This window comes from Trichosurus vulpecula, chromosome 3 (genome assembly GCF_011100635.1).
Source record: "Trichosurus vulpecula isolate mTriVul1 chromosome 3, mTriVul1.pri, whole genome shotgun sequence".
NCBI classification, from domain to species: domain Eukaryota; kingdom Metazoa; phylum Chordata; class Mammalia; order Diprotodontia; family Phalangeridae; genus Trichosurus; species Trichosurus vulpecula.
The window spans coordinates 13,753,756-13,897,934 of NC_050575.1; positions in this window are offsets into that span (position 1 = coordinate 13,753,756).

A 144,179-nucleotide genomic window follows, 5' to 3' on the forward strand; every position below is an offset into this window, starting at 1 on the left:
ATTTTCATTTTGGTCCAAGAATATAGGTCTAGTAGACAGTATGCTTGGGTGGGCCAGGCCTGGAGTCAGGAAGACTCACCTTCCTGAGTTCAAATCTGGCCTCAGACAAACTTACTAGCTATGTGACCCTGGGCACTTAAGTCATTTAAGCTTGTTTGCCTCAATTTCCTCATCTGCAAAACGAACTGGAGGAAAAAATAGCAAACCACTCCAGTATCTGCCAAGAAAATCCCCAATGGCGTCATGGAGAATTGGACACCACTGAAAAGTGACTGAACAACACTAACATAGGCAGTATTTTTATTCTGTTCCTCTTGTCCTTGGGCTCTAGTTTTGGTTGCTCCTTACCAGTTATGTGACTTTCAACAAATCATGGATATTACAGCAAAATGAATGGTTCTGCTCCTTTCCCTTCTCTTCTCTTCCTACTACCCTTTGTATGTCTTTCTCTTGTCTCTGTCTCTGTGCCTTGTTCGCTCCCTCTCCAGCAATCCCCTTCCCTCCTCTTTTTCTATCAAATGAGGCTATTGTATTACTTGATCTCTTGGGTGGTTTTTCAGCTCTGACATTCTTGCTCTTACTATTTTAAACGTTGCTGTAATATCTGATGACATTCTAATTTCTCCTCCCTGGGGCCTGTTTTCTCTTCTGTAAAATGGAGGTAGTGATCTTTGTCCAGTCTCCATCCCAAGGCATTTGTAAAGGTCAAAGGAGAAAGAATCTCCGACACTACTTTAGAAATTATAGAATGCAGCTTAACAATAAAACATGTATCTTAACCATATTTCCAACAATGCTCTGGAATACTGATACTTCTTTATCTCAGCATTGTGAGGGGAACGAAGTATTCAATATGAGCCCATTTTTCAGATAAATGAAGTATCTCTCTCCAGGCCCCAAACTTTGCTCATTTATTTATGTTTATTCATTTATTTAGACTCTCTCCCGCCTACTTCCCAAAGGAGTTTAAGTATGGAGACTTGTGAAATTAAACGTAGAGACAATTACAGATAAAAACAGGACAGAGACCATCTAAGACGAGCAGAGGGAGTAGACATTACCAGGCCCCTGAGATGAGTTAATTACTACTGTTGGGCACTGAATTTGGCTCCGAAGTTCCTAGCAGCTGATACAGAAAGGGAAACACAATAGCACTACACAGTTTCCACCGTCTGACAAGGGAGCAAACTCATATTTTGGCAGGAACCTAACTAGAGCTTAGGTAGGAGTGGGAGAGGAGGGCAGGTACAGCAAGGGTCCTGGCCCAGAGGACACATGGGATTAGACAAAGCTTTGTGGGATGCAGGAGCCAATATGGGATCGAAGCCGTAAGACATTTGTTCAATGTCTACCCCTGGGAGTTGGGGTAAGAGTCAGACCAAAGACAAATGCTGGTCTTAGGATCATAGGTATTTGAACTCAGGTCATCTGACTCAAGTTTCAATGCTTCTGCCAAGAGAAAAGTAATCTTGGAGATGGAAGGCATCATGGAAAGATCAGTCTGGGGCAAGAAAAAGTAAACTAGGGATGCCGATGGGTCAAGCTGGGAATGCCAAATCTATAGGAGGTGGGGAAGGAGTTGGTAATAATTATTTGAAATCTGAGGAATCGTAAGATTATAGATTTAAAGCTAGAAAGGCCATAGAGTTCAACCCCGTCGTGTTACAGACAAGGAAACTGAGCCCTGGAGAAGTTAGATGACTGGCCCAAGGTCACAAAATAAGTATGTGTCTGAGGCAGGATTCAAACTCGGGAATTCTTGACTCCAAGGCCAGGGCTCTATCTACTATTCTACCTACCTGCCCATTGGAAGTCAGCCTGGAGTCTTGACAGGGTGAACACATTACACAAGGGAGTATGCATTAGGGACAGGAAGGTTTGTCTCCCACAAATTCCCAACAACAAGAGTGCATTTTTTATATGGCAGTGTGTGTTAGGTTGTTGTTGTTGGTGGTGGTGGTGGCATTCATTCATTTGGTCATGTCTTTCTTTTCTTTTATTTTCTTTTTGATATGGTTAATGCAGGAATTTGTTTTGCTTTACTATACACATTGTAGCGGACTTTGTTTTTCTTGCCTTCTTGGTGGGTGAGGGAGGGAGAAGTGGGACAGAGAAAATCCAGAACTGAGAGAACTGAAAAAGAAAGAATGGACATATGAATAAAAATGGATTAAAATGCCAAGCACCATGATAATGTTTGGTTAAGCTAGGTTAGGTTCGGATTCGGATTCACGCTGGAACTAAGGCACACTCCCAACAGAATAAAGTTTTTATTGAAAGACAGGGGAAATACTCTTTTAACCACACAACTACATTATTTAACAATTCCTACTACACAGTTAACACAGTGACAAAGACAAGAGACACAGACACACAGAGGCAACACCTGTTCAGAGGAACACCGCCTGCCCAAGGTTTCTCCAAGCTGGGGAATCCCTCTCTTTTCTAAAATGCAGCAACAACAACAAAGGACACACACATAACATACAACATACACTTCACGTTCAGCACCTGCTCCCAAGGCTTTTCCTAAGCTGGAGAACCTTTTTTTTTTTGTAGCTACCTTGGTTTGTCTTTCTGAACGTAGTCTCAGGCAAAGCGTTCTTTCCGTGGGTGAGGTTCCAATGTGCCTGTCCCATGTGGTGCGTTTTATAGGGCCCTGAACAAAGAAAGTTTTTCCCACCTGAGAGGGGAGCCACCCTCCCCCCCACCTCATTCCTAAGAACTGGCCGGGTTAAAGTTTCTCCAGCAGGAGAGGAGTCATTTCCTATCCTTTGTTTTAAGAGTTTCCTGTTCTTTGTTCAGGCCTGTCAGTCTCCAAGCGGGAGAGTCCAAAGGTTTGGAAAAGGGGGCAGGGAGCTCGACACATAAGTGCTGAGCTTACACAGTAATATGGAGGATCTTCTCCAATGATTTATCATTCAGATAAACAAAAGGGATTTAAGTGGCTGGGCAGATGGAAATGCTTGGCAGTTTTCAGGACCTGGTGTCAAAGGGATGATAAGGCCAGGAACTCATTTGGCCGTAAGAATGCTGATTGTCCCCTACACATCACTATCTCTCTGTTAATCTTCAATATTTCTAGAATGGTAGGATGTCCCAGACCTGTGGTTTCATGGTATAAGGAAGTGAGGAAACTCCTCTATTAGGGAATTTTTGCAACTGACAGTGCTAGTGAGGTGCCTGGGGCACTGGAGAAGTTAAATAACATGGAAAGTGTCACATAGCCAGGATTTTCTGTCAGAGGCAGGACTTGAAGCCATGTCATAGTTGCTTAGTGCCTCATTGACGATGGAAGGCAAAGTGTTCTTTCTCCATGGGCTTCAATCACCTGATAATTGTAGATGGATTCAGTGCAGCACTGACACCAGCTCTGGCCACCACCACCAACCCCCGGGTTCCCTTTGGCTCTCACAGCCCAAGGCAGGTATTGGACCCAGGTATCCCTGCCATTGGCTGAAGATGGGTTTCACCTCATTAGCAATGGCTAAGGAGATGAAAGCCAAGGCAACATTTGTTGGGTATTAGGCTGAGCCTGAAGCCACCATGGGGTAGTTATACTTAGGCCCTATCCAGACTTGCTGTCACAGCCATTGGTACAGCCATCCTGTGACTCTAGAGGGTAAGATAAAAGGTCCCTCCTACCAACCACCACATTACTAGAAGAATTGTATTCCCTACTCATCAAAATGGTTCACCAGAGTCTAAACCCACTCTACCAGATTATAAGGGGCTCCCATGTGCTTGTTGTCATGAGTAAGAGGTGATATGAAGTTGAGAATGATTCTGTTGCTTGACATTCTCTTGTAATTTGTCTTGCTCAAACACTTGCGTGTATACTGTGTTCTCATCAATTTAGTTTTGCTGAATATTTTCTCTTTTTTAAAAAAATTTCTTTGTTATTAGGATGGACTCTCTAGTAGGGAGAAGGGAAAAGATAGAGGGGGAAATCTAGATGATGTAAAAATAATAGATATCAATAAAATTAACTTTAAAACTCTGTTGTTTCCTGAGGAAAATCCAGCCCACTCTCCTTCTTCAATTCACTCTGGACCCAACTCATTGCTCAACTCATGACAAGATATACATTCTCATAGATGACCTACTTAAGTTGTCCACCCAACTGGACATCACAGTCTGGATTATAGTCATTCCTGTTAGTGAATCTAAGGAAGACTGGGATTTTAGAACAGTCTTGCAGTTGAAACCCTGCCAAGTGTGGTGTCTTCTCCAACTATAATGTGATCTCCTTGAGTCCATTTTAAGTCTTGCTTTTCCATTTAAATCCCTTTTATTTAACAGGGTGCTCACCATTTTATTTCATTTTTATTCATATATCCATTCTTTTTTAAACATTCATTTTAATTTTATCTTTAGTTCTGAATTTTCTGTCCCACTTCCCTTTTCTTCACCTGTTAAGAAGGAAAGTAAAACAAAGTTCACTACAGTGTGTATGGTAAAGCAAAATAAATTCCTGCATTAACCATGTCAAAAAGAAAAAAGGAAATTAAATATGCTTTAATCTGCATTCTAAATCCATCAGCTCTATCTAGAGGTGAATAGTTATGTTTCATCATGAGTCCCTTGTAATTGTGGCAGGTTGATCACAAGTTCCTAAGTCTTTCAGAGTTACTTCTTTTTCTGATTCTACCTCACTTCATTTTGCATCAATTCATACAAGTTTTCCTAAGGCTTTTTGGGAGTCATCTCCTTCATTATGTCTTATGGTATAATAGTATTCCATCACAGTCATATACCATAATTTGTTTAGTCATTCCCTAGTTGATGGCATCCACTTAGTTCCTAATTTTTTCCACCACCAAAAGAGTGGCTATGAATATTTTTATACATATGGGTCTTTTTCTTCTTTCTTTGACCTATTTGGGAATACAAACCTAGCTGTTCAATTGGGTCTGACTCTTTGTTACTCTGTATGAAGTTTAATTGGTGAAAGTACTAGATTGGTTTGCCATTTCCTTCTCCAGGGGATTAAGGGAAACAGAGGCTAAGTGATTTGCCCATGTTCACACAGTTAGTAAGCATCTGAGGCTGGATTTGAACTCGGGTCTTCCTGATTCCAAGGCTAGAGCTCTATCCACTGAGCCATCTAGCTATAGCCATCCATTATACTTTATCCACTTATTTTTTTCTATGTGGATAGTGAGATAAAATTATTTTATTTGCTATTCTGTCTTAAATCAATTACTTTGCTATTTGATTTAAAGTTCTTCTCTGGTCTATTGGTAGAGAATGGATGGGATCTTGACCTGAATATTAGCTGTGACACTGAACCCAAGTATTACGATGATTCCAGGGTTGAGTTGCAAAGCCTTTATAGAGGAGTTATGGGAAGTCATGTAACTAGGTGGGCAGGTTTGGATGGGGTTGTCAGCTACACCTTTGGAAAGAGTAGCCACAACAGGGGACCTATTGAGACAGTAAAATGTTTTGAAATAAGACTTCCCTGGAGTGAAAAAAAATACATGAAATTTCATCTATATGAAAATTCTTCAAGTTGCGTAAATCTGGATTCAAAGCCCAGAAACCCCATCACACTTTCCATTTTTCTTCCCTTAAGTGTAACAAAAACTGTTGTGGAACGAAAGTGTACTCTATCATCAGTTCCTGTCAGTTTTCATGTGGTTTGGTTAACAGCACTGCAGATGCTATACTCCTTTCCTATCATGTGACTTCCGATATGTACATCGATCAAAGGAGCTTGCTGAGAAGTCAAACATTTGGCGTGGAAGTGTTTGAAATACACCAAAGGTGGGCAGCCCTTATTTAGAATGAGCTGGCAGTTTTCTCATGGTAGGAAAATGATAAGGGTTTTATTACTGTCAGCCATCTCCCAACTCTCAATAAAAGGCTGGGGCTGCCGCTTAGAGAAATAGAATTCTACTACACAGCTGTCAGTACTAGCTGAGCCTCAGAAGACACTCTAAAATATATCCATGTTCCTTCAAAAATAAGAATTAACTGAAGGATAAGAAAAAAGAATTGCATTAAGAACTAGGCTAATTATCCCCAATCCCTAAAATAAACAGAAAAGAAAAACCACTCTAAACTACAAAATTTACAACAATTAGGGCCTGAAGAAACAATTATATATCATTAATTGGACTATAGACCTACGTAATTGAACCAAACTTCCCACAATTCCAAACATAGAAAGCTTTTCAGGAAAAATGTCTTGTTTGAGCTACAAAAGCTTGCATGGAATGAAAAGCAATTGTTCTTGGCTGGTACAATAATTCAGTGCTACTTATCATAGGCTCATAGTTCTAGATATCTTCCTCATTGACATTGTTTTTGGTGAGTGATGACTCCTGTGAGGTACAAGACACTATCAGGGACATATATGACAAAAAAGTAGGTGGGCAGGTCATGTAGCAAGAATAAGGAATAGCATTTCCTTTGCTTTTATTTATATTAAAATTATTGATAGACTTGTGCCCTCTCTCCACCCTGCCCTAACTCCTTACCCTCTTCAAAACCAGGAGTTATGTTGTTTCTATCATTTTTTCCAGTACCAAGGACAGCAACTTTCACATAACTGGAGCTTGCTAAGTATTTGTTGAAATGAATTCATGATGAGTCCAGGTAAGGGGAACTTACAACCTTCCAGTGCATCCTCATCTTCTTCTGTATTAGATGACACAGTGGATAGAATGCTAGGCCTGTAGCCAGGAAGATGAGTTCAAATCTAGCCTCAGATACTTACTAGTTGTGTGACCCTGAACAAGTCACTTCCCTTCCATCTGCCTTAGTTTCCTCAACTATAAAATGGGGATAATGATCATACCTATCTCTCAGAGTTGTCATGAGGATTAAATGAGATAATGTTTGTAAAGCGCTTAACACAGCGCCTGGCACATACTAGGTGCGCACGAAATGCGTGTTTCTTTCCATCCTTTTTATTTGTATTATTTACTCAGGTCTTTCTTAACATTGTACTTGAGAGCCTGGGGTTTTGAGGGGCTCCAGAGGTTAATTCCAAGGTTTGCAAGGCTGTCAACAATGTGCTAAAATAACTAATGGATTGTTTGTTCATTATACATGGACAAATTCACATGGTGGTGATGCTGTAGCACAAAGTCTTCTGGGAATGAATAATAGTATTCACCCTACTAACTTCCATTTCTATAATACTTTCCTCATGACCAGTGTGTGGGGTAGGTAGTGCACTTATCATTCTCATTTGATCATGCAATTGGTGCCCAGAGAGCTATAGTGACTTGTTCAGGGTCACCTAACCAAGATTCAAACCAAGTCTTCTGATGTTAAATGTAATTCTGTCACGTTGTACTTTTAATAACTGAAACCTTGAGATCTCCATTTCTCAGATGAGAAAACTGAGGTAGCATTGGTAAGTGAGCTGCCCTTGGTCACAGAACTAGGACAAAACAAACCAGGACTTGACATCAGGTGTTCTGATTCCTAGTCTAATGCTCTGTCCACCATACCATATGATGCATTTGTACTTGGAGGCTTTTAAAGTAGATATACATAGGAAGGGAGTGAAAGGAATCTGCATGGACAAGAATGAATTAGGGAATGCTACAGAGAAAGGCCTAGAAGGTAGAAGAATAGATAGAATGGTCTATTTGTCAAAGGTAAGAATGTGTCATGGTTGGCTGGTAACTCTGATCCATTCCTATCTGTTGTGATGTAGAGATGAGCATTGTACCTCAGATAAGATTCCTTAGCTTGACTCAGACACTCAGACAGGCCCCATGGAGGTCCACAAGAGGACCTTTTCCCAGGGACACATGTGAGGAAATAACACTGTGCTGTCTGATCTCTCTCTCTCTCTCTCTCTCTCTCTCTCTCTCTCTCTCTCTCTCTCCCTCTCTCTCTCTCTCTCTCTCTCTCTCTCTCTCTGTCTGTCTGTGTCTCTCTGTCTCTCTCTCTGTCTCTGTTTCTCTGTCTCTCTGTCTCTGTCTCTGTTTCTCTCTCTGTCTCATAGTCTCTGTCTCTCTCTGTCTTTCTCTCTCTCTCTTTCTGTCTCTCTGACTTTTTCTCTCCATCCTTCTCTGTGTCTCTCTATGCCTGGCTGTCTCTATCTCTCTATTTCTTTCTTTGTCTCTGTATCTGTCTATTTGTCTTTCCGTCTCTGTCTGTCTCTGCCTGTCTTTCATATCAGTATATCACCCCCATGTTAGGAAGGGAATATAAATATTATCTCCATTAACTTTACAGATGAGGAATTAGAGACTCAGAAAAGTAAGATAACTTGAGCGGATTGGAGACTTTGTGAGTAGTAATATAAATTTATGAATTTTTGTGCTAGTGTGAAAGCCTGTGAATATGATCATGCTTTCAAAACCAAAATATTTTACTTTTTAAAACAAATTTTTATTATCCTTTTTACATCACCTAAATTCTCTCTATATCTTTCTCCATTCAAAGAACCATCCCATATAACAGAATATTTTTTGAAGCAAAAGAAGAGAGAAAACAAGCAAATCTGAACAATACATTGACAAAATCTGAAAACACATGCACTGTTCTGTGCTCTCAGACCTCTCACCTCTGCAAAGGACTGGAGGAATGTGTTGTCTCATTGTCTCTTCACTGAGGCCATGTTTGCTCTTTGTAATTTTTTAACATTCACTTTTGATTGGTTCATGGTACTGGGTTTTCCCACTGACATTGTCATGTTGTTTTTTCTTGGTTCTGTTCCCTTCACTCTGCATCAGTTCATGTAAGTCTTTCCTGAATTCATCATATTGGTAATTTCTTATGACACAGTGATATCCCATTATACTTATATGCCACGATTTCTGTTATCATTCCCCAATCAATGTGCATCTACCTGGAAGCAAAAGATTTTCAAGTGGACTTTTTTTGTTTGTTTCTTGGGAATTTTATGAGAAAGGGAAGGGAGTACATAAGTGCAGAAATTATGACTGTGACAAAAATAAGACAAGGGCATTGAAAGAGGGTTGTTGGTTGAAACCATTGCCTCAGAACAAAAGTACATTTTGCTGAGCCCTTATTCATTTTTTTTTCAAGAGAGGAATCCATTTTCCTGGTCTTTCTCAAGAGTCAGTGCTGGCAGCGGCTCAGCATAAACACGAACCTTTTCACCCAGGCAGTACTATGGGGAAAACTGCCTTTGCCAAAACCATCTGCAGAGTCACTGACACTTCCATTATCCAGAAGGCTGGCAATGATTATTATGTGGCCTAGAGTGTCGGGTAGGAACAAGGCTCTGAGAGAAAGCATAGGGAAGAGGAAAGACAACATTTCATCCCATCCTTATTTGGTGAAAGAAGAATACAAGAATCATTGTTCGTAGACAATGAGGTGAGACAGTTTTAAGCTGCCAAATGTATGTAGTAGATTATTTTATTTGCTCTGACACTCTTTTCTCTGCTTTGACCCTGTCCAAATAAAGAGCGCAGAACTGTAGAAACACAGAATGGTAAAACTGGAAGAGAACTTATGTTATCTCAATCTGGAGAACAAGGCAGTTGATCTGTGGGACAGGAGGGCAGTTGCTGTTGTCAATAGCCCTAAAAGGGCACTGGTGTTTCTCCCACTCTCCAGCTGCCTGTAGACAGTAGATAAAAAGAAAAAAAAGGGGGAAGAAAAGAGCTTGGGATTGGTGTCCTCAATTGGCCCTTATATTGTTGCTGCAGAGCTGCCTGTCTTGGCAGAAAGAGAAGTAAGTGAAGCCTTTTCATAGCAAAGGAGTATGTCTTCAGTGGTTCTGCTGATCCTGAGTGGTTGTGTTTGTGTTCTCCTGTGGGTGATATGTGTGTGTGTGTGTGTATGTGTGTGTGTGTGTGTGTGTGTGTGTGTGTGTCTTGGGGAAGCCCTCTGTGCTGTGACATGATTGCAGCTTTAAGTCCAGAAAATACTGTAAACTGAGTGATGATTCTGCATCAAAAAGTCAACTACACTCGTGTCCTAGGTCCTTCTCCTTCTCTGTTCTATCAAAGGATGACAATCTCTTGGAGGCTAGACCATAGAATGTCAGAATTCTAATTAAGGACTAATGGAGCTCCTCTAGTCTTTTCCTTTCCTGTTTCAGATAAGAAAACTAAGACCACGAGAGGGACAGTGATCGTTTCACATTCACAGAACCGGCTCTCCTCACTTCCACTTCGATTTCCTATCTCCCCTTACTTCCTTCAAGTCAGCTCACATCCCGCCTATTGCAGGAGGCCTTTCCCAATCACCCTTGATGGCAGTGCCTTGCCTCTGAGATTATCTCCAATTTATACTATATGTGTCTTGTTTGTCCATAGTTACTTACATACTGTCTCCTCAGTTAGAATGTAAGCTCCTCGCAGAAATGGAGTATTTCTGCTTTTCGTTTGTACCCCCAATGCTTAAGCACATAGCAGACATTTAATGAGTGCCTGTGGACTCACCTTGACTTAGATAACAACAACACAACATTTCCAATATGCTTCAAGGTTTGCAAATTCTTTACCAATAATATCATTTTACCCTCACAATAATACTTGGAGGTAGGCGCCATTGTTATTTTACAAATGAGGAAACTGAGGTAGACAATGGCCAGGTGACTTGCTTAGGGTCACACAGCTAGCAAGTTGGAACTAGAATGCAGATTTCCTTACCTTCAATCCAAAGTTCTTTCCTCTTGAGTCTGAAATCCCCACAGACTGGGTCTGCGGATCATTATGCCCCCTATGCAAACTTTTCCAAAAATGGTTACATGAATGTATTTTCTTAAATAGGTTCAAATTGATACTCAAAGATTGTCAGAGCTGGAAGGTACCTTAGACACTATGTGGTCCAATCCCACTTTGCAGAAATTAATTTTTATCCCTCTTCCTCGAGAACATCTTGGCTTTGGCCTTCAAAGCCCCAAGGCAAGAACAGTTTGCATGCTAGCGTTGACACAACACCCTCTTTCCACCCTCCTCTTCCAGTCCTTCCCCAGAACTCCTCCATCTGGTTGGCCGTCAGACACGTGATAATAGCAGTAATAGTAGCTAGAATTGATAGCTGGCAGACTGTTAGTGTAATAATAGAAATAGCATCTCTAGAGCTGGTTGGCTGCTAATAATACTAATAAATAGCTAGCATTTATACGCAGGGCAACTAGGTGGCGCCATAGTGCACAGAGTGCTGGGCCTGGAGTCAGGAAGACAGCTTCCCAAGTTCAAATCTGGCCTCAGACATTTAATAGCTGTGTGATGCTGGGCAAGTCACTCAATTCCATTTGCCTCTGTTTCCTCATCTATAAAATGAACTGGAGAAGGAAATGGCAAACCTCTCCGGCTTCTTTACCGAGAAAACCCCAAATGAGGTCACAAAGAGTCAGACGTGACTCAAAAATGACTGAACGACGCATTTATATAGGGCTTATCACATGTACTGTACTAAGCACTTTATGATTATAATCTCATTGGGTCCTCAGAACAAGGTGCTATTATGATCTACATTCTGCAGTTGGGGAAACTGAGGCAGACTGAGGCTGACTTGCCTAAAGTCACATAGCTAGTAGATGTCTGAACTCAAATCTTTCTGACTCCAGGCGGACTGATCCATCACCTAGCTGCTGTCCTGCCTCTTAAGCGGTTGTAGCAGGGTTGCAGAGAGTGAGAGAAAAATCAAAGTTACGAAGTGCACTGGGGAGAGAGAGAGAGGGAGAGAGAGAGAGAGAGAAAGAGAGAGAGAGACAGAGAGAGAGAGAGAGAGAGAGAGAGAGAGAGACAGACAGACAGAGACAGACAGAGACAGAGATAGACAGACAGTGACAGAAAGACACAGAGAGAGTGAGAGAGAGACAAAGAGACAGAGAGAGAGACAGAGAATGAGAGAGAGAGAGAGAGAGAGAGAGAGAGAGAGAGAGAGAGAGAGAGAACGAGCAGTGCAGATGTGAATGGGGTTGGGTGATGGCTGAGTGGGTGTGTGTATGTGGAGAAAGGAGAAGTCTCTCTTCATTTGTGGAACCCCCAAGTCCCTCCCATGTCCCAGTGGAATCAGCCCAATTTTGCTTGGAGTGTAGATCTCTACAGCCAGCTGTGTGTTGGGTGCAGTGTGGTGATGAGCAGCTTCTTGGTTGGACCACAGCAAGAACTCCTTCCAGTGGATGCTATGAAAGAATGAATGGGTCCTAGCGCTGAGCATTCCAGTTGAGATGGGCTTGGGATGAGCACAGTAAGATTTGAGCTGGAAATTCTCCCCACCTTCTCTATTCCATCCCCAATGTCTCTAAGAGGAGTAAGAAAATGTTCAGGGAGTAACCAAGAGTCAGAATGCAGAGTGTTAAGGTAGGTGTGTGTATGTGTGTGTGTGTGTGTGTGTGTGTGTGTGTGTGTGTGTGTGTGTTGAAGAGTGGGAGTGGGAGTGGGAGTGTCTGGGTCCTAAACACTGCCAGACAGCATGGGGCAATAGAACAAACACTTGTCTTGAATTGAGAAGACCTTGGTCAGAATTCTGACATATGGAATCTTTGTGACTATGTAATTCATTTCACCTCTAGGAAGTTTGTTTCCTCATCTATAAAATAGAAATAATGAATCCTTCACTTGTTATTCTCAGGACTATTCTGGGGGAAGTACTTTGTAAGCCTTAAAGCACTAGAAAAAAGCAACTATTCTTTCGAGTTTTGTATACAGCCTAAAACCAGGACCCACACACACCATTAGATCTGCAAGGAGTACTCTCAATCTGGGGGATGTCTCACAAATTACTTTTTTCAGTTCATGTTCCTAGGGATTTCTCCTGGAAACCGCAGAATCTGGCGTATTTTGCTCCTCACATACATATTGGAATATAACTTGTGTTCAGGTCTTTACAGGAAGAAAAAAGGGGCCCCCCACTTCCATGTCAGGATAACAATATATCCAATATAGTTTAGGTTTTTCTTAGTGAACCTAACGAAAAATGCAAGGCAGATAGAGTTCACACTCAAGTCCACAAATAACCAAAACAATTCTCTCCCACAGGTCTGTTCTTTCCTGATGGACTTTATTGTTCTTAGTCTTGTAGCACTGCCTTAGGTTTCAGAGTCCACCAAGAGGAGAGGACTTGAGGATGCCATCCCCTGGACTGACATAGTACTCAGAGTACTAGTGAAAGGCAAAATCTTGACTTGTTCCTCTTATTCCTTTATTTTGTAGCCCTGTCCTGGACTCTGCTTTCCAATTGGTCCCTCTCAACCTCCTCTTCGTCCATGAACTTGGCATTTTCTGGGAAATCTTCTCTTTCTTTCCAAGAGCTTGGTTCAGAGTTAGCATGGTCCAGTCCTCCTCCAGGGCCTAGGTCCTGAATGTGCCCGTATGGAGGAGAATGGATCCACCACTGCTGTTCTTTCATGTTCCTTCAGCTTGTCCCAGAAATTCTACCTCCTTTAGCTGCTACCCTTGGCCCCTGCCTTCCCTGGGGCCATGGGCTCTTGGAAGGGGCTTTGCAGATGGATGGGCAGCTTTTGCCTCCAGGGAACTGAGTTGGAGACTCTGGATGTAGCCACTCTCCAATCTGTGGCTCCCATTTCTGTTTTTTTCTCCTTTTCTCACACCCTTTTAAAGGCCAATTCAAAAGTGTGACTCAGGTGCATGACTAGCCATGACTCAAGCAATCATCCTTAAATGTGAGGTCAATGGGGACATTTATTCTTAGCATATGGAGACATTTTAATGGCACAATGAAAGCCTCTTCAGAGGGTGGAAATGAGTACCTAGGACAGTACTCTCAAACCCATCTTAGAGAAGAATTGTTCATAGAATTTATTTGGGTACAGAAAAATGAAGTCATTCAATAATGAAGGTAAATTTATAAAATTTAATTTTAGTTTTTCACTGGACAAAAATCTTTTTATCTCTTTCCCCCCACCATTGAGACAAAAGAATAACAAAACCCTTATGACAAATATTCGTAAGCAAGCAAAACAAATTTCTTCATTGGCCACATCCAGAAAATATATGTCTCATTCAGCATCCTGAATCTATCATCTCTCTGTCAGAAGTTGAGTCACGTGCTTCATCGTGTGTCCTCTGAAATTGTTTAGTAAATAGGGTGAACAGTGTTTCTAAGGCTTTTACATTGACGTAGATTTTTTTAGAAAGCCCTTCAAAATGGTCATTTTTTGGCTAGTTCGTTTTTTCTGGCCGAAAAAGACCATTTCTAAAATGCCATTTTCCATCTAAATGTTAAGCAGAGAAAAGAAACTTTGCTATTTAAACAGAAAATCAGTAACAATAACTGAAATTTGTAAAGGGCTATAAAGTTAGGAGAACACTTTATGTAATTCGTGTCATTTAAGCCTGACAACAACTCTGTGAAGCAGGTACAATAGGTAGCGCCACATTTTACAGATGAGAAAATTGAGGCTCAGATAAATACTCAGCTAATAAGTACCAAAGGTGGCATTCAAAGCTAGTTCTTCCTGACTCCAGGTTATTAATTCAAGTAGTAAGTGGTTCATGCTTATTTCCCAAAATTGGACGGAGGGTAGGGAGATAATTATTTCTGGGATCAGTTCTAGTTTTTAGTTTTTTTGTTTTTTTTTTTTGTATCCGTTGAGTGCCAGAGAGACCACTTTCCTAATCACCGTTATGGAAGTCATCATTTAGATTTTAATTCATTTTGCTACTGATGGAGCCAGACGGTGGAATGGTGTTCAGTGCCAGGCTAAGCAGTTTGTGTTTTATCCTTGAACCATTAGGAATCCACCAAAGAATTTTTTAGTAAGGGAGTGACACGGTCAGTTTGGGACCTGGAAGATTCTTTTGGTGGCTTTGGGAGTAGTTTTGGTGGATTAGAAAGGAGAGAAAAGGAGACAGGGAAGTTAATCAGGAGACTTTTGGAACCTGGGTAAGTGGTGGTGAAAGCGAACTAGGGAGTCACTTGTGAGAAGAGGGCACAGATGGGAGAGATATTGGGTAGGTAGAATTGGCAACTAATTTGATATACGGCATAAGAGAGCAAGAAGAGTCAAGAATGGTGTTGATGTGAGCCCGGATGATAGAAAAGATGACAGAACCATCAATAGAAATAAGGTAGTTTGGAAGAAGAGAACATTTGGGGAGTTGGGTGGGTGGAGAGAATTTTTTTTGTACAGTTGTTTCAATAGTGTGTCTCTTCATGACCCCATTTGGAGGTTTTCTTGGCAATGATATTGGAGTGGTTTGATTTCCTTCTCTGACTCATTTTATAGATGAGGCAACTGAGGCAAACAAGGTTAAGTGACTTTCCCAGGGTCACACAACTAGTAATCTGAGGCCTCATTTGAACTCAAGTCATCCTCACTCCAGGGCTGGTGTTCTTGACCTCAGCAGGAGGAGGGGGTGGGTGATAGTGGAAAAAATCTGCAGAAAGGTCAAGCAACACAAGGGCTGAGGAAACGGAATCGGATTTTGTTTTAGCAATTAGATCAATGATAACCTCAGAAAGGGTGATTTCACTCAAGTAGAGGGGTCAGGAGCTGAATTGCAAATGGTTCACGAATGGGAGGTGAAGTACAGAAAATGGGTGTAAGTGACCTTTCCTAGGAATTTGTCTGTGAAAGAAAGAAGAGGTATAGTATTATAACTACTCAAGGATAGTAGGTTTTTTTTTCTTCTTAAAGAATATGTGAGATTTGGCTGTGTTTGTAGGCTGTCGTTTAGGCATTTCCGGTTGTGTCTGACTCTTCCTGACCCCATTTGGGGTTTTCTCCACAATGATATTGGAGTGGTTTGCTATTTCCCTCTCCAGCTCATTTTATAGATGAAAAAACTGAGGCAAACAGGGTTAAGTGAGTTGCCCAGGGTCACCCAGTTAGTGAGGATCTGAGGCTGGATTTAAGCTCAGGGAGAAGAGTCTTCCTGATTCCAGGCATGACACTCTATCCACTGAACCACTTAGCTGGCCTGTTTGGAGGTAGTAGGGAATAATGATAGCCCATACAATAAGGAGGGACTAAGGCTGACAGAAAATGATGGATGGGAACAAGCTTCTGGAGAAGATGAGAGAGGAAAGAATCAAAGGATCCAATAGAAGGACTGATTTTTGGCCAGGAGAAAGACCCTCCCCTTCTTGGAGTCTGAGTCAAAGAACAGGGTACAGCCCAGAGCTGTTCTGAGTTATGGAATATTAGGGAAGAGGAAGCTGGCAGATGACCTCAATTTTCTCAGCAAAGCAGGAGATGAAGTTCCCCTCCTGACTAGGGGTGGGGAATTGGGAGGGGAAGCAATGATGTAGAAGGTTCAGGAGAGAGGAAAAGGTTTTGAATAGTCACCATGGGGAGGATAAAAGAGTCAATCAGAGAAGAACTAAAGTATTATCATGTAGCAGCGAGGCACAGGTGAGATTATGTAACACAAAGTTTTAGTGGCCCCTGCAAACACAGTGATATAACTTTTTTCAGCCTCATTTAGTAGTATGTAAGTAAGAGGGAAGAAGGAAGATAGGGAAGCTCACCTTGGGTTGGGGTTTGGAAAGGGATGGGTGGTGCTAGGAAAAGGGTTTAATAGCTTTTTTATGTCATCTTTCCTTATATACCCTCCCCCTTCCAATCTTCCCTATTGCTGTTGAGGGTGACACCATTCTCCCAGTTCCCCAGGCTCAGAACCTAGGTGTCACTCTTGACTCCCCACCATCTCTCACCTCCCACATCCAATCTGTGGCCAAGGCCTGTTGATTTGTCTAGGCGTGAGGTGATGAGGGTCTGCACTGGAATGGTGGCAGTGTCAGAGGAAAGAAGGGGGATATTTGAGAAATATTGCAAAGGTGAAATCAACAGGTGGAATGCAGTATCTCTAGGATATGCCTCCTTCTCTCCTCTGACACAGCCACCATTCTAGTGCAGGCCCTCATCACCTCATCTCTGGACTATTCCTATAGCCTGCTGATGGGTCTGCCTGCCTCAAGTCTTTCCCCACTCCAATTCGCCCTCCATTCAGCCACTAACATGATTTCCTTAGAGCTCAAGTCTGACCATGTCACCTCCCCCATCCACTCAAGAAACTCCAGTGGCTCCCTATTGGCTCTAGGATCCAAAACAAAGTGCTCTGTTTGGTATTCAAAACCCTTCATAACTTAGTTCCTCCACCCCGATTTTCCAGTATCTTATACCTTCCTCTTCCATCCAATGACACTGGCCTCTTTGCTGTTCTTCAAACTAGACATTTCCATCTCTTGTCCCTGGGCATTTTCTCTGACTCTCCCTTATGTCTCCCCTTTTGCCTCTGCCTCCTGACCTCCCTGGGTTCCTTCAGGTCCCAAATAAAATCTCACCTTCTACAGGAAACTTTTCCCAGTCACCGTTAATTCCAACGTCTTCCCTCTATTGATTATTTCCAATTTATACTGTATATAGATTGTGCAAAGTTTGCATATTGTCTCCCTCATTGAATTTTGAGCTCCTCAAGAGCAGGGACTTTTACTTTTTTCTTGTATCCTTTGCACTTAGCACAGTATCTGGCACATAGTAGGCACTTAACGAATGCTTGTTGGCTTACTGACTGACTCAAAGTACTCAAAAGTAGAGAAAGAATGTAATTGAACTGGTCACTCTTTGGTTTAAGACAGAAAGAAACAAAGTAAGACCAGAGCAGGGTTAAGAACAGGAATAGGTGGAGGGGTTGGAGGTCATGGTGAGGACAAAGAACAAGTTTAGGAGAAGACAGGAGAGATGTGAGAGTTGGACACTATGGTCAGAGAAGGAAATTTCAGAGTTCAAGATTATAGAGGTATTGGTGATGGCGAGAGTTAAGGTACAAACATTCTTATTGGTAGCTGAGGCACAGAGAAGATACATACATACATACATACATACATACATACATACATACATATATATACACACATGTGTACCCACATATGCATGTGTACAAGGCACACACACAGTAGATATGTGTATATATGTACATATACTGTGTGTACATAAACAACAAACATGAATACATACATATATGCAGGTATGTATACATACATGTGGCCACATATATACATATATCTATATATCTATACTTCTATCTATAAAACATGTGGGCCAGTGTTAGTTGAAAAGGTTATTGAACTGAGAAGTCAGGTAGCATAAGGGAAACTTCAACTTGTATGTTGAAATCCCTAAGTATGAGGTGACGAGGGTTGTTGGAGTGGAAGACTGAACTACATTATCAAATTCCTTCAGAAAGGGAGGGGAATGAGCTGGAGGCCAGCAGATTAAGGCAACAAGGATCTGGCTGGGAGACTGTGGTGGTCATTCCCTTCTTGATGTTTCTGCCTCAGCCATGGTCCACTCTTCTCTCCACTTTGACAACATCCATGATTTTTCCCTGATTTTTCATGTTCCAATTTGGAGGTGTTGGCAACTGCCCCAGTTTGTGGAGTAGATGATACTCTAACATTTCCCTTGTTGTGCCCCCTGCATCTCCTTCTGTATCCCCAGTGCTGAAGTACCTTTTCTTAATTCTTAGTGTCTTCCCTTCAATTCAACCAATAAAAAGGGTTATTGCTTTCAGCATTGACTCACTCGCCTATCTCTTCTATGAAGAACATGGATGGAATAAACTTCAAAAAAAGAAGGGTTGCTGAGTGTTGTAGAGAGTAGGTGTGGGTGGGAGGCCTGCAAAAGGCCGTGAAGTGCAATGAGTGAGCCTGCTTCTCTTGCTAGTTCATTGTGTTGGGGGTGGAGTATGAGAGAAAGTACATTGAACAATGGAGAGGGCTCCAGATGCAGTCTTCTATGGAGGGAAATAGTTTTCTACAAATACAAGGAGATAGGAATGTGAGAGGACTTTTTCTTTCTTTTCTTTCCTCCTTCCTTTCTTTTTTCTTTCTTTACATCAACAAACATTTATTAAGCACCTACTATGTACTAGGCACTATGCTAAGTGTTAGGGATACAAAGAAGAGACAAAAGACTGTTCCTGCCCTTAAGAAGCTCACAATTTAATGAGAGAGATAACAAGCAAACAACTATATATGAACAGACTATATTTGGAATGAGTAGGGTATAATTAAAAGAGGGAAGGAACTAGAATTAAGAGGGATTGAGAAAGATGGGATTTTGGTTGGGATTTGAAAACAAGGAAGTCAGTTGCTGGAGATGAGGAGAGAAAGCATTCCAGAAATGGAGGACATCTGGAGAAAATGCCCAGAGCTGAGATAGAATGTCTTGTCTGAGAAACAGCCAGGAGGACAGTTTCACTGGATTAAGGAGTACACAGTGGGGAGTAAGGTATAAAACTGGAAAACAGGGGTAGATGGTGAAGGGCTTTGAATGTCAAACAGACAATTTTGTGTTTGATCTTACAGGCGATAGGGAACCAATGGAATTTATTGACTGAGGGGGAGGGTAACACGGTCAGACATGAGCTTTAGGAAAATCACTTTGGCAGCTGAGTGGAGGATGGATTGGAGTAGGAAGAGACTTACGGCAGGCAGATCAGTGGGTAGGCAGTTGAAATACTGCAGGCACAAAGAGTTCATCTGTACCAGGGTGGCGGTAGTATCAGACCATATTTGAGAAATGTGGCAATGGTGAAACTGACAAGCTTTGGTGATAGATCGGATTCTAAGGGTAAGAAATAGTGAAGAGTTAAGGATGATACTTGGGTTGTGAATCTGAGCGTCTGGGAGGACAAACATTAATAGGGAAGTTGAGGAAAGTGATTTAGAGGGAAAGATCATGAATTCCATTGTGGACATGTTGAGTTTGAGATGTCTACTGGAATTCAGTTTGAGATATCTGGAAGGCAGGTGGAGATGCAAGATTGAGGTCAGCAGAGAGGGTAGGGCAGGATAGGAAGACTTGAGGATCTTCAGCATAGAAACGGTAGTTAGATCCACGGGAGATAGTGAGATCACTAAATGAAGGAGTATAGAAGAAGAAGAGCAGAGGGCCCAGGACAGAGCCCTATGGGACACTCATGCTAAGTGGTCATGACCTGAATAAGGATCCAGCTAAGGAGAATGAGGAGTGGACAGGTATATAGGAGGAGAACCAGAAGAGAGTAGTGTCCTGAAAACCTAGGGAGAAGGAAGTATCAAGTAGAAGAAGGTGGTTAATAGTATCAAAGGCTGCGGAGAGGTCAAGAGAATAAGGATTGAGAAAGGGCCATTCATGAGATTGGTAATTAAGAGATCATAGGCAACTTTGGACAGAGCTATTTTAGTAGAATGATGCGGCTGAAAGCTGGATTGCAAGGGGTTAAGAAAAGAGTGAGAAGAGAGAAAGTGGAGGCACCTATTATAGATGGCATTTTTAAGGAGTTTGGCCTTGAAAGACCGAAGAGATGGTGGATGATAGCTAGTGGGTTGTTGTTGTTTGTCCTTCATTCTCGAAGACAACCATGACATCAGGAGGATGATGTCATGACTTGCAAGTGAATTGGATTTAAGTGAAGGAGGGCTGTGCAAAGTCAATAGCCTCACTTTCTCCTTTGGAGTCATCTGGGTCCAATGGCAAGATATAGATCAGGATGACTAGAGGTGGTATATCAGTAAGGCAAGATTTATGACCTTGAGGGTGACCATGAACATGTCTGAATGGTTGGAATCGCAAAGTATGAAAAACTCTCTATGTAGAAGGCAGAGGAAGCATAATATTTATTTACACTCCAAAGGATCAAATCCAAGAACCAATACCCCCAATTTGATATAGTAGCATTCATATTCCAAAATCAGTAAGCCTACCTCAATGTAGTAACAAGGAAATTATAACACAGTATTATAGCAAAGAACCAAGTCATCCTGTAATCTTTCCCCTGTGAGGGCCTTCCTGTAAACAATCACTCATGAATCCTAACTCTCCCCTCAGCACTCTCTTCTGCAGCTCTGCCGATGCTGGTTCTCTCAATGTCTTGTCTTCAGTGCCCTCTTGATGTCTGCTGCCTCAATGTCTTCCTCTCAGTCCTGCTGCTCTCAGTTCTGCTGCCTTTCAATTCTGCCTTCTCCTTCTATACAGTCCTAACTGGTATCTGATTGGCTAGAACTCAGGTGTCTGATTGGCTGAATTTGTGATTGACTAGAACTCAGTGCACATACCATTGGCTCTGGCCTTAGCAGCTCCCCTTAGGGTCCTAAGGGCTTCAGGTCCACATCAGCTTAGTGCCTGGTAAGTAGGGGCTTTAGGCCTACTTACAAACAAAGATATAATCAAGCTTTCCCACCTAGGCCCACCTGAGGCCTATTGAATGGGTAGGGAAGATCTTCAATCACATTAATACTACAGATGGCCCTGGTTGGTTAGTGGGTGTGGAAGGATTAAGTGAGACTTTTTTGAAGATGGAGAAAAGTGGGTCATGTTTGCAGTAGGGAATGGTCCAGGAGACAGGGAGAGATTGAACAGAAGTGATAGAGTGGGGACGATGGGGTAATCTGTGATACCCTAATCCCACAGTCAAGAAATCTCTTCCAGGGCAAAGGAAGAGAAAACTTTGGGATTTGGGGAAATATGTGCCCCCAGACATTTTTCTGTCGTCGCCACTGTCTTGTGGATTTGTTTCCCTCGGTTCAAATCTCTGGGAGGGGCATTCTCATGAGCAAGTTCCACATATATTTATATCTTATTTCTAATTCTTAAATTTCTAACTCTTAAACTTAGATTTAACTTCTAGGAAGAAAGGAATATGTCTTTTAGGATCATAGATTTAAAGCTGGAAGATAGTACAGAGGTTGTCTAATCCAGTTCCCTCATTTTACAGGTGAGGGCACTGAGGATCTGAGATGAGATGACTTGTATTAGTTCACTTAAATAGTAAAGTGGGGAACCCAGGTCCTCTCACCCCAAAGCCACTTCTCTTTCCTCTGCAAACTGTTTTACACATAGTAGGAGTTTAATGTTTGTTGAACGATTTGTTTGGGCTTAATCGGGCCCTGAATAAGACAATTTTAACAAACCCTCTCATTTGTATAGCATTTTACCAATTATCTTCTTAGATCCTTGTGACAGTCCTGTCAGTGAGGCAGGGCAGGTATTATCCTTGTTATTCCAAGGAGGAAATTGCCATTGAAAGACCTCCTCTTTCCACCCCTTAGGCATTTCTCTGTTCTGCTTCCCTTAGCTCAGTTCCAAAAGTTAAGAGATCCAGAGGCAACAGAGTACAGTAGGCAGCCTCATTGAAGGCCTTCTCAGAGGAGCTGATGCCTGTTTGCTGAGCAAAGCTGATGTTTTTGACTTTGGATTTTTCCATCAAAACATGTCTGTGACTCGTGCTAATCTCCCCCAGCTGTGTGCTGTGCAGGCAAATACTGAGTCAGGAGTTTTAAAATAGACACTTCAGAGGTAGAGAAAGCACAGTCCTTCAACGGTCCCTCTGTTCAAGGTCCTGCTACATGCTAGGACAGCCCCTGCAGCCGTGGCAGCCCTCTGGTTCCTCTACGGCCTCTGGCCCTGACCTAAGTGGGAGTCCAAGGAGGCAGCACGGCCCATTGGAAGAACATTGGACTCATAGGATGAAGGACCTCACTTAAGTCTCACCTCTGTCACCTATTTGTCATGCACTTTAGTCATTAGCTGGGCAGTTTCCAGAGAGGCCAACACAGGTCACAATCTGCCTGTAACTGCTGTAGTTAAGGAACTTGCCTATGGTCACACAGCTAGCAAATAACAGAGGCAGGATTTGGTTTCAGGTCTTCCTGACTCCATTGGCCACGCCAGCCTACCTTGCTGAATTGCACATAAGGCAGGGGCTTAATGAATTCAATTAAATCCTGGATAAATCACTTCATTCCTCAGAACCTCAGTTTCCCCATTTGTAAAATGAGGATAATACTGTTTGCACTATTTGTTTCACAAGGTTCTTGTGAAGCATAAAATACTATACATCTGTGACTTCTTATCATCAAGTTTCCTCAGCTCTGTTTAGTTATACTAGGCTAAGCTGAGGCTCTGGGGTTCCACCTGTGTCATTGGAGGTTGGCCTCTTGCTGAAAGGAAGGAAGATTTCAGTTCCATTAAGTAAGAAGATGGTTCTGAAGTGATCAGAAGCCTTCCTTCCAGGGTTAGAGGGAGGGCAGGAGATCCTTGTGACATCACTGGAATTCTGGGCTATTCTGAATGTAAAGGGATCATGTTTAGGGTCCCATTCATGAGGATGTCTGCCATCTTGGGAACATGACTATTGTAGAGAGATGTTACCATAATCAGAAAGGTGTGAGAGAACTGGAGAGTGGCACAAGTCCAAGTTTTCCAAAAATGATCATAGGATCAAAGCTTTAGAAAATGAGAGGTCCTGAAAAATACTTGAGTACAACCCCTCATTTTACAGATGAGTGAACTGAGGTCTAGGGAGGTAAAATCACTTGCCCAAGGTCACATAGGAATTGTGTATCAGGTCTTCTGACTCCAGTGCCAGTGCTCTTTCTGCCATATTCCTGGAAAGGTGTAACAACAACGTTGCTAGCAGCTGCTGTGGAGGCGAAAGACCAACAGCAAGAGCACACAGAAAGGCAGCTACCACAGGATCTTTGATCTGGTTTTCTAAGGAAAGCAACTCTAAGAGGTTCACAATCTTACTTTAATTAAACGTACACATATCATTCACTTAGCTTGGGGGAAAAGCCAGCACTCTGAACTTCAGAGCAAATACAAACAGAAATTACAAACAGAGACAGTATAAACAGATCAACATTTCTGTCTAACCAAATCACAATACACAGTTACCAGAGAAGCACCAACATCTGGGTTTTCAAAGCTGAGGTGGTGGGGCTCCAACAGCTACCCAGAGTCTCCTCTGGCCAAATCACCAACGCTTTTCCAATGAGTGTGCCCCCAAACAAAATACTAACCTCAGAGTGTATATATGTGTGTGTGTGTGTGTGTGTGTGTGTGTGTGTGTGTGTGTGTATGTATATATGTGTGCGTGTGTGTGTATGTGTGTGTGTATATATGTGTGTGTATGTATATATGTATGTGTGTATATATATATATATATATATATATATGTATATTTATATACCTTTTTCAAGGTCAGAGGGCTTCACATCTCTTGAGGGTTTCACACCTCTCATGACCCAACTAGCAAAAGGGTGTGGGCTTTCCTACAAACAAAGGCAAGACTCATTCAGAGGCACTTGATTGCCTTAGTGCCGAGAAACCCTCCAGAACAAAAGACAACAAGAAGTCCCACTTTGCTCACCCTTACAAAAGGCAGGCTGGGACCAGTTTGTGAAGGGCTTTAAATACCAAAGAGAAGACTCTGGATTTGAGCACAGAGGCATGAGGGAGCAAATGGAATTTATTGAGCATGGAAGAAACATGGTCAGAATGGTGCTTTGTGAATTTCACTTTGGTACAGATGTCGAGGATGGATTGGAAAGGAGAGAGACTTGAGGCAGGGGGACCATTTAGGAGATTTCCAATGGTCCAAGCAATAGCTGATAAGCCTGAACTAAGGAGATAGCTGTGGGGGTAGAAATGTCAGAGATATTGGGGAGGAAAATGGCAAGATTTGGAAACTGATTGGATATGTGGACTGAGGGAAAGTTAGGAGTAAAGGATAACACTGAGGCTGGGCTTTGGAGAAGAATGATGGCTCTTTATAGCGGCTATATTAGCAAGTGTTTTAAGGTTTGTAAAGTGTTTTACAAATATCTCATTGACCCTCACATCAATCCTGGGAGGTAGGTGCTATTATTTATTGTTCCCATTTCAAAGATAAGAAAATTGAGGCAGATACAAGTTAAGTGACTTGCCCAGGGTCACACAGCTAATGAGTAAATGAGGCTGGATTTGAACTCAGATCTTCCTGACTTCAGTTCTACTACCTTCTCTATTCCTCTAACTGTTCTTCAACAGAAATATGGAAATTTGAAATAAGGGTAGTTTTTGACTGGGAGTGGAGAGGATAAGCTACTGAGTTCCATTAAATCTGAGGTGCTTGCTTTTGTTTCTCCTGTGTGTTGGGTTATCTCCACTGGTTCTTCTTCAGTGTCAATCCTCTTTTCTGACCTTCCAATTCTGGTGGTCACGACTGGTGGTCTTAACTTGCAGTTGTGTTTTAACTTGTAGATTCAATTCAATCAACTGACCCCTAATAAACACCATATAACAAAGCAAGTATTTAGGTAGCCTACTTCTGGGTTTGCAAAGCATTTTACATATGTCATGTCTCTTGATCCTTACAACAACCCTATGAGAAAGGTGATATTATCCATTTTACAGAGAAGGAAACTAAGTCTGAGAGAGGTGAAGTGACATGCCCAGGGTCACACAGCCAGTGAATGTCTGAGGTCAGATTTGAGCTCAGATCTTCATGACTCTAAGGCGAGCTCTTTATGTTTTCTGCCACCTACCTGCCTCTGATAAAGGGTATTTAAATAGCATTTTAAGGTTTACAAAATACTTTACAAGTGATCTCATTTGATCACTATCCTCTACTAACTTCCACTAAAGTCATCCTCCCGTGTCTCTGACTGGTACAGATTTAAGAGCCCTGCATTCTTAAAGACCCTGCCAGTGGGACAGCTAACTCTGGCAATTTCTACCAATCTGGAAAAGTAAAAAATACAGCTTTGGGGATGGACTGTATGTCTACTGCCCCAGGACCAACCTCTCATCAAACTGGCCACATGGTGATTAATTTTTCAATCATCCTAAGTCTCAAAGACTGAGTGTTAAGTTTTGGAGGGGTCACAGCCTGCATTGGTAGAAGAAGTGACCACACTCATAAAATCGCAAATCCTTGATGTATTAAGGTACTTCACTGGTATTAAAGCTATAGAGATGATATCATCTTATTTTTGCCCTAAAGAGCTTAGAGTAAGTTTGAAGGATGGACTTTAAAATCAAAAAGAATATAGTGTTCATTTAGAATACAGTGTTTAGATCTATGTACCATATTTTGGGGTGAACATCAAGAAGCTGAAATATACATATATATATATATAGTTATAGTTATAGTTATATATGAAGGAGAAGAGGGACCGGGATGACAAGGAAGGAAACTGGAGGGGGCACCCAATGGGGATTGGTTGGTCAGGGATGCTGAGGATGTTAGCCTGAAAAGGAGGTTAAGACTTGCATGGAAACATGATGCCTATCCTTGAATATTTGAAAGGATATCATGTGGGAGCTAGGTGGTGCAGTGGATACAGTGCCTGCCCGGGAGTCAAGAAGACTCATCTTCCTGAGTTCAAATCTGGCCTCAGACACTTCCTAGCTATATGACCCTAGGCAAGTCACTTAACCCTGTTTGCCTCAATTCTGCATTTGTAAAATGAGCTGGAGAAGGAAATGGCAAATGAGGTCATGAAAACCTAGACATGGCTGAAAAATGAGTGTCCACACAGAAAAGGGATTAAATTTTTGGCCATTGTCCCCAGAACATAGAGCTAGGAGTAATGAGGGGAACACTAAATAGAAGCAGATGTAAGTTCATCATAAGGAAACACTTTCTCACAGTGATAGTTGTCTAAGAGTGAAATGTGCTGCTTTGATAGATAATGAGTTCTCTGGTACTAGAAATACATGGAGACTGGAAAGCTGTTGGTCTAGGATGTAACAGACAGGTTTCTTGCTTTGGTTAGGGATTAAATCAGATGAGATCATAATTCTATGACTTCAATCAAATGTTTCATGTTGAAGAGGAGGAAGCTGTGGTCCAAAGAGGGGTAAAGTGACTTGTGCAAAGTCATAAAGCCAATTAATATCAGGGCCTGGACTATAAACCAGAGTTCCTGAGTCTTGGGCCCTCTTTGCTATGCTAGGTGTTTTTACTTTTTCCAGGCTGCCAGAGAATCTTCTTCTAACGGAAGAAGGACAATAACTTATTTCTAAGGGGAAAAAAAAGAACTAAATTAAATTCAGTAATACCTACCTGTGTCCCCTTGCTGGGATTTCTCTCTATCTCGGTGACAACTTGAATGGAATTACCGACATATTTCAGGTACCTCATTTAAAATTCATTTTGTGAATGAATTCAGTCATAATAATTCATGCAAGGCTCCTCATAGCTCATGTTTATATATAATGCATGAATTTCCAAGAATTTAGTAAGGATTTTTTTAAAGACAGAACCTGAGGCCAAGTGTAAGTACCTGCTTTCCATAGCTGTGCTATCATCCCTCTTCCAGCCAGGATAGACACATACATAACTGCTCTCACTCAAAGGCTCAGAGTTGCCCGTGCTGTAACAGGAAGCAGAGAAGAAGCCTTTGGCTGAATTAGTCTCTAGTCTCAGTATCAAAGAATCTCAAAGGGTCCTGGGTTTCAGCAAAGCATTAGGAAAAAAAAAAACCTTTCATGATCTTTGGAGATGGAGGGAGAGATTTGGGCTGTGTGATAGTACAAGCAGGTGGACTTGGTTCTGGTTCAAAGAAAAGATGAAAGAAACAGTAATCAATGGGAATGACTTCAACCCGGAAAGTGGTCTTTAGTGGGAGACCCAAGGGATCTGTACCTGGACTTGGGCTGTTCAGCACAGAATCAAAGAATCAAGGGACCTAGAGTTAGAAAGGATCTCAGAGGCAGTACAGTTGAAACAGTATCTGAAATGAATTCCCTCTATAAGTCCCACCAAGTGATAGTCCTTCTTCAAAATGTCTAGTAAGGGCAAACCTATTACTTCTGAAGTAGGACTAAATTATCAGGACATTTTCCCTTATATCAACCCTACATCTGCCTCTCCAGCTTCCAAGGATTGAACTCGTTCTTCCTTCTGGGGGGCAAACAGAGTAAGTGTAATCCCTCTTCTGCATGACCATTAATCAACCAGCAGGGCAAAGGGAGTAAGTATTTACTAAGCACCTACTATGTGTCAGACACTTTGCTAAGCACTTTATGGATATTATCTCATTTGATTGTCACAACAACATGGGGCGTAGGTCTTGTGATTATTCCCAGGTGACAGTTGAGGGAATTGAGGTAGACTTGCCTCAGGTCACACTGCTATTAGGTGTCTGAAGTCACATTTGAACTCAGTTCTTCCTGATTCCAGGCCCAGCACTCTATCCACTGTGCCGCCTAGATGCCAAAATACACATGGCACCAGCACACACCACTCTCCAACCCCCCAGTCCCCTCCTCATATTTCTTATTTTGAAAACTGCCTTGCACATGCTTTGGGAAAGGGAGCCTGTTGTTCATTCATTCAGTGGTGCCTGACTCTACATGATCCAAAGGACCATAGCGTGCTAGACCTTTACATCCTCCACTATTTCCTGAAGTCTGTGCCAGTTCATGTTTGTTGTTTCTACAACACTCTCTATCCATCTCTTTCTACTGTGCCAGAGACTAGGCTCAGGACTTTACAAGTATTATTTCATTTACCCCCCTCACCAACCCTAGGGAGTAGTTGTTATGATCACCCCATTTTATAATTGAGGAAATTGACACCTATGGAGGTTGAGTAACTTGCCTGGGACATACAGAACTGGCATCTGCGGCTGGATCAGAAACCAGGCCTTCCTGACTTCGGGTGCAGCACCCTGTCTAGCTGCCCCTATTTACTAAACTCCTACTATGTGCCAGGAGCTGTGCTAGGTTCTAAGGATGCGTATGCTTGCAGATGACTGTTATGTTTCCCCTAAGTCCTTTTCTCCAGGTTGAAGATCCCTAGTTCCTTTAACTGATTTTTATATGGCATGATATTAAGTCTTTTTACCATCCTCATCATTCTCCAGATGTTCTTGCTCATTAATGTACTTCTTAACATGTGGATTCTGTCACAGAATGGAGTGAGCCAGTATGGCCTGGTTAGGGTCAAGTACAGTGTGGACTCTGCCATCTTCTTTCTCCTGGACGCTAGGTTTCTCTCACTATAGGCCTTCAGCTTTTTATCCTGCATTCCCTATTAAAATGTTGATTTGTATCGAGCTTCTTGTTGTTCAGTCATTTCAATTGTATCTGCCTCTCCGTGACCCCATCTGGGGTTTTCTTGGCAAAAATACTGGATACTGCTTTATCCAGCTCATTTTACACATAAGGAAACTGTTTAAGTGACTTGTCCAGGGTCACACAGCTAGTAAGTATCTGAAGCCACATTTGAACTCAGGAAGATGAGTCTTTCTTTCTGCAGGTCTGGCACTCTATCTACTGTGCCATCTAGCTGCAACCTAGTGGAGCTTTTAGTCCAGTAAAACCCACAGATAGATAAATATTGAGAGAGAGAGAGGGAGAGGGAGAGAGAGAGAGAGAGACAGAGAGAGAGAGAGAGAGAGAGAGAGAGAGAGACAGAGAGAGAGAGAGAGACAGAGAGAGACAGAGAGAGAGACACAGAGACAGAGAGAGAGAGAGACAGAGAGAGACAGAGAGAGAGACACAGAGACAGAGAGAGATTTTATTCAAATAAACTGTTGTATAATTCTGACTCTGTGATCTTGTCCTTGGGGAGTTGATTTTTTTAAAAATTCATTATCCCTATAAAATTTAATTCCATTAGACTTGAATCTTATTGGACTCTGACACTGGCAGCTAATGGGGTAGCTCTCCCTCTAATTTTGTGCCATCAACAAATTTGATAAACCTGCCATCTGGGCCTTTATCCAAGTCATTGATTAAAAAGGTTAAACAGCCCAGGGCCAAATAAAGATCCCCAAGGTACTTCATTAGATGCTTCCCTTCGAGTGAACATCAACCTATTAATCCTCTTTGGATACAGTTATTCTATTCATTCCCAATCTGCCTAACTATACCATTGTATAGGCTGTATTTCTTCATCTTGTTGATGAAAATAGAGTGAAAAGCTGGCAGATTCTTTGCTATGTAGGGAAGCTATACTTACTGTATTCTCCGATCTAGTCTAGTAATCCCATCAAAAAGGAAAATGAGTTTAGTCTGCAATGTCCTGTTCTTAACTTAGACCTTACTCACTTCTTCTGGGCACTCACTTACCATCCCCTTAATAATATATCCTACATTTTTGCCAGGGATTGAAGTTAAACTCAATGGTCTATATTTTGCAGACTCAATTCCCTTGCCTTTTTGAAAATTGCGATGTTTCCTTTTTTCCTTTTAATTCTACAGCACCTTGCCCTCTACTGTCCTTGCCTTCTCTGTGATCCTTCAAAGAATAGTCAGTAACCCATGAGTCTCATAATAGATATTTTTGTGGCACTTTAAAGTTTACAAAGTTATTTACACTCCTTATATAATCTCCTAAGAAATATGTATTTTTCTTTTGTTATACATATTTATTTATATTATTTATTATTTATAACTGAGGCTCAAAAAGGCCTACCTGTGGTCACACAACCACTCAATTCCAGAGTCAGGATTTAAACCCACATTTCTCTGACTCCAGTCTGATGTTCTTTCCAGTGTAGCATGGGCTTGCTTAGGTGAAACAAAGTTAGAAGGGCAGGTAAAATGTTGGGCCGGGTAGGAACTCAACAGGCAAAAAGAAGGAAGGAGATTATTCTTCCAGTGATCCAATATGGCTGGTGATACTCTATTTATTATCTCAGAAGAATCACAATTTCAGATAACCCAAAAGACAACAAAGGGATGCATGGTGGGTGAGAATAGGTCAAAGTATATTACCAATGGTAACTTACATTCAAGAAGTGGAATAAAAAATATTATTGGGCACGTACGTGCTTGGAAAACTGGTCATGTAGCAAGAGTGATCAATAGAGGGAAGGGAGCCTAGGTCATATCCGCACGACATTAAAACATCAAACAAACAAGAAGAGGGCTCTGGTGCGTTGGTTGGTCCTTTTACAGAAGATTTACGGAAGGATGTGGATGATAATGACATAGCACAAAAAGGCATGGATGAATTATGAGCTGCATTTGTAAAAGGAGTCTCCACACTGATAATCCATTGAAATATCAGTGTTATCACCTGGATACAAAATGTCCGGAAGAAAGAGGTAGATAGGTGGTGTAGGAGATAGAATGAAGGGCCTAGAGTCAGCAAGACCTGAGCTCAATCCAGCCTCAGATACTTCCTAGCTGTGTGACCCTGGGCAATGCACTTCACTTTGGTCTCAGTTTCCTCATCTGTAAAACAGGGATAATGGCACCTACCTCCAAGGAGGGTGGTAAGTATCCAATGAGATTATATTGTAAAGTTCCTAGCACACGGTGCCCGCACATAGTAGGTGCTATGGAAGCTGTTATATCAATAGGTGACTAGGAGGAATAAAGGTCCTTGCCTCCTTCGTCCCTCACCCCATGTCCTCCCCCATCCTGCAAATGATATCTGAATTCCCGTCGTTGGATCCGTTTATCTGCAGAACTTAATCTTTGTTTAAATACAGTAAGGAGGGAATGAGGGCTTGTCCGTCTTTCTTTCATGTAGTGTAATAGGGAGTATAGGGATATATGTATATATAATAGGTATGTATGTACATACAGTATATATGTATATACACATACTGCATACGTGCCCATGTGTGTATATAGTATATGCACACATAGCGTGTATACACACACATATAATGTATATATGCATATGTACCTGTGTGTCTGTGTGTATATGTATATATGAACATACATACATATATGCATATACAGACATGCACACATTTGTGTTTTCTCAGACGTGGTTTGCATTCCCCACAGGGACCTTCAACCTTTCTCTAGGTATTGCTCTGACTTTAAAGTTCCCCGAAGGAACACTTGTAAGGGATAGGGCCAGACCTTAATCAAGGTTTGCCCAGTCTCAGGGGATTTCAGGTGCTACAATCTCTCTGGTGACTTTCCCCACAAATAACCAATTTTTCCTAGGTTCTGGCTTCTGAGCTTGTCCCATCCTCCTCACCTTTGCTGAAGTCAGCCTGGGTATTTGAAACAGTTCAGCAAACCTCCTGTTATCAGCAATGCTTTAATATTTTATGGTATTATATCTTTTTCTCTAAGGAGAGAAGGAGAGAAAAGCCATTACGAATTAGATATGAAATGCTGGCCAGTTATTTAATGAGATACATTTGGAGGCCTGGGGATATAGACAATGACCTGTAAATAATTCATCTTCTTCGAATGGTTGTCCAAACACAACATTCTCATTGGTTTAAAAAAATGCTTTGTGTTCTCTTCCATTGCCCAGTTTCCTGGCTTAGCAAGAAAGAAGCAACACATTCAAAATGAGTTTGTACCATAATATGGAGAGCAGAACAAAATCTAGTTAGGGAGATTCATATTTTCTCATGATGTGTTTATCCCTTCATCTTATGCATTGGACTGTGCTGTAAGTGGCTTGAAGTCTTAGGTGTGGTGTGTACTTTTGACTGTCACATGGTCATTAGGATGCACATATATACACACATATATACACACACATACACACACATCTTTGGAGTCCTTCTTTATTTTTCCTCAGGCGTGCTTATGTCAGAGATCAAGGACTTTCCCAGTCAGAAGTCACATGAGTTCCTTCATATTTCTTCCTTGTCATCCTTCCTCACCCAACTCCACTAACCAAACTGTTATCCCACATCTCTTATTGACACTGAGGTTCTTGAGAAACTGAGAACAGCCAGGTGTAGAGACTATCTAGGGAGTGCTGTATTTAAACAAAGATTAAGTTCTGCAGATAAACGGATCCGATGATGGGAATTCAGACATCATTCGGAGGACAGGGCAGAACCTGGGGTGAGGGACTGAGGAGGCAGGGACCTTTATTCCTTCTAGTCACCTAATGATATAACAAAGAATATGAGATGATCTGGGTTAAGGGCCCAACACCACCATTTTTCTTCTGTGACTTTGAGTAACTCACCTCCTATCTCTGGGCCTTAGTCTCTTTGTTTAAAAAAAGAGAAGGGGGGTGGTATCCTAGATGATTTCTAAGATCCTGTGAAGTGCTAACATTCTCTTATTTTGTAATTCTGTGATGTCCATCAGAAGTCACCCATCCTTGAAATTCCCACCAATTTCCTAGCATAGCCAGCATCTCCCTAAGCACTCCCTGTCTCCTCAGCAGCATGGGTTTGTGGCGCAGTGACAGTTTTGTGCTTATAGCAAGTTATTCCCATTTTTGTGGTTAGCATCAGAATGAACAATTCTTTCCTTCAGAAACTCTGACTGCTGAGTCATATTCTATTTTTCCTGCCTCCATTTCCTGTAATAATCCAAGCCTTTTAACTTACAGGGAACTCACAGCTTGTGAATCAGAGCCCGGGAAGTATAATGGATGTATTATCCGCCTCTTGTAATCCCCCAAAATGAAATACCAGAGAAGATGAACCCAGTTTACAAAGGGCTACGTACCTGACTGCATATGGGAAAGGACACAAATGTGGCAAAGGAAATGATAGAGGCGAGACACTCAAGATGCTTTAACATAGTTCAGGGAGCCACACTTCAAAATGACCAAGTTACAGCTAAAGAATCACAGAACACTTGCAGGACACAGAACACTTGGGCTTGTTATATCCAATTGCGGTCTCTCTCTCTCTGTCTCTCTCTCTCTGTCTCTCTCTCTCTCTCTCTCTCTCTGTCTCTGTCTCTCTCTCTGTCTCTGTCTCTCTTTCTCTCTGTCTCTCTCTCTGTCTGTCTCTCTGGGTCTCTGTCTCTCTCTTTCCTTCTCCCCGCTCCCCACATACATATATCTATATATGTAAAATAAAATATCACATGTGTTATATACATCTTTTATAAATAGAGATATATCATATATACACAGGTATGTATGTTCATTTATATTCATGCATATACACCCATCATATATGGGTACACGCACACATTTTTCCATGTCTATACACATATCAGTGTTGTTTATTCAATCACACCCAGCTCTTTGTGGCCCCATGGACCACAGCACACCAATACTGTCCATGGGGCAAAGATACCACAGTGATTTGCCATTTCCTTCTCCAATAGATTAGCCTCCAAAAGGAGGCTGAGTTGCCCAAGATCACACAGCTAGTAAACGTCTGAGGCCAGATTTGAACTCAGGTCTTTCTGACTCCAGGCCCAGTTCTCTATCCCCTGATCGACCTAGCTGCTGTATGTGGTATTTATATCTATATCTATGCTTGGCATATATTGGGGATCAATTCTATCTCATTCTACTCACACTGCCACTATCCTGATTCAGGCCTTTATAGACCTGAATCTTTACAGGCATCAGGTAGCTAGATCATACCAGGGATAGAGCTCTGGGCCTACAGTTACGAAGACCTGATTTCAAATCTGGTCTCAGACACTTAGCCTGTGACCCTGGGCAAGCCACTTAACCTCTCCCTGCCTCAATCTCCTCAATTGCAAAAAGGAGATGACAATAGGACACATCTCCTGGGGTTGTTGTGAGGACCAAACAAGATAATATGTGTAAATGCTTGGCACGGTGCCTCTCATATACTAGGTGCTAAATAAATGCTTGTTTCCAGTAAGCCCCCTGATGGTTTCTAACTCCAGGCTGTTCCCCTATCTCTTAGATTCGTCTTTCAGCCAAAATCTTCTGTCTAAGGCACAAGGGTAACTATGTCTCTCCCCTGCCTAAAAACCTTCATGGCTTCTACGGTGAAATACAAACGTAGCATTCTTATACCATCTGGCTCTAACCTGTCTGTCCAGTTTTATCTCATCCTCCTCCCCTTCAGCTCTCCATAGTCAAGTTGGATTGAAAGACGTTCACTAATCTTCTCCTGTTCTCTCCTGCATGCATGTTATCATCTCTCATACTTGGAGCTAAGTTCCCCCAATTATCTATTGACGTCCTTCATTCTTTCCAACCCTATTCAGGGGTCTTCTACGGGGCCTTCCCTATGACAACAGCTTGGTGGCACAGTGGAGGAATGTTTGGCCTTGGAATCAGGAAGATGTGTGAATCCTGTTTCTGACACTCGCTAGTTGTGTGATCCTGGACAGTCACTTAATCTTTCTCAGCCTCAGCGTCTTCCTCGATAAAATGAGGATGGCAGTCGCACCAACCTCATAGAGCTGTTGTAAGTTTAGCAGCTGTTTGGAGGACACCTTTCCTTGTGATGCCCAAAGAGCTATTATATAAGGAGCACAAGAGATGACAAAGGGAAGGTACTTCGGAAGCCATGGTTTATATGTATATATAATATATCTATATATGTGTGTGTATGTATATACACACATATACATATATACACATATACATATACATATACACACATGTATACATAGATATACATATATACATGCATATACACACATATATAGATATAAATATGGGCATTATTATTATTAATTTGGTTCCATATAGCTAGAAGTTATTCTTCCTGTTTCAATTTCATATCCTTTTGACTTCTTCTATGTACTTTGCATACTTTATCCTGTATTATGGTCATTTGTCTACATCTTATACCTTTAGTAAATTGCTAGCTTCTGAAGGGTTGGGACTAATTAGTCCCATGAGATGCTTTTGTTTTTTGCTTCTATGCTGCCACCAAAATAGTTTTCCTAGAGCATAGGCTTGACTCTGTCACTCCCCACCTTAACAAATTCCAACGGCTCTCTGTCATCTTTGTGATCAAATGTAAACTCCTCTGTCATATAAAGGCAGTCACAAACTGTCCCCAACCTCCTTTTCTGACCTTACAATTATCTTTCTGTGTGTGTGTGTGTGTGTGTGTGTGTGTGTCTGTGTGTCTGTGTCTGTGTGTGTGTCTGTGTCTGTGTCTGTGTGTCTGTGTCTGTGTCTGTGTCTGTGTCTGTGTCTGTGTCTGTGTCTGTGTCCGTGTCTGTGTGTGTTATGGCCAAGCCAAATTAGCCTCCTTACTTACTTCTCACTGCATAGTCCTCTATTTCCCATCTGGATCATCACCTTCACACATAGGAAGTCCCTAAGGAAGACATTGGTGGAATAATAATAGTAATTCATATTTTTATAGTGCTTTCTCTCTTACTATAACAAACCTGTGAAGTAGGACAATGTCAGATCTGGAAGCAACTGTAGTGTTTATCTAGCCTATCCCCTGCCAGTTGTAGACACAATGATCATTTTACAGATGAACAAACAAGCTCAGAAAGGAAGAGCTATTTGCCCACAATCATATGGCTGGTGAGGAGTGGCATATTTTCCAACTCACTGTTCTGAAGTTATTGATATTCTTGTCTCCTTCCCTCTCCCTCTATCTCTCTCTTTCTTTCTCTTTCTCTCTCTTCCTTCCATCTTTCTTTCTTTCTTTCTTTCTTTCTTTCTTTCCTTCCTTCCTTCTCTCTTTCTCTTTCTTTCTTTCCTTCCTTCCTTCTTTCTCCCTTCCTTTATTTTTTTCCTTCCTTCCTTCCTTCCTTCCTTCCTTCCTTCCTTCCTTCCTTCCTTCCTTCCTTCCTTCTCTCTCTCTCTCTCTCTCTCTCTCTCTCTCTCTCTCTCTCTCTCTCTCTTTCTCTCCCTCTCTCTCTGTCTCTCTCTCTTTCTCTTTCTTTCTTTCTTTCTTTCTTTCTTTCTTTCTTTCTTTCTTTCTTTCCTTCTTTCCTTCTTGCTTTTTCTCTCTTTGTTTTTTCTTCCTTCCTTCCTCCTTCCCTTCCTGCTGTCTATTCTCAGTCTAACGCTCTTTCTACCCTACCACTGGTAGTGCTATTTCTATGACTATTTGAATTTTAAGAGAGCACCACAGGGAGAGTTCAGTGCACAAACTAGAGGAATGCCTTGGGCTGTGTCAGTCTGATGCACTGGCAAGAGTGGGAAGAATCTCAGACTTGCCTTGCTAGTGTGACTTGTGGTGTCCAGGGTTTTGTTCCTCATGTGTGAATTTCTGTAGCCTTATGGGGGCTCATTTGGCTTGCCTGGATGCCCACAATGAGTCCTGTGCCTGTGTTCCCCTGGGAAAGTGAGCTCTAGGACATTAGTCATGCCTGCTTGAGGCTTTGGGAGTGGTGGATCAGGGACCAGGACATTCTTATTACCAGGGAAAATGCCAGCAAGCAAATTGTCTTCCTTCAGATTCAGCAGCTTGCAACATGCTGGAAGAGCCCTTACTGAGGTATTCCTCTTCCCTTAGGGAGGTATTTACAACAGAAGAGCAGGGGCCTCGCACAGTTGGACAGCCGGGTGTCACAGTGGGTAGGGTGTTGCACCTGGAGTCAAGAGTCCTGAGTTGAAATCCTGTCTCAGACACTTACTTACAAATGTCTCTGAGCAAGACATCTGGCCTCTTCCAGGCTCAGTTTCCTTATCTGTAAAGTGAGGATTATAATAGCACCTCCCTCTCAGGGTTTTGTGATGACAAAATAAGACAATATGTCTAAAGTGCTTTACAAACCTTACAATACCATGTGTATATTATTATTGTTATTATTATTAGAGTTAAAGAACTCCACTGACATTCTGCAGCTGCAAGGGATCAGACTCAAACCAACTGGAGAACTAGAGGCTGCAAAGTAACTTTGATCAGTAAAGAACGCCATCAATGCCTCTCATGTCTGTCCTTGTCTGCCTTAATCAGACTGGGGATACAGATGATGTTTCTTCTTTAGAGAAGCAGCCGGAGGTAGTGGCAAAAACACTGGAAATAAAAAAAAAACCCTCAGATTTGAGTCACATCATTGCTTCTTAGCTAAATAGTGCAGTGGATAGAGTGCCAGCCTGGAATAAGGGAAACCTGAGTTCAAATCTGGCCTCACCACTTACTAGTTGTGTGACTCCAGGCAAGTTACTTAACCCTGTTTGCCTCAGTTTCCTCATCTGTAAAATGAGTTGGAGAAGGAAATGGCAAATCACTCCGTATATTTGCCAAGAAAACCCCAAATGGGCTTACATATAGTAAGATGAGACTGAACCACAAAAACACTTTGTATTTACTTCTATGTTTATGTGTTGTTTCCCCTGATAATGTGCAAGCTTCCTAAGGGCAAGGATTGTTTCAATCTCCATACCTGGTACAAGGCCTAGCACATAGTAGGCAGCAGTACTTGGTGACTAGTTTATTGAGTGAATTTCCTGGGCATGCAGGCAGGCATGTTTCTCTCCAAAGACCTGTAGACGATGGCATTTGTACTGCCTACTGTTTAGAGTCGTTGTAGAGATTAAATGAGATAATGGGTGCATTCATTTTTTTATTTTATTTTATGTTTTGCTTCAAAACTTTTTTCACAGTTACTACTGCTCCCTGTATTTCCCTTCACCCTGTTTCCCCTCCCCCACCCCAGTTTACTGTATTCTCTCTCCCCTTACACCCTGTCCCTCCTCAAAAGTGCTTTGCTTCTGATTTCTCGTCTGATCCCTTAATGTAGAAGCTGTTAGATCTTGTGTTATCCTGGATTGTGTTTCCACAGTACTTGAATTGTTTCTTTCTGGCTGTTTGAGATATTTTCTCCTTGACCTGAGAACTCTGGAATTGGGCTACAATATTCCTAGGAGTTTTCCTCCTGGGATCTCCTTCAAGAGGTGATCAGTGGACTCTCTCAATTTCTATTTTTCTCCTCTGGTTTCGAAACATCAGAGCAGTTTTCCTTCATAATTTCTTGAAAGATGATGTGTAGATTCTTTTTCTGATCCTGGCTTTCAGGTAGTCCAACAATTTTTAAATGATCTCTCTTGGATCAATTTTCTAGATCAGTTGTTTTTCCAATGAGATATTTCACATAGTCTTCTATTTTTTCGTTCTTTTGTTTTGTAATTTCTTGATTTCTTATAAAGTCATTAGCTGCCATTTGCTCCATTCTAGTTTTTAAGGAGTTATTTTCTTCAGTGAGCTTTTGGACCTCCTTTTCCATTTGGCCGATTCTGCTTTTTAAGGCATTCTTCTCCTCATTGACTTTTTGGACCTCTTTTGCCATTTGGGTTAGTCTATTTTTTAAAGTTTTATTTTCTTCAGTATTTTTGGGAGTCTCCTTTAGCAAGTCTTTGACTTGTTTTTCATTATTTTCTTGCATCATTCTCATTTCTTCTCCCAATTTTTCCTCTACTTCTCTTACTAGATATTCCAAATCTTTTTTGGCCTCTTCCATGGCCTGAGGCCAATTCATATATTTTTGGAGACATTGGAAATAGGAGCTTTGACTTTGTTGTTTTCTTCTGAGCACATGTTTTGTCACCAAAGTAAGTTTCTATAGTCTGAGTTTTTTCTCCATTGTTTGCTCATTTTTCCAGCCAATTACTTGACTTTTTATTTCTTTGTTAAGGCTCTGCTTCCAGTATGGAGAGCGTACTGTCCCAAGCTTCAGGGGTTTTGTGCAGCTGTTTTCAAAGATACTTCTAGGGACCTGCAAGTTTTCAGTTCTTCCAAGTTGGTATGATCTAAGGAGAGGCATTTACTCCTATCTTGGCCTGTGCTCTGGTCTGTGAGTGACCACAAGCACTCTTTCCTGCCCTGGAACTGTGAGGAGGGTTCCCTCTTCACTGCTGCCATAAGCTCTGCTATGCCAGTGCTCCTCCTCATCCCAGGACTGTGACCCAGATCCAAGTATGGACAAAGCAACAGAATCCTGTCTCCATACCAGCCAAGAGACCCCTGTAATTTCCTTCTGATCAGTTGTTTGATGCCCTTATGGTGTGTGGGCTTAGATCTATGGAAATGCTACGGGCCCAGGGCTGTGCTGGAGCTGAGGCTTGACTGTGCTCCTTTCTCACCCAGGTCTGCAGACCTTTCCTACTGACCTTCTAAGTTGTCTTTAGCATTTGTGGGTTGAGAAGTCTGGAAACCACTATGGCTTCCAGTGATTCAGTCCCCTGAAGCCTGGTCTGGGTTTGCTGGGGTCTGTCTGTGCTAGACTATGCTCTTCTCTCAGCCTAGCATAACAGACTTTTCCTGTCAACCTTCCAGGTTGTCTTGGGCTGGAAATTTGTTTCACTCTCTCTTTTTGTGGGTTCTGCTTCTCTGGAATTTGTTTAGAGTCATTTTTATAGGTATTTGGAGGGGTTTAGGGGAGAGCTCAAGTGAGTTCCTGCCTTTACTCAGCAATTTTGGCTCTGCCCCTGTGAAAGTGCATTTGTGATTATAATTGATGCCTTAACGTAAATTCTTCTTGTCAGTTATTTTTAGTATTATTACTTTGAATACTGAGGATCCAATGCTGAGCTATAAACCCTTACTCATGTTACCTGAGAACAACAGATTACACTCTAATCAGCAAATCTAAACCCCTCACATATATGGCACTCATCTCATCACCTTTTATTCTGTCCCCACACAAAGCCCAGAAATGTGGTTTCTGAAAGAAAGCCTCTTTCATTGAATTCGACTCAGGGATTCTTTAGGGTGAAGGATGGGAAGCATGGGAAGGAAGGGTGCTATGGAAAAATCAAGGGATGGGGTTTTGGAGACCAGGTATCTAGGGCTGGCTCTGCCACAATTTCATTGTGTGACCTTGGGTAAATGCCTTCCCTTTGGGGACCTCATTTTCCTTTACTATCAAATGATGAGGGTCTATTAGTAATAACAATTTATTGAATATCTTCTGTGTGCAAGGCACTGTGCTAGTCACTAAGGATATAAAAATGAATATGACACATCCCCTTTGAGGAGTTTATAATCTAAACAAAGGAAAGAAAAAAAACAAAACCAATAAGTATGATACATAGGAACATGAAAAAGTGCAAATGATAGATAGTTATACTGTATGTGTGTGTGTGTGTGTGTGTGTGTGTGTATCTGTTGCCCCCATCATATATGAGTAGTTTGATTATTGAAAGGGGCAGAAAAATAACTTTGTGGAAGAAAAGCTAATAAAATCCACTTGGGAAAGAACACTGCCTTCAGATAAAATGTGAAGGGGAGACACAGACTGTTAGGTGAACAAAAGAGAGAATTGTTCCTCACATGAATGTACTGAAAGGTTCTATTTGAGGGCAGAGAGTTACCTGGGGTTGCAGGCCATTGTGGTCCCTCAGTTCATTCACATATAACCGTTTGTAGAGTTGTCCAGATTGTAAATCAAATAACCAGTTGAAGATTCAGTAAGGACTAGTGGGTTCATAGGAGAAGGGTGGATTTCATAAGTTTTACCTGATAAGTTGGCAATGAGTTACTGATATCTTTGGTTTTCATTTTATCTAGTTTTCAAATATCTCTACCCACCTCCCCAGTGAGCCACCCCTAATAACAATGAATAAAAAAGAAAGCGTATGCCCATTTCCCCTGCAGACACCACGTGCATTGATGAGAGAGTGTGACTTAGGTTTATGTCTAGATTATGATGTTTTAATTATTACTGTATTTGCCTTATATTGAGTAACTGTGCTAACAATTATTACTGCTTTTGCCTAATTGTTACATAAATGTTTTATGTTTGAGTTAATGGTGTCATTGTGATTAATTTCATGTAAATGGGAAGCACACCAGTGGGGGCTCAGGAGCCACATTGTTGAGTAGTTCGGAACATATTCCTACACAACAGGGTTAACCCTAGAACTCTGAGATTGAGTCTTAGCTATGAAGTAGTTGCCCTTATCTGGGAACCCCAGACCTGCCCGTGTGAGGGCGGGTAGGATCAGTGAGTTAGCCCTGTGACTAAGATTTGGCAGTCATGCCACATCAGATGCTACATATGTAATCAATAAAAAATTTGAGGAGGAGGAGACTTTTTAATTGGGATAGAGGGAGAGAATAATGGAAGGCTTTATGGACAGTTGGCAACTGAATTGTATCTTAAAGAATAGGAGGGTATTAAAACATTTATTAGGTACCCACTGTGTGCAAAGCACAAATAGGTTGCTTGGTATATAGTTTAGATTTGGAATGAGGAGACTTGGGTATGAATCCTGCCTTTGGAATTTACTAATTGCTTTTACTATGGGACATCATAACCTCTCTGAACTTCTGTTTCTTCATTTACAAAGTAGGGATATTAGCATCCTATCTATTTGTTAGAAAAGTAAGCCCATGGAATACTGCAATCTCTGAAGAATCAAAAGAGTGTCACCAGAGGGCAATGGAGAGACATATGGTGAACATAAGCAGGTTTCACCAGATAACAAATGAAGAGCTAAGCACTGGATTAAGGATGTCAGCAGAGAAATGCGTGATCCAAAAAGATGAGTTGGTCGACTGGTGAGAGCAAGACACTGTCATTTACATTTGAGAGTTGTGGCTCGACAGATAGTAATGTGAGGTCAGACAGAGGTAGTGTGGCTCTGTGGAAAGAGAGCTGGCTCTGAAGTTATAGGACACTGGGAATATTTACCCTATGTGCTTTGTAGGGTTGTTGTGGGGAATGAAAATACTCAAAGTGGATCTGTGATCTTATCGGTGAGGATAGCAACCCATCCATGTCCTGTGTAACTCTTGTACATGTCCTCCCATGAGTTTGAGCCAGGGAGTTTATCCAATATGCTGGAGGCTTTCCTTGATTTCTCTTGACATTTAAGTAGAGCAGTGTAGCATGTGGGCCTTGCTCTCACTGGTCGACCAATTCATCTTTTTTGATCACACATTTCTGGGATGACATCCTTACTCCAGTTCTTGTCTCCTTATTTGTTATCTGGTAAAACCTGCTTATGTTCACCATATGTCTCTCCATTGCCCTCTGCTGACACTCTTTCAATTCTTCAGAGACTACAGTATTCCATGGAAATGTGCTTCGGAAACTTTAAAATGCTTTAGAAATGGGAGATATCACTATCACACGAGCTCTTTTGCTTATATTTTAATGTTCAATGACTAATTATCTCACTCTCGTTCCCTGTTCCTTTTCATTTTTTTTATAAATTTATTTTTAATTTTTAGTTTGCAACATTCAGTTCCTCAAGTTTTTGGGTTCCAAATTTTCTCTCCCTCCCTCTCCTCTCCTCCACCCTTCAAGATGGCATGTAATCCAATGTAGGGTCTACATATACCTTCACATTGAACTTATTTACATAATAGTCCAGCTGTAATTAAGAATTATAACCAATGGAATGAATCATGAGAAAGAAGAAACGAAACCAAAAAAGAAGGAAAAAAAGAGAGCAAGTAGTTTGTCTCAATCTGCATTCCGACTCCATAATTCTTTCTCTGGATGTGCATAGCTTTTTCCATCATGAGTCTTTTGGAGCTGTCTTTGAACCTTGCATTGTTGAGAGGAGTCAAGTCTATCAAAGTTAGTCCTTATAGATACCGTGTGTCTGTCATCATGTATGATGATCTCCTGGTTCCGCTCCAGCATCAGTTCATATAAGTCTTTCCTCATCTCTTATTGCACATCTGTTCCTCTGTTCCTCATTTCTTATTGCACAATAGTATTTCATAACCTTCATATACCACAATTTGTTTAGCCGTTCCCCAATTGATGGTTGTCCACTTGATTTCCAATTCTTTGCCACCACAAAAAGAGCTGCTATAAATATTTTTGTACATACTGGTCCATTTCTCACTTGTATGATCTCTTTGGGATATAGTCCCAAAAGTGTTATCTCTGGGTTAAAGGGTAAGCACATTTTTATAGCCCTTTTGGCATAGCTCCAAATTGCTCTCCAGAATGGTTGGATCAGTTCACAACTCCACCAGCAATGTAACAATGTTCCAATTTTCCCACATCCTCTGCAGCATTTATCATTTTCTTGTTCTGTCATGTTAGCCAATCTGACAAGAGAGATGTGGTACCTAAGAGTTGTTTTGATTTGCATTTCTCTAATCAATAGTGATTTAGAGCATTTTTTATATGACTATAGATATCTTTAATTTCTTACTTTGAAAACTGCCTGCTCATATCCTTTGACCATTTCCCAATTGGAGAATGACTTGTATTCCTGTAAATTTGGTTCCATTCCCTGTATATTTTAGATATGAGGCCTTTATCAGAGACACTGGTTGTAAAGATTTATTCCCAATTTTCTGCTTCCCTCCTAATCTTTGTTGCATTGGCTTTGTTTATACAAAACTTTTCAATTTAACATAGTCAAAATTATCTATTTTGCATTTTGTAATGCTCTCTGTCTCTTGTTGGGTCATGAATTCTTCCCTTCTGCATAAATCTGACAGGTAAAGTATTCCTTGCTCTCCCAACTTGCTTATAGTATCAGGTTTTATTCCTAAATCATGAACCCATTTTGACTTTATTTTGGTATATATTTCGGCCATACCATTTTCCAATTTTCCCAGCAGTTTTTGTACAATAGTGAATTCTTAGCCCAGAAGGTGGATTCTTTGGGTTTATCAAAGAGTAGATTGCTGTAGTTGTTGACCACTGCGTCTTGTGTACCTAACCTATTCCACTGATCCACTACTCTGTTTCTTAGCCACTGCCAAGTAGTTTTGATGCCCAGTTCCATTTCTGAGTATATGAGCATATTTCTGAGACACTCAACATCACAGTGAATGCTTGTTAGAAAAATTGGCCCTGTGAACACTATCATCTACAATTGTCAATGGTGCCTAGACAGATAGGATTGCTCTGTGGGGAAGAATATAGAGGCAGTGTGGCTCAGTGGAAGGAGTGTTAACTGCAGAGTAAAAAGACCCTGGTTTAAATTCTGACCCTCCTACTTTCTACCTGTGTGAACTTGGATCAACAATTGTCCTCTTGTCCTCAGTTTTAGCATCCATAAAATGAAGGGATTGGGCAAGTTGATGTCGACAATCCCTTCCAGCTTTTGATCAATGATCCCCTGTTCTTGGTTTAAGCATAGGAGAAATAGGATACTTCCCTCCTTCTAGCCAGTAGACTGGCCCTTTGATGGTAAGGGTTTTTTCCCCCATTTTTGCCTTAGTATTACTTGCACAGTGCCTGGAATATAGTAGGTGCCTAGCAATATTTGCTGGATTTAATTGTTAAATTGACAATGCTTTTGGCACCTTCTTCACCTTTCCCATGCCCAATCAATCAACATTTATTAATATTAAGTATTATTGGGGATACAAAAAGAGGTGAAAGTCTCTGTTGTTAAGGAGCTCACACTTGGTTGGGGGGGACAACAAACAAACAGAAACGTATGAACAAGGTATATGCAGGATAAAAAGGAAATAATTAACAGAGGAAATACACTAGAATTAAGAGGGATTGGGAAAAGCTTCCTGTAGATGCAGGATTTTAGTTGTAACTTAAAAGAAATCAGAGAAGCCAGGAGATGAAGAGGAGGAGGGAGGGCATTCCAGGCACGGGGGATAGCCAGAGAAAATACCCAGAGCCAAGAGTTTGTCCTATTTGTGGAACAGCAAGTAGGCCAATGTCTCTGGATCTAAGAATGAAGTGTAAGGTGTACGAAGACTGGAAAGATAGGAAGGGGCTAAGTTTTGAGATAAAGTTACAGACTGTTTTGTACTGTCATTTAACTGTTTCTGGTAAAAATAGACCCATTCTTGGTAGAACAATAAAGATTTATGGCTAGGGATTCCAAGGATGCAGATTTTATCCTCATATAAGGATAAACTTCACAACAATTAGAGTTACCTAAAAAATGGAATAGATTGTCTTGTGAAATAGCGAGTTTCTGATCACTGGGGTGGTTTGGTCATAGACTAGATACTTGTGTGGTAGTGAAGCTGTAGAGGTGATTCATCCATTGGTCACTGGAGTAGTAGTAAATGACGAGGATAGTGAGAGTCCTATTTAGCTTTGCCCTGGTCTGTCTACACCTGAAATACTATGTTCACTTCTGGTACCATAGTTTAGGAAGAGCACTGGTAACTTAGAGAATGTCCAGAGGTCAGTAGCCAGGATGGAGAAAGCCCAAGAGAACATATCATATGTGGATCAAAGTGAGTGGGAAAGGATCTGGAGAAGCACATACATGATAGGTGTCTTCAAGTATTTTATGGGCTTTATTCTGTCTTCCTCCTGTGAGTAGAACTAGAAAAAAATGGATGGACATTGTAGAGAGGCAAATTTAGACTTTGGTGTAAAAGGAAAACCTCTTAAACAATGAACCAGACTGCCTCAGGAAGTATTGGGATCCCTCCTCAGTAAGGGTCTTCGAGCAGAGTCGGCACTTATAGAGCAGGTGTCAAACACCCAGCCTGTAATGCTCCTGAAAGCTGCTGAACTGGCTTAAAATTTCATTGGGAAATATTTAATGAGATAAATAAAATACAATAGAACATAATGTTTATGTATGGTACCTTTGGTTTAGTGGTCCCCATTTCTATTTGAGTTTCACACTCTTGGTGTAGAGGAGAATTCTTGTTCATGTAGAGGTTAGACTAGAGGACCTCTGAAGTCATTCAATCAACAAACATTTATTAAGTACTTTGTGCCAGGCACCGTGCTAAGTGCTGGGGATACAAAAAAGGCAAAGGACAATCCCCACCCTCAAGGAGTGTATAATTTAATGGGAGAGATGATAGGTCCCATCAGAGTTGGAACTCTAAGATTCTGTCATTTGTAGATGACCCTTCCAACCACAGAATTCCATTTCTCAGTCCATACATGTCTCGCTCTAAACCATAATCTCATTCATATCTGAAACTACGACTTTCCCATGGAATTTAATGATTACTGGGAACACTTGTTGAGTTGAATTGAGTCAAACATTCAATTCACTATTTAGATCTGGAAAACCTATACTTCATATTTGTAAATGCTTCATAAAAGTGTTTGGCATCATTTTATCTCATCTGCCCCTTACCTGTGCAGGGGATAGGGTGGTGTCTATTATTCCCATTTTGCAAAAGAAGAAACTGAGTCCAGAGAGGGAGAATAGTTTGTCTAAAACTTATGGCATCCTATAACTTAGAGCACAAAGTTATTTCAGATAGCATCTTGCCCAACCACGTCTTTTTTAAAAAAAAGTGTAACCCTTATGTCAGAGGCTTCCTCCTGACACAAAAAGCTAGGTACACTTTGAGAGACTTCTCTGACTCATTGCTCCCACTCACATAATTAGAGAACGTCTTGTCTGACAGCACCTCATATGTTGTTACCGATTTCTTTTCTAAGTACCTAGCTCAAAGTTCTCACAAGACCTTCAGGGACTCTGCCGATTAGGTCCATCAGAAATTTGGCCACCCTTCTTGGTATCTGATTGGTCATATCACCAACAGTTTCCCCAGAGTCACAGGCATGAAGATGAGATTAAAAGTGTGTTAGGGCACCCTGTGAAGTAAGAGGAGGTGTCTTTAAGGCCCTTGGGCACCACAGGGAACAAAATACAGCTTGCCCCTGGAAAGGTGAAATGCTTTTCAGACCTAGGAATTCTCAGCATGGCTGGACTTTCATCCTGGAGAGGAGCAACAGTGCTGGAAGGTAGGAGGTAGGGTTCTTTGGGCAAAGCAAGATAGGGGAAGGATTCAGAGACCAGCCCTCAGGAGTGGGTGAGCTCAGGACTCCCTTGCTCCTTCCCACAGTCCCTCCCACCTGCTTTATCTGAATCATGAAACCAAGGGCTAGCAGCTTTGAAAGGATTAATGTTCTCATGATCCCAGGGAGGTCAGATATCATCGGTGTGGCCTAAAGAGCACTGGGCTAGGAACTCTGGCTTGAACAATAACTCAAAGTTTGTTTCTCCCTTGGTAAAATGAAGCATGTAAGTGGGGTGGTCTCTAGTATTCCTTCTAACTCTAATAGTCTCTGAGACTGAGATTTGGGATCCATTTGATTCCATCTCTGCTCAGCCTCGATTTATTTTTCTTTTTTAAACAATTGGTATCTTTTGTTTTCACATTACCCTCATTTCCAAACATATTTCCCTACCTCCCCAGTGAGCCATCCTTACAGCAAAGAATAAAAAATTAGGGGAAAAAAGCAGGTCAGCAAAACCAGCACATCATCTGAATGTGCCAACATGTGCAATCTTCTACACCTGACATCTACAACCTCTGCAAAGAAAAGAGGAAGGCACATTTTTCTTCTGACTTCTTTGGGGCCAAGCTTGATTTTTAGTTGCAATTACACAGCATTCCATTTTCTGTTTTGTTCTTTCCACTTAGTAGTAATTGCATTTATTGTTTTCCTGTTTCTACTTGTTTCCCTTTCCATCAGTTCATGTAAGTCTTCCCATGCTTCTCTGCATTCTTAACTCAAAGTGGGAACTTGAAAAGATCTTAGCTTAAACAGGCCAAGGTCTGCTACTGTATCTGGGACCATCTCTAGTCATCCTGAGCACTATCTGGCCACTGGACCCAGATGGCTCTGGAGGAGAAAGTGAGGCTGGTGACCTTGCACAGCCCTCCCTCACTTAAATCAAAGTCAACTTCAAGTCATGTAATCATCTCCCTGATGTCATGGTCCTCTTCGAGAACAAAGGACAAACTACACATATTCTTCATGGTCATTGTTTCTTATGGAAGAGTAATATACTTCCTACAACCTTGCAACTGGTGGAAATCAACTTTATTTCCAGCTCTCTGCTACTACAAAAAGGTCTGCTATAAATATTTTGATGTATATGGGACCTTTCTTTCTATCTGTGATCTGCCTGGATATATGCCCAGCAACTGGATCTCTGGGTATGGATGTTTCAGTCACTTTATTGGCATAATTCCCAATTACTTTCCAGAAAAGTTGGACCAATTAACAGCCCTATCAACAGTTGCCTTTCAACAACTCCTCCGACACTGATTAGTGCCATATTTTATCATTTTTTCTAATTTGTTGAGTGTCGGGTGAGACATTTAGCCTCATTTGCACTACTTTAGATGGGTCATTTCCTTTCTTTGGCGCCTCTCTTTTCCTTTGTAAAATGTAGGGGTTGAAAGAGATGATCCCTAATGTTCCTTCCAGTTTGAATATGGTACTTGGAGAGTTTGGCAGAGAGGATAGCTTCAAGACCTCTTTTGATTCCTTCCCCCCAAACATCTATTTGTTTGCTTTTCCTCTCCCCCAATTGGGCTTTTTTGTTGTAAAGAAATAACTGGTCACCTAATGATCAAGAATGGTTAGCCAAAGTAGGAAGCTACCAAATGGACTGCTGTCTCTAGGAGGGGTAGTCTTGTGATGTTCTCTTTCCTCTATTTCCCTCCCCCTTCCCCCTCCAGCTGGTGTTGCCTTTCCTTTGTCTTGACCTGGGCAGAGCTTGTAGTGCTTGCTCCAGGTACATAAATTCATAGCAGCCTCTGGGTGAGTGAGCAACTTGTTGTGGTGCTCTTTGCTGTTGAGTCATTTCAGTCATGTCTGACTCTTTATGAGACTATTTGGGCTTTTCTTTTTTTCCAAAATTTTAATTAATTTATTTTTAGTTTTCTTTTTTTATATAAATTTATTTTTTATTTTTAGTTTACATCACTTACTTCCACAAGTTTTTGAGTTCCAAGTTTTCTCTCCCTCCTTCTCCTCCCCCCTCCCCCCCCCAGGACAGCATGTAATCCAATGTAGGTTCTACATATACTTTCACACTGAAATAATTTACAGTTGTAAAGAAGAATTATAGCCAATGGAATGAATCACGAGAGAGGAGAAACAAAATCAAAAAAGAAGGAAAAAAAGAGAGCAAAAAGTTTGCTTCAATCTGCATTCAGATTCCATAATTCTTTCTCTGGGTGTGCATAGCTTTTTCCATCATGAGTCTTTTGGAGCTGTCTTTAAACTTTGCATTGATGAAAAGAGTCAAATCTATCAAAGTTAGTCCTTACAGATATCGTGTGTGTGTGTCATTGTGTAGAATGATCTCCTGGTTCTGCTCCCCTCACTCAGCATCAGTTCATATAAGTCATTCCAGGTTATAATGAAGTCCATCTGCTCTTCATTTCTTATAGCACAATAGTATTCCATTATATTCATATACCACAACTTGTTCAGCCATTCCCCAGCTGATGGGCATCCCCTTGATTTCCAATCTTTGCCACCACAAAAAGAGCTGCTATATATTTTTGTACATATTGGTCCCTTTCCCACTTGTATGATCTCTTTGCGATATAGTATTTGGGGTTTTCTTGGCAAAGATACAGGAGTGGTTTGCCCTTTCCTTCTCCAGCTCATTTTACAAATGAGGAAACTGAGGCAAATAGGGTTAAGTGACTTGCTGAAGGTCACACAAGCTAGTTAAGTGTCTGAGGCCAGATTTGAACTCAGAAAGATGGGTTTTCCTGACTCTAATCTTGGTACTCTATCCATTTTGCCACCTAGCAGCTCTAGAAGTTCAGAAATGACTGGTTTCATGACCTTTTCAATTGTCTAGCTTAAAGAAAACTGCTATTTGAATTAAGAGCTAACCCTTTCTACATGTGTGGTTAAGATTAAAGGACTGGAAATGTCTGCTGGGGATGAGACAAAGTACATAGTAAAGCCTGGTGGTCCTCCATGTTATCAGAAGGAATGGGGTCATTGACTGCCATCTCATTTAAGCCCAGATAACAGTCAAGCAGCTGGTGCTAAGGATATGGGGTAGACAGTAGGGTAACACTTGTGATGCAGTTCTGTATGATAGCCTGAGGGACAAGGAGGGAGGTGGTAAAATAAGAGGGTACGGTGGCCCTAGCCTCCCAAGAACTCTATGAGATAGGTTCTATTATTATTCCTACTTTAAATGGAGGATATTTTAGCTGCAAATCAGATGGAAAGGACCAACAGCCTTTAGGGTGTAATGCCAAAGCAGATGGTAATTCATTTTCTCTAATGTTATTTCCATTAATAAAACCATATCTGTTTCTAACATTGAATCCTTTGAAGGTGTCAAGGACTTGGGGAACTAAAATGTTCTTTTCTGGGTTTTGTGTCATGTGCTCTACATCACTGCTGCATTTCTCAGCTCCCAGTGCAGTGTCTGACACTGTCTGTTTGCTCAGGGACCATCAGAGATCGACCTCAACTTCTCTGGGTAGGAGTCAGGGCAGCCTGCTCCTCCTACCAGTCTCTGTCCTGGGCTAGCTGCCCTTCTGATGACACTCTCCCTTGCTGGCTGACCTCCCTCCACTTTGAAGTCAGTTCTGATGCGGTGCCAGCGAGAACCCTGCTCTGGGCACCACGGTCTGGTCCTATCAACTTCTCACCTCATGATGAGTGTTAGGAAAGGGAATAACTATTCGGATAGCACCTCCTATGTGCCAGGCACTGTGCTAATGATTTTCACAAATATTGTCTTATTTGATTCTCACAACAACCCTGCAAGGTAGGTGATGTTATTATTCCTATCTTACAGTTGAAGAAACTGAGGAAAATGGAGGTTAGACTAGGGTCGCACAGCTTAATAAGCACCTGAGGTCACATTGACCTTGGGTCTTCCTGACTCCAGACCCAGCACTCTATTCACTGCTTCATCTGGCTAGTTGGGGAGATAGTCTGGCCTTTAAAAATCTCTACTTTTGTTCCACTTGGGATTTGGCTCACTATACCTCCCTGTTCACTCTATAGAGTGCTGGATTCCAGCATTAAGGCAGAAGTCACCGGGAACCGGGTGGCTCCATAGGGCATGGACTGCCGGGTCTGAACTCTTCCTGAGTTCAGATCTAGCCTCAGACACTTACTAGCTGTGTGACCTTGGGCAAGTCACTTAACCCTTTTTGCCTCAGTTTCCTCACCTGTAAAATGAGCAGGAGAAGGAAATGGCAAACCATTCTAATATTTTCCCTAAGAAAACCCCAAATAGCATCATGAAGAGTTAGACACGACTAAAAAATGCCTGAATAACAATACCCAAAATCCCAGGGCCATGCTGCAATCCTGTTAGGTCCGAAGTGGGGGTTGGGTATAGTCAGAGAAAACTTGCCCAGGCCCTCTTCTTCCCCAATGCAGATGAAGAGACAGATCCAGGAAGTTAAATAATCATGCCATCCATCTCTCAAGGTCCTGCTGCATAAATGAGGAAAGCAAGGCCCTAAGAGGTTAAATGGAATGGAGATTTGAACTCAGGCCCTCTTAGTTACAAACCCAGCTATTTTTTTTTTCAATTTGCCATGCTGCTTCTTGAACTTAGGTCTTCTGACTTTTGTTCCAGCACTCTGCCTGCCCCACCCCCAACCCTCCCATCAAAGTGCTGAAAAGATGTGAAATTGGAGGAGATATAAAAGGAATTCAACAGGAGCTTCCAGCTTTAGAAAAATAATGGTACAGAAAATGATGATTATTATTAATAACTTAAATTTTTTTTTTGCTGTCAACTGTTCACTAGGAATTAAGTCAGAAGTAAATTTTACTGGGTAGGTCTAAGCAATTAGCAGAGCCTATTATTATCCGAAACTTTCAGCTGAACTGCTAAAACCTCATCAGGAAATAGGTAAACACACAGCAGAGGCCTGGTGTCCAAGATGTGCCAAGTATTAAACTTTCAGTGGTGGATTTTAAAGGTGGAATGAAAAAAAAAAGCCACAGAGAGAATGAGCTTTGTTTTCATTGCTCCTGTTGCATTTACATAAGGTGACAAATGTTTCCATAGAAACAGCTGGAGTATATAATTTTTAAATAACAAATTTTTGACAAAGTATAACCTAGTCCCCTCTCCCCCCTTTTGCAATTTTGATATTCTGTACAAAATAAAAGAGACTTTACTGCAAAGCCATGAACAGTTGCAGTAGGCGATTCTGATTTTGGGTTCAGTTCAGCTCAGGGAATCTTGACTTAATCTGAGAAGAATAGTTCCAGTTAAACGAGCAGAATTAATAATCGTTTTAGGGAAAAACAGCCAGGACAAATATTTAGCTAGAATCTGAAGGTCATTGAGTCTGTGCCTGGGTATAGCTGCCCCCTGGTGGCCAGAATGTGCATAGGCAGGTCCCCTTAGGGCTTGAATCATATCTCTAATACATCCGTTCACAGAATCAGAGACCCATCATTCAATGTGAGAGCTGGAGGGGACTTAAGAATCAGAACACAGCCTATGAGGGCTGGAAGAAGTCTCAGAATCACACTGTAGGATGTGGATTTTCAGAACTGGAAGGGATCTCAGAATCCTAGAACACAGAATGTCAGAACTAAAAGGGGCTTTTGAAGTATAGAACATAGAATTTCAGAACTGGGAGGGATCTCAGAACAATAAAATGTGCATTGTCAGAACTGGAAGGGACTTTGGCATCATGAAACAAAATATCAAAGATGGAAGAGATTTGAAAATGAAAAAAAAAAAACAAAACCCAAACCAACCATGGACTGACAGGAAATTTAGAGAGGGGCGTTGTCTTTCATGCTGGAAGAGGACAAAAATGATGGCACCATGTTGGGGTCAAGGTACAGCTTGTCTGACTATGGCTGATCAGAAGAATACAAGCTTGGAAATCTCAGAAGACCCCACAGGTCAGGCACAAACAATCTGTATGAACATTTTGAGTGGGGATGTCTCTGCATAAAGTAAAATGGTATAGGTAATGTCTTTTGACATTTAATTTTTAATTTAATTTAATTTTAAGTGAGGCAGAGTTACATGAAGTCATCAGTTTTACTCTCTCTTCCAGAGTCATCAAAGTTCAGTGATAAGAGAAAAACAAGAATGACTGGTGATGCCCTGGAATGCAGTGGGTGATCTTGGAGTCTTCAGTGTCTAACCAAGCTGTAACTGCTCCACAGCACCTGCTTCCATCACCTTCATTGCTCATTGGAACAAATTATTCACATCTATCTATTCCACCAGGGAAAGTCTACGCGTGCTTGGGGTGGACATTCCCCTAACTCACTGACTGGTTTGAGGCCCCTCAATTACCTTCAACCTGGTTTAGCCTGTCTCCCCAAACAGTTTTACAGGGTGTGGCCTCTGAGCATGCTACAACTCCTTGGAGCCACAGGTGAGAGTTAGGTGACATCTGGACACCAAAGGTGGATGAAAAGCCCTGAAGAGGGCTCAGCAGCCCTCACACCAGAGGTGCTAGTCCTCCCTGAACACCAGTACCCTTGTCCAAGGTTACATACAGAATGAGAAGCAGAGCTTGGGACAGAACCCCAAGTTTCTGAAACCCAGACTTGTCCTCTTTCATTCAGCAAGTCTTTATGCCTTTTGGCTGTATCCTTATCATAGCTAGGTAGTACGGTGTTAGAGAGCTGCACCTTAAATTAAGACCCAAGTTCAAATCATGTCTCAGATTTTACTAACTGTGTGACTCTGAAAAAATCACTTTCTACCTCTGTCTGACTCAGTTTCCTCATCTCTAAAATGGGGGTAATATTGGCCTCTGGTTCCCTGGGTTGTTATGAAGACCAAATGAGATAATAGTTGCAAAGCTCTTTGAACCTTTAAATTGCCACATGAAGATGGGCTGTTATTGCTATCCTGACTCTGCTCTGTCTTCAGAACAGGGAGAGGGGTAGTAGGTGGGGGCAGGACAAAAAAAAATGGAGAAGACACAATCGCTGTGCTCAAAGAACTCGCTGTCTAACAGGGTAGATAAACTACTCTCGAACAAGCTAGGAACAATTAGACAACAATACGAGGCTTTATTGTCAGCACCCTAGGGAGAGCTGAAATTATATCCTGAAGAGTCTGCTGACAAATGCACAAATCTCCCTACTGTTCTGAGAACGCTTTGTTTCAGTAATTTTAAAGGTGATTGTATATTTTCAGGTCATCATAGTGATCCACGGGATGTATTGTTCAAGTTTTAATAGGAGTTCAGCTTTATTTAATCCCTTTATGTTACCATAGGTTTAAAGATTGTGCTACAAAAACAAAGCCAGGAAGACTGAGAATCTTGTATTCATTGATTTAATTATAGAGTGGCAGGGAGGAGGGAGGAGGCAGCTTTGTAAGAGCTCCATGCTCTCCATTGCTGTATAAAACACTTCAGAAAAAGGACTTGATAGGGGCTGCCTGTTCATTTCTTAAATGAAAGTATCTCAAACCTTAACCAGACAAAGAGAAAATCCCTGGTAGACACGTGATTGAAAGTTAAGGTTTCCATCAAGATCTGTTTTAAGACCCCACCCCCACCCCCACCCCACTGCCTTTCCTAGTTAACTCTATATCTTTAGCCTTTCTGTCATCAGTGTCCAATAAATTATTTTTGATGAATCAATGTCATACAATTAGAGAATCTTAATTTCCCTCCCTGTATGGGAGCTCCCTCTATGTGGGGGTGCCTCTGACTAGCTTTTGCTTGAACCCTTCTGGGGCTCACTATTGGGGGTGGGGAACAACCCAGGTAATTTTTTTCTGCTCTAACTGTAATGGTGCTGAAGCAGAAATTTGCCTGTCTCTAATTTTTATTCATTAGACCCCACTGGAGCTAAGTGATGTAATAAATACTTAACCCTCTTCCATGTGACAACCTTTTAGATATTTAGAATATCAGAGCTTAAGTCTTCTCTTCTCCAAGTTAAATATCACCCATTGTTTGCTTGCTTGTTTTCTCAAATCCATAGACTTTTAATTAAACAGAGGAGCAAAATAAATGACAATGAAACTCCCCCCCCCCACTCTTCACGCCCTCAGGGGTCCGCTCTTTCACCCAATACCATGCCACCAGGGGGAAAGACCATCCCTGAGCTAATTCCACTATTGACTTTCAGGACCCTCAGCTTGGTTGTCCTTTTATCAACATACCTTAGTTTGTCGATGTCCTTCGAAGACTGTCCAGCACAGAGAAATGACATGAGAATGATAAAGGCTCTGGGAATAATGATGGAATTATGGTCGGACCAGGGCAGAGCATAGAAGAAAGGAAGGTAACAAGCACTGATAAGCACCAACTGTGTACCAAGCCCTGGTCTGAGTGCTTTACAGACATCTTGTTTAATCTTGACAATGACGCTGTGAGGTAGATGCTATTATAACCCCCATTTTACAGACGAGGAAACTGAGGCAGCCAGGGGTTACATGACTTTGCTAGTTAAGTATATGTGCCTGGATCTTTACTCAAGTCTTCTTTGCTCTGTCCATCGCACTATATAGCTACTCTAGAAAGAATAACAGGGCTGTCCCTTCATCCCAGCCTCTAGATGTCTTTTTATGGAAGGGGAGAAACATTAATAAAGCCCCCAAGCTTCTCACGCTTCTGGTGGTAGGCATAGTCCAAGCTGAGAACTCTTCATTTGAGTCATTGAGAAACAGAAGAAAGCAAGGATGGAGACCTGCGCCAGGCCCCTAGAGGCCTGTGCCCAACATGGTATTGATCAGTACTCTTTGTGGCCAGTCATTATGGATCCATCTAACTTACTAACCATAACTCTTCATCTTGGTAATAATGATGTTTTATGTGAAACTACCTAAAGTTCCTGAAATTCATATGGACTATGTATATGTTATTTCCCCAAAGTACTTTATACTGTTACTCCCTATGGAGTAAAAAAGAAAAATAACTCCCTATGGCACGATTTAGTTTTACATTTTATGTTATATTTTAACGAACCTATTCTGCCTCCTGGTAATCACTCATTCCCTAAGTGTCCCTAAAATGATTTGTTGGAGAATCTGTATATTTCTTGTAACATGTGTCAGTCTGTTAGTATCTTTAAGTGCCTACTACGTGCCAGGTATTGTGCTCACCATTAGGAATAAAAAGACAGGCAAAATAAATCCTCTGCTCTTAAGGATTGCCGGGTCTAAGGAGAGAGACAACATACAAGAAATTATCTATAAATAAGATATATATATATATATATGTATATATATATATATATATGCAATAGATTGAAGGCAATCTCAGAAGGAAGGCAGTAAGATAAATGAGGATATGGAAATTCTGCCTACAGAAGGTGGGACATAAGCTGAAGGAATCCAAACAAGCTAGCAAGAGAAGATGGGGGAGAGAGTTCCAGGCAGGGGAGATAGCTCTTGAAAAGAGTCAGGAGATGGAGTGTCTTGTGTAAGGAACAAGGAAGTTAGTGTCACTGGATTGAGGAGTAGGTGGAAGGAAACAAGGTGAAAGAAGATTGCAAGAGGAGGATGGAACCAGGTTATGAAGGGCTTTGAAAGCAAAATAGAGGATTTTATATTTGATGCTGGAGTTAATAGGGAGCCACTAGAGTTCACTGAATGGTGATGGGATGAGTAAGTGTTATAATCAGACCTGTGTAGGGGAGGGCCTGCATTTTAGGAAGATCCATCTGAAAGCTGCATTGGAGTTAGGAGAGACTTAAGGCAGGGAGACCGACCAACATGATACAGGTGTGAGATGATGAGGGTCTGCATCAGGGTGGTTGCATTGTCAGAGGAGAGAAGGTATGTATATGAGAGATGTCACAAAGGTAAGAGTGACAGGAGTTGACCGCTGATTGGATATGGGGGAGGTGAGATAGAAGAGGTGAAGATGCACAAATAACCCAAATCTGCTCCCCCTCCCCTACTTTTGAAAATAAGGCAAAAAAGAAAATAAGATGAATAGCTGCTGGTTCCAATCCTGTGGAACCTCTTTCATTCCCCACAATTTCTGAAATGTCTGATGGATTTTACCAATTGCTGTCCCCAAGTTCTTTCAGTACCATGGGGATATAATTTTTCTAGGCCAATGAACTTGAATGCAGTTAGGGCAGCTGGGTGCTATCCTACTATCTACTCACTTACACTAGGCTTCAGTTCTCCTCATCACATTTATTCTGCTCTGTTTGTAAAGCTTTCCACTTGACAGAGTGACAAAAACCAAAGGAGGAATTGACTAATTTGCTATAGTACCTAGCTGCTTATCAAATGAGATTAAACACATGCACACAGTGTTTTGAAAACCTTAAAGCACTATATAAATATTAGCTATTATCTTCATCTTCTTCATCATCATCATCATTCCCCAGCATTGCTCCATTTGCTTCTAGGAGTAGGCCCTTCTCTTCCATGTTCTTTCCCCAACATAGCTAAAAAAACTCTAAAAACCCAAACCTAAATTATTCTTTTACCGTCTTTAGTGTTTTTTTTAAAAGTCCCATCCCTACTAGCATTTAGTCTTCCTAATAATGTTCTTAAAATTGTGCTACTCTCTTGTACTCATTAATAGTTACTTTTTTCCATGTCTTATTCATATCTTTTAAAATGTGAGCTCATTAGAGAGCTCCCTATGTAGCCACATCATCTTTCTAGAAATTATTTTTCCAACTGTACTATCAAAATCAACTGAGATTCTTATTTTACTCACAGAATCATGGAATTTGAACATCGAAAGGGAGCACAATAGTCATCTATTTCAACACATACATAAAAAGAATGTGTGGGACTCACAACTTTGTTTAATCAGTTTGTTTAATAGACTCAGACCATGAAATTCTTCCTGTCTTTTCTCCATATTCTTGAAACTCTTTCTTTTAAAGTCTAGACTGCCTTTGTTGCCTATCATGAATTCTAAAGTACCACTCCACAGTCTCCAAAGATTTTCTTACTTTTCACTTCAAACTAACTCTACTTTCTTGGTCAGAATTAAATACAGAATGCCACCATTCTTCATTGTTCTCTATAATGAAATTGTCAACCATGCAAGTCAAGGAGTTACCAAATCATCTGCTTGCTGTTCAATTCTGTTGGATGTAATTCAGAGACATTTAATAGACAATTAATACCTATTCTGCTACATACTGTGCTTAGGCATTGGTGATGCAGAGAAAGATATCGCATAGGTGCTGATCTTAAGGACCTTACAACCTAAGGAGAAAAGGACAAGTGTATAAGTAAGAGTGAGATAAGAGCAAAAGAGAGATCCAGGCAAAGTGTTATGAGAAATGTTAGGGAAGGGAAACTCCTTTCACTTAGAGGGAGAGTAGTCTCAGAGGAGGATATAGCATCTGAGTTGGGCTTTGAAAAAAGAGGACTTTAACATAAAAATAAAGGGGAAGATGTCTAGCAGATGTCCAGATAGTGAAAATGCATTTTTACTACTATATATTGCCTCTGCTCAAGTCTTTTGAAATTGGTGTTAAGAACATATCATTCATTCCCTCCATCTGGTCAGTAATATACTTTCACACTTATATAGCCTCCTTTTCCCTTTCCTTTTATGGCATCTATCATCTGTCCTCTCCAGGGTTCATAGTTTTATTTATTTTTTAAGTTAAGGCATAAAGTAAATCTTCTTGACATACAGTTGAAGCCTCTTTGTCATCAGAGAGATCTTAATATAGGTTCATGGTTAAATATGGGGTAATTGGTCTCCTGAGCTCAGTCTTAACTCCGTCCACTCCTTTACACCAAAAGACAAGGAACTATTAATAAGTACAAGAGAATAGCACAATTTAGGCAGTAAATAAACAAGGTTTAAAGAGAGCAGGAAATTCCTGAGGGTCAGTGATGCGAGGTCTGAAGAGGAGAAAATAGAGACTAGCTAAGTTCACCAGGTCCCAGTAGTAGTGAGGCAGGCATGGTCAGGGAAATAGCAAAATTTTGTCCAGATAGAATATTCCTTAAGTGTGTCGAACAGATCTTTAATTACCCATGATTATATTCAATTTGGGAGAGCAACATCTTTTACTTGCAATTGGCTCACTACTGGCATATGACCCATTTCCTTTATGTGGAGCTCACTTCCCATGATCCTTAGATCCCTACTTCTATCTGGGAAATTTGACACTTCCCATCAGGGCCCTTTCTGATCCAGTGTTAATACTCTTTCCTTCCCCTCTTCTGAACAAGATTTAATCTCAGGATCATAGAATTTAGCACTGGAACTCCAGTGCCACATTCTGGTTATGAAATTTATCTACTGGGAAAAGGAACATTCTTTGTTTGGGCTCCCCCCATCCCCGATTAATGAGGCAAAACTCAGGACAAAGAGAATTAAAAGAGTTATTGAATATATGTCATGGTAGCAACACATTGATGGGCTTGATCACTGGTGATCAGCAGGGGGAGATTAAAGATGGAGCCATCTTTCACTGATAAATTTTGTAATGAGATAAAGACAATTTGGATAGGTGCAGGTCAGCAAAATGGAGTGGGTCATTACGTCTCAGTTCCTCTCCAGTTGCCCGTATGTGATATTTAACAGACATAGACAGGTACAAACAGGGAGGGAGTGACTTGCTGCAGCCTGGGTGATGCCTCCTTCAACACAGATTTCCTGTCAGAGCTGGGAACAATGGGCCACTGAGTCAGCATAACTGTCATTACTACCAGGTTTGTATGATATTTATGAGATGATATATGTGTATATGCATGTATATATAATGTATATATGTGCATACATATATACACACATGCATATGTCTATATTATATATAATTTCTATATAAATACATATGTTTCTAGGTATTTAGATATATACATGCGTGTATCTATGTTGATACACGTATGTGCTGTACAAATACAGATACCTGCAGATAGATAGATAGATAGATAGATAGATAGATAGCAGCCAGATATATCGCTGCTCTGCCCACAGGGCATACTGCAGGTATAGCAGCCTTATTTGCTGTTTCTCATCTACAACCTTCTCTCTAGTTGCCCTCTCTTTACACAGGCTGTTTCCTAGGCCTGGAATGCCCACTGTCTTCACCGCTGCCTGCTAGAAGCACCAGCTTCCTCTAAAGACCAGCTCAAATACCACTTCCTCTGTGAATTGTATTTACTGTGTGGATTTTGTTTATTTACTTACATGTGACTGTATTTTTTCCTGCACAGAACAGAAGGCCAATGAGGGCAAAGACTATTTTATTTTTGTGCTTGTACCGCAGAGCCTGATACGCTAGCTGGCATATAGTAGGTGCTTAATAAATGCTTGAGGACGGGAAAAGCCATTGTGTCATTACTGCTTTAACAGCAGTCATTTATTATGGATCATAGAAATATTTGAAAACAGAAGCATTAAACTCTCCAGGAAATAAGATCAAAATGTAATTGGGAAATGTTTAACAAAATAAAAATACAATATAGATAATGGTAATATGTACTTTTCTAAGTCGATATGCTTCCACAAGGATCCATTTCCATTTGGATTTGACACCCCTGTTTTAAATGATCAGTATGACATTAGAATACTTGTAATATACATGTTAAAAATATCCTGATAATTATATTAATGAACTTACCAAAGGACACATTTCCATGTGAAAAGAGAACAATCATGAGTCTCCTTTAACATGCAAGGATAATTAGATTAATTTAATGTTTGGATTATTTTAAAAAATTCAAAATGCTTCATGATTTATTGTTTCCCTCTGGCAAACTGAAGGCTAATGGAATTTTCTGACATGAAAGTCTATGGGTAGGAACAGACTTTTAATAGGTTTGGAGAAAAGACAATGAGAAAAAAGTACTCTGAGTAAAGGTCTCTAAATTATTCTACTTAGATTGCTCCAGAGGGTAGGTGACAAGTTCCACTAATAGATTGAATTTTCCTATGGACATGACTCTGAACATTATACCTAGATGTGTGGGAAAGTGTCAGTGAAAAATGTACCTATCAAAAAAGGAGAAATCACTGGAAGCCCCTGTTCTACCTGAATGGGAAATTCTTCATGGGATCAAGCCAAAGGTTATGAAGCTAAAAGCAAATCAGGAGGGGAATGGGCTGTGACATTTGATTCCAAAGGTTAAAAAAGTGGAAAACATGTCAAGGGCACACAACCCTCTGGGCCTACATCTTTGGAGGTCATTCATAACTCGGGCTGCCTTTTGGAATTAAGTTTTCTCCCTTTTTCTTTTTTCTGAAATTAGACTCAGAGGTGGGACTAATTCTGGGCAAAATTGTGAAGGAGGCAAAATTAATCTTCAGGGCCCTGATTCTATCTTCGTAGTGCATTTTATTATCACCAATAATATCCATTCCCATTTATACAGCTTTATAGAATGCTTTTAATTCCACTAAATTATTTGATCTTTGCCCCAAGATTAAGAGGCAGCTTGGCTTAAAGGACTTGGACTGTCAGGGGCCCTGGGTTTGAGTTAATGCTTCTGAAGCTGTGTGATGATGGGCCAATCAGTTCAAGTCCCAAAGCCACAGTTTTCTCGTCTGTAAAATGGGATTAATGATATTCGTACTCTACTTCATAGGGTTGTTGTAAGGGTAGTGCTTTGCAAACTTTAAAGTCCTATATATATATGCAATGTGAGTCATTACTACAATAGCCCTGTGAGGCAGACAAGGCAGGGATTGTTATCAACATTTTGCAAATGAGAAAATTGAGGCCCATGGGAAGAAGCAATTTGCCCAGTGAAGTGGCTGAGTGAGACCAGGGGTTCAAGTGTCTTGATCTTTAGATCTCAGTGTACACCCACTGTCCTCCCCTTCCTCTTTCCCATAGTCAATTTGTTCACAAAGAAAAATAAATGACCTGCCCGGGTTTTTGACTTCAAATCCAGTGTAGTTATAGCTGCCTTTAAGAGGATCACATTTACAAAATTTCAAATTACACAGAACCTTTGGGAACAGCCATGCCTTGTACATATAAGTAAGTGGTTTAAAAGATGATTTCATCGACAGTGGGTACTCTGTAACTCCCTCATTCTTCATTATTATTATTTATGAATTGCTGTGACCAAAAATACACACACACACACACACACACACACACACGCATGCATGTTTGTGTGTGTTTTATATGGAAAGAGAGAGAGAAAGAGAGAGAGAGAGAGAGAGAGAGAGAGAGAGAGAGAGAGAGGAGAAGAAGAAGAAGAAGAAGAAGAAGAAGAAGAAGAAGAAGAAGAAGAAGAAGAAGAAGAAGAAGAAGAAGAAGAAGGAGAAGAAGAAGAGAAGAGAAGAGAAGAGAGGAGAAAAAGAGAGTACTCAACCTTTCTGCAATGAGCTCTTCTGCTCTTAGGATCACTAGTCCCTCCTCTCTAGCTCGGTTTTTGAAGAATTTCTCCTAATAACTGCACTCCATTCATCTGACTTCAAGAAACATGCAGTTAAACAGCTACTGTGTGGAGAACCGTGTGCTGGGTGCTAGAGGAGATAAAAACTTCACGTAGAATGGAGTCTTGTCCTCATAGAGCCCAGGCTGCCTGGTCTGTAGTGAATACTCATTAAAGATGAGACTAACGTTGAATGTGCTGTCTTCAAGAAAATTGAATTTAATGTTTTTAGATATAACAAGACCAATTCTCTCCTTCCCCTTGTATATCCTGGCAGAGAAAAAGTGGGGTCATTCTTATGTCATGGGTTTGTCCTGGACAAGGGAGGTCAGGGTTTTTTTGGTCTTTTTGGACACAACTGTATGTTAGCTCCAGGTGGACAGTTGTGAACAGTTGTAATTTTCCACAGCCTGAGAACTAGGAACAGCTGTCCCAGTGACCATGTTACCCCTGGCCCTGCCAAACAGCCTTCTAAATGGATCATGTTCCATCCCTCTAAAAATATGGTGGGAATTGGGGGGCCAAAAGGTCAATGGAGGCTGGTTGGGCTTCAGGCAAAGGTAATCCAAGGGTGGGGGTACTTCTACTCCAGGAAAACAGACCTAAATTTAAATAGACTAAAATGCTGCCATAGTTGGAAAGGACTTTAGAGATCAGTGTTTATTTGAATGAATGAATTTTTTTAAAAAGCAAATATGAAGTACTTTCTCTGAACAAAGTACTCTACACTGTTTCAATACGACAGTTGAAGGAAAGATGGTAATCTCCCTTATTTGCCACTTATTTTGCTAGGGGAAATGGCCAAGGGGCACGTGATTCATGGGAAGGCTCCTAGTCACAGCCTTGGTGTCTGGGAGAAGTAGAGAGGCCCTGCCATTGGGCCAGGCAGTTCCTGATCCAGTCCTTGTGTTCTGCCTTTCCCAAGAAGAGGCTTAAGAGTTGGCTGCAGCTGCTAACACCATTTGTCACGGCCATGGGTGACAAGGATGTTTCTAAAGAGAAAACTGGTGTGGTTGGGAGGTGGGGCCATACTAGACAAAACTTAGCAGAGGAAAAGGAGCAAACAGGAAAAAAAGGGAAGCATGCAAGCTTTACCGAGGGGAGATATGCTATAAAGGGGGGTTGGGAAGGACAAACACAGGTTAGTTGACTGGGTTTCTGAATGGAGTTAGGTACCCAAAATAGAAAAAACAGGGTGGGTTTTTAATGGGGTTTTTAATTCTGGATCAAAAATTGGGGCATGGAGTGAGAACCTAGGGTGTAGATCAAGTTTTGAGACTGGTGCTGACTCATGGGGAGGGAGCAGAGAATGCTTGGAGAATTGGTGGGTAATTGATATTCAAACTCTTGGCTGGCAGAAAGGGGCTGTCCTTCATTGCTACTGTTCTTCCTCTGACACAGTGACTCAGGGACTTTGACTTTTCCCAGGGCTTCTTTGTTTTGTGCAGTGGTGAGGTGAATGAATTCCTTACACACAGAGGGTCCAAAAAGAAAGTCAACATGGTCCCTGCTCTCAAGAGGCTTACATTCTGATCGTGAAAGACAATACCTATGACCGTTCAGCTATAAGTGAGATGGAAAGGTCCTATGGTATGTAGGATGCAGTGCTAAAGCAGAGAGTAATTTTTAATGACATTTCCATGGGTAAAACCATATCCATTTCTGAGTTAAACCATTTATCAGTGCCAAGGACTTTGGTGGGGAGAACTTTCTTTTTCAGGTCTGCTGGCAAAGGGTAGAAGTGTGTAGGGGGGTGAGGTGTCATGGAAGAACCTGTGGTGGTTTGTCAATTTGTCCAGTTTTCACAAATGTTGCTCCCCTGAACAGTGCCTTTGGGGGTCAAGCTGCTAGGAGGATCAGCAGTCAGGCAGCTAGGTGGTACCATAGTGCACAGAGTGCTGGGCCCCGAATCAAGAAGTTCAACATCTGGCCTCAGACACTGACTAGCTGTGTGACCCTGGACAAGTCACTTAACCCTATTTGCCTCAGTTTTCTCATCTGTAAAATGAGCTGGAGAAGGAAATGGCAAACCACTGCAGTATCTCTGCCAAGAAAACCCCATATGGGGTCATGAGGAATCAGACACGACTGAAAAATGACTCAACAGTAAGAATGAGCACATTCTGTGGAAACATAGGAAGCTATTCCTATGGCTCCTCATTTTACTTGCTCGTCAGAGGCAGTTGGTCATATGTTGGTGTTGGCGGTGGCTAATTATTCCACTCATTCCGGCTTCACTGTTCCCTTAACGGCTGCCCTCTGAAGCAGTCTCTGCACATGCATCGTGAATTCTGAGAGATCCTCCTCTTCATGCTGGTATGTGTTGGGGAATTTAGCATAAGCTCGTTGCAAGCATTTCAATATTGTGACACCAAGGTCCTCTGATTTCAAAGCACATAACCAGATTGAAAGCTGTTCCCTGAAGACCGCTTAGCAATTTTTCTCTATCTCTTTTGGTGCTGCTGAAATGGTTGTTGAGGCATGGTCTAGGGCTTGAATCCAGGACTTGAAAGGTCCCTCATCAGTTGGGCACTGGATATGTTGAACCTCTTTGTACTGTAGCATCTCTCCTGAAAAGGACTGCAACTTGCTACATTGTTACAACTCAGTTGTTTTTCACTTGTGTTCAACTCTCCATGACCCTTTTTGGGATTTTCTTAGCAAATATACTAGAGAGGTTTGTCATTTCTTTTCCAGATCATTTTACAGATGAGGAAACTGAGGCCAACAAGGTTAAGTGACTTGCTCAGGGTCACACAGTTAAGTGTCTGAGGTCACATTTGAACTCAGAAAGGTGAATCTTCCTGACTCCGGGCCTGGCATTCTCCACTGCGCCACCTAGCTGTCCAATAAGTACTTTGCATCCCTCCAAACCATTTATTGACTCATTCAAGGCTTTCTTCATAGCTCCATCCTCAGTGTCTTTGGGTACTCTCCGAATCAGAAGTTCTCAGTCAAGCTTCAATTCCAATGCCTCACGACGATTCTCTAAAGTTGTAACAACCATATGGCTCATTTTAAGTTAGATCATACTCACAATGTACAGAACACTGCAACAAATATCCATACTGGAGAACACAATGAGGAAACTCTGCAGCTGTGGCATAAAGCCTGAGCACTAGATCTTACTCGTTAGCATAAATTCAGGGTACCATACAACAATGAAAACTAATAGGCCAACTGTACAGCTGCAGCATAAAATTTGCTCATTAGCATAAAGTCAAGGGATAATGAAACCCAGAAGTTCAGTTCTAAAGGGAAGTCCCGGTAGGAAAACAAAACAAAAGAAAAAAATTCCTCAACAATTGCTAAATGTTCTTCGAACGTGAGTATTCCAGAGAAATCCATGGAATTCTAAGAAAATCTTCGGGTTTCTCTTAAGCAGACTTGAGAAAATCCACAATAAGAAAAATATTATTCCCAGATGAAGGTTCTATATGGATGTTGTGCTGTTGCTGGACAAGGTGGTCACATATTTGTCTAAGAGGCAGTGTGGTGAAGTGGATGGAGAACTTGCTAGGAATGAAGAGGATCTGAATTTAAGTGCTTCCTCTGATATCAATTGGCTATGTGACCCTTGGTGAGTCACTTAATCTATGGTATCTGAAGTAGTTATCTAAGACTATAACTTTTAGAGAGATTGCTGATTTTCACTGGTGAGTGGAAGTCCTTCATTGGGACTCCCCTATACCAGACTTTTTGTCAAGATGGCTGCCTGAATTAGCAGGCTGCCCAGCTTCCACACTCCGTGCTTACTTCAGCAAAACCTTGAAGTTCACAATAGACTGAAAAATAATCAAGAAAGCCAGTGGGAAACTAGAGTAAGTTCACTTCTTTCACCCCAGAATGGTGCAAAAAGGCAGCCAGAAGCCCAAGGAAAGGGGGAAAAAAGAAAAGCAAAACCAGCTTGGCCAGAGAATGGACATGTATAGCCTCCAAGGCTCTGTGTCAGATGGCAGCAAGAATAAGGGCTCCCTTGAGAAAATTCAAAGTTAGTCAGTAAGCCCCAGGGCCCTATAGGACCTTGGAAACTGTAGGGATCAACAATAAGTGACAAGTAGTGAATAGTGACTAGCCTTGGTCTAGCTTCAGGGACTCTGGGGTCCCTAACTCTCTGTGAGGTGCTAGAGAGGGCCCCAAAGATCCAGCACTCTGAACATCAAAGATCCAGGGGAACCTGTGCCCTAGAGATAGAGGTCAACACAAGAACCCAAGGAGCCTAGGATGAGACCACACAGACACAGCCATCCCACCCAAAAGCACAGCAGGTAATGAAGACTGACAGTAGCACAAAATCTCAATTCAGCAAGCAAAAAAGAGATGAATAAATCAAAGAACACACTAACCATTATAAAAAAATTGTTCATAACATCTCTAAGAAAAAATTCATTTTTTAAAAGGGATTTTACCCATGGTAAAAGGACTACATGAACACCTCGAAGAGGTGAAGAAGAAGATTTTTAAAAATGAAGTGAAAGCTCTTGAGGAAAGAATAGAAAGGGACTCAAAAGAGAAAGTGGTAAACCTTACAGGACCTGGGTTTCCTGGAAACTAGATGGACCAAACAGAAATCAATGATTCCAAGAGACATCAAGAAATATTAGAACAAAATCAAAAGATTGAAAAAATAGAAGAAAATGTAAGATGTCTGTTATCAAAAACAACTGGTTGGGAAAATAGTTCAAGGAGAGAGAATTTAAGAAGTGTTTGGAGCACTGAAAATGATGATATTAAAAAAAACCCACCTGAAATCTTTGTGATAAGGTATGCTTTAATGTTAAGCAGGGTGGGACTTTTTTTTACTGTTTTCTCTTTTGGAGTGCTAAGGCAATGAAGTGCCTTTAATGAATCTTGCCTTTGTTTGAATCAGAGAGGTAAAGTGGGACCTTTTGTTGTCTTTTGTTTTGGAATGCTTCTCAGCACTGAGGCAATCAGATGTCTTCGAGTCTTGCCTTTGTTTGAATCAAGAGTCATTGATTAGAAACAATGTATACGTTATGGTGCTAGTGATTAAAGATCTTTCCCACACCCTTTCGCTAAGTAGGCACTGGGTCCTCAGGGCCCTGAACAAGGTATATAAGCTCTGAGGTTGGCATTTTGTTTTGGGGCTCTCACTCACTGGAAGAGTGTGGTGTGATTTGACTAGATAAGACTCTGGGTGGCCATCATGGATTCCCCCAGCTTTGAAAACCCAGATGTTGGTGCTTCTTTCTCTGGTAACTATGTATGTATAGCTTTGGTCAGACAGAGAGAAGCCTGTCTGTTGATTTGTGTTATTTGCTCTGTTTATATTTTCTCTGTTTGTAATTTCTGTTTGTATTTGCTCTGAAGTTCATGCTGCTGACTTTTCTCCCTGAACTAAGTGAATGTTATATATATGTTTGATTAAAGTGAGATTGTAAACCCCTTAAAGTTGCTTTTCTTAGAAAAGCAGATCAAAGGATCTGTGCTAGCAGTCCTCATCTGTGCTGGTGTTCTTACACAGCCACAGTAGTGGCAAGTAGCATTGTTGTTATATATACCCCCTCACATGTAGCATGGAGTATCATTGTGTGACTTGATCAGAGCAGAATAGACATCTCCAGCTTCTTCTCCTGCAACCCTTTTCAAAGGGAGGCTTTAACTCTTGCTAGGAGGGAAAGCAGGAATTGGGTCCAGGGGTTTCTCTGTTCTCCTCAGAGAAACAGAAGAGGTACTGGGGTAGAATTACACCTATCTGCTTAAATATTTTTAGGCTAAGAGATGTATTTTCAGGTTCAAACTAATTTTTGATTGCTGTTTCATTAATGGAGGAAGCAGGATCCCAAAGTTTGTATCCAAGGTTTGACTTCTTTTCCACCAAATACCAGTTCCACAGTAAACATGCACATAGGAAATACCAAAGAAACCTATTTATCCAAATCCATAGGTGAAACAAAAATCAGATAAAGTATACATACGAAAATAAATACCAGACAATACGGAATGAAGGAGGTCATCCATTGGGAGTGAGGTAACTCAGCTCAACTAAGAGAGTTCTAGATCTCATCCAAGGGGAAATTCCCCCAAATTCTCTAGTGTAGCAAGCTGAGAACAGTGACATGAGAGAGACTGCCAACTCCTCTCCAGTTGGTTTCTTTCCAGAGTCTTCCTTCAGCAAAATGAAGTAGGAGAGTTGGCATTGTCTATCTTCTCTCTCATGTATTCCAATTGTTCAAATAAATTTACCTTTCTAGGTTCTTCTTGATGCTTGCCTTTATATTTAAAAATTCCTACATATGTATGTATTTATATGCAAATATATATAATATCTACTTTTCTATACTTATCTCCATATATCTACATATCTATCTATACAAGATCTATCTCTCTATACCCATCTATAGCTATATCTACACACACACAATAGATAGAAAATGTTCTAGGAATAAAAGGCACTAGTAGCTAGAAGGTCTGAGAAAGACCTTCTGCAGAAGTCATGATTTAAATAAAGTTTAGAAGGAAGCCAGTTAAACTAAGAGGTGGAACTGAAGGGGCAGAGACTCCCAAATGTGAGGAATAGCTGGTATGAATGCCAAGAGATGGGAGATAGGTTGTTCTGTGTGAGAAATTGCAATTGGATCATAGAGTTTGCAAAAGGGAGGAAAGTAGAACTGTAAGGAGGGACCAAGTTGTAAAGAGCTTTAAATGGCAAAAGAGGGGTTTTATTTGATACTAGAGCTAATAGGGAGTCAGTGGAGCCCAAGGAACAGAGGTTGCCATGGTTAGACCTGACTACCACGCCAATGCTCCTTGATTCCTTTCATCTTCATTCAGAATCAAATATCTAAATATAAGTATAGTGAGAAGAACATTGGATGGGGTGTCAAAAGGCAAGGCTTTAAATCTTGATCCTGTCAGTGACTAGCTATGAGACCTTCATTTTTCTGAGAATCAGTCTTCTCATCTGTAGAGTGGAGATAAAAACATTTATTACTTATTTCCTACTACCTATTAACTATCTGCTTCCAGAGACACAACTAAAAATTTGGGGGAAAATTCAGTTTAGGGAGAGAAATGTTCATCTGGGGTGCAGATGACATTGGCAAACTACTTTGGCATACAATGACCTCATCATTGATCCCAGGTAAAAGGCATGGTTCAGGCCCAGGAACAGTACAACATGACCCTAGTTGAGTATAATTATGTTAAGAAAGGGGAATGTTCCATCCCTAAGGAACTAGAGTCTGTGGAATTATTTTCAAAGTTTAACTCACTTCCTACATAGCATTAGTCCCACCAAATGCAAGTCCAAAGCTCAGCTAGGCTAGCATCCCCAGACCCTTGCTCTTCAGAGTTTTGTTACTAGAACAGCTGTAATATGTGACCTGGATTCTTGAATTCCCAGATCTTCATGGCTCAAGCTCCCAGGCTCAGTCAGAGATTCCACTCCCTACACTTAGAATGGAAAAGGATGAAGGAAAAGACCAAAATCCCAGGTCTTATTCTTGGGGCCAAATGGCCTGATAGGAAGGGAGAAGGAGGAAGCAATCTTTAGATTCTCTCCTCTTACTGTCTGGTGTCATTTTCTGTGAATGGAGGACTTCTTCACCCTCAGACATCAATGCAGAAAAGGCCTATGTATAGGAGGGTATGTGTGTGTAGGGCATGTGTGAAGGTGTGTGTGTGTATTGGTGTGTGTGTGTGTGTGTGAGAGAGAGAGAGAGAGAGAGTATATGTGCATGTATGTGTGTAAGGCTGTATATATGCATGGGTGTGTATATGTGTGTGAATATGTATATGAGAGTGTGTGTGCATGCTTATGGGTGTATATGTGTGTGAGAGTATGTGTATGAGGGTGTGTGTGTGTATGTGTGTGAGAGAGACAGAGAGAGAGAGAGAGACAGAGAGAGAAACTATGTATATGTATATGGGTGAAGGTGTATATATGCATGGGTGTGTGTATGTGTGTGAGTGTATATGAGAGTGTGTGTGCATGCATATGGGTGTATATGTGTGTGTGAGAGTATGTGTATGACGGTGTGTGTGTGTGTGTGTGTGTGTATGTGTGTGTATGTGTGTGAGAGAGAGAGAGAGAGACAGAGAGAGAGAGAGAGAGACAGAGAGAGAAACTATGTATATGTATATGGGTGAAGGTGTATATATGCATGGGTGTGTGTATGTGTGTGAGTGTATATGAGAGTGTGTGTGCATGCATATGGGTGTATATGTGTGTGTGAGAGTATGTGTATGAGGGTGTGTGTGTGTATATGTGTGTGTGTGTGTGTGAGAGAGAGAGAGAGAGAGAGAGACAGAGAGAGAAAATACGTATATGTATATGGGGGAAGGTGTATGTACACATGGATGTGTGTATGGGTGTGTGTGTAAGAGTATGTATATGAGTATATGTGTCTTCATATGGGTATTTATGTGTGTGTGAGAGTACGTATATGAGGGTGTGTATGTGTGTGTGTGTGTGAGAGAGAGAGAGAGAGAGAGAGAGAGAGTATGTGTGCATGTATGTGTGTAAGGCTGTGTATATGCATGGGTATGTGTATGTGTGTGAGAGTATGTATATGAGAGTGTGTGTGCATGCTTATGGGTGTATATGTGTGTGGGGGAGTATGTGTATGAGGGTGTGTGTGTATGTGTGTGTGTGTGTGTGTGTGTGTGTGTGAGAGAGAGAGAGAGAGAGAGAGAGAGAGAGACAGAGAGAGAAAATACGTATACGTATATGGGTGAAGGTGTATATATGCATGGGTGTGTGTATGAGTGTATGTGTGTAAGAGTATGTATATGAGTGTATGTGTGTTCATATAGGTATTTATGTGTGTGTGAGAGTAAATATGTGTATGTATATGGGTGAAGGCGTATATATGCATGGGTGTGTGTATGTGTGTATGTGTGTAAGAGTGTGTATATGAGGGTGTGTATGTGTGTGTGTGAGAGAGAGTAAATATGTGTATGTATGTGTGTGAAAATGTGTATGTGCATATACATGCATGGGTGTATATATGGGTGTGTGTGTATGTGAGTATGTATATGAGGGATGTGTGTGTATATGTGGGTGAGGATGTGTGTGTGTGCATGTTACATGCATGAGTGTGTTGCGTGTGTATGAGAGAGAATATATATATATGTATGTATGTGTATATGTACATACATACATACACATATACTCTTTGTATGTGTAAGAGTGTATATGTGTATGTATATGCATGGATGTGTGTGTATGGATGTATGTGTGTGTGAGAGTATGAGGACGTGTATGTATATGGGTCTGTGTGTATGCATATATGTGTGTGCGTGTGTGTGTATACACATGCATATAGATATGTATGTATGGGTGTGTGTGTGAAGGCATGTTTTTATGTATGGTATGTGGGAGGGGAGAGGGTGGTGACATACTGGTGGGGAAGGTGGGACTTAGTTGAAGGTAATTGGAACTTCAGGGTGGCAGCCTGGGTCTGGGAGGGAGAACAAGGGAGCTTATTCTTGTAGCAAGGCAGTGGCAGAGGCCCACAAGGATTGGGGTGGTAGGCCAGAGTCCCTCTAGGAAGGAAGTGTTCCCTTCGAGCTAGCAGGCCATGATTGCCTGACTCTAGTTAGAACTCTGCCTGTTTCTCTTGGTTGTCTTGAGGAGAGCATTTCTAACCTCAAAAGAACTAGACAAACGAGCCATCTGGTTAACCAGCTCTGTCTCCTCATCTCGCTCTCTCAAAGAGGAGACCAGGGATCTCTTTGGCAGACTTCCTTGGTCAACTAGCTGCTTGTAGCACATGGGAGACCCCTTAAGTAAATAGATGTAAATGACAATAATAAATGTAAATGACACTTATTATGAACCTCTCTTCCTAATGGGCTAGGTGTTTATGATTTTTTAAAAAGTCTCATCAAAGAAAATGCGATAATGATGCTTCTGAGCTAAGAGAGAAGCTTTAGAAGTGATGAATTATTCACATTGGAGATGAAACGGGAATCTTCCTGACTTGGGCCTTTGAAGTCAGCGTTAATCCGGACTATTTTTATATTCTTTTGTCAGCTTTCATCTAGGGAGATACACAGTTCTGAAAGTGGAGGGAGCCCACAGCTCAGAGTGTAGACTGGCAAGATGTCAAAACAAGGAGAGGGTGAGCCTCTGGGCCTATTAGCATTGTGAAGAAATTAACAATCATGAGGAATTTGTTTAAAAAGAGTTGTGAGCAATATTAATTTTGATTGTCGCAGGCTCTGTGGATTCAATTATTTTCTCCAGTTTTTGGCACATCGGGAGGTCTAGCTTCCAATCTGTGATACCGGAGAGTTCAGTGAAGTCTTTCATCCTCCTATTTTCTTGTAACCTAATTATTCTTTACAAGCTTGAGAAATGAGTTATAGCTCCACACATTAAAAGAACCAACTAATGGAAATGTAAAAACCAGCCTGTTCTAATCTATAGGCAGTCCCTTTGCTTAAACACACCTAATTTATGTGCCTCCATTATATTCAAAATGCTACCCAGACCAGCCATCCAAATGGGAGGCCACGGGGAACTCTTCTTCCCTTTCCACTGTGGCATGGGGGATTCCACCACCTCCTTCTCCTAATTCTCTTTTACTTCCTCCTTCCAGGGATAGTCCCCTAACTCTAGGCCATCTGTCCTTGCTTCTCACTTCACCTCAAGGCTTACAGAGGGAAGAAGTGAAGAGAGTAACATTATCTGCCCATGGTAATTTCTTCTTTCCTTGATGATAAATTTTAATACTTTAGGCTGGGTACCCCTTTTTTAGGGCAGCTAGGTGGCACAGTGCAAAGAGCACCAGGCCTGAAATCAGGAAGACCTGAGTTCAAATCTGGCCTCAGGCACTTCCTAGCTGTGTGACCCTGAGTAAGTCACTTAACCTTGTTTGCCTCAGTTTCCTTATCTGTAAAATGAGCTAGAAAGGGAAATGGCCAATCCTTCCAGCATCTTTGCCAAGAAAACTCCAAATGGGGTCACAAAGAGTCAGATATGACTGAACAGCAACAATCTTTTCTTTACGGATATGGGACTGGGAATTAACTTGGTATAAACTAATTTAAGTAGATGTAGGCTGGACCTGTTCAATCACTGCTCACTTCTCTATTTCTCATATGAGAAATTGTGTTTGTGTATACTGCAATGTCATGAGCCATGACTCTGGACCCACACAGACACCTCTGACATTTAAAGTCCTTCACAACCTAGTTCCTTCTTGCCTTTCCATTCATTCTTCCAGTCAATCTAGTTTACTTGAAGTTTCTTGAAGCAGACATTTCATCTCTTGTTCTCCATGTCTGGAATGCTCTCTCCTATCACCTTTGCTTTTAATTTCTCTGGCTTCCTTCAAGACTCAACAGGAGGACTTTCCTCATCCTATGCCAAGAAAACTCCAGATGGCATCATGAAGAGTCAGATACAACTGAAACACGACTGAAAAGGACCGGTAATCACACCTATGTGTGATTTTATCCTTTGCCACAAGTGCTAAGCATGGGGGAAGAAGGCTTAGGGGAGGGAACTCTTTTTCCCCTGTCAATTTCCCATTTCTTGCTAGCAAGAAAAAAGACATTCAAAAACCCCCAAAGGACTGTGTGTTAACCACAAAAATGGGCTAGAGGAGATTAGCTGTGGTTGTGCATTAAAGATGAGCATCAGAGGCCCAACCAATACCTAATGGGTCAAGGGCAGTAGGTACTAAAGGCAATTTTGCACTGCCATCAGTGCTGGTGTACCTGCCCAACCTGCCTGAGGTGGATCCAGTCGGCCCAACCCTTCCCTCTGAGGAAAAGCATAAAGGTAGAAGATGGAATGCTATGTCTGGGTAACAACAAGAAAGCCAGTGTGGCTGGAACATAGATGGCAATAAGGGGAATGATGTATAACAAAGCTTGAAAGGTAGCTTGGAGCTATGTTGTGAAGAGTTTTAAATGCAAGAGGAGATTATATGTGATTCTAGAGGTAATGGGGAGGTATTGGAGCTCTTTGGACAGGGGAGACATGTTGCTTTAGGAAAATCACTTTGGCAAGTGTGTGGAGGATGAATCAGAGAGAAGAGAGATTTGAGGTCAGGAGACCATTTAAGGGTCCTTAGAAGGTTATTGCAATAGTTCAGGCAAAAGGTGATAAAGACCTGAATCCATGTGGCAGACATAAACCTTACTCTCATCAGATTTGGCTTAAGGAAGGAATAACAAACACACTCAATTGGGTATGTAAATCTATCTTACCCTACAAGAAAGTAGGGGAGAAGGGGAGAAGGGGAGAGGGGGGAATGATAGAAGTGAGGGTAGATTGGGAGAGAGGGTAATCAGAAGCAAACACTTTTGAGGAAGGACAGGGTCAAAAGAGAGAACAGAATAAATGGGAGGGTGAGATAGGATGGGAAATATAATCTTTTACCACATAACTAATTATGGAAGTGTTTTGCATGACTACACAAGTATATAACCTATATCGAATTGCTTGCCTTCTCAATGAGGGTGGGCAGGGAGGGAGGAAGGGAGAGAATTTGAAACTTAAAGTTTTAAAAATGAATTTTAAAAATTGGTTTTACATGCAACTGGGAAATAAGATATATAGGCAATGGGGTATAGAAATCTATTTTGCACTACAGGAAAATAGAAGGAGAAGGGGATATGAGAAGGATGAGCGATGATAGAAGCGAGGGAAGATTGGGGGAAGGTATAATCAGAATGTATGCCATCTTGGGGTGGGGGTGGGGAGGGATGGGGAAAAAATTTGGAACTCAAAATCTTGTGGAAGTGAATGTTGAAAAGTAAAAATACATTAAATTTTAAAAATAAATCATAAAAATTTAATTAATCAGCATGCATTTATAAAGTGATAACAAACCAAACACATCTAGGTGGTATAGTGGATGGAGTGCTGGGCCTGGAATCAGAAAAACCTGAATTCAAATCCAGCTTCAGACACTTCCTAGCTGTGTGATCCTGGGCAAGTCACTTAACCCTGTTTGCCTCAGTTTCTCATCTATAAAATGAGCTCCAGAAGAAAATGGCAGACCTCTCCAGTATCTTTGCCAAGGAAACCCCGAAAGGGACCATGGAGACTGAAGAACAAAAACATGCTTGCCAAGCACTGTGATGGATCACTCCCAAGGCTGTGATCCTGGATGAATAGTAGGTTAGTTGTGTTATTGACAAAAACAGGGAAATTGAGAAAAGGAGCATGTCAGTGGGAAAAAATAAGTTTAACCTGGAACAGGTTGTGTTTGAGATTATATCCAGTTTGCAATATCCAATACAGTAGTTGGTAACAGACGAGAGAGAGACTAAGGCTCAATTGTTAGATCTGGTTGTCATTGGCATAGAGATGATAAACCTATGGTACCTGATAAAGTTAAGAAAAATGAGATAATGTGGGGACAATTAAAAATGATTTAGTACAAAGCTTTGGGGCACCCCTGTGGTTAGGGAGTGGGTTGGGGTGATAATAAAATTTGAGAGACATAATTCCTGGGTAATTTAATCATTTTGTTAATAATGCCAGCATTTTAATAAAAGGATGGTCATTTGGCCATCTCTCTCTTAGACTAAAGACAATCATGGTGGAGGGCTCATAGATTACATGCTCTTTTGGAAGAGCAGTGGCAATCAACTCTTATTAGTTAACAACTAATTAGAGAATGAATATTACAATGAGGGGTTGAGTGACATCATGTCACCCTTGGACAGAGAGACTCTCTCTATACCCAGACCACCACCAGCCTTGGGCAATCTAGACAAAAGGGTCTGTCTCTACCCAAGTTTGATTGAATGAAATTCGTCTTAGACTAGAGAGTCCTTGTAAGATTGAGTGGGGTTGGATAGAGGAGGTTAACTCACCCTTCAGAGTCTGAGGTCTATGAAATGAAGATAGAAAAAAGGGCGAACTGTGAATCTCCCCAAATTAGTTATTAATAATTGTTTCTTTCAAAGTTGTGGATAACGATTCATGAAAGGAATATGAGTCAGACAGGTGTTATAGGAGATTCAGACAGAAGAGCAGCATGAAAATCTAAAGAGGGGAGAGTATATAGAGGTCTCATAAACGAGAATGAATCCTTAAAGTCTGACTTACTGGCTTAAACCATTAGCTTCCATTTCATATTTTGGAGAAAGATACTGAACCGTATCTTCCCCCCAAGGCCTGGGTTTTGCACAAATGATGTGAACTCTCTAAAGGCCACAAAGTTCTATACTTTTCTACCACTTTGTGGAAATGCAGTGAAGGAGATGGATATTTTTTATTGCTGTAAATATGTGCAAGAAGTGTTGTGGGGGCAGAAACATGTTCTGAACTATTTGTTTTTCTTGGATTTTGAAAAACGTCCCCTTGTTTTAGAAAAAGGCATCAGCAGAAAAATTAGACAATGCAGAAGTGACAACAAATGGAGCCAATTTTAAAATGCATTTCTCATTTTGATAATATAATGTAACAATTAATACTACCTTTGGAACTTAGTCAAAACCTGTACTTTTTCATGATTCACACCTCTCACCAGGCGTGTCAACATCCCTGTTTTCCTCTTGGTTGGCTCACTTTCTCCAACCTACCCTCACCCTGGCAGATCTAGATTCCCAGACACAGACAATCATGAAATGGTTACATTCAAAACTCTGTCATGGTTTTAGGGGTAATCCTGTTGAGGGGAAATACATTCCCCTTATTCACCACTTTAACTTTTGAGTCCCCTTCGGTGCCTTTTCTGTCTACACAACCAGCCACTCAATGGTACTTACATGTCCAGACACTTAAAACGTAATGACACTTGTATGTAAGGTGAATTTGTTTTTCTTTTTTAGATATTAGTTCCCAGTATCATGACTTGTAAACAATTTCATTGTGCTTGTGCATTGTTATGTAACCATACATAATATAAACATTTGAGCTTAAGTTGTAAACAGCCCACAGTGCCTGTGATATGTTGAATCACCATGATGTTGCTAATGTTAACATAAACTTGTGAACCTAATGCTGGCAAATTGCCTTCTTTGTCTGTTTCTCTATAAATCAGGTAGGCACTGGATGAGGGGTGCAGATGGATTTCCTCATGTCCTTCTTGCCTGGCAGCTGCAAGAAGAATAAACTTGTATGAATCTACTGTCCATTGCTCCATGTCCTTCTTTGGTTTGGCCGAATCTAATGTGAACCTGCCAGGAGCAGAACTCCTGCATTACGACACTTTTAGATCTTAAATATAACTATTCATTTAACAGGATGGCAAAAGAAATAATATAGACTTTAATGTTGTTCAGTCTTTTTGGTTGCGTCTGACTCTTCATGACCCCATTTGGGTTTTTCTTGGCAAAGTTACTAAAGTAGTTTGCCATTCCTTCTCTAACTCATTTTACAGATGAGGAAACTGAGGCGAACAGGGTTAAGTGACTTGCCCAGGGTCACACAGCTAGTGCGTGTCTGAGGCCATATTTGTACTCAGGAAGATGAGTCTTCCTGACTCCAAATCTGGTGCTCTAGTCACTACAACACCTATTAAAACAGATGCATAAATACAAAATCTTGTGGAAATGAATGTTGAAAACTGAAAATAAATTAATCTTTAAAAAATAGAAAGCTTAATCAGTGGAACAGATTAGGTACACAATATTCATAAGCAAATGCTCATGGTTACTAATGTTTGAAAGAAAATTGATCCTAGCTATTTGGACAAGAATTCACTATTCATCAAAAATATTTGGGAAAACTAAAAAGCAGTCTAGCAGAAACTAGGCATAGACCACTACCTCACACCATTTACTAAGAAAAATACCAAATTGGTACATGATTTAGACATAAAGTGTGACATCTTAAGCAAATTATGCTTATAAGCTCCCCATATCCAAACCTTTAGATAGGGAGAGTTCATGACCAGACAAGAGATGGAGAGGTTCACAGGATATAAAATGGACAATTTTGATTATATAAAGTTAAAAAGGTTTTAAATAAAATCATTAAAAAATAACAAAATATACTGCAATAAACATAAAAGCCAGATTAAAAAGCTATCCCAACCAATGTAGTCAGTATCTAAATTGAAGAATGGGCACGCACTAGAGGGAAGCACATGAGAGAGGAAAACTCATACGCCTCAAGTTCACTCATAACTGCACCAGAGACTAAAATATGATAGATCAATTCAGGCAGTACCATTTGCATCATATGAAACTGCTTCTCTGATCACTTCTTGACTGTTGATTCTCACCATTCTTCAGTTAGAGAAATCCTCTTCTCTTCTTTATTGGAACATGGCATTTACAGGCTTTTCCAATTAACTATCACCCTTAAATGGGCATTTAAAATGTCAACTTGATGTGAATTTAACAAGTCTTCTTAAGACAGTGAACTGCAAAGTTCATCAAATTGGTTGCCACTGGGCTATATAGACCAGACTAGCCTATTATTCTCTTACCTGGATGCTATGTTATCCAATCAGAATGGAGCTCACATCAACACAGCTAAGGTTGATTCTTCACTCCAGCTCACCAGGTACCAAAACCAGCTACAAAGCTCTCTCTTTTTTTCCTTCTCAAGTCTAAGGGAGCAGCAAGCAACAAGCATTTATAAGAACCTGTACTTTCTCCAACTCTAGGTAGCACTGAAGGCAAAAGCTGTCACTGAAGCTATTGGCCAGTGAAGATAGGCAGTTCTTTTTCTCTGACCAATCATCAATCATTCAGCCGAAGCCTTCTTCTAGCTGATTGCTTCTAACTGCCATAGCTCCAAAAGAACAGCTTTTTACTGTTTTCAGTTCTGGTTGGGTTTCCTATACCCGGTTCCTCTAATTTTGATAACTCAAATGACAGCTGCTTGACTTTCAGTGACCCAATTTTTACTTAAAAAGTCTTAACTCCCCAAATTTCGCCTAACAAACTGATGGTCCTTTTAAAAGCATATCCAAGTCTCCAAATGTATGTGTGTGTGTGTGTGTGTGTGTGTGTGTGTGTGTGTGTGTGTATACATATACATGTATATACACATACATATACACACATATGCATATATTCTCTTTTTTTAGTTTTACCATATTCAATCACAAAGCATTCATTGACAGACCATAATGCTTCACATCTCTGAAATCTTCAACATGGTTGTCCATCTCTGGTGGCCTTGAAAATGCACTTCTTTATACTTCTATTTCCCTAGTTTTTAAAAAATAAATGTGCTCCCTCCCTTCTGCTGTGGTTGCCATTGGGGCTACGGTAGCACCGCAGCCATGCCCGTCCTATACCCCATGGTTGTGGGCCTCAACAAGGGTCACAAAGTTATCAAAAATGTTTCAAAGCCGCAACATTGCCGCTGCCATGGGTGCTTGACCACGCACACCAAGTTTGTGAGAGATATGATCCAGGAAGTGTATGGATTTGCCCCTTACAAGAGGCACACCATGGAATTGTTAAAGGTCTCTAAGGATAAGTGAGCCCTTAAGTTCATCAAAAAAGGGGTGGGAATTCACATCTGGGCCAAGAGGAAGACAGAGGCGTTCAGCCATGTCCTAGCTGCCATGAGGAAGGCTGCTGCCAAGAAGGATTAAACTGGACCCTGCCAATCTTCCCCACTTACTCAATAAAGATTTGACAAAAAAAGTCCTTTCTCTGCCTCCACATGACATTAAAACTATTTCCACACAAGCGAGGTATCATTCTATTTCATTTGCAAAGTATTTGAGTCTTCATATTTTATAGCACAGATCTATTTTACTCCAAAACTGTCCAAATCTAATTGGAAAACTCTCTCTCTCTCTCTCTCTCTCTCTCTCTCTCTCTCTCTCTCTGTATATATATATATATATATATATATATGTATGTATACACACACACACACACACACACATATATATGTATATATGTGTATATAGACAGATAAATATACATATATGTTGGCTGTGTATATTATTTTTAGTTTATTCTTTTTAATCAATGAAATTTGCCTTCCTTCTCTCCCACCTCACCCCTCCCACTCCACCAAGAAAGAAAGAAAAACAAAACCCCTATTACAAATATGTATAGTCGAGTAAAACAAATTCCCTCTTTGGTCTTGTGAAAAAATTATGCTGTACCTTGAGTCTATTGTCTCTTTATCAGGTAGTGGGTAGCATGTTTGGTTATGAATCCCTTGGAATCCTGGTTGGTCTTTGTGTTAATCAGAGTTCCCGAGTCTTTAAAGGTTGCCAGCATTGCTGTTATTGTAAAACTTGGTCCCTTGGTTTTGCTCACTTAATTCTGCATCGTATAAGTCTTCCCAGGTTCCTCTATGATAGTAGCATTTTATTACATCCATACACCTTAACTCGTTTAGCCATTCCCTAACTGCTAGGCAACATTGTATACTAAAGCAAAGTTCTTTTTCTCCTCTAAGGAAAAACAGTCTGAGCCTGAAGAAGCTGGGTGATGCAGTGGTTAGACTGCTGGATTTGGGAGTCAGGAAGGCTCGAATGGTATCTCAGACACTTACTAACTGTGTGACCTTGGGAAAGTTACTTAGCTTTCAGCCCCAGTTTCTTCATCTATAAAATCAAAATAATAATGTTACTGTTACGTATCTCACTAGAATGGTGGGAGGCTCAAATGAGACAACATGTGTAAACTGCTTTGCAAATTTTAAAGGTCCCTGTGTAAATCCTAGCTATTACTCCATTTAGATATAAAAAAGATCCACAATGGGAGTGATGACTTATTGTCCTTCACATAAAAGTGGTTTTTCTGACCTTTTCATCATCAATTTTCTCCATATGAAAAAAAGGCCTCCAAAAAACAATGTGCCTTATACCAGGAGAACAAAAATGGCTTACTTTTATTTTAAAATATGGGCAAAGTTCTTTTAAATGCCAGTTAAAATTGTCTTTTTATTCATAAATTGTAAAGTTAAGTGAGACCTCTCAGGATACCATCTCAAAAATAATCAGTTACATCTGCACTTCTCAAAACTTTTAAATTTAACACAAGTATTGTTGGTTTACATTTAGTTACTCTACATTCATTGTCTGCAAACATTAAGAATGACAGTTAAGTGGGTCCAAGGAAAATATTTATTTGACAACTTTTCCTTCCTTATACCTTCCTTCATTAAAGTTTGTCCTGTGATGTTCTTCCAAAGAAGATGCTTGCAATAACTTTTTGGTAATAACAAATGAAATAGGGCAAAGAAAAAATTTGGGAAAGTGCTGTGTGACTGCCACAGGGCAGCAAGGTTGCCCAGTAGATAGAGTGCCAGTCCTGGAAGACCTGAGTTCAAATCCAGTCTCAGATACTTACTAGCTATGTGATATCGGGCAAGGCATTTAACTTTGTTTGTCTCAGTTTTCTCATCTGTAAAATGAGCTGGAGAAGGAAATGGCAAACCACTCTAGTATCTTTCCTAAGAAAACTCCAAATGAGGTCATGAAGAGACTGAAATGACTGAACAACCAATTTTCATACACGTATGAGTATGTATGTTTATGTTCCCCCCACCACTCATTTAAGTTCCTTGAGAACTGGGATTATTTCATTTTTTTTGTATCCCCAGAACTTTGAATGGTGTCTGGCACATAGTAGATACTTAATTAGTGTTTGCTGATTGGTTGATGTGTAGATGGGTAGTAGTCTACAACAATGACAAATGCTGCAGTGAGATAAAAACAGAGAAGAATTGAGAAAAGTCTATTGGGTTTGGCAACCCAAAGTAAACAGCAAAAAATTTAAATAGGGAGCAATCATAATTGGCATTCACAGCTGATTCTCCTATCTCTGTGACTAATCCTTCTCTGTTCCCTTCTCTGTCTTCTCATCCTTCTCTTGCCCCTTAAATTTGAGCGTTCCCTAACCTATCTTCTTTCTTTCTACTCTCTTCCCTAATGATCCCATCTAATCCCACATTTTTAAATTATCTAACTTTTATGCATGATTCCCAAATCCATATGTCTATTCCCTCTCCCTCAAATTCTACTCTTATATTTCAAACTGCTTGCAAGATAGCTTTATGTAACAACAATGTTGCTTGCAGCTGCTGTGGAGGTGTAAAGCCAACAACACTAGCACACAGGAGGGCTGCTAGCACAGGTTCTGTGATCTGCTTTTCTAAGAAAAGCAACTTTAAGGGGTTTACAATCTCACTTTAATTAGACATACATATGTCATTCACTTAGTTCAGGGGGAAAAGTCAGCACCCTGAACTTCAGAAAAAAAAAAACCAAAAAGAAATTACAAGCAGAAATTATATAAACAGAGCAAATAACTCAGATCAGCAGACAGGGCTTCTAACTGTCTGTCCATAGCAATACATACATAGTTACCAGAGAGAGAAGCACCAACATCCAAGTTTTCAAAGCCTGGGTGGGGAGGCTCCTTAATGGCTACCCAGAGTCTCATCTAGCTAAATCACATGAACACTCTTCCAATGAGTGACCCTCCAAACAAAATGCTAACCTCAGAGTATATATACACTTCTTCAGGGTCAGAGGGCATCACAACCATGTGATTCAAACTCATGTGATTTAGATTTTCTTGTGACTTAAACAGGTCATCAAAGACTCTTGATTCAATCAAAGACTCTTGATTCAAACAAAGGCAAGACTCAAAGGCATTTGATGGCTTCAGTGCTGAGAAGCACTCCAAAAAACCCCAGTAAAACGTCCTACTTTGCTTGCCATTACACTCTATCTGGACAGACAGCTGGCACATCAAATCAAAGTCTTCTGTCTTCTCCCACCAACCTGCACCTAATTTTTGTGGCACCACCATCCTTCTAGTAACCTAGAACTGTAGCTGTGGCACCATCTTTGATTCCCTTCCTTCATCAAACATAATTCAACCTGTTTCTAGGTAATTTTAATTCTAATTACATAGTGTCTCTCACACTCATCCCCTCCTTTCTACTCCTGTTACAGTTGCTCTAGTTAAGACCCTCACTTTTCTTGCCTAACTGGTCTTCCTGACGTCAGTCATCTCCATCTCCTTTCCATCCTTGACAGCACTTTTTGAGGGCTCTCCCTAGCATACTGATTGAAAATGTTAACTTTACACTAAAAAATCTTCACTGGCTCCCAATTACATACAAAATAAAGTAGAAACTCCTGATTAGGGCATCTTGGCTTGCCACCATCTGACACCAACCTAACTTGCATGTCTTTTATTATCCAGCCAAAATGGAATATTCTTTGTTTCCTAGTTTTTTTCCTGCCCTCTGTGGCCTCTTTGTTGTGCAGACACCTTTTGATATTCTTTGCCTTCTTCAAGGCAAAGATGTTTTCCTTGAAACCGTCTCTGAGTCCCTCCCCATCTCCTGTCTGATTTGGGTGTGATCTCTTCTTCTACAAATTTCTGGAAATACTCTTTGTGGATTTTTCTTTTGAACTTGAAACATATTTTGAAACATAATTATCTGTAGCTTTGTCTCTTCCTTTTGCCTGCATTGTAGTGCGTGCTTACTGAAAGAAGGGCCTATGGCGTATCTGTCTTTGCATCTACCAAGTTAGAATTTTTCTTAATAAATGTTTACAGTATTAAACTGAGCAGTGTTAAAAATTAATTAGATGACCAGTAATGTCCCTTGGAGTTATAAAATTTAATTTTCTGTGTCCTAAGTCACATTTGAACTCTGATCAAAGCCTTTAATAGAATAGGATGAGGGGGGTTGCCCTTATCGCTGACATCTTGCTTGCAGGGTTATGTACTTTGTCCCCATAGCAGTTCTCCAGCCTTCTGTCTCTGCACTTTGTGCATGTGGCTTCCCCTGCTCCCTTGCTCAGGGCTGGGACACCCACTTTCAGTGTTCTATTTTTATGGAGGCCCTCTCCCAGTATCCTTCTTCCCCTTCTGCCATACTTCCTGCCTTTTCCTGAGGGATGTGTGGTTGCCCTTGGCCATGCCACAGCAGCACATGATGGACTCTCTATTCATCTTCTATCCTAGTATGATTGCATCCAATCTGGGAGACTGTCTTCTATGTCCCACATTGTGCTGCTTAGCCTAGACACCCACCTTTAGCTGCACCTTTATGCAGAATGCCTAGCTATGCTCTTTATTGCATCTCTCCTCAGCCAGGCCCTGTCCTTCTTCCTTCCCCACAGTGTCCTCCCCAACAATGGAGTCCTTGGGTATCCTTCCCCAGGGGCCATGTTGGGGTCTCTGTGAACATACAAGTGCTCCAGAGTCTTATGTCTCAAGGTGTCTCTTTAGGTATGGCACATCTCCCATGTTCCCCCAATTGAATTTGTCCTAGGCTGCAGAATTCCTAGTTACAGCTCTATGTCTGATGTTATTGTTCTTTCATTCTTAGGTAACTTCTGGCTCTAACATTCTATATTCTATGAATTTGTGCCTGCTGTCATCCCTTTCTTTTCCTTTATGTGCATTTCTGAATCATCAGTCAGATCCCTTTCATTCATTCATACTTTCATGTAAGAACAATTTGTAGCTATAGTCATCTAAGCTTTTCTGGAATTGTAGCTCAATTCTGTCTTCCAAGAAAGCAAGCTACCTTTACAACCATCTAATGGTGTCACCTACTGCTATAAATGCGTGAGGGAAAAACCAAAAAAGACCCACTTCCTGCCTTTAAGGATTCCTTGGTCCAGTGTGGGAAGTAAGATATACACACGTGAAAAGAAAAGAAACCATGTGAAGTGGTAAACAAAGGCCAAATGATAGCATAGACTACAAGTGTCTTTTTATTTAATTTTTTTTTGGAGGGGGGAAGGCAGGGCAATTTGGGTTAAGTGACTTGCCCAAGGTCGTACAGCTAGTATGTCAAGTGTCTGAGGCTGGATTTGAACTCAGGTCCTACTGACTCCAGGGCCAGTGCTTTACTCACTGCACCACCTAGCTGCCCCAGACTATAAGTGTTTTAAAGAGAGAGTGAACCCTGTGTGGGAAGGAGGGTAAGGGCAGGGTTAGGGAAGAATGGCAACCATAGAATGTCAAAGCTGAAAGAGGACTTGGAATCACAGAACATTAGAAATGGATGGGGCTACAAAATCATTGCTATAGGGGTTAAGGAGAGGGGAAAGTCAAAGTTGACTGTGAGGTTATGCACAGAAACATGCCCTCAAAAGAGATTTCTTATCTCTTTTGGAGAAAGTATTTGGAGAAAGGATAGATTTGTGGCAGCAGATGATGTCAGTTCTGGACATGTTAGGCTTCGGTTGTCAATGAGATATCCAAGTAAAGATTCCATCAGGTAGTTCTGTGTGGGACTAGGATTCAGGAGAAACATTAGGGCTAGATAACTAGATGGGGCATGAGGGAGAATTGAGAATGAGGAATAGAGGCAATTACAAAAGATAAAATAGATCATCTTGGTTGCATGGAATTGAAAAGCTTCTATGTAAGCAAAATTAATGCATTTAGAATAAGAAGAGAAGCAATTGAATGGGAAAAAAATCTTTTTACCAAGTTTCTAAGGGTTTGGTATCCAAGATGTATAGACAGCTAACATATACACATATATACACACCTTTGACTGTACTTCTCCCTCACTTCTGCACGTATGTACACATATTTGTATATACATACATATGAAATATTAAACCAAAAGTCATTCCTCTATAGATAAGTGGTCAAAAGATATGAAGAGTTCTTAAAAGAATCACAAACTCTTAATGACCACATGCAAGAGTGCTTCACATGGGGCAGCTAGGTGGTGCAGTGAGTACAGCACCAGCCCTGGAATCAGGAGGACCTGAGTTCAAATCCAGCCTCAGACACATGCCATGCTTACTAGCGGTGTGATCTTGGGCAAGTCACTTAACTCCAATTGCCCTGCCTCCCCCCACCCCCGGCAAAAAAAGAAAAGAATTCTTCATATCATTAATTAGGAGAAAAATGCAAATGGAAACAAACCTGGGATTTCTTCTTATACCTAGCAAATGGATAAAATTGATAAAATATGAGCATAATCAATATTGGCATGGATGTGGAAGAGATGCACATTGTCAACAGAACTATGAGTCAGGGCAACCATTTTGTAATTATGCAAATAAACTGACTAAACTATCTACCTTTTGATCCAGAGATTACACTATTAGGCATGTGCCCCAAGTAGGTCATTGAAAAGAAGGAAGTCCTTATATATGTCAAAATATTCATATCATTACTTTTTGTGGTAGCAAAGAACTAGAAACAAAGTAGATGCTCTTTGACTGAGGAAGGGCTAAGCAAAATAAATGTAATGGAATATTGCTGTGCTGTAATAAATTGTTAAGGTGATAAATACAAAGAAGCATAGAAAGATCTACATGAACTGATGCAGTGAAGTAATGCCAAAAAAATAATATGCATGATGACTACAATAATATAAATTGGAAGAATGACCACCAAAAGACAATTGAAAATAAATATTGCAAAATTCCAAAGAACAAGTACAATCCTAAAGAAGACATATGCAAAGACACCCCTCTCCCCTCATTTGCAGAGGTGGGAGATCTATAGGTATGGAACCTTACACATATTTTCAGGTTTTTTTAATGTATTGATTAGTTCTGCTGATTTTTTTCCTTCCTTTTCTTCTTTGTTATATGAGACAGTTCTCTGGGACCAGGGGAGGGAAAGAAATGCTGGGGAAAATGTAGGTGCTATAGAAACAAAATATAACAGTGAAATTTTATTTTGAAAAGATATGTAGGAGCAGTTAGGTGGCACAGTGGATAGAGCACTGGTCCTCAGGAGAACCCGAGTAAAAAATCTGCTCTCAGATACTTAGTAGCTGTGTGACCCTGGGCAAGTCACTTAACCCCAATAGAAATAGAACATAGATAATGTTAATGTGTCTTTCTAAGTCAGTATGCAGTCCACAAGGTTCTTTCTGCAGATCCTCATTTCTATTTGAGTTTGACACCAGTGATGTAATCAATCAATAAACATTCATTAAGTGCCTACAATGTGCCAGGCACTGTGTTAAGCACTGGGGATACAAAAAGAGGTATCGCCATCATTATCATCATCATCATCACCATCATCACCATCATCATCATCATCACTCCTTCCCTGCCTTTCTGCCCCATATCCCCCAAACGCCCCCTTCCCCCCAAAGTTGGATATGTAGTTTAGGGAGAGTTATCTACACAGAAATGGTAAGCGAATCTGTGGGAGGATGAAAGCACTGAGAGAGAGTAGAAAGAAAAGAGGTCCTTGGACAGAGCTTTGGGGGACACTCACACATGAGAAACCTGATGATGATCCTGGAAAGAAGTGGTCAGACAAGTAGGAGGAGAAAGCAATTCCATAATAGCCAAGGGAGGAGAGAATTGTTGACAGTGTCAAAAGCTACAGAGACATCTAGGAGGATTGTGAAAGAATTTAGATTTAGCAGTTAATTAGTCATTGTTACCTTGGAGAGAGCAGTTTCACCCTCATTGGGTCAGAAGTAAGATTCCAAGGGTGGAAAAGTGAGGAGAAGATATGAAAGTAGAGGGAGAGTGTAAACAGTTTTTTCTAGGTATCTGTCTATTAAAATATGAAGAGATGTAGGATAATAGCATAAGGGAATGTCAAGAAGATTTTTTAAAGGATAGAAGACAATGGAGCATGTTTGCCCATGGTGGGAAAGGATTTACTAGACAAAGAGAGATTGAAGGTAGTGGGGATGGGGAGGGTGATCCAAGCAGAAGGCACCCATGGGAGACAAAAAGGGAAGGAATAAGATTTTGTGACATATCAAAAGTCAGTGAGACATAGTTCCTGACAGCAAAAAGCCTAGTGTCTCGATATTAGTTGGCTACTGAGAATTGAGGCATTGCTCTTCTCCAGATACTTCTGCAGAGCGGAGTGGTACAAAAAATGCCTCTAGGTAAAACAATAGCTTCTGAGGGTAACTAGAAGCAAACCACAAACAAACAAACAGACCAAACAGTAGCAACAACAACAAAACCTTTACCTCTTGAGTTGAGGACTTGGATTTAAATCCTACCTTGAGTACATATTACCCATGTGATCTTGGACAAGTGAAGTTAGCTCTCTTGGTCTCAGCTTCCTCATCTATAAAATGAGAGATTTGGACTAGATGACCTCAAAGATCCTTTCTAGCTAAAATCCTGTGACATAGTTTTAGAGAGTTGGCCAGAATCTGAGCCCTGCCCTTAGGGTCCAATGATAGCCAATAAAAGAGTTAGGGCACTGCAGGAATTTTAGTCTCAGAGGCAGGGTAGGTCACTTAGGTTCTTGTTAGTAAGAGAGGGTTGAGGTGATGCTTTTCAGAAGGATTCAGTGACACTGGGTAGAGTTCATAATGTCTCCAGAGATGGTAATAAGTTCATCCTATAGTCCATAGAGAGGCCACTGAGTAAACAGTTTCCTACATTTTTCCTCTTTTTTCCTCTTTCCTGTATTTCAGGGTCTGACAATTCCATCAGTGAGCTCTAATAGAATAAAGGTAAAAGCTACAATTATCAGACTTCCGTGCTTTAGGGGTTTCCTGGAGCTAGATAGGAGTTACCTATTGCTCCTTAATGTCTTCAGGATGTCCAGGCAGGGGGCTGGGAAATGGCTGTGGTTTAGGCATGTGTCCCCACTATGTTACTGATGAAAGAGGTGAAGAAAAAAAGCCCTAATAAAAGGATAGATCCAATTGGCATGTAGGTCCTGAAGATACAGGAAAGTTTTGAATTCCTCTCTGAGAATACATACCTTGATTCTTCTGATACAGTGGCTCCAAAAATGTGATCTGAGGACTCCTGGGGGTCCCTGAAATCCTTTCAGGATATCTACAAGCTCAAAATCATTTTGATAAAATGATGTTTTTATTTCAAATATGGTGAATACTGATAAATGTAATTCACATAAACTAAAGCTCTTTTGACAGTCCTCAGTGATTTTTAAGAGCATAAAGGGATCCTGAGACCAAAAGTTTGAGAACCATTGTTTTAAAGAGATATGGGTCACACAAAAGGAATTTAGGGAAAATAAATGGACAACAAGGGAAGGGTTCAAATGGTGCTCAGACTTATAACCACCTGTTTCCGAATGGATGACAGAGAAAGCTCTGGCTGAAGGATCCTGAGGGATTTGGTAATTTTCCAAACCAATCTTCATCCCTAATCAATGGTGTATTAAGTGAGTCTCAGAACCTTAGTCCATGAGAATTCTGTCCATGGTACCAGGCCCCCACCTGCTCATACTTCTCAATACTAATATTAATACTAATACTCATGCTGAAGCTAGTGCTGGTGCTGGTGTTGATGCTGTCATCGATACTGATACTGAGGCTGATGCTGGCGCTGGTGCTGGTGCTGGTGCTGGTGCCAGTACTGATATCAATACTGATAGTGAGGCTGATGCTGGCACTGGTGCTGGTGCTGATGCCAGTACTGACATCAATACTGATACTGAGGCTGATGCTGGTGCTGGTGCCGGTGCTGGTGCTGGTGCTGATGCTGATGCCAGTACTGATATCAATACTGATAGTGAGGCTGATGCTGGTGCTGATGCTGGTGCTGGTGCTGGTGCTGGTGCTGATGCTGATGCCAGTACTGATATCAATACTGATAGTGAGGCTGATACTGGTGCTGGTGCCGGTACTGATATCAATACTGATACTAGTACTGATGCTGGTGCTGATGCTGATATTCCCAAAGCTACTGACAACAGCATTTCAAGGATTAGCGATCACCATGCATACTTCTTATAACAATACCATTACTGGCACTTCCCCTTTACCTTAGATGGTCTTCATGAACTCCTGTGGGAGATCAAATTCAGTATCTGATGTCCAAGTCTCCTCAGACCGGAGACACAGAACTCATTGCCATGTAGTTTCAACTACATTTACCCAGTCAAAGCTGGTACAACTCTGGAATGGTCTTTGAAAGCCCAGGGTTGTAGCCTCAGTCTGATGAGGCACCTGAGTAGAACTTCAGAGAAATATTAACAATGGCAGTAACAACAAAAAGCCTCATAATTATTATGTCACTTAAAGATTTTCAAAGCATTTTTATTGCAGATCTATGAGTTAAGTAGTGCATCTATTATTTATCCCATTTCCCAAATTACGAAATTGAAATTCACCAAGGGGAATTAAATCGCTCACAGTCACGTAGCTAGTAAAACAACCGAGATCAGAATTACATCCAGGTTTTTGACTCCTCTGGTGGTGGTGTTCAGCTGTTTAGTCATGTTTGACTCTGTGTGACCCTATTTGGAGTTTTCTTGGCAAAGATACTGGAGTGGTTTGCCATTTTCTTCTCCAGTGGATTAAGGCAAATAGAGGTTAAGTGATTAGGCCAGGGTCACGCAGCTAGTGAGTATCTGCGGTCAGATTTGAACTCAGGTCTTCCTGACTCCAAGCCCAGGACTCTATCCATTGAACCATCCAGCTGCCTCCAAAAAAATTATGTCTGACTTTGTGTGACTCCTTTTGGGGGGTTGTCTTGGCAAAGATACTGGGAGTGGTTTGCCATTTCTTTCTCCAGTTCATTTTACAGAGGAGGAAGTTAAGGCAAACATAATCAAGTGACTTGCCCAGGAACACATGGCTAGTAAGTGTCTGAGGCTAGATTTGAATTCAGGTCTTCCTGACTTCACTTTATCTACTGCACAACCTAGCTGCCTTTGACTCCTAGTCCTGAACTTATTCCATTCACTTCTAATCCTTCCTCTTCCTGATCATTTCTTACTCTTGGCCTGCTGGACCCTTTGAAAGAAAGGAGGGAACTCTCCTAGGTCTTACAAAATCACCAGTAAAAGAAAGCCAACACAGCATCTACCAGTATGCAGTAACTTGTCATTCTTTCATGTGTTTTTTCCATTTTCTTTTGCTTTGTATTTGATATACTCTTAGAGTGTTTATCCTCAGCCTGTGTTTGGTTCTTGGTTCTTTGATGGTCAGACTTGGTTTGGAAAATAGTCTTTAGTTCTCGGCACCACATTTTAGTAAAGAGATTGACAAAATAGACTCTATCAAGAGAAGGGTGAAGAATATGGTAAGGGGGCAGGAACCTGTGACACATAAGTCCTTGAAAGAACTGAGGACGTTCTGCAGTAGATTTAGTGGGATGGCAGAGGAGGGCTGGGTGGGGGGAAGGAAGGCATAGCCTTTAAGGATTTGAAGAAATGTCATGGAGAAGAGGAATATGTCTTGCTTTGGTGGGCTCAGAGGACAGAACTAGGAACAGTATTTGCAAGTTACAGAGAGGCAGATTTCAATTTTTTAGTTTTGGGTTTTTTTCTCAGCGAAATGCATTGGCAATTTCTGATAACTTCTGATAAGGAAATGCAATTTAAGCTTTTCTGCAACTTCATGTATTAGAGAGTTGTCCAGGGACATTGAGAAGTCAGGTTACTTCCTTAGGATCATGTAGTATGTCAGAGGCAGGATTTGAACCCAGGTCTCCAAACTTCAAATCTGGCTCTCTAGGCACTACGCCATGTGGCCTCTAAGATTTCATCTTGTTGTAAGGAAAAAAAGACATCTAATAATTAGAGTTTGAAATTAGATTTGGCTGCCTTGGGATGGAGCAGCTAGGTTTTTTCTTCCCATTTTTTCACTTATTTTTTAGGTTTTAGTTCCTATGATCATTTATCTTTTATATTTCCTTGTCTAAAGATCATTCTCCTTGGTAAAGAAAACAGAATCAGATTGGCAGTTGGACAGTTAGTTCTTTTCTCCCTGTATCACCTATTCTCTTTCTTCCATCTACCCATATTCCTTCTTTGATATTCCACTTGCCCCCAAGATGGCTAAAAATATTTCCTTTTTCATTTCCTTAGCGTTCATTGTAAGCCTCAGTTCGAGATCAGCTTAAGCCTTCCTGAAGATATCATTATAGAGCCATGTCATTTATTTGTATTCATCCTGAGGTAGACCTCTTCTGGTTTTCATCTTCTTGACAAATGTCTTTGAAAAATGTGAATTTGCCAGTGAGTTTCTTATGTATCTGCCTCTCTGTGCCTTCCTGTGCATCGGTCTCTTTAAGCCTTTTATCCTTTTTTCTTTATGGCACATTGAAAAGTGTAAGCAAAGGCATGGTTGTGGGTAAGCATGAGACAGACTGGATTATAGTGAGGAGTCTAGGTGAACTGGAGCATAGCACATAGATAGGGGGAGCATCATGAGGTAAAATTGGAAAGGTAAGGAAGGTCTAAGGCATTTGAACTTAACTCAGAAGGTAATAAGGAACCATTGAAAGGTTTGGGGCAAAGGAGTGACCAGGTATATTTGCAAAGAAGAGTGATCTGGCAGGCATATGATTAAGAGTTAGAGAGAGTGGAGACAGGAAGACCTGTCCTATCCCCATAGGATGTCAGGAAGAGAACTGAGGGATCTTCTAGCTCAATCTTCTGATTTTACAGGTGAGGAAAATGAGTTTCAGAAAAGAGAAATAACTTGTCCCATGTCCCACAAAAAGTCAGTGGCAGAGATGGAGGTAGAAACCCAGGTCTCCTGGCTCTCAGTCCAATATGCTCCCACTGCCTCTCATTTCCTTAGTTGCATTTATTCTTCTATCTCTAATTGAGCCACAGAGAATGAGAGTGGTTTAAGTCTTAAAGAATGGGAGGTTAGACTTTCCACAGCTCCCCTCACTTGTTCATGCATGACACACGTTTTCCAGCCAAATTTGCATTGTCCAAGTGACCATAGGTTCTCTAAATGCTTTTCTAAGTAGATTCATGATGAGAACAATGTTTCCAGATGGCTAGATGTAGTAGAAAAAGGGCTCAATCTGCATAGGCATAAGGCAAATTTCTTTTTTTTCCAAAAGAAAGACATTTTCTATATATGTCTGCAGATAGAAGTGGGAGCATTGGGTGGAATTTACAGAGAAGAGGATTTTGGCTTAAATGAAGACCATTTAACAATGAGAACTCTTCAAAAACAGAATCAGCTGTTTGATGTGCTTATGAGTTTCCAATGAACAAGGTGTTTAAGCAAAAGGTAGATGACCATTTGTTGGGAATGTCATGGAAGGATGTTGCTTCAGGTAGGGTTTAGTCTAGACTCTGGATCACATCTAACTTCCTTCCAACTGTATAATTCTAATTTTCTATGAATCTACTATGAGTCTCATATTTTAAGTTTCTGTGGCTCTTTATTTAACCAATATATAGGAAGTGCCACAACAAAGAGTCCAAAGGAACCCAGAAATAGATTTAGCCATCGACCCCTTGATCTCTTTGCCAAGTAGTGAGACATGGCAGCCAAGAGACCCACTAGTTGAAAACTTACACTCATTTGTAAAACCTTGAGGAGAAGGTTGTTAGAAGACTATGACAAGTATTACCTTAAAAATAACAAGAAATGGAGAAGGAAAAGCAAGTTTGCAGAAATATTGACAGGAGACCCAGTTTGAAGATAGATCATCCAAAGAGCACTTAAAGATGAATTGACCAGGGGGACAACAGACAAAAAAATGGAAACTATCTGTCAATATTTCTATAAAAAACTATTTTCTCATGCAAATATAGTAGTCAGAACATTTGAACTATGGAATCTTAGATTATTAATATCAAAATGAGGCATAAAATAGAGATACTTGCCAAAGATTGTCTTGGGAAATACATGGGAAGTCCAAATGAAAGAGGAATTGCTAATAGATGCTTTCCCCCTGGGTGCTCCTGTTTCGGGTTGACATTTTGCTGAATGCATTAAGTCTCAGTAAACCATTGAGCTTCTTAAAAGAAAGCTGCAAACACTAAAAAAAATTTTCTCTAGCAATCCACAAGAAATTACCAAGTAGATGAAAAATGCCTATTGTCTTTGATAGTTGCCTATGCAGCCCATTGAGTGAGTTCATTAAATATCAATCTTGAATAGATACAGTATATAAACAATGAGCTGAACCCAAAATTGAATAGGAGGAAGAAAGCAGGCTAGATTAAATTCTCCATATCCCAAGGCGCTTCTTGAAATAAAAACCTAACTTCTTATTCCACTGTACTTCTGGTGGTGCTCATTTGAGATTACAGTGATGCTGTGAATCTTGGTATAACATTAACAGTAGTACTAGTTATAATATTAACTGACATTTACAGTATCACTTTAAATTTGTAACATACTTTGCATGTGTTATCTCATTTGAACCTCACAACAACTCTGCGAGGTAGGTATTCCAGGGATTACGGTTCCCATTTTATAGACGAGGAAATTGAAGATCAGAGAGGTGAGGTCACTTGCTTATGGTCATACAACTAATATGTCTCTGTAGGTAGCCGTATTCAGATGCAGGTGTTCCTGACTACAAACTGAACACTTTTCTCTATTACGCTGAATGGAACACCATCCCTTCTGAGGAATAAGATTTCAGGTCATCCAAAGTCCATTGGAAGGATGCACTGGTAAAGTAAACAGGCTGTCCCATATGACCAATGATGATTTTTATCTCAGAAATGGTATAAAAATATTATCTAGTAATATATGACTAGAGAAGTTTTTTTAAACTAAAAATAACTTATGTGCTATATTGATATCCCTGCTGCATTACAAATGAAAAAAACAAATTAAAATGAAAGAATGAAAATTTAGTAAGTACTTACTATGTGCCAAGAATTGTATCAAGTACTAGGAATACAAAAACAAAAGCAAAGGAGGTCACTTTCTTCATGCAGCACATACTCCTGAGGTGCCAGGAAGTAGTATTTTGGTTCAGAAAGCTAAATAGTGGTGAATGGAGCTATAGGGAAGTAGATAAACACATCCCTTCCAGGAGCGATGAATTTTAATTTATTTGGTCATGGTCCCAGTAATGAAGTGTTAGGAGGTATGTGTGCAGTGGCAGGTCAGTTGTCAAGAAGATTGCCAAGAGAGCAGGAAGCCAAGTGAAGCTTGGTTGAGACCTGTCTGAAATATGGACCATGTTCTGTAATCATCCTTCAGGATGGTGAGGCCTTAGGTCAGAAATTATGGAGACAAAAGAGTTAAAACTACCAGGGCACAATCTGTGCTCTAGATAACAAGGCAGCAGGAAAGTAGGGTGAAAGTGTCTGGGGAGTGTTAAAATGTCTAGGAAAGTCCCTAGTTTATATAAGTACTTAACTGAAATTTCTCTTTCCAGGGAGTGAAGAGAAAAATATTTATTAAGTGCTTATATATTCCAAGTATTATGATAAGTATTACAAACAGAAAAGAAAGACAATTCTTGCTCTCGAGCTCATACTCTACTTGGGGAAGACAACACATATAGGAAGGTATAGCTCCAAGGTGAGTGGCAATTAGGTGGTGCAGTGGAATGCTGGACCTGGAGTCAGGAGGACCTGAATTCAAATTCAGCCTCAGACATTTACTAGCTCTGTGACTCTGAGCAAATCAATTAACCCCAATTGTCTCAGTTTCCTCATATGTAAAACGAGCTGGAGAAGGAAATGGTGAGTCACTACAGTACCTCTGCCAAGAAAACCCCAAATGGGGTCACAAAAAGTTGAACATGACTGAAATGACTGAACAACAACAAAGCTCCAAGGTGGGTGGTAAGGCTCCCTAGTCAACAGGGCACTTCAGGGAGCCCAGAAGGCATTGGTTCTCCACCACTGGGGAGGGATAGTAGGCCTAAGTGGAGTAGGAATTCTGAGCTTCCTTGAGCAAGGGTTGCGATGAAGGATCAGTGTCTAATCAAGAGTGAAAAGGAGGAAGGGGAGATGAGTGTCTGGGTGGATTGAGGCAGGGGAGGGGTGGGGAGAGCAACCCTGTTTGGTGCTAGCTCTAGCTAGGGTTTCCAGGCACTACCAATGAACTCTTGATTGCCAAACCTAATTGCCAAATAGATTTTTCTCAACCCTCATTCCTTTTGACCTTTATGCAACATTTGACACAATTGACAACTCTCTTCCCTTGTATAATCTCTCCTCTTAGGGTTTTAGTGACAGGGCTGTCTTTTGGTTCTCCTCCCACCTGCCTTACTGTTACTTCTTAGTCTCTTTTGCTAGATCATCATCTTTGCTCCACTTCCTAACCATCGGTTACTGTAAGGATCTGCTTTATGAACTTTTCTCTTTTTTCCTCTACACTTTATCTCTTGGCGATCTAACACTCCTCAGTCTCCTTTGCTGATTTGTTTCCTCCATACCTTTTCCTGTAACTCTAGGTATTCTCCAAGGCTCTATCCCCTCATATTATCTCTACATTCTATAACTCATGGACCTCATTGACTTCCATAGCTTTAATTATTATCTCCATGAAGATAACTCCCAGATCTATCTATTTGCCTATCTATCTGTCCATCTCTCTCTCTCTCTCTCTCTCTCTCTCTCTCTCTCTCTCTCTCTCCATATATATATATATATATATATATCCATCCATCTATCTATCTATCCATCTATCTCTCTTGTCTCTCTCTTAGAGAGAGGGAGAGAGAGGGAGAGAGAGAGATGAGAGAGAGAGAGAGAGAGAGGAGAGAGAGAGAGAGAGAGAGAGAGAGAGAGAGAGAGAGAGAGATATGGATAGATATGGATATACACCCTTGGGCTCCAGTCTTGCATCCTCTTCTAAACCTCCCGAGGCTTGCAAGCTTGCTATTATCCTTAACTCTTCATTCTCCCTTCCCCCACACTATCCAATCAGTTGTTCAATCTTATCATATCTATTTCCACAACATCTCTCATTTTCTGTGCATCAGTGCATCGAATAGTCCCTGGCTTAGAGTAGACTAAAGTGCTCTGTTATTGGTTGATTGACTGATGTTAGAAAAGAGTCACATGGGATGATGACAAGACTTAGGTTATGATCTTTACCATTGAAAGGAGCACTCACATGATGAGATGCACGAAACTGAAAGATTTAATTAATTACAGTTTTATGATTCTGAGATTAGGGGATTTTATTGCGCTGCCTTGGGCCAGTCACTCAGCCTGCCTAGGTTTTGGTTTCCTTATCTGTTAAATGAGGGGGTTTGGACTAGGTGACCCATGAGGTTCATAGCTCTATATCTCTGATAATTGGACTCTACAGCTTTATGATTCAGAGAGTGTGACTGATTTCTTCCCTGCTCTGTACATTGAATTAATCAAGAAACATCCTCAACTTTTCCTCACTCACTCTCTTCCTTTGCTTTCAACCACTAAAATTAGATGATAAAAGCCTGAACAATAAACTAATGATGTGAATGGACCCTGTTGTCAGTCTCTATTTCCTCTGTGTGTGGGCTTTTTTGGTTTATTTCAAAGATACTTCCCTAAATGAGCTCTTTCCAGGAATTCCTGGGCAAAGTTGCATCCCCTGGACTCACCAATGCATTATAAGTGACAGGAGCCTACACGACAATGACCCCATTTTAAAATGTGTTCAGAGATAATCAGTGCTATTGTGTTTTACCTTTAAGGAGGACGAGCTGTTTCTGAGCTCTATGTACTAGAAAGTTATCCTCACAAACAGCCCTTTAGCTGGCAAATTACATAGAAGAAAATGTGTAGCTCTTTATATATGAAGGGGACACTAATGGCCTATTAACAGCTAGACAATCTGCGTTGTTTTTTCCTTTAATAGGGAACATATTGAGTTATATATACACCTTCTTCCTGGGTCCTGATTGTGATCAGTGAATTCGTGATAAGGCTGCCAGAATCAGAGAGTAATAGGGTTTGAGCTGGACAAGGCCTTATAAGTTATCAAATTCAGACCTCTCAGTTGACAAATGTAGTGCCTGTGTTCAATCATTTAAATTGTCTGACTCTTTGTGACCCCATTTGGGGTTTCCTTGGCAGAGATACTGGAGTGGTTTTCCATTTCCTTCTCCAGCTTATTTCATAAACGAGAAGACTGAGGCAAACAGGATCAAGTGACTTGTTCAGGGTCACATAACTAATAAGTGTCTGAGGCTAGCTTTGAACTCAGTCTTCATGGTTCCAGGCCTGGTACTCTATCTACCGTGTCACCTAGCTGCCCCTAGTGCCTGCAGGCACCCTCTAGATTTGTAGTTTTGGTTCCCTAGAGATAACTATCCCAGACTCAAGATAATCTATGGAGCCTGATACATTAAAACCACAGCCCATGAGCTCATGTTTATCTTTAAGAATTACCCAGGGAACACATTTAATTAAAGGAAAAACAGTTACTGAAATGGTTTAATGAAAAAAGCAGCAAAAAGCGTTTTCCACATAAATCTGGGTCCCAATCTCCTTAAAATATACATAACATCGGTGGGAAGAGCAGACACACATAGGAGTTTGATGCATGCTTGTAGGCAGGCACACATTGGAGGGACAACTCAGACCTCTAATGTTGTTGGGCTGACGATGTCTCCTTGTATTTCATTGCTCCTGCTCTGCAGGTGATATCTACTGGAAATTGCTTTATTGTACTCTGCTTTACTCATGTAGCACTCCTTCTGGGTGGTATAGGCTGGATCCCAGGGGGCTAGTATTCCCAGGCTCAAAGTACTGTGAGTCTTTACTCCTAAACTATAGCTCATGAGCCCCCACTGGTACATTTACCTTTAATAATCATTCAGAAGACACAATTAGTTCAAAGCAAAGGCATTTACTGAGATGGTATTTAAAGAATAATAAAGAACAATAGAATTTAAAGAAGAGAAACACCCTTCTCTCCTCCCAAACCAGAGTGCTAAATATATCATCTTTGGAATTATTGGCATATACTTAGAGAACACTAGTAGAGAGGTACACACTTAGGGACCACATGTGACTCCATCAACCTACACCCCTGGCATTTGTGATCTTAATGTTCTTTCTCTTCTAGTGGTATTCTAATGCTACCTGTTCTATGCCAAGCCTTATTCAGACTGTGCCTGTGGTTCAAGCAATAATATATAAGAATATGTTATTGGAAATAGGAGACTTGTAGACAATACAATATTTAGCACTACTTAAAAATAGCGTAGAAAAGCTATTCAGTGAGGACACAGTATTAGTTCAGGTAGGTATACCTTTCCTCATCTCCAAATTGAAACACACATGCTCAGAAGGATGTGTTGGATCAGGGAATTATATAGACATCTGTCAAATCTGAGGGGCTCCAACTTTTTGAGGACTGGACTTTTTATTTCCTAGGTGACTGGGAAGCCATGTTGATGGCTTAGTTCTTAGTCCCTTGAATAAATCAAGTCTCAGGGACAGATTCCCTGCTTTTTTTGGAGGAGAAACTTGCCCAATTCATGTAGCAGGGATCCTAGTAGAGTTTCCCCTTGGGCACAGCATCTTTCCTGGGCAGATCACTCATTGAGCCCTCTGGAGCTGTTCATTTATGCAGCTTAATTTCTAATGGGTAGGGCTAGCTCTCTTCTCAACTTATGGAGGTTACATTCCTTAAAGTTGCTTCTTGCCTTGACTCACTGGCCTTGCTAATGTCTCTCACTGGGTAAGTAGCTCCATGATAAGGTGTCATGGTATATGTGAGGTAGGGTAGGAGGTAGAACGACCTACCCACACATTCCCAAAAGGGGCAAGAATGATTCTTTTTCAAGGACTAAGTTCTTTCAGAGCTGACTTCCTTCTTCATTGTTAGAAGTCACATTCTTTGGAGCTATTTCCTATCTCTACTGACTCCTTAGAGAGTGTCTCACTTTTTAAAGGGCCACCAGGAGCATGATTATATCTTGGTCAGCCAATGGCTAGTTGCCCTGAATTTTCACCAATTTTGATTGGAGAACTTCATATCTCATAAAGGGGTAACAAAGTCTGAGCTCTCCACCTTTTTTGAACCATTTTGTATAAGAACTTAATACCACATTTGTCTGTTATCATTCCCTCATCATCCATGATTTCATCACCTGAGCTGGAGGAGGAGAAAAATAGCATGGTTATCCTGATACACACACACACACACACACACACACACACATGCATGCACGCATGCACACAAAGTCTGAGGGCATTAGCTAGCTGAGGACACCTTGTTCTGTGGCCTTGTGAGCTTGGCACCTGGGGTAAATCCAGCTTGGTAAATCCCACTGGAAATGAAATACCTTCTCTCTTGCACCTGCCCCTGGTAGGTATATGACTTCTGCTGGACGCTACTCTCCTGGCTGCAACCTCTGCTGGACACTCTCAGGCAGGGGCTCACTGGGTATGTAATTGTAGAGCTTCTCTGTATATACAGTTTCTGGTTTCAGCTGAAGTCTGGCTACAGCAATAACCCTAGGGGAAAAATTCTTCTCTTTTTTTTTCCTTTTAAATTTATGAATTCATTTATCTGTTTCTTTCCAGTCTTGGCAAGAATGTATTTCATCTCTATAAGGGATTTCTTTACCCTTGATGCCAAGCTTAACAGGTCACAGAGCAAGGTGCCCTCGGCTAGCTAGTGTCTCCAGCCTATATATGAATATATAAAACTGTATCTATACATACAAAAATACACACATACATGCATATACACATTCTGGTGCATACATTGCATATATGTATATAGGCATATGCATACAATACATACACACATATATGTTTATGTCTGTACATGCATATACATGGAAGTATATGTACAGGTGTACGTATATACACATATATGTGCATATGTATTCAACTTTATTAGCCCAAAGATTTTTTTGTCAGATGCATGACTTTAGGTCATCATTTCTCACATTTTTGGGTCTCAGGACTTCTTTACATTCAAAAATCTTTGAGGATCGTGCCTTTTACCACCAAGCGCTTTTGTTTCTATGCACTCTTTCTATTGACATTTACTGCATTAGAAATTAAAGTGTCTTTATTTTATTACAAAAATAGCTTTGACCTCATGGACCACTTGAGTCTCTGGATAAGGGATCCTCCCTACAGGTCTGTAGGCCATACTTTGAGAGCTACTGCCCTTGACTATGCTCACGTTTCCTTTGCCTGATGATTTTAATCCACATGCTCATTATCTCTAGAAGGGTTATTTACTCAGTAACTACAGCATCAGAACATAGGGGTTGTGAATCCCTAGTTTCTCAATTACAAAAACAGCTTTTATAATCCCAAGTAGATAAAGGGTGCAAAAAGCTGGAGTGTGGTCATTATTTCTTCTACCTGCCCAGCCATGTTCTTAACCTTCCATATGTAGAAACAGCCAGCAATGACTGAAAAGGTCTTTGAGGTGGCCCTGGCACAGTTCATAGGAGCACAACTATGGAACTGGAATCAATCCATCAACCAATTATTATTTATTAAGTGGCTATTACAGGCCAGGCACTGCGCTAGGCCCAGGGGATATACATTTTAAAAGGGATTTTAGAGGCTTTCTAGTAGAAACCAGAGAGAGTTAAAGTTGGAAGCCATGCAGGTAGTAAAAGTCAAAGTCAGGGGTGGATAACCTGCAGCCTCGAGGTCACACATGGCCCTTTAGGTCCTCAAGTGCAGCCGTCTGACTGAATCCAAACCTTAGAGAACAAATCCCCTTCATGAAAGGATTTGTTCTATAAAACTTGGACTCAGTCAAAAGGCAACATCCAAGGACCTAGAAGGCCACATATGGCCTCAGGCCTCAGGTTCCCCACCCCTGGTCTAAATAGAGTCAGAGAAAAAGCCAGGATTCAAATGAAGGTCATGTGACTCCAAATTTAGTCCTCTTTCAACTACACCATGTTGCCCCATTCATTCATTCACTTACACATTTATTCATTCATCTGTTTGTTAAATCTAGTTATTATGTGCCTGAAACCATAAAACCAGGGAATCTAAACAATTCATGACTGCACAGGGAGATGTTAGAAATCATCTCACCTCAACCTCTTAATTTTACCAAAGAGAAGGCTGAGGTATAGAGAGGGGGAAGGATTTGTCCAAGGTCCACTGGACTAAGGCAGTTGCAGATCATGGATTAGAACCCAGGTCTTCTGATTGCCAGTCTACAGCTCTTTCCAATACAATGAACTATACTGCCATATGTTGTGGGCAGGGGTATGGGGATGAGTTTACCAATAGACTCTGAAAAAATGCACATGACAAACCTACAAGTTTAATTTGCATGATTTACATTTTTCCATCAATTTCTTAAGTCTAGACAATCAACAAAACAATACATCAAGCTCTGACTTGTCCAACTTGATGTCTTCTGAGGTATAAATGCTTACACTGAAAATTTAACACCCTCCTGGTTATGAGTGATACAAAAACATATCAGGAATTTTAAACTTTATTTAGGAGCTCACTGGTAGCCACAAAAGGTTCTTTAAATAAAAGAGCGACATCTTCAGAATGGCCCATTAGGAAGATGAATTGGGAACCAATGTGAAGAATGAATTGGAGAGGGGAGAGAGTATCGTCCAGAAGACCAATTAGGAAGCTATTACAATGGTCCTGTTGAGAAGAGATAAGGGGTTGGGGACAAATAGGATGGAAAGCAGGAGATGGATATAATAAATATTACAGAGGCAGGATTGACAAGATCTGGCAGCCAATTTAAGCATAAGAAGCAGGGAAAAGTCAAAGATAAATCTAGGTTTACAAGGCTGAGGAATGGAGGGGATTCATTCATTGAAATACTATCGGGGAGAGATAGTCCACTAGCTGAGGGAGATTATATGGCTGAACACAGAGCTCTGTTCAATGTTTATAGCAAGAGAAGACTAATCTGGAAATTGATGAAATACCCTTCTGTATAACCTTTTATTTCCAAGGCTAATGGGTCATTAATTTTAGATAAAGGGTTCTGTTTTTCTTTTTGGTCAAATCTTACCACAATGACTTTAAAACATGAATATGATATTAATGACAGTATGAATAATGTGATAATAATATAAACTTACATTCTCAAGACACGAAGTTTGGTAAAGTACTTTCTTTTTTCAAAAATTTTATTTATTTCTAATTTATGAAAGAAAACAAGCATTTCCATAACACAGTAAAATAAAAAGAGATGATAACACATGAAACTGCAAATCTATTATACACAACTTGCTATTCCTTTTAAATATATAATAAAGTTACCATGTAAATTTATCTTTTCTCTTTTTTCTTCCCTCCCTCTGCCCTAGCGATAGCTACCATTAGATACAAATACATATATATATGTATATATGTATATATGTATATGCATGCATACATATATATTATATACATGTATGAACTCATTGTATACATCCTTCTATTTATCATTTCTTTCTCTGGATGCAGACAGCATGTTCCTTCATAGGTCTTTTGTAGTTAATTTGGATATTTACAATAGTCAAAATGACTTAGTGACACAAAGTTATTCTAAAAACAATATCATTGTTACTGTATACACTGTTCTCTTGGCTCTGCTCATTTCACTCTTCATTATTTTATTCTGTTTTCCTTCTGAGCTTGGCTATATTTGTTTTATTTGTACAAAACCTTTTTAATTTAACGTAATCAAAATTATCCATTTTATACCTCACTCTGTTCTCTGTCTCTTATTTATTCAAAAATTGTTTGGCCCATCCGTAAATCTGATAAGTAATATATTCCATTTTTCTTCCAATTTTCTTATAATCTCTGTATATCTAGGTCATACATCCACTTTGATCTTATCTTGGTAAATGGTGTAAGATATTGGTCTATGCCCAATTTCTGCCATACTGCTTCCCAGCTTTCCAAACAATTTTTACTAAATAATGAATTCTTATCCCCAAATCTCTTTATACTTGTCAAATATAAGGTTAGCATATTCATTTGCTGCTGTATATTATATGTCCACTCTATTTCACCTCTCTACCTTTCTGTTTCTTAGCCAGTACCAGAGAGTTTTGATAATTATTGCCTTATAATATCGTTTAGGATCTGGTACTGCTAAACCTCCTGCCTTTACATTTTTTTAATTAGTTCCTTTGATTTTCTTGACTTTGTTTTTCCCAAATGAATTTTCTTATTATTTTCCCTAGCTCAGTAAAATCATTTTTTGGTAATAATGTTTTCCTCACTTTAATGGATTTGTGATTTCATGACTGGGGATACTTCCTTCCTTGGTAGGGCCCCAATTCACAATGCTTCCATGCCTTGTCATCTGAGGACTTCTTATTGATATCTTTTCATAAATTCTCTATGGAGGATCTACCTAACTTCATGAAGGCCTTTGCAACATCACAGAATTTGAGCTGGAAGGGACCTCAGTGGCCATCTAGTCTAACTCTTACATGGAGGGAATCTTGTCTGTAATACACCTCATGGTGGTTGTCAGCAACCTCAAAGATAGGGGAACCCACCACCTTCCTCTGGTCCATGCACTCTCTCAGAGGCATCGATGTAATCTTTCCCTAAAAACAAGAAAAAAATGATTCACTTCTTTTTTTTTATATTTCCCTTAACAAAAACTGACAGCCTCCCTGCAGGATATTTGGCATTCTCTCTGGCTCACTTGTCAAAATTTCAGCCCATTGACAGTGTTGTGCCTTTTCAGTGGAGAGTGTGATTACAAGCTCGTTGGAGGGGGCTGGAGGAGGAAACAAATTACCTTCAGGGTGACTGGAAAGTAAAGAACAAGGGCCCACAATTCAATTTACCGAATCAGCTGTTTCTATTCCAGAAGCAATTTGCTTCCATTATGAAAGCTGAAACATATCGTGTTTGCAGGAAGGCTCAGGCTTTCTCTCAGGTTTATTACTGGAAGACTTTCTTTAATTATTTTTTTATAGACCAGCGTTGATAGCTCTACGGTTATTATATTATCCTGGCTGGGTGCTAGAGTTAGAAGGCTGAAAGAATCATGAATAAAACTCTCCTTGGTATTCAAAGTATCCACAATCATCTTGATACATGGGCTGAATTGAATAGTTGGGACTATTCACAATTTCTATCCCCTCTTCCCTCCTTCCTTCCCTCCCTCATCTCTCACCAAGTCAGCACATCATTTATTTCCCCTTCATTTTAGTTGCTCCGTTAATGTATGGAGAATTCATTTTAGATTCTTGCAAGTAGACTTGTTTACTCATAAAAATAACCATCCTAAAGCACCCACATTGACTTTGGGAGTGTGCTGAGTTTGGAGTCAGAGTACTGGGTTCAGTCCTCCCTGGGCTTCAGTCTCCACATTTATAGAATGAGGGAGTTAGACTAAACGACCTCTAAGGTCTGTTCTAAATCTATGATTCTATGACGCAGCCAATAAGAACTGAGATCTTTTCAGTCATGTCCAACTTTTCACTACCCCATTTGGGGTTTTCTTGCAAAGATACTGGATTAGTTTGCCATTTTCTTTTCTAGCTCATTTTACAGGTGAGGAAACTGAGGCAAATAGGGTTATGTGACTTGCCCAGGGTCATACAGCTAGTCAGTACCGGAGCCCAGATTTGGACTTCAGAAGCTGAGTCTTCCTGACTTCAGTCCCAACACTTCATCCATTGCACCACCTAGCTGACCTTCTTGCTATTCCTCACACAAGACACTCCATCTCTTGACCCCAAGCACTTCCACTAGCTGTCTCCCATGTCTGGACCTCTCTCCTTCCTCATCTCTGCTTCCTGGCTTCCTTCAAGACTTGGTTAAAGTCCCATCTTCTGCCAAAACCTGTTCCATTCATCTTTAGTCTTGGTGCCTTTTCTCAGAGATGATCTACAATTTGTCCCATATAGACCCCATTTGTATATAGTTCTCTGCATGTTATTTCCCCCTTTAGGCTGTGAGGTCCTTGAGGACAGCGACTGTCTTTTGCCTTTCTTTATGTCTTCCTTCTTCAGCCTGGTCGCTGCTGGGTTATTGCCAGTTGTCTTATGTCTTACCACTGGACCCGGAAGACTCTGGAGGAGAGAGTGAGGCTGATGACTTTGCACAGCCCTGCCTCACTTAAATCCAACTCATTTGCAAGTCAAGATAGCACCCTCCTGACATCAATTCAAGAAGGAAGGATGAACAACAATAACGAGAAGCATGGTCCCTGGCATGCAGTACGTGCCAAATAAATGCTTGTTGACTTGACTTGACTTGTAGAGCTCTAATTGTTCTGTTTTGATTCAATCCAATAAATATTTACCAAAAGCCACTAAACACAGGACGTCGGGGATGCAAAGGCAATCTCTATTCGCAAGGAACTCACATTCTAGCGGGGGATTTTTCCTTATATTGAGGCAAAAATTTGCCTTTCTCTAACTGCCACCCATAATTCCTAGTTTTGCCTTCTGGGGCTCATAAAAATAAAAATTTACTCCTTTTCCCCAATGGTCACTTTCCATATACTTGAAGACATAACCATGTTTCCCTAAAACCTTCTCTTTTCCAAGCTAAACATGCCTAGCCCTCTTGATCTCCAAGCTCTCGGCCATACTGATCGTTGTGCTCCAAAGTTGTCTTAGACTGTTAGCATCAAGTCAAAGTATTTATTAAGAATCTACTATGTACCAGGTACTGTACTAAGCACTAGATCTACAAAGGGAGGCAAAATACAGTCATTGCTCCCTGGGAGCTCACAATCTAATAGGGGAGACATCATGCAAATGACTACACACAAACAAATTGTAGACAGGATAAACTGGAGATAACTTCAGAGGGAAGGCACTAGCATTAAGGCTCTAGCTGGGAAAGTGTTTTTCTTTAAATATCCTTCCCAGAACTGAATATAGTCCTTCAGGTATAATCCCAAGCAGAGGACATAAGGCTACTATAATATTATAAACACTGATGCTTTTGTAAGGTGTCTAAGGGCATTTTTAAAAGGAGAGTATGATATAATAGAGCAGGTCATCTAATTCAGACCCTTACTACCAGCCCTTACTTCTCATAATTCAATCTCATATCTTCCTTAAATACCTATGATGTGACCAGCCCTGTGCTAGGTACTGCATGAGAAGAAGGGAAACAAAAGAAGTAAAAGTCTCTGTCCTTGAAACATTTTCAGTCTCTTTAGGGAGACCAAATAAAATGCAAACTTCTGATCATGGCACTCAAAGCCCTACTCAGTCTGCCTCTAACCCACTTGTACAGCCTTATTTTGTACCAGTCCCCTCCATATATGCTCGTTTCAGCCAAACCAAACTGTTCCTCTTTCCCTGTTCCTTTTGAACTCTATTTCATATCCATGTCTTTCCTCATGTGATTCCCTAAGCTTGTAATGGACCTCCATTACCATCTTTACTTCTTTTTTAGATCAGTTGACACCTCCTTCAGGAAGCCTTCCTGGATTCTCCCCAGTTGGAACTGATCTATCCCTACTATCAATACCCTAAAAACATAGTCTCCAAGTGGGAGTCTTGGCACCCTTAGGGGGGCCCTCAAGGAAGCCATAATCTCACCCCAAGGGTGTGTTATCAGCCAATCAGAGAATGAGAACATGGGTGGCATCCCAATCTTGGGGTTTGTCTCCTTCACAACCATACCATCTATCCCCCATGCCTTCTTTATTCTGTTTCCTCTCTTTACTGTGCGAATTCCCAGCCTCTTTCCATCAGAGCAAGGCACTGGCTCTTCAGGGTGATCACTATTAGGCAGGTGCTACTGGGACAATCCTCCCAATATCAAACATAAAATGCTCTATTTGACATTTAAAGACCTTCATAACTAAGCCCCCACCTACCTTTTCAGTCTTCTTATTCCATAGTCCGCAACCTACTCCTATCACACAGGTCTCCTGTCTATTCCACAAACAAGACACTCCACCTCTCAGCTCCAGGTATTTGTAGCTGCTTATAATGTTCTCCTGTCTCTAGTCTACCTACTGACCTACCTAGCCTTCTTTGAGTACCAATTAAAAGCCTTTCCCAACCTTCTTAATTCTAGAAACTTCTCTCTGTTAATTATTTCATATCTATCTATCTAATTATGTCTTGCCACCACTTTATAATTTGTTTTGCATGTATTTGCTTGCTTGTTGTTTGTGCCATTAGCTCCTTGAAGACAGGGATTGTCTTTTGCCTCTTTTTGTACATCCAAAGCTTAGCACAGTGCTTGGCACATAGTAGGCACTTAATACATGTTTATTGATTGATATTGATATATTGAAGCAGGTAAATCTATTTTAAGTAAACATCGTAAGTAAACTAATTACAAGTTAATATATTGGGGAGGGGGGAATCTCTGCTGAAAATTTTTTTAACTGAAGGAGTGAATGAGCAAAAATGTTTGGAGATGACTGCCCTAAAGTACTCTTTTCATACCTCTGCTGTGGTTATGTCATACTATCATTGGTCTTATGCCTATTTGTGCAATGGCTCCTAGACTGTGACCTCCATCAGAGTAATGATGGCACCTTGTCTATGTCCTAAGCACAGGACTCTGAGCAGTGTCTCCTTAATTAATGTTTGTTCTTGATAAACTTGGACCTAAAGATTTTGGAGCACCAGACTTAAACTTGGAACTATATTATCTTAAAGCCAAATTAGCCCTTAGTCATAAGTAGGAGAATTAAAAAAAAAACAGCTTTAACTCAACCCTTAGGTTTCTAAGCTTCTAGACCTGAAAGAATTAACATAGTTCCTGGGACCAGGTCACTTCCTCTCAGGTAACAGCTTACATAGTTACATAATAAGCTCCTTGGGCACCAGACCATTTATGACAAGAACATAATTCCTCTATTCAAGCTCTGTGAAGAGTCTTCCAAAGTTATCTGGCTTCTCAGAATGTTTGACTTGATGTCTTGGGATGCTCCCTAGTCATCTGTTCATTCATTCCTGGGGATCATAGATTTAGATACTCATTCCACAAATACACTAAACACACTGTATCATGCATGAAATCTTGTATATGTCACACACTGTGTTAAGTTCTGGGAATACAAAGAAAAGCAAAAAATATGGCTCCTCCGCTCAAGGAACTCAAATTCTGATCAGAAAGACAACATGCAAACCAGATGACCTGGGTTTTAACCCAGGTTTGCCACTTAATAACTGTGTGACTTTGGTTTCTTCACCTTTCTGGTGAAGTTTTCTCCTTTGTAAACTGGTTGGGGTTGGGGTAGGGGTTGGACTTTCTAAGGTCTCCTTTAACACTACATCTATGATCCTATATATGACTTGCCTAAAGTCGTAAGTTATATAAAATTTATACTTGAAATTATTGTCTTTGTCGTTGGCTTTCATAACAACCCTCACCAAACAAGTATATATAATTAAATGAAGAAAGGTAAACTATTCTTTTCTACAACTTTAATGTTCATTGCACATAGCCAGGCCATCCTCATTCAGACTTGCTACCAGAATGGGCTTTCAGATCTGGGAGGACATAGCAATACATCCTGCTACAAGGCCAGGAAATGGATGGCTCTGCTGAAGCTTAAAGGCCCAAGATTTGAACCTTCTAATCACTTGCCTTCATTATCTGACCTCCTCCTGTCTACTGACACTGTGCCTGGACCCCATCCCCAAATACCACTACCATCTCTTATTCTCCTCATGTCAGTGATACTCTTGCTTTGACTACATCCTTCTCCCTTTTCAATCTCTACCACTTGGTGAACCACTTAAATACTATACTCTCCTCCACTCTCAAGCAAGAGTCTCTTACTCCCTTAATCTTTTGCCAATTGTATCTTGCCAGAGCCCAACCCTGGGTTACTCCTACCATGTACATCTTTCATTCTCATAATGGAGATGAAGAAAGTCATGAAACTGTACAAGCTGTGTCCACTACAAATTTATCTAATCACAACTGAATCATCACTACAGCAAGGCAATCCTTACATATCTCTCCAATTGATTCTTTATCTTACCATAATTGCTCTTCCAAACCTTTTATTCTTTCCTCAAGCCTCCTATAATCTCCCCACTATGCACCCTTTTAGCAGAGGATCTTGCCTCATATTTACCCAACCATGAGATTATTATTCAAGAGTTCCCTGTTTTCCTCTTCTCATCTCATATTCTTCTATCCCAGACCTGCACAACTCGGCAGTGGGTAGGGGCCAAAATTAAAACAGGCTAAACTTCTTCGTACCCAGATAGGTTAGACTAGAGACCGAATGACAATGGTTGGTTGCTGAGGGTCACATGACAAACAGGAGCGTGCACAGTGGCAGTCCTACATTTTCTCAGGCTGCCCAAAATCCTTTGATGGGCTGTATGTTGTGCAGGCCTGCTCTGTCCTCTAACCCCCCACCCCCACCCCTGCTCCAGTTATTTCCTCCTTCATTCCAGTCTTTTGAAGAGATGATCCTTCTGCTACACATGTACCCTTCATCCTATGCCCTCAAATCTTCTCGATAAGGTTACTCCCATTATTGCATCCCCCCTCCCCCCATTTCAATCTTTCCCTATCATCTGGTTCCTTTCTTGATATCTCCAAACAAGTCTAATTCTCCTCATCCTTAAAAAACACCTCTCACTAAGTCCTGCTGTCCCACTAGCTATTGTCCTATGTGTTCCTCAGTCTCATTTGTTAGATCTTCATCCATTCCCTCTAACATGTGGTTATACCCCAAAGTTCCATCCTGAACCCTGTTCTCCTTTCTCTTTTTATTCACTTGGTGATTTCAGTTCCCATGGGTTCAACTGCCAACTCTATGCAGATGATTCCCAAATCTGCATATCTAGTCCTTATCTCTCTTCTGGGTTCCAGCCCTGCACCATCAACAGCCAACTGGAAATTAGAAGTGGGTGCCACATCTATCCCTTTATATGAAATGTGAGACCAAGAGGAAAAGAAGGGGAATGTCATCAGTGTGCAACGTTCACTGTTATCATGCTAAGTACAGCTATTAAATAGGGAGTGGAGATGTGGGGTATAATACTGTGGCTTTTAAAGATGGAGAAACCCAGCGATGCATCCAACCAATTTTTGCCATTTCTTGGGTTGGTATCCAGCCCCAAAGATGGAACAAGTTGTTCAGGATAATACAAGGAGCACAAAGGACTTTGAATGAGATCAGTTTTTTTGTTTGTTTCTGAACTTTACCAGTTATTCTGTTGAGGATTTGCTTACAATGGCTGGATGTACTTATTTATACCTTCCCGGAAAGACAATACGACAAAGAATTCCTTTCTTCAAAAACAAACAAAAACAGTCTCCTAGAAAGCACTCCGTTTGGGTCCTTAAGCCATATTTAAATAAATTACAGCTACATTAAAAAAAGAAAAAGAAATGACTGTCCCACTGACACCTCAAACTCAACAGAATGCATGTTTCCTGCCAATCCACCCCTTTCAGAACTTCCTCATCAATCACCCAGGTTCACAATCTTGACTCCTTACTCTCACTTGCCCAATCTCATTGTTCTTTCTCCACAATATCTCTGTGTCTCCTTATCTCCACCCATGCAGCTATCATCCACCTTTTGCAGTAGTTTCCTAAGTGGTTTCTCTGCCTCAAGAATCTCTGTACTCCAGTCTATCCTCATCGCTGGTCCCAAAGTGATTTTTTCCAAAGTACAGGTTCATGTTATTTCTCTTCTCAATTCGATAAACTCCAATGACTCTATATAGCTTTCTAGGACCAAATATGAACTCCTTTGCTTGGCTTTTAAGGTTCGTCAAAACCTGGGATCTTTCAGTTTCCTTGTACATTACTCCCCTTTGGATTAGTTATGTGGTTCTACTTGCTGTTCCTCATATATGATACCCTATCTCCTCTCTCCACATTGGCTATCCCCCATACCTAGAATGCTCTCCCTCTTAGAATCCCTGGCTTTCTTGAGTCATTCAATTGTGTCTGACTCTATGACCCCATGGACCATAGCATGCCAATGTTGTCCATGGGGTTTTCTTAGCAAAAACACTGGAGTGGTTTGCCATTTCTTTCTCCAGTAGATTAAGTCAAACAGAGGTTATGTGACTTGCCCAGGATCACACAGCTAGTAAGTGTCTGAGGATGTATTTGAACTCAGGCCCAGTGCTTTATCCATTGAGGCTGCCAAAAAACTGCCTTTTTTTAAAAAAAAATCTTATTTGTAATCTGTTTCAACATTATAGATATTGAAATAAAATTTCTCATAATTACGGAAGAAAATTTAATAGGTATAAATGTTGCCATATATTTGGGTTCAAAAATATACACATATAAGTATAAAATGGAGGAGTGAACACTTACTTGTCCATCATTCAAGTGAATGTGACCCAGGGCTTCATGGGTGTTGCAAATCCAATAGGAATCAAAATTGTGATATGACAAGAAAGTCAATACAGTATCATTAATTAATATCTACTATCCAGAAAGAGGGAAAGAAGGAATTTCCATTACATCCTGCTCTTGTCAGACTACATCAGAAGAATCATTTCCAGTTTTGGAGGCCATATTTTTGAAAAGATACTAAGATTGAAGATTATGTCCAAAGGAATGTGATCAAGACAGGAAACCGCTTCTGCCCATACCTCCCCCAAACAAACATATGAACCACTAGACACATCCCTGTTCTGATTCTGTTCCAAAGAATCAAAAAGTGGAACAAACCCCAGTCAACCAAAACTAACAGATACCTCAAAAAGTCTGACTTTATATGCAAAGTAACACTTGCATAGTCCCCTCATCTCCAGAGAATATGTTTGCGTATGTGGGAGTTAGTGTTTTCTCATACTTCTTTTTTTAGGGTCAAAGGTGGTCATAATTTCATAGCATTCAGTTTCAATAGTTTTATTGTTCTTTTCCATTTGCATTGTTATAGTCATTGAATATATATTGTTTTCCCAGGACTATTTACTTCATTGTGTATCAGTTCATATTAGTCTTCCTATGCTTCTCTGAATTTATCATATTCATTATTTATTACAGCAGAGTAATATTCCATGATATTCATGAACGTCAACTTGTTCTGTCTCCACAATATCTCTCATAGGTCTCCACCAATCCCAATTGGTAGATATTACTTTGTCCTAGTCTTTACTCCTTCCAGGTTTCAGCTCGGATGTAATCTATCAGTCCTCTCCATTTCTGCTCCCTTGGTGGCAGGACACTTAAAACCATATCCTGAGAGTATCTCGCCTGGAGAAGATATTAAAGGAGAGTTTCGTGGGTAACTTAAAATATTTGAAGAATTTTTCTTCCTTCCATGTAGAAAAGGAATTGGATTTTTCTTGTTTAGCTCCACAGGGTAGAACTAAGAATAACAGATGAAAGTTACTGAGAGGCAAATTTCAGTTCAATTTAAAGAAGAAATTTGTAACAATTTCAAAAAGTGGCATTGACTGCTTCATGAAAAGTCAATTATCTGATACTGTAGGAACTCAGTTAGGTGCTGGATGACTATCTATTTTAGATGGTGTAGAAAGGAGATCCTCCCTTGGGTAATGTAATGGAGCTCCTTAGTTTAAAAAAGCCAGTTATCTTGACCTATGTCTTGCCACTGGACTTTGATGACTCTGGAAGAGAGAGTGAGGTGATGACTTTGCACAGCTCTGCCTCATTTAAATCCAATTCATTTGTAAGTCAAGATATCACCTTCCTGATGTCATTGGTCCTCTTCCAGAAGGAAGTATGAACAACAATGTAATAGAGCACCAGACACATGCTAGAATTAGCTTGGATGGGAAGGTCAGAATGGGTTGGATTAAAATTGTTGAATTCTCTAAGGTTGTGTCTATTTGTGGACTTCTGTGATTTTATGACCAAGAGCTCTGTAGAAATTCAGAGAAGAGTGATCAGTTCGAGTTCAAGTTTTTGTTTACATTATAGGAGTGTTGAGGTCTAGTCTTTGCCAAAAAGTGTTTCAGTTTCATGATGTGTTGTGGTGGAACCATCTCAAAGAATTCAGAGTCAGACCACCTCTACTCCAAGTACAAGCATTATTGAGATTGACGCTTCTCATGGAGTGGCCTAAGTTCCAAGAGGAACCAGCAACTTCAGAGAAAGCAATGTGGATTTTTATAGGGTAAAGATGCTGATTACACAATTGAAATTTACATAGAATAATATAGGAGTATGATTAATATTAAAAAGCAGGAGGAGTTTATTAAGGGATTAGGTAATGGAGGAGGGGTCCTAGCCTCAGTGGAACTGTGCAGGCACTATCCTAGGGTGGGCCCCTTCTGTGGTTTGGTGGTCCAACATCCTGGTTGTGCTGCCCTCCAATCGGCTAGTTATTGTGGTCCTGTCTGGTCAAGATAGACAGTTAGATATTGTGGTCTTGTCTTGGGCTAAATGAACGATATATTGTGATTGCACGCCTGCTTAATGGGAAAGGGTCTGGGGACTGTTTCTGTGGGGACTAAGAGTTGAGGGACACATCTGTTTTTCTAGTGAGCAGTGAGGCATAAGTTAGGACAATTGGGGGGGTGCAGTGGGCCTGCTGCCTATAATGAAATAGGAAAATTGGGGCTGCTGCTCTATTAGGACTCCATGAGGAGTGAGAATAATAAAGCTTTTGTTAACTAACAGCAAGCACGGACCCCTTGTGTTTACTACAATCATGGATGATTTCAGCACAGAGATCCTTTTCCCTTCTTTCTCTGCTTGTGGCATTCTGAAGATTTCCACTATGATTCATTTGCCTTCTTATCCTGAAATATTCATCCTCACCTGTTTTCTCCTTCTCTTTGGTGAGTTCTTTTAGGAGACTCCTTTTAGGGGAGGGGTCCAGGCCAGCCATGCTTCATTCCCCTCCCAGCTTTCCTTGTAACTCTACATATTTCACCACTATACTCCCCTTCTCTACCCCTTTTCAATTTTCAGCCCCCATTTGTGTGTTGTCTTCCTCATTAGAATGAAAGCTTCTCGAGGGCAAGGACTGAGGAAAATTAATGTTGTGACTATCAGATATTTCTATATGATCCATCCTTTTGCTCACTTGGACAGACCCTGCTTCTGAAGGGCAGGCAGTTTCTAAAGGGTGTGATTAAGGAGATTATTCCCAGCCCCAAAGGCATCTGCTTACCAACCTGCACAAGGCTTTTGGCTTCTGTTTGCCCGATAAACAAAAGCCAGCTGGAGCTGGGTCCTCCCCAGGTGATGACTCTTGTGTCCTTGCTTTTTCTAACCTGCTCCCCAACCCCAACTCCCAACCCCCAATGAACTAATAGGGAGAAGTTGAGAACTCTTAGCCTATCTCCTCTCTAAAATGTCCACCAGCGTTGTCATACATTTGCCAGAGGAGGTCCAAATAGGACCAATGTTTCCACGATGCAACTTCTTTCCTCTTACCTACAATAGGGGGAGGCTTAACTTTAAAAAAGGCAAAGCTGCCCATGGGACCTGAGCGGCCCTCACATTAAGAATCCCTGCTAACCTTTGGCATGAGCCCACTGACATTCCCGGCTTCTGAGCCTTCTGGGCTCCCAGGTTCAGAAACATACAGCATGCAAGGAAGTCTTAATTGCATTTGCACTTTCACTTTCTGCTGCCACCATTGTAATGAATGCTGATTCTAGCACCCACTCTCTCTTACCCTGCAATGTTTGAACCATCAAGGATACCTATTTACAAAGGAAAAGAGAATTTCATTTTTGAAATATAAGGGGATTGGAACTGCTTTAAATTTTACCTACTTTAGTTGTGCAAAAGATTGTGCAATCTGCCTGTGAAGTGCACTATTGCCTGTAATAACTCACACTACTGCAGTACGTTAACGTTTACCTATGAGAAGCTGGAAACACGTCTGCATATGATTCCACTGACCAGAGTGGGGCTTATTTCTTCCTGTTAGTTATTAAAAAAGCATTTATGGAGCACTTACTACATGTCAGGCACTGGGGGTACAGACTGCCCACCTCGTAAAAAAGATAGTCTATGCCCTCAAGGAGACTGCAAACTAATGGGGAAGACAACATATAAAAGGAAGCTTCAAGTGTGTACGTGGGGGAAGGTGTGCTGTGGCCTGGGGAACTGGTAGAAAAGTCCAGAGGAGTGCCGTCTGGTAGGAAACGCAGCACAGCTATAGACTTCTTGGCATTCCTTTGAGGTTCCTACTGTTAGAAGAAGACAGTGAGCTTTCAAGGCTTAGCTCATTCGTTCATTAATCTACAAACGTTTTTTAAACATTTAATCTGTTAAGCTCTGGGGATATAAAGAAAGGCAAATGCTATCCCTGCCCTCAAAGAACGCCCATTCCATTGGGAGAGACAGCAGGGAAATAACAGTACTCACAAGACGTAATCAGAAGAGATGGAAAGACATCTCAGAGGGAAGGTGCTGGCGGTGTGGAAAGGCTGAGTGGGCAGACACGAGTAGGGAAAAGCCTCTTGTAGAAGGTAGGATTTGATCGAGAACTGGAGGAAGCCAGGGAAGCCTGAGGCAGAGGTCAAGAGAGGAAGGAGAGTATTTCAGGCATGAGGGACAGTCAGGACAAAGATAACGAAGTGTCCTATTTGAATAACAGCACACAGGCCAGCATAGCTGAATAGTGGGGTATGGAGTTGTTGTTGTTCAGTTATGTTCAACCCTTTGTGACCCTGTCTGGGGTTTTCTTAGCAAAGATCCTAGAGTGGTTTGCATTTCCTTCTCCAGTGAATCCATTTTGTCAAGCAATCAGAGGTGAAGTGACACACCCATGCTCACGTAGCTAGGAAGTATCCGATGCTGGATTTGAACTCAGGTCTTCCTAACTCCAGGCCCAATGCTCTATCCAATGTGCCAGCGATGCCTCTAAGAATGTGAAGGGGAATAAAATGTAAGGATAATGGAAAGATAGGAAAGGGCCAGGTTGTGAGAAACTTTAAATAGCAAAGAAGAATTCCTATTGGATCCTAGAGGTGTTTATTGAGCTGCTAGAGTTTCTTGAGTAGGAGAATGGTATTGTCAGACTTTTGCTTTAGGACAATCACTTTGAGAGCTTAGTGGAGGATAGACTGGAGTGGGGAGAAACTTCCCCAGGAGGTTTTCCCTGATCTTCTGAGTGGTTATTATTCTCTCTCTTTTGCTCTTCAAATTGCCTTGTATTTATTTGTCAATTTATTTGTGTACATAGCATTTCAGATTTAGAGTTGGAAGGAACCTCAGAAGCCATGAAGTCTTATCTCATTTTTCCATGAAGAAACTGAGGACTAGAGAAGTTAAGCGATTTGCCCAGTCGATTACCTCCAGTACAATGTAAGCTCCTTGGCAGTAGAGACTGTCGTTTATATTTTCATATCCTGGTACCTAGAACAGTAATTGCACATTTAGGCATTTTATTGTTGTTTTTGAAGAGGACCAATGACATCACAGGGTGATGTTTTCATTCATGTGTGAATTGGATTTAAGTCATGAAGAGTTGCACAAAGTTGTCAGCCACACACTCTCTTCTAGGGTCATTGAAGTCCAGTGATAGGACAAAAGTCAAGATGACTGGTGACGGCCTGGGATACAAGGACCTTGGAGTCCTTGATGTCTGACCAAGCTCTAGATGCTCCATAATTCCTGTTTCAATTGTCTTCATGGTCGTTAGAATGAATTCACCCATTCCAACAGAGGAAGTCTTCACATGCTTGGGATAGATATGCCTTGACTTGCCGACAGGTTTGAGGCCCTCAACCTGGTTTAGCCCAACCGCCAAGGCAGTTTTACCAGAGTGTGGCTGGGAATACTTCTTGGAGCCATAGGTGAGAGTGGAGTGCCAGGTGCACAGCAAAGGTGGATGAGCAGCCCTAAAAAGGGGTTGGCAAGCTTTCACACCAGGGGTGCTAGTCCTCCCTGAACACTCCATATACCCTGGTACATTATAAACATTGGTTGAGTTGAATGAAAAGATCTTGATCCAACCTAATTGGATGGCTTTCAGTTTTTTGGTCTAGCCTATCTTCCTAAAGTTCCTCCCACCCATTGTGTGATCAGAATGGTTGCCCTTCTGACCAGAAGACCCCTCAGATGCCCCAAATAAATTATTGATTCTCCTTTCAGATCACTAAGTGCTGTTTTGGTATTCAGCCATATGGGGAACATGGAGGAGGCATATTCATTATCTCACAGCTTCAAGATCATAATAAGCTAATTAGAAAGCCTTCCAGTTGCTGTGAGTGGGTCTTTCTTTATCAATTATTTACTAGTCAGTAATGCAGAGCTACTTGAGGGGTTCAGCCATGAGATTGGCAAAATGGTTAAAAAAGGAAGACAGGTATATTAATGCTGTGATTTGGTTCAACCTTTCTCAAAAGCAATTTGTTACTTTAGCTGTTACTAAAGTTATTAAAAGTTACAAAGTTACTGAATTGTGTAAACTCTTTGGTCCAATGAGATACTACTACTACACTTATATCCAAAAGTGATCAAAGAAAGAGGAAAAGGATTCATATGTACAAAAATATTTATAGCAACTCTTTTTGTAGTGGTAAAGAACTGGAAACTGAGGGAGTACCCATGAATTTGGAATGACTGAACCAAGTATGTATGGCATGTGAATGTAGTGGAAGCCCAATAAAAAATGATAAGAGATTTTTTTTTCAGAGAAACCTGGGAAGACTTGTATGAATTGATACAGAGTGAAATGAGCAGAACCAGAAAAACAATTTATATTCTTAACAACATTACAAAGACGAACAACTTCAAAAGACTTATGAATTCTGATCAATGCAACAACCAATCATATGTCCAGAGGACTGATGATGAAACAGGTTAGCCACCTGATAGAGAGATGATGGACATGGGGTGTAGAAAACACCGTATATATTTTAGGCATTGCCAAGTGTAGGAATTTGTTTTGTTTGCCCATGCACATTTGTTTCAAAGGTTTTATTTTGTTTTTCATGGGGAGAGGCAAGGAGGGGAGAGGTGGGAGAGAGAGAAAATAGATGTTTCTTAACTGAAAAAGATAAAACAAAATGTAAAAAAATATCTGTTCCCAAAAAAGAATTTAAAAAAAGTGTTAGACTTGGAGTCAAGAGAGACTTGTTTTCCCATTCTTGCTCTGTCATTAGATGTATGATCTTTGGCCAGTCACTGACCCCTCTGATCTTCGACTTTGTCATCTATAAAATGTGTATGGTAATGCCTGTGGTATACAATTTCGAGTGTGGTAAAACAAAGCAATTTGCAAACTTTAAGCCACTATATAAATGTAAGTTATTGTTATTAGCTAGTGACATTCTTACATAATCATTAAGTAACCGTTTCTTAATCTTCACAAAGCAGGCATGGAATAAATGTCTCATAAAAGAAAATTATTGTACTTCTACCTTTTGTTCTGCCAAACAATTAATTTAATGAGCCACCTATTTCACCTCTAAAGTTCAACCGCATTTCATAAAGCAAATATAATAATTGCTAACATTTATGCAGTGGCTTAAGGTTGGCAAAGTATTTTACATACATAATTTCATTTCAATTTTTCTCAACTCTGAGAAATAAGTGTTATTATCATTCTCATTTTACAGACCTTTAAACTGAGCCTGAGAGGTTAAGTGACTTGCCCAGAGTTACATGGCTTTAAGGCACCTGAGGCAGATTTGAATTCAGGACTTCCTAACTCCAAGTCTTGAATCTGTTCTTTGCTTAGCAGCAGGGTCACAAAGGTGAAAAAATTATATTGTCCTTGCTCTCTTAGAACATACTGTCTTATGGGAAGGGGATAATGGTGGAGGATATGACAATTGTATTGATAACTATGATACCAGATACAATGTGATCCAGGAAAAGGAGAAAATCCAGGGAATACACCTAATGAAACTTGAAGGAAGAGTGAACACTTTTAATTGAGGGAAACAGAGAAAGCTTCATGGAGAAGGTAGCAACCGAGTTGGACCATTAAGGAAGAAAAGATTTTCTTTCTGTTTTATATTTTAATATTTTATTTTTCCAATAATATATAAAAAGAATTTTTAACTTTTTTTTTTTGCAATTTTGAGTTCTGAATTCTCTCCCACCCTCTCCTCCTTCACCCCTCATTGAGAAGGCAAATGATTAGATAAAGTTTAAATATATGCAGTCATGCAAAACATACTAGTTATATGTGAGGGAAAAAACACAGACAAAAAACCCCCAAGAAAAATAAAGAAAATTAAAAAAGTATGCTTCAATATGCATTCAGATACATCACTTCTTTCTCTGGAGGCAGATGGCATTTTTCATCATAGGTCCTTTGGAATCGTCTTGGATCTTTATAGTGCAGGGAATAGCTAGGTCATTCACAGTTGATCACCATACAGTATTGCTGTTACTGTTTCTAATGTTCTCCTAGTTTTGCTCAGTTTACTTTGCATCAGTTCATGTAAGTCTTTCCAGGTTTTTTTTAAAGTATCCTGTTCATCATTTCTTATAGCAATATTATTCCATCATAATCTTATACCCCAATTTGTTCACCATTCCCCAGTTGATAGGCATCCCTCCATTTCCAGTTTTCCCCCCACAAAAAGAGCCTCTATAAATATTTTTATATATAGAGGTCCTTTTTAAAAATCTCCTTGGAATAAGACCTAGTAGTGATATTGTTGGGTCAAAGGACAGTTTTATACCTCTTTGGGCATAGTTCCAAATTGTTCTTCAGAAAGATTGGATTGGTTCACAATTCCATCAACAATGTATTAGCACCCCACTTTTCCCACGTCCTCTCAAACATTCGTCATTTTCCTTTTCTGTCATATTAGCCAATCTTATAGGTGTGAGGTTGGTACCTACGTTGTTTTAATTTGCATTTCTCTGGCCAATAATGATTTAGAGCATTTTTTGATATGACTATAGATAGCTTTGATACCTTCATCTGGAAACTGACTGTTCATATCCTTTGACCATTTATCAATTGAGGAATGACTTGGATTCCTGTAAATTTGACTCAGTTCTCTACACATTTCAGAGATGAGGTCTTTATCAGAAAAATTCTACTATAAAATTTTCCCCCAGTTTTCTGCTTTCCTTCTAATCTTGGCTGCACTTTTTTTTGTGCAAAACCTTTTTAATTTAATGTTATCAAAATTATCCATTTCCAATCCTGTAATGTTCTCTTGTTTGGTCATAAATTCCTCCTTTATCCTTAGATCTGACAGGTAAACTATTGCTCACCCCTCTAATTTGTTTATGTTTAAATCATGTATCCATTTTGACCTCGTACAGTGTGAGGTATTGGTCTATATCTAGTTGCTACCAAACTGTTTTCCAGTTTTCCCAGCAGTTTTTCTCAAGTAGTGAGTTTTTCTCCTGGAAGTCTGAATTTTTGAGTATATCAAACATAAGATTTCTAGGGTAATTTCCAACTGTGTATTGTATACCTAATCTATTTCACTGATGCACCACTTTATTTTTTTTTATTTTTATTTTTTATATATTTTTGAAGGGGGGAAGGCAGGGCAATTGGTGTTAAGTGACTTGCCCAAAGTCACACAGCTAGCATGTCAAGTGTCTGAGGCCAGATTCGGACTCAGGTTCTTGTGACTCCAGGGCCGGTGCTGTACTCACTGTGCCACCTAGCTGCCCCCACCATTCTATTTCTTAGCCAATACCGGATTGTTTTGATGATGATCACTTTATAATGCAGTTTGAGATCTGGTATGACTGGGCTGCGTTCCTTCACATTTTCCCCCATTAATTCCCTTGATATGGAAGAAAGGATTTTCCACAGGAGAGAGTATGTTCCAGGTAAAGGGATGTTTACCATGTGAATACGTGTAGGTGAAAGATGCCAGCAAGATACTGAGTGATAGTCAGTAGTCCCTGGATGTGGAGTATGTGAAAGGGGAGTGGAATAAATAAAGCTAGAAAGGGTGATTGGTCGGAGCCAGGTTATAGAAAGAAAGACTTAAATGCCAGGCTAAACCTCTTGTTCATTCTGTGCAATTCCTGTGCCCCACCCAAAAAAGGGATGGGGGGGAGGTGAGCTTGAGACCAAGCCTATCATAGCCATAAGATGACCTGAGTTGTAGGAGGTAGATATGATGGGCTTGTGAGTGGGGGTGGGTTGGGGTTGGGGGAGGGGGATGAGATTGGTGGAACATTCCTCAGGGCTAGGTTATTAGGTGGCAGCTAGTGCTGGTCTTGGAGTCAAGAAGATTTGTCTTTCTGAGTTCAAATCTGGCCTCAGACATTTACTAGGTATGTGACCCTAGGGAAGTTACTTAACCCTGTTTGCCTCAGTTTCTTCATCTGTAAAATGAGCTGGAGAAGGAGATGGCAAACCACTTCAGTATCTTTGCCAAGAAAATGCCATATGGGGTCAGGAAGAGTCAGACATGACTGAACAACAGCAGCGCTAGGTTTTAACAACTACCCTAAGGGCTGGATGCCCAGTTTAGAAGGATAGTGATCAGGAGCTTGCACAGCTAGAGGGAATTGAGTGGGAAATATTGGGAATTAAGGGTAGAATTCATTGTGTTTAAAAGGTATTTATTTCAGGGAGGATGGGATACAATTTTTATTCCCACCCCCAGCCAGGAAGTGGAGACCACTTGACTAGGGAATTTAGAGTATCAAAGGAAATAATACTCCTCAGGTCCTCTTATTAGCTGCCTTATCATTAAGGAATAAAAGATTTAGGGCTCGACATATAAATTGGAAAAGGAAACCTTTCCCAGGACCTTGATTTATGGCTTCCCTCTTTGGTACATGCTGATGAAACCTCTTTCTGAGTGAGTGTCCAATCAAATTAGAAGGGCCAGAGGTCCCAAGAACTGTAATTTATTTGAGGTTCTCCTAGCAACTGCTACCCTCATTCAGTAAATATGAGGGGCCAGTAGCATTTTCATTTCTCTGCCCAAAACACCCACACAGGATGAGGTTTGAGGATGAATCTTGTTCTGGTTGGCACCAGAGAGTGGAATTAGAATTTATGGGTGTAACAGAGCAGCTCTGATCCCCAGGCTAGGAGGTCTTTCTATTTCATGGTGATTTTAAGTCTTAGGGTTTATCTAGAGACAGTGGAATGGACTGCTTGACCTTTGGAGGGTTCTTCCATATTCCAAGCTGATCTGCATAATTTGCCTTTGCAATCAAAAGGCTTCAACATTCCTATAGGGAATGGGGTTTAGAACCATCTACCACCCTGGTAGACAGATTTCAGCTTATTAGGAGAAGTGCCTGATGATAAGAGCAGCCTGAAATGTGGAATGAGAAGTCTGGGGAGAAAAAGAGTTTCCCCACAGAGTGGAAAGAATACTTTCAAGTGGAAAGTAGGTAAGCATTTATTGGGGATTTTTGTCTAAGAAATTCCGGTTCAGGTACAGAGTGCACTATGACCTCTGACATCCCTCCTACCCTTAAGATTCTATGATCTGTCCACTTCAAAAATTGTTGCAGACTGGTCCGTGATTTTAAACCCCATTACCCACGGAACAACTGCAGCCTTTTTGCTGCAAAGGCAAATTCTGCCGATTGAGCCGGGAAGTGGAAGAGCCTTCCAAAAGTCAAGCAGTCTATCCCTCTGTCTCTGGATAAGCACTGAAATCATTTTTGTGAAATGAAAAGGGAGCTAGACTAGAAGCTTTAGTAACTGTGCAACTTTAAGCAGGTTACTTTAACTACCTTTCACTGTTTCCATATATGTAAAATGGAAGTAATCTTCACTGGGTTTCCATTATGAGATATTTGTGAGAATCCATTGAGTTAGTATATGTAAATAATCTTGTAGGGTTAAATCAATAAAAGAAGTGGTTGCCGCTACTGACTAGAGAAATGCAAATTAAAACAACTCTGAGGTACCATCTCATATCTATCAGGTTGACTAATATGACAAAAAGGGAAAATGACAAATGTTGGAGGGGATGTGGGAAAACTGGTACAATAATACACTGTTGGTAGAGTTGTGAACTTATCCAACTACTCTGGAGAGCAATTTGGAACTATGCCCAAAGGCCTATAAAACTGTGCATACCCTTTGACCCAGCACTACTACTACTAGATGTTAAACCAAAGAGATGATGAAAAAGGGAAAGAACCCACATGTACAAAATAGTTATAACAGCTCTTTTTGTGGTGGCAAAGAATTGGATATTGAGTGGATGTCCATCAATTGGGAAATGACTGAACAAGTTGTGGCATATGATTGTTATGGAATACTATAATGCTATAAGAAATGATGAGCAAGATGCTTTCAGGAAAAGCTGGAAAGACTTGAACTGATGAGAAGTGAAGTGAACAGAACCAGGAGAACATTGTACACTGTAACAGCAACATTGTGCAATGACAGACTTTGATTGATTTAGCTTTTCTCAGCAATACAATGATCTAAGACAATTCCAAAGGACTTATGAAAAATGCCATACCTCCAGAGAAAGAACTGGTAGAGTCTGAATGTAGATTATTTTACTTTTTCTTTTTTCTGTCTGTGTTTTCTTTCACAACGTGAATAATATGGAAATAAGTTTTGCCTGAGGGCACATATATATAGCAAATTATATATATACACATATGTGTGCACACACACATATATATGGACATATATGTGTATATATGTATGTATAGAGAGAGCAAATGGTCTTCTCAATGAGGGGAAGGAGAGGATAGGAAGGGCAGAATTTTGAACTCAAAATAAAAAAAATAAAAGTATTTTTACATGTAATTAAAAAATAAAAATAAAGGTGATTACTATTGTTGTTGTTCAGTCATCTAAGTAGTTTCTGCCTCTCTATGACCCCACTTGGGGTTTTCTTGGCAAAGAAACTGGAATGGTTTGTCATTTCCTTCTCCAGCTCCTCTTACAGCTCATTTTACAGAGGAGGAAATTGAGGCAAACAGGGTTAAGTGACTTGTTCAGGGTCACTTAGCTAGTAAGGGTGTGAGGCCAGATTTGAACTCAGGTCTTCCTAACTCTGGGCCCAGCACTCTATTACTTCACTAGAAATGAACTTCCTGACCTAGTTTCAGAGATCTTCCCAATAAGGGGAGCAAAGTAGTTCTTGCAAGTAACTCACATGTCTTCTTCTTTCTTTTATTTTTGCTTCCTAGCACACCTGGCTTCTGTATTGATTCTCTTTTTTTAACATCTTCCACAGAGCTGACAAAGTTCTTTTCCTAAAGCACGGTTCTTTTTTTTCTGTTATTTATTTATTTAATATTTTTTGTTTGCAGCATTGATTTTCACAAGAGTTTGAATTACAAATTTTCTCCCCATTTCTACCCTCCCCAACTGTAAGATGGCATATATTCTGATTGCCCCATTCCCCATTCACCCTCCCTTCTGTCACCTCACTTCCCCATCCCCTTTTCCCTTACTTTCTTGTAGGGCAAGATAGATTTCTATGCCCCATTGCCTGTACATCTTATTTCCTAGTGGCATGCAAAAACTTTTTTTTTGAACATCTGCTTTTAAAACTTTGAGTTCCAAATTCTCTCCCCTCTTCCCTCCCCACCCACCCTCCCTAAGGAGGCAAGCAATTCAACATAGGCCACATATGTATCATTATGTAAAGCCTTCTACAATACTCATGTTGTGAAAGACTAACTATATTTTTCTCCTTCCTGTCCTATCTCCCTTTATTAAATTTTCTCCCTTCACTCTGTCCCTTTTAAAAAGTGTTTGCTTTTGATTACCTCCTCCCCCTACCTGCCCTCCCTTCTATCATCCCCCCTTTTTATCTCCTTCTTCCTTCTTTCCTGTGGGGTCAGATACCCAATTGAATGTATATGTTACTCCCTCCTCAGGTCAAATCCGATGAGAGCAAGAGTCACTCATTCCCCCTCACCTGCCCCCTCTTCCCTTCCTACAGAATTGCTTTTTCTTGCCACTTTTATGTGAGATAATTTACCCCATTCTATCTCTCCCTTTCTCCCTCTCTCAATATATTCCTCTCTCATCCCTTAATTTTATTTTTTTAGATATCATCCCTTCATATTCAACTCACCCTATGCCCTCCGTTTCTCTATATATGTATATTCCCTTCAGCTACCCTAATACTGAGGTCTCATGAATTATATACATCATCTTTCTATGTAGGAATGTAAACAAAACAGTTCAACTTTAGTAAGTCCCTTATGATTTCTCTTTCTTGTTTACCTCGTCATGCTTCTCTAGATTCGTGTGTTTGAAAGTCAAATTTTCTATTCAGCTCTGGTCTTTTCCCTGAGAAAGTTTGAAAGTCCTCTATTTTATTGAAAATCCATATTTTGCTTGGAGCATGATACTAAGTTTTGCTGGGTAGGTGATTCTTGGTTTTAATCCTAGCTCCTTTGACCTCCAGAATATCATATCCCAAGTCCTTCAATCCCTTAATGTAGAAGCTGCTAGATTTTGTGTTATCTTGATTGTGTTTCCACAATATTCAAATTGTTTCTTTCTGGCTGCTTGCAGTATTTTCTCCTTGATCTGGGAGCTCTGGAATTTGGTGACAATATTCCTAGGAGTTTTCCTTTTGGGATCTTTTTTAAGAGGTAATCGGTGGATTCTTTCAATTTCTATTTTACCCTCTGGTTGTAGAATATCAGGGCCATTCTCCTTGATAATTTCTTGAAAGATGATATCTAGGCTCTTTTTTTGATCATGGCTTTTAGATAGTCCAATAATTTTTAAATTTTCTCTCCTGGATCTATTTTCCAGGTCAGTGGTTTTTCCAATGAGATATTTCACATTGTCTTCCATTTTTTTCATTCCTTTTGTTCTGTTTTATCATATCTTGATTTCTCAAAAAGCCACTAGCTTCCACTTGCTCCAATCTAATTTTTGAGTTGGTATTTTCTTCAGTGGTCTTTTGGACCTCCTTTTCCATTTGGCTAATTCTGCCTTTTGAAGCATTCGTTTCTTCATTGGCTTTTGGAGCTCTTTTGCCATTTGAGTTAGTCTATTTTTTAAGGTATTATTCTCTTCATTATTTTTTGGGTCTCCTTTAGCAAGTCATTGACTTGCTTTTCATGGTTTTCTCTCATCACTCTCATTTCTCTTCCCAATTTTTCCTCTACTTCTCTTACTTGCTTTTCCAAATCCTTTTTGAGCTCTTCCATGGCCTGAGACCAGTTCATGTTTTTCTTGGCAGCTTTGACTTTGTTGACTTTTTCTGGATGTATGTTTTGGTCTTCTTTGTCACCAAAGAAAGATTCCAAAGTCTGAGTCTGAATCAGAGTCCATTTTCGCTGCATGGCCATGTTCCCAGCCAACTGACCCTTGAGTTTTTTGTTGGGGTATGACTGCTTGTAAAGTGGAGAGTACTTTGTTCCAAGCTTATCGGGCTGCACTGTTTTCAGAGCTATTTCTATACAGGAAGGTCTGCCACATCAGTGCTCCTCCTCCCCCAATAACTGCCAACCCAGACTGAGATTCAGATCTTAAGCGATCTCTGCACTCCTGCTCTGATCCACCACTTAATTCCTCCCACCAGGTAGGCCTGGGGCCAGAAGCAACTGAAGCTGTAGTTCTGTAGCTGCACTATCTCTGCTGCCCCCAGCAGTGGCTGAACCTCGAACTCCTTTCACTCTGTCCCTGCAGTTTTTTCCCACTCACTTTCTCTGTTGTCTTTGGTCTTTGTGGGTTGAGAAGTCTGGTAACTGCCACGGCTCACTGATTCAGGGCGCTAGGGCCCATTCCGCCCGGCTCCTAGTCTGGTTGGTCTGGACACAGCCCATGCTGTGCTCTGCTCTGCTCTGCTCCCAGCTCCATGCGATATACCTTACTCAGCAACTATTCAGGCTGTCCTGGGCTGAAGCCCTGCTTCCCTCTGCTATTCCATGGGTTCTGTAGTTCTAGAATTTGTTCAGAGCTATTTTTATAGGTGTTGAGAGGGTCCTGGGGGAGAGCTTTAGGTGAGTCCCTGCTTTCCAGTTGCCATCTTGGCTCTGCCCTAAAGCATAGTTCTAACCACTTCACTCACTCACTAAATAAATTCTATTGCCTCCTAGTATCAAAATATAAACTCCTCTGTTTTTCTGTTTTTGCTTCACAACCTGGTCCCAAGCTACCCACTTTCAACCCTACTATAAACATTACTACCCTTGAAGAGGTGTTTTTATTGTTCTTCACTCATAACATTCCATCTTCTTTGCTGACTGTGCAGGGGGTGTTCCCCATGCCTAGAATGTCTTCCTTCCCCATCTCTGTCTCTTAGAATCCCTTGTCTTATTCAAATTAAATACTACCTCCTACATGAAGCCTTTCCTGACATCCCTTCAGCTCCTAGTGTCCTCGTCCCCAGAATTGCCTTGTATTCTTTTTGTGTATAATATTTTAATATTATATATTATTATATATTAGTTATAATATATTTTTGCATCTCTCTCCCCATTCAATATAAGCTGCTTAAAGGCAATGTATATTTATTTAATTTTTGTCTTTGTATCTCTGCCACATAGTAGGTGGTTTTTAAAAAAATGTTTGTTGATTTATTGATTCACTACAACTCTTCCATGAGATTGAGGACAGCCTATTCTTTGAATCCTGTACTCACTAATAACCCAGGCACCTCATCTGGCTTATGGTCTATATTTGCTGGATATAAATATCTGAGCATTATACAATCTTTTTTCCCCTCCTCTTCATTTCCACGAAGCGTACATCTCAGGAGGCTGCTGTGGGGAGACAATTTTTACTTTCTTGGTTTTCTCCTATAAATGTGTTCATGACCTATTTTCACCTGCTTCCACCTCAGTCTCCTTTACTTTCATGGGATTAATTCTCTGAGTGCCTGAGAAAAGAAAACAGATATTCCCTGTAATGGGGGAGAAGTGATGTTTGGGGCTGCCAGAAAGTCAATGTGTGCCCCAGGTTGTTCTGGGAATCGGATTCTATAGCCAATTCTAAATTACCCTGGACACTGAGGCAGTTTTTATATAAACCCCAGAGAATTTGCTTTTGCTGGTCTTGCTGAGTGGAATAGTTATTACTTTGGTTAGCTTCATGTGTATGGCCATGGGTGCCATTTCCTTCAGAGCTAAGGGACTCCACATAGGCCTGGCTACATTAGAATTCTCAACATAAGCGCTTAGGAAGAAATGAGTCCTCCACAGATTGACTAATTGGAAATTAGATTGCTTTTGCTAAAAAACAAACAAAAAGTCTGGTAACTCTTAAAAACCAAGGAAAATATATTATAATTTCTCATCAGGGGCCCTTCCTTAGGCCAAGAGGTGAACATAACTACATTATGTATGTTTACTAATAACAGGCTTCATTTCTGTAGTGCTTTACTCACAGTAAGTCTGTGAGGTGCACAGCACAAGGATTGTTATCCCAACTTTTAGAGATGAGGAGATTGAGGATTAGAGGGGTTAATCTGCCCACTGTCAGTGATCAGAACTGGGATTTGAACTCATATATCTTTTTAATTTCCAAGTCCCTTGCCCAATCTATTGCACTGATCTGCCTCTTAAATATTAGAATATGGCGGGGGGATGAATGCCAACAGCACCCATTTACTATTTCTTCAGATATTGATTACTGGAGACACACATTGGACAGCCAGGGGACTAACAATAGTCAGCTTCTTCTGTTCTTACTCAGGGGTCACAGAGGTATCGTCACAACCCAATGGCAGAAAGCCAAAGTTGAGTGGTAAGCAGCAAGTCTGTTCCAAGTTATTTCTTATCCAGGGAATAAGTTCAGACATCAAAATTGAGGGAAGAGAAGAATTGTAGAAACTCAGAGCTGGAGAGTACTTCAAAGGTCATCTAGCCCTGTCCCTCCCTGAAGCATGAATCCCTTCTTCAACACCAATGACAAGTGGTCATTCAGCATCCACTTGAATACTTGTGTGTCTAGCACCTAGCATATAGTAGATGCTTAATAAATGCTTGTTGATGGACTGATTTCAATGATAGGGAATGCCTATCTTCCATGACATCTCATTCCACATTTGGGTAGCTTTTATTGTTAGGAAATTTCTCCCAAATTTCTCCTTATTCCAAACTGATGTCTGCCTCACTGAAGTTTTCACCCATTATTCCCAATTCTACCTTCTGAGGCTAAGTAGTACATCTCTCTTCCATAAAATCATCCTTCAAACACTTGAGAAAAGCTATTTTGTACTCTTCTCCTCCCCACTCCAATATTTTCTCCTCCAGGTTAAATATCTCCAGTTCTTGTATGGCATGGCTTCTAGGTCCCTTATCTTCCTCTTTGATCTCTTTTGGACATATCCTTGATTGTCATTGTCCTTCCCAGAATGCAGCATGTAGAACTAGACACAGTGCTCCAAATATGATTGGACCAAGGCAAGTTGATCGCTTGAAGAACCAACACTGGTTAAAAACAGAAGTAAGAAAAGACAATAACTAGAGGGTCAGCTAGAAAAGAGCTTGGCAAGCTGGAAAGCTGGGTCAGAGTACTTGAATTATCAGTCAGGAACGGCACCCAGAGATTATACCTGGTGTTAAGGATGAATCAGAATCAATATTGCCAGAGAATTAGTTTAGATAGAGAGTTGGAGGTGTTTATGAAGAATCATGCATAGTTCTTGGATCACAGGATCATAGATCAAAAGTGGGAAGGAAACTTAGCGGTCATCTAGTCCAACTCCTTCATTTTACATATGAGGGTTTTTTTTATATTTTACATTGAGGCCCAGGGAAGTTAAGTCTGACATAATATTCTGTAAACAGTGGTTTTGGTACTCTTACATCCTCATGATCCTACAATAGTAAGAACTTAATAAATGCTTGTTGACTGATCCTTAAAAGGAGCATCTCAGAAACTGAAAAGCAGCTATCATTTATTCTCCAATATATGATGGGAGAGAAGCACGTTCTTCTCTTCTTGTCTAGTTTATTCAATTATAAAGGGGAAAATGAGTTGGCCACTATGAGGCACAACTGCCTATGTTTTATATGGTGGCCATCAGTAGAGTTGACCTTGAACTTCCTTTGTATGTTTAAGGAGACTCCCCATCTCCCAACAAGGAAGAGTGCTGTGGAGGGGATGCCTAGCCAGAGATGCAGATGGATAGGAAGTAGAGATAATCTGATTTATAATGTAGATGGGAAGAAAATTCACACACACACATAATGTGCCTATGTTCATGTTTGCATTATAAAACTGGCTCAAGATACAAGTTCCTTTACCAGCTAGGCCTTTCTCTCATCTAAGGAGCTCTAATATTTACCTAATTGATAGTCATCATTCATTCTACAAATATTGACTAAGCAAGCTACCAAGTTTAAGAAGTACATAATCCCTTGCTTCATGGAGCTCACAGTCTAGTTTGGGGATAAGACACAAATACAGAGTTGACTGTGTATTTGATGATAAATGTATTAGAAATGCCTGCCCCCTTCCTTCTTTCTCTCCTCCCCCCAATACAGCATCTTGTGAGGTGCAAGGGATATCCTTCCTTATATTGAGATGATATCTTCTTCCTGTAGCTCCAACCCATTGATCCTAGTTGTGGGGCCAAACAGGACAAATAGAAGCCCTCGTCTGCATGACTGCCCTTTAAATACTTAAAGGTATTGATCATGACCTTTCAAGTCTTTTTAAAGGAAGTAACCACAATTTCTTTTAACTATTCCTAATATTGCATAATTTCCTCTCGCTTCCACATCCTGGTTGATTTTCAATATCAATAGATTTATTGAGTGATGCCTATTGGTGATAAGCAGAAGCACTGGCAAATCTTCCATTCTGTGGTTTGAGCTCACCTGAGCTTATTTTAAAAATAGAGTTTGAGTGTAGTTACCCAGTTAGACCTCCGGGTGGCTCCACTTGCCCAAGGCATGAAAGTCACTAGAGGTTTCTTGCTGTAACAAAGGCAGCTGTAGAAACAGTTTATCACCGAACTTTTATGCTTTACCTGGAAAGGCCACAAAATTTAGGAGCTGGAAGGAACCTTAGATGTCATACCAGGAATCAGTGGCCTTTCAGAGGTGACTTATGAAAGATCCATCTTGATTTAAGTTTTGAAAGTTATACCAAAATTTGACCTGGTATCACTAGACTTGAGTCTTTCATTTCCCTTAAATCTCTGTGGATGGGGATTACTGAAATTACAAACTTGCTCATATTCATTTGGAGAAGATAAAGGGGCCTAGAAAATTCAGGTGGACACCCTCACCTTTGCCTATTTCACCCCACTCCCCAGTAGGCTGATGATGGAGTAGTAGTTTTAAAAGAATTCAGATAGTTTATAGAACCTAAGAAATGGAGGTAGGGGCAAGGGAAAAACACATTCTAAGTGATAAAACTTTTAAGTAAACTGAACTCCAAGCAGACAGAAGCCTAGAACTGAAAGATGTCATAGACTCATTGCTTGAAGGAACTGTAAGACCATAGGACCACAGGATTTCTTTTAAAAAAGTTTTTATTGATATCTTTTGTTTTTATATCACATTTATTTCTGAAAATATCCCTGCTCCTCTACCACCCTGTAAATCTTACTTTGAAACAAGGAATTTTTTTAAAAAAGAAAAATACTGTTTAGTGAAACTGACATGCCCTCATATATGCATACATACACATATATACATATACACATAAACATATATGTGTGTATGTGTAACTATATACATGGACATACCTACATACATATCACTTGAGTCTGACCATATAAACTGATGCTTTATCAGAAGTGTCCTCCACCTCTCAAAAAAAGAGGTGGGAGCTGGTTTCTCATTACAACTTTATATTTTCTCTGGGGCCAAACTTTGTCCTTATAATTATGCAGAGTTCAGATTGTTGTATATTGTTTTCTTTCCCTTTACAGTGCTATGGTCATTGGATATACTGATTTCCTCAGAATCTTATCATTTCCAAGATGGAAAGAACTCTTGGTGATTTAGTCCAATTTCCTAATTCTGCACGTTTCCCATGGCCCAACTGGGGGCCCCTCTCCCACAGAAGAATCTGCTGCTGGGCTCAGACTAGTCCCATCCAGTCCCAGAGTAGTCTGACCTCTGAAAGAAGGGTTCAGACTTTTTTTTTGCATTCTTTAGTTCTTTATGCCCCCAAGTGATAGTTCTGGGGAAAATATGCTTTATATATGGTTCATATCTATGATCTGCCCTGAAAGAATTAACATAGTCACTCCAAGTTACCCAATGTTATTAGTAGTAGATATCAGGTATAGGTATAAGGATAATAGTAACATAAACAATTATAATGATGATGACATTTATATAGTGTTTTGAAGTTTGTAAAGAGCTATACATATATTAACTCGTTTGATCCTGACAATAACCCTGTGAGGTCAATGTTTCATTGATATAAGGCGCTCCCAGGTGAGAAACCTCCTCTCCCAATGAAAATCAGCATCAACTCAGCTACTTACAGTCTCAAAGAGTTGCCTAGAACACCCTCCCAGTTTAATTTTTTTTTTTATCAAAGGGGCCCTACTTTGGCTCATTTCTTAAACAGCCCTAATCACCGAATGGGTGCTGCCTCAGTTACATTGAGAACTCTGAAAGACCTTAGCTTATAAAAAGCCAAGGTCTCCCACTGCATCCTGGACCATCTCCAGTTGTCCTGATCTGTAGCTGGCCATTGGACCCAGATGGCTCTGGAGGAGAAAGAGAGGCTGGTGACTCTGCACAGCCCTTCCTCGATTAAATCTAATTGACTTTCAAGTCATGGCATCATCTTCCTGATGTCATGGTCCTCTTGGAGGATGAAGGACAAACCACAAGAACACTGAGAGATTAAATCACTTGCCAAAGGTCACACAGTCGGAGTATTATGTGGCAGGACATGAACCCATATCTTTCTGGTTTGGAAATCAGTACTCAACTGGCTATAGTATGTTGCTTCATATGAGGTATAGTGTGGCTATGTATGACCTCCATCATAAAGGGAAGTTTAAAACACAAAACACTCAGAAGAGTGCATTAACAAATACTTAAAACGTGAAAAAGACAGAACTGAGGTAAAAGGGAAATGTCTATTCAGTAGCTCCACAAGTTTCTTTAAACTCATTTGTACCTGCCAGAGAGAGTATGTAATAGGAATAATAGATTACTATTTTATGTTTCGTTAATTGATCATCTGCCTGGTTGTGATCTCCAAGAATGGGCTGCACAAATATGCTGCACAAAGTGCCACCTGCTGCCATGACTCATGCCTCTGACCCTGAGCCTTTCAAGCTCATGTAGCTGCTAAGACTGGAAATATCCATCTCAGGATCCCTCTTCAGTTACCTGTGTTCAGGGATAGAAGCATAAAACAAACTGAAACAGCTGGGGAAATGAAGTCCTGCTAGGCACATATGCATGTTCTATCTACCATGTCCTCATAGTCAACATAGCTGCATCTGGGGAGGGAGAAAGCAGGGAAACTTCCACCTCACCCCATCAAGAATCCCAAGGGAAAGTTGACAGTATCTCAAGTGATGTACTTTAAAAAGGGGAAGAGAAAGAGAGGAACTTTGTTCTTTTCCTTTAAAGCTTACTGGGCAGGCAGATCTTCCTTTTCACTCACCAGTTGTCTTTGGCACACATCACCTCCCCCACCCCCTGTCATGGGCACCAAGGGGTCAACAAGGGGATGCATCTTATGCAAATAGGTTAGCATTCTATATTCCACTCATAGTGGCCAGGGACCAGGCCCATCCTTGTGGGGTTCTTATCTTGGGGCTTACGATTTTTTAAAAAATATTTTGATGATATTATTTTAATTACATCCTATGTATTTTATCTTATGCATTTAAAAACATTATTCTGAGAAGGGGTCCACAGGTTTTAACAGATTGCTAATGGGGTTTGTGACACAAAAAAGGATAAGAATTCCTGCTCTAGGGGATGGCATCTGCTATATAAGGTTAAAGAAACCAAACCCCCAAAAGGTGAATTTCCTGAATTTCCACAGTGAGTTAAGTATAAGGCTGGATACCCAATGCCATTTTATCTCTGCCCACTTGCCACCACACAGTTCTCAAAATAAAGTTTTCTTTCTCCTACTGAAGAACCTGTTCTATTGATATGACAGGGCAAGCAGGGGAGAAGAATGAAATGTATGCAAGCTCGTTACCTTTGCAATCATTTTCTGTTGTTCTTGTCATGACCTTTGCAGAAAGTAATAAACAAGTCCATTCATCTGAGTTTGCAAAGATGAAATATTGGATTCAAAGTTCAGGTAGATACTCAGAAAAGGAGGAGAATGCCCAAAGGTTAGCATCCACAAAGACAGGCAGGATTGGTATTTGAAATACATTCCTAGAAATCAGGGCACAGTCCAGTGGAACTTAGTTTGAGGCAGGTAGTGAAAGGTTTCCAACACTGCAATCATTTTAAAGGGCTTGCAGAAAATCTATTAGATGCTTGCACATGCACAAGCGGCCAGCATAGTCAGCCTGTCTCCAAAATAAGAACTCTGGCAGGCGAATGGTGCAAATGAGATGGCATTTTCTGTGTTTAATACAATTTTTTTTTAATTTTTAGTTTACAACACTCAGTTCCACAAGTTTTGGGGTTCCAAATTTTCTCTCCCTCCCTCTCATCCTCCCCCCTGCCCCCCGAGACAGCATGTAATCCAATGTAGGTTCTACATATACCTTCACCTTGAACTTATTTATATAATAGTCCAGTTATAAAAAAGAATTATAACCAATGGAATGAATCATGAGAAAGAAGAAACAAAACCAAAAAAGAAGGAAAAAAAAAGAGAGCAAATAGTTTGCCTCAATCTACATTCACACTTCATAATTCTTCCTCTGGATGTGCACAGCTTTTTCCATCATGAGTCTTTTGGAGTGGTCTTTGAACCTTGCATTAATGAGAGAAGCCAAGTCTATAAAAATTAGTCCATACAGATTCCATATGTCTATAATCATGTATAATGATCTCCTGGTTCTGCTCCCCTCTCTCAGCATCAGTTCATATAAATATTTGCAGGTTGTAATGAAGTCTGTCTGCTCCTCATTTCTTATAACACAATAGTATTCCATTACATGCATATACCACAATTTGTTTAGCCATTTCCCAATTAATGGGCATCCCTTTGATTTCCAGTTCTTTGCCACCACAAAAAGAGCTGCTAGAAATATTTTTGTACATACTTGTCCATTTCCCACTTGTGTGATCTCTTTAGGATACAGGCCTAGAAGTGGTATTGCTGGGTCAAAGCATATGCACATCTTTATAGCCCTTTGTGTATGGTTCCAAATTGCCCTCCAGAATGGCTGGATCAGTTCACAACTCCACCAACAATGTAACAATGTTCCAATTTTCCCACATTCTCTCCAGCATTTATCATTTTTCTGTTTTGTAATTTTAGCCAATCTGACAGGAGAGATATTGTACCTAAGAGTTGTTTTGATTTGTTTTTCTCTAATCAATAGTGATTTAGAGCATTTTTCACATGACTATAGACATCTTTAATTTCTTCCTCTGAAAACTGCCTGTTCATATCCTTTGATCATTTCTCAGTTGGGGAATGACTTGTATTACTATAAATTTGGCTCAGTTCCCTGTATATTTTAGATATGAGGCCTTTCTCAGATACACTGGTTGTAAAGATTCTTTCCCAATTATCTTCTTCCCTCCTAAGTTTGTTGCATTGGCTTTGTTTCTACAAATACTTTTCAATTTAACATAATCAAAATTATCCATTTTGCATTTTGTAATGCTCTCTATCACTTGTTGTGTTATGAATGCTTTCCTTTCCTATAAATCTGATAGGTAAACTATTCCTTGCTCTCCCAAATTGCTTATCGTATCAGCCTTTATTCCTAAATCATGAACCCATTTTGACTTTATTTTGGTATACGGTGTAAGATATCGATCTATGCCCAGTTTCTGCCCTGCCATTTCCCAATTTTTTCCAGCAGTTTTTATGAGCCCAGAAGCTCAATTCTTTGGGTTTATCAAAGAGTAGATTGCTATAGTCATTGACTACTGCGTCTTGTGTACCTAACCTATTCCACTGATCCAACACTATGTTTCTTAGCAAGTACCAAGTAGTTTTGATGACTGCTGCTTTATAATACAATTTAATATCTGGTATGGCTAGGCCACTATCTCTAGCATTTCTTTTCATTAATTCCCTTGAAATTCTGGAGCTCTTGTTCTTCCAGATAAATTTTGTTATTATTTTATCCAGCTCTGTAAAATAATTTTTGGTAGTTTGATTGGTGTGGCACTGAATAAGTAAATTAATTTAGGTAAAATTGTCATTTCTTTTATGTTAGCTCAGCCTAACCATGAGAAACTGATGTTTTTCTATTTATTTAGATCTGACTTTATTTGTGTGAAAAGTGTTTTGTAATTGTGTTCGTATAGGTCCTGGGTTTCTTTTGGCAGGTAGACTCCCAAATATTTTAGTGTCTATAGTAACTTTAAATTGAATTTCTCTTTCTATCTCTTGCCATTGGGCCTTGTTAGTAATTAATATAGGAATGCCAAGGATTTATGTGGGTTTATTTTATAACCTGCAACTTTGCTAAAGTTATTTATTATTTCAATTAATTATTTACTTGATTCTCTAGGATTCTCTAAGTAAATCATCATATCGTCTGCAAAGAGTGATAATTTAGTTTCTTCTCTTTGCTCAATCTAATTCCTTCAATTTCTTTTTCTTCTCTTACTGCTAAAGCTAACATTTCTTGTACCACATTGAATAATAGGGATGATAATGGACATCCTTGTTTCACCCCTGATCTTATTGGGAATGCATCTGGCTTATCCCCATTACATACAATGTTTGCTACCAATAATTTTCAGGAAGACTCCATTTATTCCTATGCTTTCTAGTGTTTTTAATAGGAATGGGTGTTGTATTTTTTAAAAAGCTTTTTCTGCACCTATTGACATAATCGTATGATTTCTGCTAGTTTTGTTGTTGATATGATCAATTATACTAATAGTTTTCCTAATATTGAGCCAGCCTTGCATTCCTAGAATAAATCATACCTGATCATAGTGTATTATTCTTGTGATAAGATGCTGTAATCTTTTTGCTAATATTTTATTTCAAATTTTTGCATAAATTTTTTTTTAGAGAAATTGGTCTATAATTTTCTTTCTCTCTTTTGACTCTTAGTTATTAGTACCATATTTGTGTCATAAAAATAATTTGGTAGGATTCCTTCTTCACCTATTTTCCCAAATAGTCTATAAAGTATGGGATTTAATTGTTCTTTAAATGTTTGATAGAATTCACACGTAAAACCATCTGACCCTCGAGATTTTTACCTAGGGAGCTCATTGATGGTTTGCTCAATTTCTTTTTCTGAGATGGGATTATCTAGGTATTTTACTTCCTCTTCTGTTAACCTGTGCAATTTATATTTTTGCAGGTATTCATCAATTTCCCTAAGGTTGTCAAATTTATGAGAACACAACTGAGCAAAATAATTCCTAATTATTGTGTTAATTTCCTCTTCACTGAAGGTGAATTCACCCTTTTCATTTTTTTTTAATTCTTATTTTATTATTTAATATTTTTAGTTTTTAACATTGATTTCCACAAAAATTTGAGTTATGAATTTTCTCCTCATTTCTACCCTCTCTCCCACACCAAGATGGCATATATTCTGATTACCCTGTTCCCTAGTAAGTCCTCACTTCTATCACCCCACTCCTCCACCCAATCCTTTTCCCCTTACTTTCTTGTAGGGCAAGAGAGATTTCTATACCCCATTGTCTGTATATCTTATTTCCGAGTTGCATGCAAAAACAACCTTTTTCTTTTTTTTGACCATCCACTTTTAGAACTTTGAGTTCCAAAGTCTCTCCCCTCTTCCCTCCCCACCCACCCTCCATAAGAAGGCAAGCAATTCAACATAGGCCACACATGTATCATTATGTAAATAGTCATGTTGTGAAAGACTAATTATATTTCCCTCCATCCTATCCTGTCCCACTTTATTCAATTTTCTTCCTTGACCCTGTCCCTTTTCAAAAGTGTTTTTTTTTGATTACCTCCTCCCCCTATCTGCCCTCCCTTCTATCATCTCCCCTTTTTATGTCCTTCTACTTTCCTGTGGGGTAAGATACCCAATTGTGTGTGTATGTTATTCCCTCTTCAAGTCAAATCTGATGAGAGCAAGATTCTCTCATTCCCCTTCACCTGCTCCCTCTTTTCTTCCAACAGAACTGCTTTTCTTGCCACTTTTATGTGAGATAATTTACCCCATTCTATCTCTCCCTTTCTTCCTCTCTCAATATATTCCTCTCTCACCCATTAATTTCATTTTTTAGATATCACCCCTTCATATTCAACTCACCCTGTGCCCTCTGTCTATTTATCTATATACATGTGTGTGTGATGTATGTATATTTCCTGCAACTAATACTGAGAAAGTTCTTATGAATTACAAACATCATCTTTCCGTGGAGGAATATAAACAAAGCAGATCAACTTTACTAAGTCCCTTATGATTTCTCTTTCTTGTTTATCTTTTCACGCTTCTCTTGATTCTTGTAGTTGAAAGTCAAATTTTCTATTCAGCTCTGGTCTTTTCATCGAGAATGCTTTAAAATCCTCTATTGTATTGAAAATCCATATTTTGCTTGGAGCATTATATTCAGTTTTGCTGGGTAGGTGATTCTTGGTTTTAATCCTGGCTCCATTGACCTCTGGAATATCATATTCCAAGCCTTTTGATCCCTTAATGTAGAAGCTTCTACATCTTAGGTTATCCAGATTGTGTTTCCACAATACTCAAATTGTTTCTTTCTGGCTGCTTGCAATATTTTCTCCTTATTCTGGGAGCTCTGAAATTTGGCAACAATATTCCTAGGAGTTTTCTTTTTTGGATCTTTTCCAGGAGGCATTTGGGGGATTCTTTCAATTTCTATTTTGCCCTGTGGCTCTAGAATATCAGGGCAGTTCTCCTTGATAATTTCTTGAAAGATGATATCTAGGCTCTTTTTTTGATTATGGCTTTCAGGTAGTTCAATCATTTTAAAATTATCTCTCCTGGATCTATTTTCCAGGTCAGTGGTTTTTCCAATGAGATATTTCACATTGACTTCCACTTTTTCATTCCTTTGGTTCTTTTTTATAATATCTTGATTTCTCATAAAGTCACTAGCCTCCACTTGCTCCAATCTAATTTTTAAGGTAGTATTTTCTTCAGTGGTCATTTGGACCTCCTTTTCCATTTGGGTAATTCTGCCTTTTGAGGCATTCTTCTCCTCATTGGCTTTTTGGAGCTCTTTTGCCATTTGAGTTAGTCTATTTTTAAGGTGCTATTTTCTTCAGTATTTTTTGGGTCTCCTTTAGCAAGTCATTGACTTGTTTTTCATGGTTTTCTCTCATCACTCTCATTTCTCTTCCCAATTTTTCCTCTACTTCTCTAACTTGCTTTTCCAAATCCTTTTTGAGCTCTTCCATGGCCTGAGACCAGTTCATGTTTTCCTTGGAGGCTTTTGATATAGGCTCTTTGACTTTGTTGACTTCTTCTGGCTGTGTATTTTGATTTTTTTGTCACCAAAGAAAGATTCCAAAGTCTGAGTCTGAATCTGAGTTTGTTTGCACTGCCTGGCCTTGTTCTCAGTCAAGTACTTGACCCTTGAGTTTTTTCGTGGCAGTATGACTGCTTGTAGAGTACAGAGTACTTTGTTCCAAGCTTGACGGGATGTGCTGTTGTTTTCAGAGCTATTTCTACACAACAACCTCTGCCACACCAGCACTACTCCTCCCCCAAGAACCACCAACCCAGATGGGACTCAGATCTTAAGCAGGCTGTACACTCCTGCTCTGATCCATCACTTAATTCCTACCAGCAGGTGGGCTTGAGGCCAGAAGCAACTGAAGCTGTAGTTCTGTAGCTGTACCACCTCTGCTGCCCCTGGGGTGGTGGCTGATCTGTGAACTCCTTTCACTCTGTCTCCACAGTTTTTTTTCCCACTTACCTTCTCTGTTGTCTTTGGTGTTTGCGGGTTGAGAAGTCTGATAACTGCCACACCTCACTGATTCAGAGTGCTAGGGCCTGTGCCGCCCAGCTCCCAGTCTTGTTCATCCAGGCACAGCCCGTGCTGGTCTCTGGTCTGCTCCGCTCCCAGTTCCATGCGCAATAGACCTTACTCAGTGACCATCCAGGCTGTCCTGGACTGGAGCCCTGCTTCCCTTTGCTATTTTGTGGGTTCTGCATTTCTAGAATTTGTTCAGAGCCATTTTTATAGGTGTTTGGAAAGTGCTGGGGAGAGAGCCCTAGGCAAGTCCCTGCTTTCCAGCCACTATCTTGGCTCTGCCCTCCCCCTCCCCACCCCCCATAAGCCCTTCTATTCACAGGGATCTCCACCTTCACCCACATGGGCTTTTAGCTTCTATCATCTGCTCACTTCCAAAATACTCTACTGTGAATTCATATGCTCACCCTCCCCTCTCACCTTCAACAAATTCTTTGCTTTCATGTCAACTCTTAGAGTACTCACAATACCCGTACTTATTTGCATGGATTCTCTCTGATGGAAAAAGGCTCATCCATATTCCTGGACTTATAGTATATAGACCAGATCCCAACCTTCTCAAATCCACATAGACCAGAATTCTGGCTACTTCTTGGTGCTTCTAAATATCCCCTAAATAATTACACATACCCTTCCCTCCAGGTCTTGAGCTGCCCCTGCAGTGATGGGAAATAAAAAGGAGCTCTCCATATTGAAAGAGGAACACCTATAACTAACTTCTCCTGAATATACCATTTTCCTCTCATATATGTATATGACACAATTTGTTACACAAAGAGGTGCAGAGTAGGTCATGTAGCAGGAATAGGTGACAACAGATGGAGTGTATGTCTTGGGTCTACTAATTGGCAGGATAAGCCAAGCATCCTGTTATTCAAACAGGTAAACAACACATTTCTTGTGTTCAGAGGATCTGTATTGTACTGTAGCAATGACAGGGTATTTCAATTAATTGATTGATTGATAGAAGCACAATGGTACAATGGGAGAGTGCTATTTTTGGTATCAGAGGCCCTGGCTCTTCTACTTACCACTCGTGAGACTTGAGCAAATCATTTACCTTCTCTGGATCTTAGTTTCCTCACTTGTACAATGTGAATGATACTTCTGTTGCCTGGGGCATGGTGTAGTGCCTCTCCTCTCACTGTCTGGGCTGGCTCACTCACCCCAATCTGCAATCACACTGGCAGGTCTGGGATTCCTAGGGAGAAGCTGCCACCATGTGGCTACTCTGTCTCAGAATTCCGGGGAGTAAGTCTGGTGTATGATGGATACATTTACACTACTTATCCTAGTGGCTCTTAAGCCCCAATTGGTGTACTTCCCATTTACACAATATCAGTAAGTCCAACACTAGTAAATCAGACATAAACTATTTACTAAATAATAAGGCAAAAGCAACAATAAACATTTACTCAATAGAAGGCAAAAGAGGAATAATTAAACATCAGAGTACAGCTATATACTTGGGTCATATTCTTCTACCAATGAAAGCAGTGTCCATGGAGGGCAGGGAGCACACAACTCATAGAAACTTATCAGGGATGCGTAGGAATGGGAAAATTATTTTCCCCCAAGACAACTCTCAATTCTAGACTGTAGGCCTCTTCTGGAACAGTCTGTACTACATGAAGCTGATACTTTGGTAGCACCCGTTGTGTTCTCATGATTCTCCTATTGGGCAGAGTCACTCTTTTCTATCAAGCCAATGAAGTGGTGATAAACTCTTTTAATTCCTGATACCTCTAACAGGGGACTGAAAAAATATTCCACTCTTTCAGAGACATAAAGTTACCTTAAGCAGGAGAACTACCAATCTCTCTGGATCCTCAAACAGCAGGACATTTGATTTTGCCCAGTCAGTTCCAGCAAAACAGGTGCAAATGCATCTTCTGCTCCATGTTTCTTCCTCTCATATCAGAGAGTGAAGTAGAAGGCAATGCCGGAACCCTTGAAAAGCATTCTTTATTTGAGCTATAGATTCCTTTTGAGAAGAATAATTCCAATAGCCCTTCACTTATCAGCAAGATTTAGCTCTTTTCCAATGAGCTTCCAGCAGCTACTCAAGCCTTTGTCCAGCCAGTCAGCAAAACAATGCCTTTCCTTCAAATAGCAAGCTCTTAGCAAAGTAGCTGAAGAATCAGCTGGGTCAGCTAAAAGCCTTCTGGATTTCTGTCTCCAGCTCCTTGTGACTCCCTCTGCTCTCAGCTCACTCTCCTGATTCTTCTGTGCATTTCATTGTATAGCTTTTTCTAAGAGTTTCTCTTCCTGCTGACTATCTATTGCTCAGTGACTCATCTTTACCTTAGGAAATGAAACTTAAGATATCTGTCCTTTGGTCAGGTATGAGCCAAATAGTCCTTCTGTCCTTTATTTGGCTTATAATTTTCTCAGATATAAATTTCAAAACTCTAAAACCATTCATATGCAAATAAGCTAATGGACCATAATTCCCTGCAGCTTTCTTTACCTCAGTCATTGCTCTGCCTTCAAACAGAACCTCTTATACATTCATCTGAGGTACAGTTCTCTATCCAGTCCTCAGAATAGGCAGTGACTCTCCTCAACATTTCATCTAAAACTTTGTTTTTCACAAGTTGATTTGCACTTAAATAAATATTCTTTTTCTGCCTTTTGTTCAGTCACCAAACTGCTAATATGCTTTTGCCACCCATCTCACAAAATATTGTAAGATCTTCTATGTAAAGCTACCAAGCTCTATACAAACATGATCTTGTAACCATTTCTGGATTCAAGGAAGAGATACAATTTTAAAGTTATGATCTTATGAATGACTGAAAGAATGAACTGGACATTTCTTCATTTCCAAAGCATTTTCAGATTGGTTCTTATCTCATTTTTACTTCACCTTGTCAAGCAGGCAGGAAAGCATCACTTCAATTCTTCTCATAACAGATGGGGAAATTGAGACCCAGACCAGTCAAGTGTTGTGGCCAGTGTCACACAGAAACTCAGTATTGGGGACTGGTCCTTCAAACTTGTCTCCTGAACCAGTGCCTGCTCATTCAGAGAGACTGGATTGCCAAGGATCTCCCAGACCCTTGGACCTATTTGGGAAAATGAGAAAGAATGTAGTAACATCTGAAGAAGCAACTTTAACTGAATAATCTAATATTACTTGTTCTAGAAACATAGTATTCAGGTTGGCTAATTAGGCAGGAAAAAAACACACAACCAGAGAGAAATGTGCCTGCCTAATTACATGGTCTATTGTCAAGTACCAAATTTCTCCTCTTCTCAGCAAGTGCTTCATATAAAATTCCAGGACCCTAATTTCTTCTGGGGAATAACTCACAGATGTTTAGGAAAATAAAAGTAAGAGAATATAAGAAGGGGGGCGGAGCCAAGATGGCGGCTGGAAAGCAGGGACCAGCCTGAGCTCCCTGCCGAGCCCCTCCAAAAACCTATAAAAAATGGCTCTGAACCAATTCTAGAACGGCAGAACCCACAGAACAGTAGAGGGAAGTAGGGCTCCAGCCCAGGACAGCCTGGATGGTCTCTGGGTGAGGTCTATCCCACACAGAGCTCGGAGCTGGGAACGGAGTGGAGCAGAGCCCAGCCTGAGCGACTTGGACCATCCAGACCAGAAGCCAGGCAGAGGGGGCCCTAGCGCCCTGATTCAGTGAGCTGCAGCAGTTACGAGACTTCTCAACCCACAAACACCAAAGACTGCTGAGAAGGTTAGTGGGAAAAGCTGCCGGAGTGGAAGGAGTTCGCGGTTCGGCTTCCAGCCCCGGGGGCAGCGGAGGTGGGGCAGCTACGGCTGCTGCTGCTTCCGGCTCCAGGCCCACCTGG